Source organism: Vipera berus, assembly GCF_964194415.1.
Source record: "Vipera berus genome assembly, chromosome: 3".
Taxonomy (NCBI): Eukaryota; Metazoa; Chordata; class Lepidosauria; order Squamata; family Viperidae; genus Vipera; species Vipera berus.
In genome coordinates, this window is record NC_138204.1 from 148763775 (window position 1) to 148907953 (window position 144179).

General features: G+C 41.1%; 5 protein-coding genes and 1 long non-coding RNA gene across 26 annotated transcripts in view; 2 read left to right on the forward strand and 4 right to left on the reverse strand.

Annotated features, from left to right (window-relative positions):
- Positions 1-14340: 14340 nt before the first annotated feature.
- LOC308665986 (TBC1 domain family member 7-like) lies at positions 14341-34605 on the reverse strand. 6 transcript variants are annotated; one of them, XM_081324409.1, is made up of 9 exons: positions 34509-34605; positions 32944-33029; positions 32566-32685; positions 31083-31163; positions 29364-29551; positions 26892-27029; positions 15052-15197; positions 14635-14764; positions 14341-14496 (listed from the first exon to the last, which is right to left on the reverse strand). In XM_081324409.1, exons 3-9 carry the CDS (start codon positions 32675-32677, stop codon positions 14410-14412), a joined length of 882 nt encoding a protein of 293 aa, XP_081180535.1. In that variant the 5' UTR covers positions 32678-32685; positions 32944-33029; positions 34509-34605; the 3' UTR covers positions 14341-14409. The 6 variants fall into 6 exon arrangements, with proteins under 6 accessions (XP_081180535.1, XP_081180532.1, XP_081180534.1 ...); XM_081324406.1 differs by having other exon boundaries at positions 34105-34535; XM_081324408.1 differs by lacking the exon at positions 32944-33029 and having other exon boundaries at positions 34509-34577.
- A 6863-nt stretch (positions 34606-41468) lies between these two features.
- Positions 41469-53266, forward strand: LOC308665883. The gene is made up of 3 exons (XR_014025983.1): positions 41469-41504; positions 50267-50358; positions 53224-53266. It is a non-coding gene; the product is annotated as an uncharacterized lncRNA (long non-coding RNA).
- Positions 45214-88895, reverse strand: GFOD1 (Gfo/Idh/MocA-like oxidoreductase domain containing 1; the record flags this gene model as incomplete). 2 transcript variants are annotated; one of them, XM_081324215.1, is made up of 2 exons in its annotated part: positions 45214-47143; positions 88643-88895. In XM_081324215.1, the coding sequence occupies 2 exons, from the start codon at positions 88893-88895 to the stop codon at positions 46224-46226; spliced, it is 1173 nt and encodes a 390-aa protein (XP_081180341.1). In that variant the 3' UTR covers positions 45214-46223. The 2 variants fall into 2 exon arrangements, with proteins under 2 accessions (XP_081180341.1, XP_081180342.1); XM_081324216.1 differs by lacking the exon at positions 88643-88895 and adding an exon at positions 49223-49491.
- Positions 88896-105161: 16266 nt separating this feature from the next.
- LOC308665989 (transmembrane protein 14C-like) lies at positions 105162-116478 on the reverse strand. Its single transcript, XM_081324414.1, has 5 exons — positions 116252-116478; positions 114239-114315; positions 111523-111624; positions 110294-110381; positions 105162-105996 (listed from the first exon to the last, which is right to left on the reverse strand). Exons 2-5 carry the CDS (start codon positions 114312-114314, stop codon positions 105939-105941), a joined length of 324 nt encoding a protein of 107 aa, XP_081180540.1. The 5' UTR covers position 114315; positions 116252-116478; the 3' UTR covers positions 105162-105938.
- A 2877-nt stretch (positions 116479-119355) lies between these two features.
- PAK1IP1 (PAK1 interacting protein 1) lies at positions 119356-138584 on the reverse strand. Its single transcript, XM_081324798.1, has 10 exons — positions 138494-138584; positions 135799-135961; positions 130447-130567; positions 128730-128804; positions 125798-125850; positions 123399-123544; positions 123219-123316; positions 122587-122686; positions 120665-120794; positions 119356-120584 (listed from the first exon to the last, which is right to left on the reverse strand). Exons 1-10 carry the CDS (start codon positions 138554-138556, stop codon positions 120436-120438), a joined length of 1098 nt encoding a protein of 365 aa, XP_081180924.1. The 5' UTR covers positions 138557-138584; the 3' UTR covers positions 119356-120435.
- Positions 138211-144179, forward strand: part of LOC308666193 (tRNA selenocysteine 1-associated protein 1-like) — a 13265-nt gene continuing 7296 nt past the window's right edge. The window contains exons 1-6 of one of the 15 annotated variants that reach the window (XM_081324807.1): positions 138211-138417; positions 140151-140318; positions 142535-142596; positions 142805-142922; positions 143464-143540; positions 143633-143757. In XM_081324807.1, coding sequence (XP_081180933.1) covers positions 143511-143540; positions 143633-143757 — 155 coding nt within the window. In that variant the 5' untranslated portion in view covers positions 138211-138417; positions 140151-140318; positions 142535-142596; positions 142805-142922; positions 143464-143510. Of the gene's footprint in view, positions 138418-138832; positions 138949-140150; positions 140319-142534; positions 142923-142989; positions 143541-143632; positions 143758-143995; positions 144016-144179 lie in introns of those variants that run through there. The other 14 variants (XM_081324808.1, XM_081324799.1, XM_081324809.1 and 11 more) reach the window with 14 other exon arrangements.

Below are 144179 nucleotides of genomic sequence, written 5' to 3' on the forward strand. Positions count from 1 at the left end.
TAAATTGTCTTGGATGTATGCAGTTTCTTTAAAAAAAAGTTTCAAAGAAAAAAAATGCTCTGGTTTTCTTTCTTCTGTCTGTTACATGTTCAGAGATGCTCAGTAATCAAAAACTTAAGCTGCAAAAAAGCAATACTTAGATCAGAGGATCAAACAAAAAACTCTGGGAAAGTCTTCTTTGTCCTTTGCAGAACTGCATCTTGTCCACCTACTGTACACAGAATGCAAAGGACTAGATGTCATTAAAGGATTAGATCAAACGACCTCTCTTTTGAGTCCTGCAGGCTAAGGGGTTGTTACATACATTGTGTACATAATCCCAAGGAGAAAAACCCACTGACACAAAAAATGGAAAAGATATTTAAAAGACCTGTATGCTCCTTGTAACCTTATTGAATCATTTATTTATTTATTTATTTATTTTATTGGATTTATATACCACCCCTCTCCCAAAGGACTCAGGGCGGTGTACAGGGCAATTAAAACACAATATACAGCACATAATATACAAAAATTAAAATAAATTAAACCAAATAGCCCAAGCAATAAAACACGTTCTAAAATTTAAAATTTGGAATTTAAAATCTAAAACCCCAATCCCTCAGTCCAGGCTGGCAAGTTCAAATAACCAAGTCTTCAGGTCGCGGCGAAAAGAGTGAAGGTCGGGAGCCATCCGGAGCTCAACAGGAAGCTGGTTCCAGAGAATGCTCTCCCCCTGGGGGCCGCCAGTCGACATTCCCTGACCAACGGCACCCTGAGGAGTCGCTCTCTATGGGAGCGCACAGGACAATGGGAAGTTAACGCCGGCAAAAGGTACTCCCGTAAATAATCCGGGCCCATGCCATTTAGGGCTTTATAGGTTATCATCAGCACCTTGAATCTTACCCAGAAGACAACTGGAAGCCAATGCAGCTCGTGGAGCAGAGGTGTTACATAGGAGTATCGGGAGATCGCCATCACAACTCGCACGGCCGCATTCTGCACCAGTTGGAGCCTCCGAGTGGTATTCAAGGGCAGCCCCATGTAGAGAGCATTGCAGTAGTCTATCCGAGAGGTCACGAGCGCATGGGTGACTGTGTGTAGGGCATCTCGGTCCAAATAGGGCCGCAACTGGCACACCAGGCGAACCTGGGCAAAAGCCCCCCTGGTCACAGCTCCTATATGATCTTCTAAACAGAGCTGTGAGTCAAGGAGGACACCCAAGTTGCAAGCCCTATCTACGGGGGGTAACACCTCACCCCCTATAGTTAAAGATGGAATAGAGTGGACAACCTGAGATGCCGGTTTGCACAGCCACTCAGTCTTGTCGGGATTTAGACGAAGCCTGTTCCTCCCAATCCAGACCCTCACCGCCTCCAGGCAACGGGACATCACGGCGAGGGCCATCACTGGGTTGGTTCGGGGTAGAGAAAAAAAGTTGGGTATCATCAGCATACTGATGATACCCCACCCTGAAACCACGAATGATCTCGCCCAGCAGCTTCATATAGATGTTGAACACGAGGGGAGAGAGGACCGACCCCTGAGGGACTCCACAAACGAGAGGCCTCGAGGCCGACCTCTGCCCCCGTCAGCACCGACTGCGAACAACCCAGGAGGTAGGAGAACCACTGTAAAACAGTGCCACCCACTCCCAACCCCGAGGCGCCGCAGTAGGATACCATGGTCGATGGTATCAAAAGCCGCTGAGAGATCTAATAGGACTAGGACAGAGGAGCAACCCCTGTCCCGAGCCCGCCAGAGATCATTCACCAGTGCGATCAATGCCGTCTCCATGCTGTACCCGGGCCTGAAACCCGATTGGTAGGGGTCCAGATAATCTGCTTCCTCCAGGAACAGAGGAAGCTGATGTGGTCAGGGCTATATTTCATGTCTAGCAACTAGTGGTACTATTCCTTGTCAATATAAAGAATAGATGATGTGTTTTTCTCCCTGCTTGCAAAGATTTTAAAGGAATAGTTTGGTACTGGTTGTCATCATCTCTGGTTTATGGATTCCCTGGAGGCCTTTATGCTCCTGAAACAAAAAGTTTGATTAAATGCTAAATTGTCCAAACTATTTGATCATTGATTTTGGAGATTATACAATCCCATTTTGTCTTTTTTACATTTTAGGTTTTCTTTTTGTTTCCAGTTCTTCAGAAATTATAGCTGTGGTTTCAATTCACTGGGGGGAAAAACTGCAGTGATTATATTTATTTTTTCAAGTCCTGCCAAGTCTTCTCCTTTAGTACTTTCTCTTAGCCCTGGACAGTTAATGATTGAAGAGTGTATCACTGAATTAATTACACTTCACAAAACAAGCACTTCCATCCTTAATCTTTGTATGCAAAACTGAGTGATGAGCTTTCCACTAGCATTCACATGGCAATATTTGACTTCTGAGCATTGTGAAAAACTTCTACGAGCTCTTTATACACTAATTTAAAATACCGTATATACTTGAGTATAAGCCGACTCGAGTATAAGCCGAGACCCCCAATTTCACCCCCAAAAACTGGGAAAAGTTGTTGACTCGAGTATAAGCCGATCCGCCGTTCTGCATGCCTCAGAGGCTGGATCCGCGCTCTGCAAGCCTCTGCCGCCAGGCAGGTCTCCGTTTTGTTCTGGGACTAGTTCCCTAGCCTTTTGGAGCTTTTGGTGTTCGCCCATCAGCTGTCTACGGGGAGGCAACAAAGCTGCCTCTCTAGGCTTTGAGAAAAGGCCCCTTGCACAAAAGGCAGCTTCAGGACGAGCTTCCAAAAACCCTTTCCTTCCTTAACGCCCTCCCCACCTTCCCCCAGAAAGCCATATTTCTTTTTTTTTATTGAAAATTTTTATTGAAGTTACAATATTATCCCCTCCCCAACCCACCCCAGAACCCCTCCCCCTCCCCCATATTTCTTCAATAACAAAAACATAAAAAGCTGGTTGGGATGTACTCGCTGATTTCCCCCCCCCTTTTTTTAGATGCTAAAACTAAACTCTCCCTCTGCCTTCCAACCAATATCCCTTTTTAAAATCTTACCTTGGCTCCAGATGGAAGAGTAGAGGAACTAAGCTAGTAAGGAGAGAATTTTTTTCTGCAACTTTTTACTCCTGAAGTAGTAGTAGTAGTAATAGTAGTAGTAGGAATAATAATAATAAATCCCTAAAAGTTGTGCCAGAAAATGGAGGACACTGGGTCTTTGCAAGTTTTAGCTGTCTGTCAGACTGCCTGAAAAGGGCGGCCTTCAGGCAGCCAGGCGGACAGCTAAAGCTTGCAAAGACCTAAAAGTTGTGCCAGAAAATGGAGGACGCTGGGTCTTTGCAAGTTTTAGCTGTCTGTCAGACTGCCTGAAAAGGGCGGCCTTCAGGCAGCCAGGCGGACAGCTAAAGCTTGCAAAGACCCAGCGTCCTCCATTTTCTGGCATAACCTTCGGAGATTACTTTAAAAAAAAAAAAAACTTCAGAGGAAAAACAGCTGCAGAAACATTTTGTCTCCTTGCTGGCTTGGTTCATCTACTCTTCAGCCAGGAGGGAGTCCAAGGCCTAGAGAAGGAGAGCTTTGCAGCATCCCTATGGACAGCTGATGGGCAGACAGCTGATTAGCGGAGAAGGCTCTGAAAGTAGCACCAAAGCCTCGGCCGCGCACAAGTCCTCGGTAAGTTTTTTTTGTTGACTGGAGTATAAGCCGAAGTGGAATTTTTCAGCCCAAAAAGTGGGCTGAAAAATTCGGCTTATACTCAAGTATATACGGTAGATTTGTTCAGGTGAAAACCTTTGCAGAACATTATGAGAACAGTTTGCCTCTGAAGAAAGATTTGAATTTTACTAGTCTGGCACCTTATTTTTAAATAGCAATTTACACTTGATACAGTGAGTAGTCTTGTACTGCTATGGAAGAAAATAAGATTCAAAGACGGGATCAAGCCATTGCCAGAAACGATTTGTTGCTTGCACTGTCATTGTCACCTTAATCATAAAGTAGTCTGCATTTTAAGCATATGAATGGAAAGGCAATACTTTCTCTATTTTCTATAATAAAAATGAATCCACTCTATTATGAATTGCTGATGGCTGGAGGTCCTAAAACCTTTTCCAGATCTGTGGTGGTGCAGTGGTTAGAATGCAGTATTGCAGGCTGACTCTGCTCACTGCCTGGAGTTCGATCCTCACTGGCTCAAGGATGACTCAGCCTTCCATCCTTCCGAAGTCACTAAAATGAGAACCCAGATTGTTGGGGGCAATATGCTGACACTGTAAACTGCTTAGAGAGGGCTGTAAAGTACTGTGAAGCAGTATATAAATCTAAGTGCTATTGCTATCTCTGGATATTCAAACTCAAATCCTATTTCCTCTGTTGGTTTAGCAGCTTGGTAATTCCTGCTGCCACAATCCATCTTCTGGGGTGGAGTAAGGGATAATTACCTCACTTGATATACAACTCTTAGTCTTGGCATGAGAGGGAAAAAGCAGTCACTTCTAATGTTGCCCTTTTTCAAAATAAAAAGTTCAAATAATTTATATAATGCCATTTCCTTGCTGCATAAGGTAGAGCAATGGTGGCTGGAGGATTCAACCCTTCTTCTCCCTTTGAGAGACAAACCAATTCCACAGGAGATATATACAATCAAACTTTATTAAAAACAGAAAATGTAAAATGTAAAACTTATTTTGAAAATGTAGTATGAAAAGGTAGACATTCAAGGTGGAGGTTAATTACAGAGCTGTCCATATCATGGTCATACAGCACCTTACAAATTAGTTTAATAAAGAAAAATATAAAAGAAAATACAATTTTCTAGACAAACCAGTTGGACAATGAACTAATTCAAAGGGAACATTATGTACTCAAAATCTCTGTAAACAGGCTGCACAGATTTCAAATTATTAAATTAATATAAAACAGAAGGAAAAAGTATATGCATGAAAACAGGGTAAAGGATGAAATCCCAAATACACAACTTACAGGTACTCAATGTCTAACCATTCAGCCAGTCACCATTCCAAGTATTGATGGCACTGAATGAATGGTGATTACAACCATCATTAGAGTTCCAGACATCCCAGTGCACTTGCATTCACACAGTCACGATCCGGATGCACACTGCAAAGATCTTCACCCAAAATGTTTAACTAGGTCAGATAAAGTCCTAGCAGATGCAGTCATATAATGCAGGGGTCCCCAACCCCTGGGCTGCAAAATGCCAGCAACCGGGCCACAACCAACCCCATCCTCGAGGTGCAGGCAGCACACAAAACCACGCACTCTCCGGTCCACAGAAAAACCTTCCTCCACGGAACCGGTCCCTGGTGCCCCAAAGGTTGGGGACCTCTGATATAATGTTTAATTTTAACCTTCATTTGTTTCATGGCTTAGCAATGTTGTGCAAACCCAGCCTACCTGGTTTATAATTCAATGCAGTGTGCCAACCATGAAAAAAACACTCTAAGCATTTTAATTGGGCCTATTTATAACAACAGCCATTGTCCCCTTCTTGTACATTGGCTGATTTGCACATAACCTTTGTTTTGTACAGAAACCGAGATGTGTTAAGAGGAACTTCTGCCAATTTTTTGCATTTAGTTTAGGCACAGATTGGACCTATTATACTAAGGGTAAGAGGTTGTGCTATTGAACTGCTATGGCCTACATACTCCCTTCTTCAAATCTAGAAGAATCTGCATGATAAAAAAGAGCATGTTCAGCTGAATACTTCAGTAAGTAAAGAATGAATAAGCACCATATTAACTTGACAAAAACTTTACTTTCAAAATACTTTGCTTTTAGGTTTTCCATTTCTCAGTTAGCCTCTTCCCAAAAAGTATCTGTTTACATACAGTTGCAAGAAAAAGTATGTGAACCCTTTGGGATTATGTGGAGTTTTGCATTAATTGGCCATAAAATGCGCTCTAAACGTCATGTAAGTCACAACAATAGAAAAACACAGTCTGCTTAAAATAATACTACACAAACATTAGCTGTTGTCATGTTTTAATTGAAGATAAGATGGAAACATTCACAGTGCAGGGTGGAAAAAGTATGTGAACCTTTGGACTTAATAACTGGTTGACCCTCCTTTGGCAGCAATAACCTCAACCAAACGTTTCCTGTAGTTGCAGATCAGACCTGCACAACGATCTAGAGTAATTTTGGACCACTCCTCTTCACAAAACTGTTTCAGTGTAGCAATATTCTTGGGATGTCTGGTGTGAATCACTCTCTTAAAGTCATGCCACAGCATTTCAATTGGGTTGAGGTCAGGACTCTGACTGGGCCACTCCAGAAGGCGTATTCTGTTCTGTTGAAGCCACTGTTTTGTTGAATTACTTGTATGCTTTGGGTCATTGTCCTGTTGCATCACCCATCCTCTGCAGAGCTTCAGTTGGCGAACAGATGGTCATACGTTTTTCTGCAAAATGTCCTGATAAACTCTGGAATTCATTTTCCCATCAATGACAACAATCCGTCCAGGCCCTGAGGCAGCAAAGCAGCCCCAAACCATGATGCTCCCTCCTCCATGTTTTACAGTGGGGATGAGGTTTTGATGTTGGTGTGCTGTGCCTTTTTTTCTCCACACATAGTGTTGTGTGTTTTTCCCAAACAACACAATTTTGGTTTTATCTGTCCACAGTATATTTTGCCAGTAGTGCTGTGGAACATCCAGGTGCTCTTTTGCAAACTTCAAACGTGCTGCAATATTTTTTTTGGACAGCAATGGCTTCCTCCGTGGTGTCCTCCCATGTACTCCATTCTTGTTTAATGTTTTCCTTATTGTAGATGTGTCAACAAAAATGTTAGCATGTGCCAGAGATTTCTGTAGGTCTTTAGCTGACACTCTAGGATTCTTCTTTACCTCATTAAGCATTATCTCAGGCCTCGTCCGGAGAGCAGGAAAACCAAGCAACCGAGATGAGTGCCGAGTTCTCAGGAAACGTTTATTGACAATAAGCAAACAAACTCCAAAAGGAAACAAAGCCAGCGTTGGCTGCTACCCGCAGCCAACGCTGTTAAATACACGTTGCATGTACACGCCCACGGCCCACCCGACCGCGCCCACGTCCGCCCATCCTCTATTTAACAAACACCCCTCCCAGAAACCTCCTTTCGTGTCCTGCCCTGGCACCCGGCACCCTCCACCCCCCAGGTGAGTTTCCCCGCACCCCTCTATTCCCCCACCATCAGGATCCACCCACGCACCCCTCCTCAGACCCGGCACCTCCTGGCCCAGCTCCTCGGGCGTCACCCCGCCCCGCCACAGGTCCCTGCTTTGCGCCGCCGCCAATACTCCAGTCGCGCTGGCCCGGGCACAGGCCGCGACCCCTTGCCTCACACCCAACAGCTAACGGGGTCCAGGCCAAAGGTCCGGGCCCGTCGGTGCCCCGGCAGCCAGTCCCACGGCTGGCACGGACCCAAGGCTCCACGGGTTCGCCACCATCACCGGGAGGAAACGATCAGGTTGTTGGGCGTGTGCGCGCACCACCGAGGCCCTCGCTGACCCGGCGTACGCACGCACGTAGCCCCCAGCTGCCTCCTGTTGCTGCCGCCGCTGCCGTTCCGGCGCAGGAGCGCGCGCCACCGAGGCCCTCGCCAACCCGGTGTGCGCACGTGCGCAGCTCCCAGCTGCATCCTGTTGCTGCCACTGCTGCCGTTCCAGTGCAGGAGCGGCCCGTCTCCGAGGTGCGACACGGGTAGAGGCATGGGCGTGAGGACGTGGTGCTGGTGAGTGTCGAGCCTGCGGGGTGCGACATGCCGCCCCTCCTACCAGGGCCCCTCCTGCAGGGGAAGACAGAAGAGGTGAGCAGCTATCCACCCGGTGCACAGCCTCCACCCGTCCCCCCCTCGGCTTGCCGGGGTGTTGTCGGTGGAATGCCCGCACCAGCCGAGGAGCGTACATGTCTGTCTCCCACACCCATGTTGCCTCCTCCACAGGGTACCCCTTCCATCTGACTAGGTACTGGACAGCCCCCCTACGCACCCTGGAGTCAAGGACTTCCTGGACCTCAAAATGCTCGCTGTGAATGGGCCCAGGCCCCCCTCCCCTGCTGCTGCTGAAGCCGTGGTGGCGGGCTTCAGCAGGCTACTGTGGAAAACTGGGTGGAGCTTACCCAAGATCTTCGGTAGTTGTAGCCGCACTGTTACGGGGTTAATCACCTGCACCACCCGGAACGGTCCGATGTACTTGGGCCCTAGCTTCTTACAAGGGACCTGCGTCCGTATATACTTGGTGGACAGGTAGACTAAATCCCCCACCTTTGGAGGTGTGAACGCTTTACGTTTCTTGTCGGCCTGCTTCTTATATGTTACCGCTGCCCGTTCCAGCGCTTTTTTCACGGCACCCCAGGCTTCCACTATCTGTTTCATCCAGTCTTGAGGCTGACAGGGGGCCCCGTCCCTCGGGCCACACTCGGGGATTGGGACAAAGTCGTTGCCAGTCACCACTTTGAAGGGGGAAAATCCCGTACTACTATGAACAGCGTTATTATATGCCACTTCTGCAAACGCCAGAAGGTCCACCCAGTTGGTTTGCTGGTAAGACACATAGCATCTCAAGTAACGCTCAACGGCAGCGTTGGCCCGTTCTGCCGCGCCGTTCGTGCTAGGGTGATACGCCGTGCTGAGCCCTTGTGTTGAGCCGATGAAGCGAACGAACTCCCTCCCAAAACGCGCCGTGAACTGCACGCCCCGGTCCGAAATAATGCGGCGCGGCACCCCGTGCAGGCGGTAAATGTTTGTCACAAAGAGCCAAGCCAACCGACGGGCCGAGGGCAGTCCTTTACAGGGAACGAAGTGGGCCTGCTTAGAAAACAGGTCCACTACTGTCCAAATGACATTGGATAGCTCAACAATAAAGTCCATGGCGATGTCTTGCCACGGACGAGTGGGGTCAGTTTCCCACCATGGGTTTGGTCGTAGCACAAACGTGGCACCTTCGCACATATTCCTCCACAGTCTTCTTCATGTGCGGCCACCAAAACTGTCGGCGGGCCACGTGAAGGGTTTTCAGGAACCCGTAATGCCTGGCTTGTTTGGTGTCATGGCACCGGTACAAGACCCGTTCCCGCAAAGAGGCCGGTACGTAGATTCGAGTCCCATGCCAAGCCAAGCCATCCCGCATTACCACAAGCCCCGGGTGGGTCCTCAGCCAGTCGTCCCCCTGGAGAGCTTTCCGAAGGTCCTCACAGAGCTCGTCCTGCGTTGCCAGGACAACATCCCCCTCCCGAGCCGTACCCTCAGTTGGAACAAGTGCCTGAACGACCTCCTCCCTCTTGCCTTCAAACTGTGGCATACGCGACAGCGCGTCTGCCAGGAAGTTCTTCCCCCCCGGAACGTACTTCAACACAAAGTGGAAGCGCTGGAAATATAGTGCCCACCGCACATGCTTGGGCGAGAGCCGTCGGGGTGCCTGTAGAGCCACCAGGTTTTTATGATCTGTCCACACCTCAAACGGGTGGACAGCCCCCTCCAGGTGATGTCGCCACAGCTCCAGGGCCCAGCGTACTGCGAAGGCCTCCTTCTCCCATATCGCCCAGGCGCGTTCCGCGGGAGACAGTTTTTTGGATGCATAGGCGCATGGCTGGAGCACTCCGTCGTTGTTTCGTTGAAGGAGGACGGCCCCGAGAGCGACATCACTCGCATCTGCCTGGACCACGTAGGGCAGGTCAGGGTTTGGGTGCAGTAAAACCAGTTCCTTAGCAAACAGAGCCTTGAGGGTTTCGAAGGCTTGTTGGCACGCTGAGGACCATGCCAATCGAAGTCCGGGTCGTGGCTGTGCCATCAGCTGTCGCGTACGAAGGAGGTCCGTGAGTGGCAGGGCAATGGCCACGAAGCAAGGTATGAATTGCCGGTAGAAGTTCGCAAAGCCCAAAAAGCTTTGCAACTGACGCCGCGTCCGCGGGGCCTGCCACTGTAGGATGGCCTCCACCTTCTTCGGATCCATCTCCACCCCCCCTGCGGAGATCCTATACCCCAAATAATCGAGCCGTGTTCTGTGGAACTCACATTTGGACAGCTTGACGAAGAGCCGTGCTTCCCGCAGCTTAGTCAGCACCCGCCTAACCAAAGCAACATGCTCCTCCAATGTTTCCGTGTATATTAAAATGTCGTCCAGGTAGACCAAGACCCCGCGGTACAAAAATTCATGCAGGACCTGATTGATCAGCTGCATGAACACAGCAGAGGCTCCCTGTAACCCGAAAGGCATCACCCGAAACTGGAAACTCCCTAGGGGACAGTTGAACGCTGTTTTCCACTCGTCCCCAGCCTTAATCCTGATTCGGTAGTAGGCTTCTCTGAGGTCCAGTTTGGTGAAGATACGTCCTTTAGCCAAATGGGCCAGCAGGTCTTTCATCAGTGGGAGCGGGTACAGGTGCTCGACACACACTGCGTTCACTCCGCGATAATCCACACACAGCCTGAGCCCACCGTCCTTCTTCTCGCGGAATAAGACGGGCACCGCCATTTTGGACCACGCTGGCTGTATGAACCCCCTTTCCAGGTTCTTATCAATATATCGCCGGAGTTCCTGCATTTCTTTTGGTGACATAGCATACATTCGTGGCTTTGGAAGTTTGGCACCAGGCTCCAGCTCGATGGCGCAATCCGTGGAGCAGTGGGGTGGCAGCGTGTCGCACTCTCGTTCGTCGAACACATCCAGCAGGTTGGAGTAGTCCCGAGGCACCTGAGCTTCCTGCTCTAACACCCCCCCCCGCAGGCTTTCTCTTGTTCCCCCATATGAGTTGGACCCAGGAACATGTGTTCCAGAGGGGGCTGTGGCCCCAACCCCAACCGGAGATGGTGGCAACCCCCCTCCCACCAGATCGTGGGGCCCCACCGGTCCAGCCACGTGAGCCCTAGAATGACTGCCTCTGTCATGGAAGGTACTACTATAAACTGCAGAGTCTCCCAATGGTCGCCCATCTCCAACCGGACAGGCTCAGTGACGTGAGTGATGGGCGCCCCCCCAAGAGAGATCCATCCACCTGTTGGAAGCGTAGGGGAGTGGCCAGCCGCCTTATCGTGACCCCTAACCCAGCCACCACTGCCTGACTCAAAAGGCACCGAGTGCTGCCCGAGTCGACTAGGGCCTTGTACGATCTCCTTTGTCCCGTACGGGGGCTGACTAGTACCACAGGGAACACAAAGGGACACACCGGAGCACTCACCATTGGGTCCTCGTCTAGTTCATGTTCCTCCGAACTCTCATACTGCACGGGCTGCATGGCTGCTGGCGTCTCCACCCGCACGGGGGTTGTTGGTCTGGAGATGTCCCCGCCTAGTTGGTGAGCAGCTCGTGTCCGCTCCGCGGTCCTCCGTGTTCCGGTCCCTCGTGCTGAGGAGACAGAAGGGGCTGCCCGGGCAGGTGGCAGTGGGCAATCGGCCGCCCAATGTCCCAGTTGATCACACCTGAAACACCGCAGGACAGCCCGTGCTGGCTGGGAGGGAGGTCGCGCAGACGACTCCACAGGCCGCTCGTCTGCTTTTGCCTTCTCGGTAGGCCGTCGGCTACCAGGGAAAGGTTCGGGCCGTCCCCGAACGTCCTGAAGCCCCACATCCAGCTCCACAGCCACACGGTACCACTCTTGCAGTCGTGCCGGGACGCCGCGTACCACACAAGCCCGACGGAGGGCCCCGTCCAAACCAGCCCTGAAATGGTGAACGAGGAGGCGCTCTGGCCATGAGCGCAATTTCCCGGCCACCTTACGGAATTCCCGCACATACTCTACCGCTGGTCTGCCTCGCTGTCGTAAAGATAGGATGTCAGCTTCGGCCCGTTGCCCCCGGGAGATGTCCTCGAAACGGGCCCGTAACGCTTCCAGGAATAGGCCAACGTCCCCAAGCTCCCGAGCGTGGTCGGTGTATAAATCGGCCGCCCAAGCCGCTGCTTCTCCTTGCAGGCAAGCCGTCACTACCACCACCATAGCCCGCTGAGACATGTAAGCCTGGGCATACTGGTCCATGTGGCCTATCACTTGGCCTAGAAACATCGCCAGGCGGTCGGGGTGGCCGTCATAGGAAACCGATAAAGGCGGTGGACCCCACACTACACCGGGGCCCCATGAGCCCACCTGTGACCCCAGAACCGGAGAGGCTCCAACTAGCCATGTTGTCGGTTAGCCGGGTCTATCGTCTGTTCCCGACCACCTCCCCGCAGCGCCTCGGCTGAGGCCTGCGGGGGCTGAGTCCTCACGGGGCACACCGAGTCCGGGCTGGTTCTGAAATGGTGGCCCGTCCAGAGACAGCCGAGCCTGTCCTGCTGGAGCCCCAGCAGGGGACCATTGGCCTGGATCCTGGCCAGCAGCCTCCCCGAACCTGGTTCGCAAAACGTCCATAGTCCGACTGCCTGGGGTGGTGGAGTAACTCCACTCTTCACCATCGTCCTCCATTAGGCACCGCTCCCTCCAAACCGATGAGGGGCCCCTCAGCCGGGAGTCATGACCCGCCTCAAAACCCCTGTGACCCAGGGCAGAGCCCAGCCACCATCCGCTGACGTGACCTTGGCTTTCTGCCTCCCGCGGCTCCACTGCGCGGTCCTCAGGCAACGACGGTCGCTGTTTAGGCCGAACCGCCGGAAGCGCAACCTCTCCCACGTCCACCGTCCCGGAGGATGCTGCAACAGCCCCGACCTCCTCCTCCGTAACAGCCGCTGGGGCGGCCCCTTGCGAACCCTCCGCCATAACAACTCACCCGCTTGTCGCACGGAGGGCGAGGTGATAGGTTGCAACGCTGGCTTTCTCTCAGGCCTCGTCCGGAGAGCAGGAAAACCAAGCAACCGAGACGAGTGCCGAGTTCTCAGGAAACGTTTATTGACAATAAGCAAACTCCAAAAGGAAACAAAGCCAGCGTTGGCTGCTACCCGCAGCCAATGCTGTTAAATACACGTTGCATGTACACGCCCACAGCCCACCCAACCGCGCCCACGTCCGCCCATCCTCTATTTAACAAACGCCCCTCCCAGAAACCTCCTTTCGTGTCCTGCCCCGGCACCCGGCACCCTCCACCCCCCCAGGTGAGTTTCCCCGCACCCCTCTATTCCCCCACCATCAGGATCCACCCACGCACCCCTCCTCAGACCCGGCACCTCCTGGCCCAGCTCCTCGGGCGTCATCCCGCCCCGCCACAGGTCCCTGCTTTGCGCCAATACTCGTCGCGCTGGCCCAGGCACAGGCCGCGACCCCTTGCCTCGCACCCAACAGCTGATGGGGTCCAGGCCAAAGGTCCGGGCCCGTCGGTGCCCCGGCAGCCAGTCCCACGGCTGGCACGGACCCACCCAAGGCTCCACAGGTTCGCCAGTCACCGGGAGGAAACGATCAGGTTGTTGGGCGTGCGTGCGCGCCACCGAGGCTCTCGCCGACCCGGCGTACGCACGCACGTAGCCCCCAGCTGCCTCCCGTTGCTGCCGCCGCTACCGTTCCGGCGCAGGAGCGCGCGCCACCGAGGCCCTCGCCGACCCAGTGTGCGCACGTGCGCAGCTCCCAGCTGCATCCTGTTGCTGCCGCTGCTGCCGTTCCAGTGCAGGAGCGGCCTGTCTCCGGCGAGGTGCGACACGGGTAGAGGCGTGTGCGTGAGGACGTGGTGCTGGTGAGTGTCGAGCCTGCGGGGTGCGACACATTATGCGCTGTGCTCTTGCAGTCATTTTTCCAGGACGACCACGCCTAGGGAGAGTAGCAACAGTGCTAAACTTTCTCCATTTGTAGACAGTCTGTCTTACCGTGGACACATGAACATCGAGGCTTTTGGAGATACTTTTGTAACCCTTTCAAGCTTCATGCAAGTCAACAATTCTTGATCGTAGGTCTTCTGAGAGCTCTTTTCTGCGAGGCATGGTTCACATCAGACAGTGCTTCTTGAGACCAGTAAACCCAAAACAGGTGTGTGTTTTTAAAGGGCAGGACAGCTGTCAGCAACACATCCAATATCATCACACTGATTGGAGTCAAGGTTGGCTCACTCCTGACTCCAATTAGCTCTTGGAGAAGTTATTAGGCTAGGGGTTCACATACTTTTTCCACCCTGCACTGTGAATGTTTCCATCTTATGTTCAATTAAAACATGACAACAGCTAATGTTTGTGTAGTATTATTTTAAGCAGACTGTGTTTTTCTATTGTTGTGACTTACATGACGTTTAGAGCGCATTTTATGGCCAATTCATGCAAAACTCCACGTAATCCCAAAGGGTTCACATACTTTTTCTTGCAACTGTATATATATGTAGAGGTTTTTCTGATAGGAAATCTCTGATCTTCCAAATGTTGCTGAACTACAACTTCCAGAATCCTTCACCATTCACTATGTTAACTGGGACTGCTATGAGTTGTCATAGATTTCAGCTCTCTACAACAGGGGTGAAACACCATAATTACAACCACTGTACCCACAATGTTTAAATAACTTTAATTATATATTTCAGAGAGGGAAACAGACAAAAACAGAAATGCAGGTAATTTCAAACTGAATGAGCAGGGGTCCCACAATGTTTGTGCCACAGTTCAATGGCCTTGCTCACAATTGCATCAGTGTTATCTTGAGGTATCTATGAAAGATAAAAACATAGCTTGAGATACAGAGGTATTTTACAGTGCAATCTTAAATATGTTTGGCCTTGGTCTTCAAAATACTGAATTTAATTAAAGCAGTTTTCTTAGAATTTAGAATGTATGAAATAACTTACATTTTCCAAAAACTGTTCAATCTTTTCAGAACTAGTCAAGGCCATCAACTTCATTTTAAAGGTTAACAAGATCTCAACAGCAACAAAGACAAGGATTTTGCAAGAACCGCTAATAACCTTGTCCCACACCCTAGAAAATTCAATGAGACAGTCATAAAATTGTCTGTTCATAATTTTACATCTATAATTTATATTATCAATACATTTCCTTCATGATTAAAATCAAAATTTGGTGAAGCCCTAGAAAAGCTGAACAACTCTTAGAAAAGCTGAAAATTTGACATTTTTCAGAATGCTGGCAATATTGCTGACTGTCAAAACATTATGTCAATGTGATTCATGGGCATATACTCCACTGAAGATTACATGGACTTACATTTTTCCAATCTAGGAGAGGGGGAAGGGAGAGAAACTTGCCTTTGTAAACTCGATTCAGGTAGACATCCAGCGAAACACTTTCTAAACCAAAGTTTATAAGGAAGTTGGCCTGTTGCCGAACACAATTTCAGATGTGCTAGAAGCCGGCTGTCCTCAAGGCTGAGGATTTGTTCCAGAAGTTTTGGCTGCAGTAGCATCAATAGAAAAAGAATTAATGAAATATGCTAAAAACATTTTTAAAACTTAAGTCTTGTTCATAGACATTTGTGGCAAGAAAACTCTTTGTGATGGTGGTGAATATCTGTAGCTCGGGTGGAGGATAAGGGTGGAGGTTCGTTCTCCGAGCTTGTGGGTTAGTTTCCGAATGTTTCGTTACCAGGCTAGGTAAGATCTTCAGCAGAGCTTAGGGGATGTCAATGTCAGTGTCCTTCTGTTTATAAAGGCTTTGTGTGGTCAGTAGGTCTTGTGATGGGAAGGTCACTTACCCATCACAAGACCACACGAAGCCCTTATAAACAAACACTGGCGCTGGCGTCCCCTAAGGTCCACAGGAGATGTTACCTAGCCTGGTAACGAAACATTCGGAAACCAACCCACAAGCTCGGAGAACAAACCTCCAGCCTCAAGAAAACTATTTCTCAAATTAAATTTACTGTTATATATTTAAAGCCAATGACTTCATGCATGTGTTCTTAAAAGTCAGAAATATACATAATCATTTGAGAATTCTTTTACACAACCAATTTTGTTAATAAAAAAAACGAATCGCAAAACAAAAAGTACACATTGGGACATTTTTTTACCATGATACCAGTTTCTGTCTGTTAATCAACTGGGTGTTTTTTTTTCCAGTGGTTCTGCCTCAACATGCATTTCGCATGCATATAGGACTGTATCACCGTCTTCAAAATTACTGGTCACAATTTAAGAATAACCCTTGTCCCTCCCCCAATCAGGCCTTCCAGGTGCATTTCATGCATATAAGCAACCCTGTGGTCACGTGATCAAAATCTGGACACTTAGCAACTGACATGTATTTATAATGGTTGCAGTATCCTGGGATCACGTGATCACCTTTTGCGACCTTCTGTCAAGCAAGGTCAATGGGGAAGCCAGATTCACTTAATAACCATGTTACTAACTTAACAAGTGCAGTGATTCACTTAACAACAGTGGCAAGAAAGGTTGTAAAATGGGGTAAAATTCGCTTAAGAACTGTCTTGCTTAGCAACAGAAACTGGGGCACCGTGGTCATAAGTTGAGGACTACCTGTATAAGTTTTTATACGTTATAACTACATAACCAGCACCTTGAATTACATCCAGAATCAGGTATGTAAGTAATGCTGTTGCTGGATTTTGGACCAGCTGAAACTTCCAAGTGGTTTTCAAAGGTGCTTTGCAATAGACAAGATGTGAGTGACTACAGCATGAGTGATCAAGCTTGAAGGGCCTCCTAAAGCAGGAAAGGGTACAACTGTTGCACCAGGTGAAGCTGCCTAAAGGCCTTCCAGTTGCTACCTTTTATAATAATAATAGTAATAATAATAATGATGATGATGATGATGATGATGATGATGTTGGGAGGGACCCTGGAGGTCATCTAGCCCAACCCCCTGCTCAGGCAGGAAACACTATACCATTTCAGACAGATGACTGTCCAGTCTCTTCTTAAAAACTTCCAGTGTTGGAGCATTCACAGCTTCTGGAGGCAGGTTGTTCCACTGGTTAATTGTTCTAACTGTCAGGAAATTTCTCCTTAGTTCTAGGTTGCTTCTCTCCTTGATTAGTTTCCATCCGTTGCTCCTTGTCCTGCCTTCGGGCGCTTTGGGGAATAGCTTGACTCTCTCTTCTTTGTGGCAGTCCCTGAGATACTAGAACACTGCTATCATGCCCCCGCTCATTCTTCTCTTCATTAAACTAGGACATACTCAATTCCAAAACCGTCCCTTATATGTTTTAGCCTGTTGCTCTTCTCTGTACTCTTTCTAGAGCCTCAACATCTTTTTTACATCTTTTCATCAAGCAGGAGCTATGACTCCAACAACACCCTCAGATTGGGCACCACCCAAGTAAGGAGATGCAACTTCACCCAAGATCACTATGAATCTTGCTAGATCCAGGCAGCCCTAACAACTAAATTGCTAAATTGAATTGAACATGTTCCAATCCATCCCCATCCTGGCCTGCACAGCCACCAGTCCCTAGGGCTGGACTTTGATAGCCTCACTCTGCCAGTCTCGGATTGAAAGATTTAACTGTGTAAAGGAAGAAAACAATGGAAAACAGTGCCTCCAATTCTCAACCCCTGGAGCTGATTCAGAAGGAAAATCACTTTAAATCACCGTGGCAATTTAAAATTTTGCTTTACTTGAAATAACCTCCAAACCAAGTAAAGGTTAGTACATTTTTAAAGTTCAGGTACAACAATATAATACAGTTAATCAAAATTGAATGTGAATGTGAATCCCACCAGGCTCAAGGTTGACTCAGCCTTCCATCCTTCCGAGGTAGGTAAAATGAGGACCCAGATTGTTGGGGGCAATTAAGCTGACTTTGTAATAATGCCGCTTGGGGGGTGTATGAGAGCCCTAATAAGCAGGCATATACATAGAATGAAGGCTACTGCTAAGCTTGTAAGCCGCCCTGAGTCTTCGGAGAAGGGTGGGATATAAATGGAATTAAAATAAAAAAATAAATAAAAATAAATGTTTGCTATCTACTCCTAGCAGATGTGCAAAAGGAAACAGGGTGCATGTGAAGCCCACCAGGAAGCTGGCTCACTTATCACAATAAATCATAGTATATTATGACAAACCCAATCTCTGCTGTCACTTTTCTGCAGCCTCTTAGTTTTGCAGGCAGCGCTCAAGATTATGAATTGTAACAGAAATCATCAACAAGAATTGATAGAAGCTGACCAGTACGTTTTGTGTGTGTTTGTGTGTATATACATACACACAGAATATATACCGTATATACTTGAGTATAAGCCGAATTTTTCAGCCCACTTTTTGGGCTGAAAAAATCCACTTCGGCTTATACTCCAGTGAACAAAAAAAAAGAACTTACCGAGGACTTGCGCGCGGCCGAGCTACTTTGCCTGACGCTGCTGGGGTCGCCCGGGCATCTCTGCTCGCCCTCAGCAGCACCTGGCCCGGAATCACATGCGAAACAAGCCCGGCAGAGGAGCCGGAGCGGCGAGCAAAGACGCCTGCCCGGATCCTGCAAGGCCCCGGCCGAGACGCACCCCCAGCAACGGAGCCGCTCCGGCTCCTCTGCCGGGCTTGTTTTGCATGTGAGCTACTTTGCCTGACGCTGAGAAGACCCGCTTGGGCACTCGGGTTGGTGTCAGTCTCCGCAGGCCCTTCTCGTTTCCAGGAACGTCAAGCGCGCTTGGCTCCCCACCCCCACGGCAGGGCAGGGCAGGGCAGAGACTTGCTCGCCCTTCTGACGGCCCTGAAGAGAAACGAAGGGCTTGCAAACTCCCCGCGAGAAGCTGGGCTAGTGTGTGCCTGCGCGCGTATTTACGAAAGAAACGCTCCGAGAGTTCTTCTTTCTCCGCCCCCTTGGGGGGAACTCTAGCAACTGCGCTTCTCTTCTCGGCTCCGAAAATAGGGATTTCTACTCTCTCTCTCTCTCTCTCTCCCCTCCCCACCCCGCATTCTCCTGCCTCTTCGATTGCGACAATAAAAGGGCGAAGGGTGCGCTGGTTTCTTCCTCCTTCCTCCCCCCCTCCCCTCCCCTCCCCGATTGTCAGGTGTGGCTTCGACTTTAGTTTTTGCCTACGGTGCTAGGGAGTTGCCAGTGGTGGGATCATTTTCGGAGTTGCGTGCTTGGCCCAGAGGTGCAAACAAAATGTTTGGAAAAAGGGGGGTGAGGTGGGGTGGGGTGGGGTGGAGGAAGCAGTTTGCGAAGCAGCCGAAATGGGGGTATATAGAGGATGGGAGGTTCCCACCGAGAGAGCCAGCAGAGTTGTTGTCGAAGCACGTCACACGCCTTTCCAACCACCAGAGAAGGGAGGAATAAGAAACACACACACACACACACACACACACACACACACACCAGGAAATCGAGAGCGCCGCCTTAAGTTAAAGGTGGCGGACGGGCCCGAGAAAAAAGGCTGCAAAACTCCAATCTTTTAAAGCGTGCGGTGTTGTTGTGTTTTTTTTTCCTCCCCCCAAAAGTGAACGGCAGCTTTCCGTACTAGTGTATTTGTACTGCCGCGAGTGACAACTGACAAAGCTTGCCGGTGTGATCTTGATTTTGGAACTGATGAAGTCTGTTAACTAATTGATTGGCACTCCGGTCGCTCATCGCCGTGAAACTAGACCTTGTTTTGGGGGTTTTTTTTTGTACTTTGGGCTGATCAAATGGAATAAATGGAATAAATAAAAACACTGGCATGTCAAGACAACAGCACAAAGACCAAGGTACAAGCAGCTCTCCTTCAGTCATTATTGAAACATTTGATCAGCCCTTCTTCTTATTATTATTATTATTAAATCTGTTTTTTAACCAAGCGTGACTTCACTGAGCTGAATAGTGCAGGGTTGCCTGCGTGTTTGCTTGTTCCGGGTAGAAAAAACGCTGTCGACCCCGGCATCTTTTGCGGGGAGGGGTGAGGTGGGGTGGGGTGGGGTGGAGGAAGCAGTTTGTGAAGCAGCCGAAATGGGGGTATATAGAGGATGGGAGGTTCCCACCGAGAGAGCCAGCAGAGTTGTTGTCGAAGCGCGTTTGCTTGTTCCGGGTAGAAAAAACGCTGTCGACCCCGGCATCTTTTGCGGGGATTTCCCATTTCCCGTTGCGAAACCAGCCGAGCCCAAGTCCACCCTTTCTTTTTTTTCCACGGCACGCTCGGTGCCTTTCCCACGATCGTGTCTCCTTCAGATCTTACGCAAGCTTCCTCGATTTCCTGGTGTGTGTGTGTGTGTGTGTGTGTGTGTGTGTGTGTGTGTTTCTTTCTTATTCCTCCCTTCTCTGGTGGTTGGAAAGGCGTGTGACGCGCTTCGACAACAACTCTGCTGGCTCTCTCGGTGGGAACCTCCCATCAGCCCAAAGTACAAAAAAAACACCAAAAACAAGGTCTAGTTTCACGGCGATGAGCGACCGGAGTGCCAATCAATTAGTTAACAGACTTCATCAGTTCCAAAATCAAGATCACACCGGCAAGCTTTGTCAGTTGTCACTCGCGGCAGTACAAATACACTAGTACGGAAAGCTGCCGTTCACTTTCGGGGGGAGGAAAAAAAAACACAAAAACACCGCACGCTTTAAAAGATTGGAGTTTTGCAGCCTTTTTTCTCGGGCCCGTCCGCCACCTTTAACTTAAGGCGGCACTCTCGATTTCCTGGTGTGTGTGTGTGTGTGTGTGTGTGTGTGTGTGTTTCTTTCTTATTCCTCCCTTCTCTGGTGGTTGGAAAGGCGTGTGACGCGCTTCGACAACAACTCTGCTGGCTCTCTCGGTGGGAACCTCCCATCCTCTATATACCCCCATTTCGGCTGCTTCGCAAACTGCTTCCTCCACCCCACCCCACCCCACCTCACCCCCCTTTTTCCAAACATTTTGTTTGCACCTCTGGGCCAAGCACGCAACTCCGAAAACGATCCCACCACTGGCAACTCCCTAGCACCGTAGGCAAAAACTAAAGTCGAAGCCACACCTGACAATCGGGGAGGGGAGGGGGGGAGGAAGGAGGAAGAAACCAGCGCACCCTTCGCCCTTTTATTGTCGCAATCGAAGAGGCAGTAGAATACGGGGTGGGGAGGGGAGAGAGAGAGAGAGAGAGAGTAGAAATCCCTATTTTCGGAGCCGAGAAGAGAAGCGCAGTCGCTAGAGTTCCCCCCAAGGGGGCGGAGAAAGAAGAACTCTCGGAGCGTTTCTTTCGTAAATACGCGCGCAGGCACACACTCGCCCAGCCGCGCACTTCGCCCAGCTTCTCGCGGGGAGTTTGCAAGCCCTTCGTTTCTCTTCAGGGCCGTCAGAAGGGCGAGCAAGTCTCTGCCCTGCCCTGCCCTGCCGTGGGGGTGGGGAGCCAAGCGCGCTTGACGTTCCTGGAAACGAGAAGGGCCTGCGGAGACTGACACCAACCCGAGTGCCCAAGCGGGTCTTCTCAGCGTCAGGCAAAGTAGCTCACATGCAAAACAAGCCCGGCAGAGGAGCCGGAGCGGCTCCGTTGCTGGGGGTGCGTCTCGGCCGGGGCCTTGCAGGATCCGGGCAGGCGTCTTTGCTCGCCGCTCCGGCTCCTCTGCCGGGCTTGTTTCGCATGTGATTCCGGGCCAGGTGCTGCTGAGGGCGAGCAGAGGCGCCCGGGCCGGATCCTGCAAGGCCCCGGCCGAGACACGACCCCAGCAGCGTCAGGCAAAGTAGCTCACATGCAAAACAAGCCCGGCAGAGGAGCCGGAGCAGCTCCGCTGCTGGGGGCGCGTCTCGGCCGGGCCTTGCAGGATCTGGGCCGGGCGCCTCTGCTCGCCGCTCCGGCTCCTCTGCCAAGCTTGTTTCGCGTGCGAGCTACTTTGCCGGCCGCTGCTGAGGGAAGATCTCTGGAGAGGAGCATAGGGTGAGCTGCTGCATTTCCCAGCCTCGGCTTATACTCGAGTCACTAACTTTTTCCATTTTTGGGGGGTAAAATTAGGGGTCTCGGCTTATATTCGAGTCGGCTTATACTCAAGTATATACGGTAACTAAAATAAAAGTGCTTGCTATGAGATTGGAACATTTTTTTCAGTTATCCTACCTTTTATGATTCATCTTGTCTGAAATAATCATCTTATTCCCAATCTCTCACTGGTGCTCTGTCACTGGAGGAGATTGCACATACACACTAAGCCAAGGCCAAACAATCTGCTACACTCTTTTCTATTTTCTCCCATCTAGATCACAATTCTTCAGTCTTCTTCACAACCATGATATATATATGTGTGGTGTGACTACTACCTGTCGATGGCCTTCAGGATAGGCTGAAACAGGAAATAAAGATTTGTCCCATGTTTGGGGCCTAGCAAGGTAATCTAAAATAGTTAACAAGCATTTGACATTAGATAGATAGATAGATAGATAGATAGATAGATAGATAGATAGATAGATAGATAGATAGATAGATAGATAGATAGATAGAGATAGAGATATAGAGAGATATATATACATATATACATATATATACATATACATATATATATATATATAGATATAGATATAGATATAGATATAGATATATAGATATATATATAGATATAGATATAGATAGATATAGATATATAGATATATATATAGATATATAGAGATATAGAGATATAGAGATATATAGAGATATATAGAGATATATAGAGATATAGATATAGATATAGATATAGATATAGATATAGATATATAGATATGCAAATGTCACAGAGTACAGATAGGTAGATAGGACTTATGGAAATTATTTTCTGTTACCACAATTCTGAATTCATTGATTACAACAAATGCAAAATAATGTGGTGCTGATAAAGGATTCAGTGAAGTCTATTATAAAGTTCGCACATGCATAAACTCAGTGTAAATATACAGTATGCATCAGTGTTTTTTGTTGTTGTTGTTAGTTGCGAAGTCGTGTCCGACCCATCGCGACCCTATGGACAATGTTCCTCCAGGCCTTCCTGTCCTCTACCATCTTCTGGAGTCCATTTAAGCTCACGCCTACTGCTTCAGTGACTCCATCCAGCCACCTCATTCTCTGTCGTCCCCTTCTTCTATTGCCCTCAATCTTTCCCAGCATTAGGCTCTTCTCCAGTGAGTCCTTCCTTCTCATTAGGTGGCCAAAGTATTTGAGTTTTAACTTCAGGATCTGGCCTTTTAAAGAGCAGTCAGGGTTGATCTCCTCTAGGACTGACCGGTTTGAACGCCTTGCAGTCCAAGGAACTCGCAGGAGTCTTCTCCAGCACCATAGTTCAAAGGCTTCAATTCTTTGGCGCTCAGCCTTTCTTATGGTCCAGCTTTCACTGCCATACATTGCAACTGGGAAGACCATAGCCTTGACTATATGCACTTTTGTTGACAGGGTGATGTCTCTGCTTTTTAGTGTGCTGTCTAGATTTGCCATGGCTTTCCTCCCAAGGAGCAAGCGTCTTTTAATTTCTTGGCTACAGTCCCCATCTGCAGTGATCTTGGAGCCCAGGAAAATAAAATCTGTCACTACCTCCATTTCTTCCCCATCTATTTGCCAGGAATTGAGAGGGCCAGATGCCATGATCTTGGTTTTCTTAATGTTTAGTTTCAACCCAAGTTTTGCACTCTCCTTCTTCACCCGCAACAAGAGGCTCTTTAGTTCTTCTTCACTTTCTGCCATTAGAGTGGTGTCATCTGCATATCTTAGGTTGTTGATGTTTCTTCCGGCAATCTTAATTCCAACTTTTGATTCATCTAGCCCTGCCTTTCTCATGATGTGCTCTGCATATAAGTTAAATAGGCAAGGCGACAGTACAGTATACAGCCTTGCAGGACTCCTTTCCCAATTTTGAACCAATCAGTGGTTCCGTGTCCAGTTCTCACTGTTGCTTCTTGGCCCGCATATAGGTTTCTCAAGAGACAAATAAGATGGTCTGGTATGCCCATCTCTTTAAGGACTTGCCAGAGTTTGTTATGATCCACACAATCAAAGGCTTTAGCATAGTCAATGAAGCAGAAGTAGATGTTTTTCTGGAACTCTCTAGCTTTCTCCATGATCCAGCGTATGTTGGCAATTTGATCTCTGGTTCCTCTGCCTCTTCGAAATCCTGCCTGTACTTCTGGTAGTTCTCGATCCACATACTGCTGGAGTCTAGCTTGTAGGATTTTAAGCATAACTTTACTAGCATGAGAAATGAGTGCAATGGTGCGATAGTTTGAACATTCTTTGGCACTGCCTTTCTTTGGAATTGGAATGTAAACTGATCTTTTCCAATCCTGTGGCCACTCTTGAGTTTTCCAAATTTGCTGGCAAATTGAGTGTAGCACTTTTACTGCATCGTCTTTTAAGATTTTGAATAGCTCAGCTGGGATACTGTCACCTCCACTAGCTTTGTTGTTGCTCAGCTTTTCTAAGGCCCACTTCACTTCACATTCTAGGATGTCTGGCTCAAGGTCAGTGACCACCTCATTGTGATTATCAGGGACGTTAAGCTCATTCTTGTATAGTTCTTCTGTGTAATTTTGCCACCTCTTCTTAATCTCTTCTGCCTCTGTTAGGTCCCTGCCATTTTGGTCCTTTATCATGCCCATTTTTGCATGAAACGTTCCTTTCATCTCTCCAATTTTCTTGAAAAGATCTCTGGTCCTTCCTATTCTATTGTTTTCTTCTATTTCTTTGCATTGTTCATTTAAGAAGGCATTCTTATCTCTTCTAGCTATTCTTTGGAATTCTGCATTTAATTGGGCATATCTTTCTTTTTCTCCCTTGCCTTTCGCTTCCCTCCTTTCCTCAGCTATTTGCAAAGCGTCCTCAGACAGCCATTTTGCTTTCTTGCATTTCTTTTTCTTTGGGATGGTTTTGGTTGCTACCTGTTGTACAATGTTGCGAACCTCTGTCCATAGTTCTTCAGGCACTCTGTCTATCAGATCTAATTCCTTAAATCTATTTGTCACCTCTACTGTATATTCAACAGGGATATGATTTAATTCATACCTGACTGGCCTAGCGCACAGGTCTGCAACCCGCGGCTCAGGAGCCGCATGCGGCTCTTTCAGCCGTCTCCTGCGGCTCCCAGTCCTCTGCCATGTGCAGTCCAAAAAAAAAAAATTGGGACTAAAAAAGTTCAACCAATCCATTCAAATATGCAGGGTAGGTGCATATCTCGCCTTGACTCCACTCTTCAGTCAAACCCTGTTCTGCACATGTGCGCATGTACGCGCATGTGCACTCATTTTTTGCGGCTCCCAGTTTTTCCTTTTGTGAGGGAACCGGTTCCGAGTGGCTCTTTCACTGTTTCAGGTTGCTGACCCCTGGCCTAGCGCTTTTCCCTACTTTCTTTAATTTAAGCCTAAACTTTGCAACAAGAAGCTCATGGTCTGAGCCACAGTCAGCTCCTGGTCTTGTTTTTACTGACTGTATAGAGCTTCTCCATCTTTGGCTGCAGAGCATATAGTCAATCTGATTTCTGTGTTGACCGTCTGGTGATGTCCATGTGTAAAGCCGTCTCTTGGGTTGTTGGAAAAGAGTGTTTGCTATCACCATCGTATTCTCTTGACAAAATTCTATCAGCCTGTGCCCTGCTTCATTTTGTACTCCAAGGCCAAACTTGCCTGTTATTCCAGTTATCTTTTGGCTTCCTACTTTAGCATTCCAATCCCCCATGATGATAAGGACATCATTTCTGGGTGTTAGTTCTATAAGGTGCTGTAGGGCTTCATAGAACCGGTCAATTTCATCCTCTTCAGCACCGGTGGTTGGGGCATAGACTTGGACTACTGTGATATTGAATGGTTTGCCTTGGATTCGAACTGAGATCATTCTGTCATTTTGAGGATTGTATCCCAGTATTGCTTTTCCTATTTTTTTATTGACTATGAAGGCTACTCCATTTCTTCTGAGGGATTCTTGCCCGTAGTAGTATACCTGATGGTCATCTGAATTAAATTCACCCATTCCTGTCCATTTTAGTTCGCTGATACCTAAGATGTCAATGTTTAGTCTTGTCATCTCTTGTTTGACCACGTCCAGCTTTCCTTGATTCATGGATCTTACATTCCAGGTTCCTATGGAGAAAAAATCTTTACAGCATCGGACTTTCCTTTCACCACCAGACATATCCACAGCTGAGTGTCCTTTCGGCTTTGGCCCAGTCGCTTCATTCTTTCTGGCGCTACTAGTACTAGCCCTCTGCTCTTCCCCAGTAGCATATTGGACGCCTTCCAACCTGAGGGGGCTCATCTTCCAGCGTCACATCGTTTTGCCTTTTGGTACTGTCCATAGGGTTTTCATGGCAAAGATACTGGAGTGGGTTGCCATTTCCTTCTCCAGTGGATCACGTTTTGTCAGAACTCTCTGCTATGACCTGTCTGTCTTGGGTGGCCCTGCACGGCATAGCTCATAGCTTCATTGAATTACGCAAGCCCCTTCGCCACGACAAGGCAGTAATCCATGAAGGCTTATGACTACATAAATCCACAACAAAAATTAGAAATTGCTAACATGACACTAAAAAGTTCTGATCCTAGGCAATATTTTTTTACAGACAGGGAATATAAAGCCTACAAGACAAGCAAACAGCAGGAGTCAATCATGGCAATTTTTTAATGTTTGCATTGATATCTCATGTGAAATTAGTTCAACCAACAGCCCATAGCCAGAAACTACCTTATATAATCATAACTATCTTTGCTTCTGCCAAATATTTGCATGTAATTTTAAATGTATATTTTCCTTATCTCTAACTGTATGATACATATTACCAATTACAGGTAGTCCTCAACTTACAACAGTTTATTTAGTGACCATTCAAAGTTACAAGAGCAATGAAAAAAGTGACTTAAGACCATTTTTCACATTTATGACCATTGCAACATCCTCATGGACATGTGATCAAAAATTAGATGCTTGGCAACTGACTCATATTTATGACGGTTGAAGTATCCTGGGGTCATGTGATCACCTTTTCCAAACTTCTGACAAGCAAAGTCAATGGGGAAGCCGGATTCACTTAACAACTGCATTACTAAACAACTGCAGTAATTCACTTAACAACTGTGGCAAGAAAGGTTACAAAATGGGGCAAAACTCACTTAACTGTCCTCATTGAGCAACAGAAATTTGGGATCAATTGTGATCATATGTCAAGGACTTACTTGTACCTGCAATCCCATTTCTATACTGGACATAAGCTCATGTGTGCAGTTCTGCAGATATACACTTATTTTCTTACCAGCTGTGGTAATGACTCCTTGTACTTATTGTTTAACTGGTTCACAAAACTGCTGACTAGCCAGTAGCAATCAACATTATCTTCCACCATTTCTTCCATTGCTTTAGCAATAGCAAGGAATATCTCATCTTCAGATTGCTAGAAAACAAAGGGGGCATGGCAGAGAATCAGAGAAAGACAGCATGTGCATCATACATTCAGTTAAAAATTTGCAAACAAGTTCCCACTAACAGCAACATGTTTGGTACAAACGTGCACTGAGGATGCTATCCAAACCTTTCTAAATCAGCAAAGCTACAGGACATCTGAGAAGAAATGGCAAACTGAAAATGATTTTGCTAAAAGTGAAGCTGATGTCCTCAGTGGAAAAGCTGGCAAGTAGACCAGCTCTTCATAATTACTCTTCAAACGAAGGGCTTGAGTTCACCCACAAATGCTCCAGACAGGTATGGAGCGAGGATGTGATAGTGGTGGATTTGGAGCTGCTGGGAAATGAGGACATAGCCATCTTTTGCTCAAACTGTGGCCAGTGCCTTCAAAAGGACACTGGGTTGGCTTACATCATTTCCTAATCCCTTTCAGAAATTGCTTAACTGCTTTTCGGTTAGTAGAAACCTTTGGATGGGCAGATTTTATAGCACAGGGAGAGTTTTGTTTAATGAAAGAAGTTTTAAATATATAAAGGTTTGTTTTCTTTCGTTCCATCATGTCCGATTCTCGGACACACCCTGAACAAGTTCCTGCAGTTTTCTTGGCAACGTTCTTCAGAAACAATTTGCCACTGCCTCTGACCTAGGGCTGACAGTGACTGGCCTAAGGTCACCCAGTTGACTTTGTGCCTAGAGTGGTACTAGAATTCACAGTCTCCTGGTTTCTAGCCCGATTCCTTAACCACTACACCAAACTGGTTCTCTAAACATTGGACGTTTTGAAAAGTATTTTTGAACTGTTGGAAGAAAAGTCTTCATTATGGTTCATCCAAGCTGGGAATAAACATGGCAACTGCTTCGGGAAGAAAGTTGCAGTTTATTGGAGAGGAGAACCAGACAGAAAAGAAGGGCTGACCACATGTAAGGAGTAGGTTTTTATACCCCCTGGATCTTTTTGTTTGGAGTTGCTTCCTGTTCCTGTTTGAGGCTATTTCCTGTGTAATGAACTTTTGACCTGAGTCTGAGTGTGCCTTTTCTGGTATTCTAATGAATTAATCCTATTGTGTCCTGTCTTAGACTTTGGGTGGGGTATGTAGATTTCAGGTCTTTTGTCTTCTTAATGTTCTAGCTCCAACCTTCCTGATGGTTTACGTTAGCATGTCTATAGAACTGGTTTTCTGCTTGAGGGAAGGAGACCTGGGACTATTAAGAAAACTGGGCATGCTTTCCTGGTTCTTCAATATCTTTAGGAAATATATTTTTCTGCCCTTTTAATATTTCCTTCTCTGGGGAGCTGACTTCCCACAGAACAATAGACCCAGAAGATAATTTTAAGACTGTCTGCCTCTATAGATAGACTTGTGTCTAAAAGACACTATGGAAGAGGAACAGGTTTTACTTGGACCCTGAAGACTGGTTACTATAAGTCAAAAATGAAAGTATGATTGATAGATGAGTTCCGGTGGTCCTCATTTACCTTCAACAACCATTTGAACTTACGACCGTTCTGAAAGAGTGACACTTACAACTGGTCTTTGAAGTTCTGGCTATTGCAGTGTCGCTGTATTTATGTTAGTGACTGGATAACAATTACAACATTGCAGTGTCCTGTGGTCATGTAATTGCCATTTTTAACCTCCACTGCCAACTTCCAATAAGCAAACTCAATAGTGTGAATGGCAACCATGTGACATCGCAGTGAACAACACAGTGAGATTCCCTTAACCATAGCAACCAGAAATGCAGGAATCCTGGTACGGTCGCATGATGTTGTACTTTATGACTTTATCACTTAGTGAAGAAATTCCAGTCCCTATTGTCCACCTCAACAGAAGACTACCTGTTCGTAGCCCATTACACGCAATTTGTAAAAAAAAAATACCAATTTGAGGGTAAGACAGACACAGCCAGGCAGTTTCAAACATAGGGGCCAACAAAGGGGTTACGCAAGGGTATATTTCTTTTTAATTATAATCAATGCAATGGGAGATGCCCTAAGCCAGGGGTGGGGAACAATGGCTCCTTTATGACTTGGGGACTTCAACTCCCAGAATTCCTGAGCTAGCTAGCTCAGGAATTCTGGGAGTTGAAGTCCCCAAGTCATAAAGGGGCCATAGTTCTCCACCTCTGCCCTACGCAAGTTTCATTCCCTCACACTGGCTAACAAACCTGAATCTATATTGCTATATACAAATGATGCTGTCACATTATTGCAAATACCAACATGTTTTGAACAGCCATAGCAGCACTCAGTCTCAGACAGGAAAAAAAACTGAGCTTGTGTATAAAAACCTTATCAAAAGCAAAATTAACCTTCACTAACCAAAGGAAAAGATGGGTTTTGAGGTAGCTTTCCTGATTCCAACTGATATATCCGGAGGAATATTTCAACCTGTGGAGTAGAATCTGTGATAAAGCGAATTACTTGAAGAGCACGGTATACATCCCTATACTGTTCCTTTCTATATTTCATCACAAATGCATGAGAGTCATGGTGAGGTGGGAGAATTCCTTTAAAGAGAGAAAACGAGAGATTTAGATTAAGTCTACTTGCTCTGAGGGTGAAACATTCATCTTTGTATCAATTATTCTCAGATCAAATAAAAAATGATCTAGCATCTAGCATTTGTTCACAAGAAATGCTTTGCCCTATTATTGCAAACACTCGTTTGCTATCCATATAGTACTAAAATTCTCATTGTGCTTATAAGTTTGTTTCTATCCCCAAGTTAGCCCATACAATGCATAATATATTGCAACAATTTTTGAATCATGGTACCTAACATACATTAAAAATCCAAGACCCATTATTCCTGTGGAATTGAAATGTCCACAATGTTTATACCAGTTTTATAGCCACTGCAGCATCCCCTTGATCACAATTGTAAACACATGACCAGCCAAACTGGTCCTAACACCCTTAGTCCTTCTATTTATGTTTTTAAATAAGTAAATATTGACTTACTACTGAAGTTCATTTGCCACTACAATTATTATTCCACTTATACTCTTTTTTAGACAATTACAGGACTGTGCACCATTAGGATAAAAAAATATGGTCAGCCTAAAATTTCGTATTCATTCTGGTCACATCAGAGTACACTACCCTTCTCTCGAAGGATGACCCAAATGGTCACGGCATTGCCTAAATGTTCTCGAATGTCTCTACTAACAAGTTACAAGGACAGTTTTCTTGCTGAAGACAGCGTACAGGAGGAATGCACTGAAAAGTAAGACTCATTCATGTACTTGTTTTTAAATGAACTGGAGTACTCCCTATAAATATATGTAGATATATGCAAAGGGACTTAGGTATGACTTAGAATTACAGAATAAAGCTTTTATACAGAAAAGTCCAAGCATAGTCCAAGTCTCCCTAATTATTAACAAAGTTACTGAACATTTTAACCATGTACTTGTTTTTTAGGAAACAAACCAGGGAGACTACATAGGCCAGTCTTCCCCACCCCAGATACAGATGTAGTTGAGAATCTGAAATTTACAGTTCCAACATATTGCTAAGCACATTGTGCTTTAGATTGTAAGCCGCCCTGAGTCTTCGGAGAAGGGCGGGATATAAATGGGATTAAAATTAAATTAAAAAATTAAATTAAATATCTGAAAGAAGCCAGGACTGGGGAAGTTGATTAAAAACCACAATTGCTTATTCTGTCTGAGAGTAACTTTCTGAATATTTCAAAGAGTAATTTTTCCTAAACCCACCTTAAAAAAATCTAGAATAGAGCAATGTTAGAATAATTTCAGGGGGGGGAAAAGCCAGGATTCCTTCCTAAATACCCCAGGTTAACCAAAGCTACTCAGAGACATAATGCAAACTATTGGAAATTTCACTTTATATGTGTTACAGTAAAATATTGCTTAGCACCACTTCTTAATATATTTTAATGGATACACCTGCTAGCTAAGGCATTGATTGGAAAGTTTTTTATCCGGGGTGGGGGAGAGAGACAACTGCAAGCAGATCAGCAAACCGATCCTTGTTATTTATAAGCAGGCATTTGGTCTTTATCAGTTTCCATACCTAGAAGCACCTTCCATACCAACGTCCGATACATCGATGGGAGAGGAAACCTTTGACTAAATGTGCAAAGCTTCTCAATATCTATAAATAAAGATATAAAAACAGAGTTTCACAGTGTTACGAGGCAGCTCTAATCAATACTGACACCGGAACCCTGGCACTAGAACAAAAGGCTCTCCAGAGAACATATTCCTCCTCTGCTGACACTACCTATCACCTGTTTACAATGCAGTCCTTTCAGCAATCCCAAGATGGTTCCACACTTGTTTGCATTCTGATTCAGGTAACTCTGAGGACACAGATTGACCCCCTAGGTAGTTTCAATAGTCTTCAGAATGTTAACAACTACCTGGTTGCAGAAAGTATGAATCCCTTCCATTTCCTCCCCACCCCTCCAGTTAGCTAGAACTGAAGAAGCTTCTTGGATGAGAAGCGAAAAAGAAAAAATCAGAAAGTCCAGGTGCCTTTAAAATAAAAGCACCTTTGGGACCAGAAGGCAGGATAAGAAACAATGGATAGAAACTAATCGAGAGAACCAACCTAGAACTAAGGGGAAAACTATTAACCAGTGGAACAGCTTGCCTGCAGAAGTTGTGGATGAGCCATCACTGGAGGCTTTTAAGAAGAGATTGGACAGCCATTTGTCCAGAATAGTATGGGTCTCCTGCTTGGGCAGGGAGATGGACTAGAAGACCTCCAAGGTGCCTTCCAACTCTTTGTTATTCTGATAAGGTAAAGGTAAAGGTTCTCCCGCACATGCGTGCTAGTCATTTCCAACTCTAGGGGCCGGTGCTCATCTCCGTTTCAAAGCCGAAGAGCCAGCGCTTGTCCGAGGACGTCTCTGTGGTCATGTGGCCAGCATGACTACATGCCAAAGGTGCACGGAACGCTGTTACCTTCCCACCGTAGTGGTCCCTATTTTTCTACTTGCATTTTTTACATGCTTTCAAACTGCTAGGTTGGCAGAAGCTGGGACGAGTAACAGGCGCTCACTCTGTTACACGGCAGTCGGGATTCGACCCGCCAAACTGCCGACCTTTTGATCGACAAGCTCAGCGTCTTTCTTAACCCACTGAGCCACCGCGTCCCTGTTATTCTGATACATGCACATCATTCTGGACCAGCTGAAGCTTCCAAATGCTCAACGCCAGCCCCATGTAGAGCACATTACAGTAGTCCAATCAAGAGGTAACTTGTCCTCATCTACTATTCTTAATTCCAGCAGAAGACTGACTTAAAAGGATTTGCCTCTATAAAATACTTCATATGGAATATTTTCAAAGGTTGAAAATGGAGAGAAAAAAATATTTATCATTTCTATCCTGCTGTAATATTATTTTGGGCTTTGGGGAAAAATGGATATTCAGCTTTTAGAGAAATTCAGAATCCAGAGTAATTGAAAGCCATAAAAGGTAATTTGCAAAAAATTAAAACATATCCTTAGCAACTGTAAACATTATACTACGTAGTATATTGCACATACCCAACCGATCATCTTTCAAAAGAATTTCTAATGATTTTTTTTCTTCAACACCACGAAATCCTACTTTTTCATAGTACACGGATCGGAAATTTCTCTGAGGATCTTCAGCCATGTCTCATTCTAAAATAAAGACCAATTAAAGTATGTTACCAAATAAGTGTTTTACTATCAGTATATCCAACAAGAAAATGTTGCAGTACAAAACTCTCCTGTTTGGTGTTACATCCAGTCACATTCCTTTCCAAATAATTAATTCCACATTCCCTTTTGCCTCACTTTCCCAAGGCTTTTCTCTGTCGAACCTTCATCTCATTGGATAATTCAGTTCTGCTTCTAGTGTTAGTTTGTAATGCTTTAAAGACCTTGAAGTTTACCCACCTAAGAATATCCATAGTCCTTTATGTCCAGGGTGAGTGCAGTTTTGACTAGGCATGAACTGAAACACAGGGCAGTGTTCAGGATTTCTATATACAAATAAGACAAAAGTCTAATGTAGTTGTGATTCTGAACAACGATGGGAAAGAGGGATAAGCAGAAAAATTAAGGCCAGGTCTTCCCTTCTTTTCACTTTGCTTTTTTCCTGCACAGTGGGTGTCAATTTCTGCACACCTCAATTTTGATAAGTCGTCAGATACATTTTTGGAGGGAGGGATAGGTGATACAGTTTTGGCTGCACAATGGAACTCACACTTTAATAAAGCAAAAATAAGCATAGATAGCATATGTTGTAGTTGTCACTAAAGTCACATAATAGCTCTGGACGCTTTCAAATTTCAGAAAAAATATTTAAAGATAACTTCATTTTTACTTCTTTGCAATAAATAATGGAATGCATGAAGAAAGCGCATTTCACAGGTTTAAACCTTACCTCAGTGGCAGGCAGGTAAACTAAACCAAAATAATACTTGAGGTTTATTGCTAAACATTATTAGGTTGGTCTTTTAGGGGGAACACTGATAGTTACAGTGTATTTTGCCTCTAAAAACTGAGGTGTTTTTTTTAATAGAACCTGGAATTCAAAAATAAAAAACAATCCTGCACAATCTAGTTTCACCACAAATTATGCCATTAAAAGCTTCTTGAAGATCAAACTAAGTTTCCAGAAAGCTAATCAGTTGTGGGGAAAAAGATTTGTAGTAAAATATTTTAAAACACTTTCAAACATTTATGTGGATTAGCGCTCAATTCATAAAGTGGATTATAGTACATGAAATGATAAATATGTTAATCTTCTAAAGCAACAAAACCAAAACCATGTCCATTGTTTCTGAAGTTAAAGAGTTACCTTTATTTTTACTCCTATGGTATGCCACAGGGAATAAAAAAATGGAGGCATGACCAATTATTAGATCTATCTTTCCACAGCTCAAAGCAGGATACACACTTCTAATCAGATTCTCAAAATAATCTTGTGAAATAAATTAGGCTGAGTTTTGGGATAAGCAAATAAGCTCTTGGGATGGAGAGGGACTTGAACCTAGCTACCCCCATTTCGACCCTCAAATACGGAGACCACCGGTTTGATATCGAAGTACCTACTAATAAGGAGATGAAGCCTAACACAACTGGAGGGCACCAGGCTGCCAAGAAGCGGCTTAAGAGTAAGTAGTTTGAAAGCCACAGGGCAAAGGCGCTAGTCCGCAGGATGTCCCCAACTGAGAAATTGAGATGGCTGGTGAAATGGACAACGGGCCGTTGCAAGACGGTTGGAAAGAAGGGCACCTCGAGAGAAGAGCTTAAGGTAAACTGGAAAAGACGGCGAACCCGGGACCGAGGAAAAAGGAAAAAAAAAGAAAAGAGCAACGAGATGGTGGACTGGAAAATCAGCAGATCCTTAAGAGTGACTGAATGCCGAAGAAAGGTTGACTCGCAAGGCCCTCAAAGCAAGTAAAGTAGCGGGAGAGACACGGCCGAAGCAGCTGACAGAACGCCCCGTTTCCTACCCGGCCGAAACAGAGCCACGCCTCGGCTTCGCCGAGCCAGTCGGCCAGCTCCCACCCACTGCTGAACCGCGCAGACTCCAAGCTGGCTGGAACGCGCACGGGAGGGAGCAAACCACAGAGGCAACCGGAAGCCGCCCGGACGGCGCGAGGAGGAGGCCTCTACTTCGAGATCTCGCGGGTTCTCGCGTGCTCTGGGTTTGTTGCTTTGCCGCTGTGGCTGCCGCCTCTGGTCAAAGCAACGGGGTGGGTGGGGAGGTTGTCTGCTTGTTGGCATCGTTTGTTTTATATTCCAAAGGGGTGTGTGTGTGGGGGGGTATTATATAATGATGATGATAACTTTATTGTCACTTTGAATGTACACCAATCGGCATACATCAAAATGAAATTTCGTTGCATATAGCTCTCAAAGGGTCACCACCTCCAGTATATACTCCTTGTTCGTGGCCCGCTCAAATTTCACATTGTCCATTTTAGTCTCTAGGGAGTGAACGATGGCAAACAGGACCGATGGAAATGGGGCTCCATGTGGATTAGCCCTCAAGTTAGCTTGTATTCTGACAACCTCGCCTTCTTTCCTTTTTCTGATCATGACTCTTCCACCTTTTCCTTTAAGAGGCCTTGCTTCTTTTCACCCCTGGAGCATGCTGCCACCGCCACCAACTCCTCCAAAAGCCTCTCTCTCTTCCTCTGGGCCTGCCAACAGCCTCATCCAGTTCCTATCATTCTTTTAATAATAGTGTATCAAAGTAGAGCCGGTAAGAAGAGACTGCCTATTACCAGAGTATCAAGCTAATGGGGCGCAAGGTGCAGGTGTAAAACATCTGCAGTAGTACAATCCCTCTTGAAATGACTCCTCAACTGCAATCCTTTGACCTAAGGGGGGGGGGGGAATTACGGCTTTTTTTCCATTTAACATCTGCAATATCCTGGGTTAGGTGAAGCTGAACTTAGTTCAATTTAGTTTACTGTTTAGTTTACTCTTCCCAGATTTTTTGGTCTTGACTGACCAAAGAATTATCGTTTTCTGAGTCAGATCCGGGCTTGTAGGATGGTTGGCTAACCAGAACACGTAAAGCAATAGCTTCCTCTTGGCAGTTGCTCTGTTCTTGTTACTCCTCAGTTCTATTTTTCATTTCTCTGTTTCTAATATTTGTACTGTATTGTTTTCTCTTGCGCCATCTTGAAGTAATTTTAATCAAAGGTGGATGAAGACACTGTAAACTCCATTTGATTTCTTAGGCAGTGTGGGTCTAGTAATGCAGTTTAGAATAGCAGTTATATTGAAGACTACAAAGGCTGCAATGTCAAATTCATTTGGTAATAAAATACACGATTGTACAAATGATGTCACAAAACATGGAAGGGAAAAGGACTGCTGGATAAAATCAGTTCTATATTTTACTGTGCTGTACTCCATACATCTGATGAAAAGCCTGTGATCCACAAAACCTTGATGATCATAGATTTGTTAGGAACTTAAGGAAGCCCCCAAATGTTACTGTTTTCCTTTTGAGAAATGTGGATGCATAACATTTTATTAACCGGTAATTAACTATTGGGTAGATACAATTTTACCCTGAAGAAAAACATTTTTGTACATAGAAGAGCATACTATTTTGCTCTTGACAATGGCTGCTGTTTAGTGTGTGTAGGGGGCGGAATCACTATGATGCATACGTGATTTCCTCTTTTTATTGCTGCAATTTACTGCAGAAGCAGGAGATGGCAGCCTTAAACTAGCTTTTCTTAAGACCACATGTTAGAAGTCCTGTCAATAAGCAGCATAGTTGTTCTGTGCATTTTATATCCTCCTATTTAGGAAAACAAATTTTATTGGTGTCACAAGATCCATGGGCCAGGATTTTAACGAAGTGAATCGAGGCACACCTAAGAGCGTGGACATGTTTATAGGGTTGTAAAACGTGGGTAGGGTGGAAGAGGAAAGGTGTGTCTTCATTTTGTAAGCAATTTGAGAGAAATACAGTATAGATAGTCCTTGGCTTAGCTACCATAATTGAGCCCAACATTTCTGTGGCTAAGCAAGACAGTTGTTAAGTGAATTTTGCCCCATTTTATGACTCGACACAGTTATTAAGTAAATCACTGCAGTTGCTAAGTTATTAACATGGTTGTTAAGTGAATCCGGCTTCCCTATTGACTGCTTATCAGAAGGTCTCAAGAGGTGATCACACATGATCCTGGGAAACAGCAATCATTATAAATATGAACCAGTGCCAAGTGTCTGAATTTTGATCACTTGACCATGGGCATACTGCAATGGTCGTCAAATGTGAAAAACGGTCATAGGTCACTTTTTTCAGTGCCATTGTAATGTTGAACAGTCACTAAATGAACTGTTATAAATTGAGGATTACCAGTAATCAAATGTTAAGTCCACTCTTTGGATACAGAATTTAAGATATAGTGTTTGGACCTTGCTTAGAATGCTGCCCAGTGTAACTTAATTCTCATTGTGTTCTTGACAGAATAAAATGCCCAGATTAGGATTTTCTAAATATCTTAGTCTGAGAATGTGATGGCAAATTAAAGATAATACAATACAGCGTTTGACTACTTAGCACTATGTCTGATTAAATCCAGAGAGACTTAATTCCATCTTGTCAAAGTTACTGTTAATATTTTAGTCCATATTTGTGATAACACAGAGATACAGGATGGTTGTGTATTTTATAGATAGCTGCATACACAAAAGCTTATACTGAAGATAAATTTGTTCAGACATATCTATCTTTAAACATGGGCAAAGATCTGCCTGCAGGAGAATTCAGGAGAAATAACCCTGGCTTTTTTCCAGCATCAAATTCCAATGATGGAAATGGGAAAAATTAGTAGATATGCCTCAGTCCTTCAAATGTCAGGGTATATTTTCTAAACCAAGTGTTGCACCTGCCTGTTCAGCAACTGGCATAAATCAGTTCCCTCCTATTAATTGGAAGGGGGTTGGGAAAGCAAGGCATAAGGAAAACAAAATATAAAACTTTCTCTTTTGCTTCTGAAGTTGGAGCATTTCCAACATGAAGTAAATCATTCCCTTACTGCTTTTGTCCTTTCATTCTTGCGGCTGTAGTTATCAAACAAAGCTGAACAGTGGGAGGTACAAAACAGGCAAAAGTATTTCTTCATATTTTATATAATAATTATATGGAACTTTCTAACTCAGGATTTGGTTACAAGGGGGGGGTTGCGTAAATACATGAATCAGTTAATCAATGGCTATTAGTTCTACCATGTTTCTGCAGCTTATGCATATTAATTTGTTTTAAGAAGCAGATGCCCTAGAAGTCTAGCTTCTCATCAGAAGCATCTACAAGGATAAAAAAAATCAAGATGTGGCTGTGATTAAAGCTTTGCCCATTTTGGTATCCCATTGTTTATGATGCATATAAAAAGGGGGGAGTGATTGCATAAGCCTAATTGCTATCTTGAATTATATATCTCCCTACCTTGATGTTTCTGAGATGTTAATAAAAGTCAAAGCTGCTTTCAAGAGGAGAGAAGAAATGATCATCAAATCTTGGTTGCCATTATCTTCCATTAACTGTTCTAGACTTTATTGCAGTCATTTTATATTGACATATTTCCAGTTTGATGAAATCTTTAATTTTGTATTAGAAGCATGTATTAGTAGCTGTCAATTTATGGACAATTGGAACCAGAATTTATGTCTTAAGTCACTGCAGTTGTAAAGCAAATCATGATGTATCCAGACCCAATTCTATGATCATTTTTACCACGATTACGCAAATCACCATAGATATTAAGCTTCCCCAATTGGTATTTTTTTTGCCAGAAACCAGCTGACAGTGACAGAAATAACAACTACATGACTGGAGAACATTACAAACATAATGTGCGATCATAAATGCGAGCCAGTTGCCAATTCAAGTTGAAATTCAAGATTTTCTCCTTCATTGGCTGAATATAGGTATTAATGAAGGCAGAAGAAAAATTAAACCTTGATTTAACTGATAATTTGAAATAGGGTATATCTATTAAATCCAAATGTGCTTTATTTGTAAATTTATACCATTTCATGGACATAAATAGCATAATCTACAGTAAAAACTGAGTTAATGGGCAACTGTCTTCTTAGCAGACATTAGGAGTGGTATATAAATCAACTAAATACACCAATCTTGATTAACAGTCTGATCTGTTGATAGCAGCTGATACATAAATGCACTTTTTGAAAGTTCTCTTACCCTGTGAGCAATCCTACAAACCACTGCTAAAACATCTTAGTTAAAAATAAAGTGCTCTCCCATTTGCTGTACTTATTTTTAAAAGCTTTTTGCATTGTAACATTTACTTGCTGCGTTAATCAATACTATAACAGCCCAACTGTATTTCCAGCACTTGTTTTTATGACATTTTTCCCTAGGGCTCCATTGAAACTTAATGAGCTCTTACTTCAGATATAAATGCAGGCTTTGAATTAACGTAGGCAGACATCAGATACAAACATCCATTCTGGGATATCGCAGGAAAAAGGAAACCCAAACTTAGGTTGTCCTTTCTCAGTACGCTGCATTCATGTGTTCTTGGGAAATGTTCCTGACGATCAGAGAGGCAGCCCGCCAAGGCACTTCACATCCTGCTGTGTCTTCACAGGACAAGCTGGTGCTTGCTTCATTGCAACACACCTCTGTGGCAGCAAGCAGGTAGTGGACAGCATAATGAGCAAGTAGCAACAAGGCACTGGAAGACCAAGTCAAGAATGTTATACAGGTAATGCTTGACTTACAGCCACAACTGAGCTCAAAATTTCTGTTGCTGACCCATTTTCTTTCCACACTTGTTAAGTGAATCACTGCAGTTGTTTACTAACACAGTTGTCAACTGAACCTGATTCCCCCACTGACTTTGCTTGTCAGAAGGTTGCAAAAGGGGATCACAAGACCCCAGAACACTGTAGCCATCATAAATATGAGTCAGTTGTCAAGTGTCTGAATTTTGATCGCGTGACCATGGGGGATGCTGCAACGGTCGTGCTGCTCTAACTTCGAACAGTTACTAAATGAACTGTTGTAAGTCGAGGACTGTCCCTGCATTGAACTGTAGTGAAGTCTTTTAACACTCATCAGTTGGAAGCCAATTTTCTCTCTTAAAGCCTGGACTAAAATATGAAGTATCAATGGAGATTAGGCTAGACCCAAACTCAAATTTGCAAAGGAAAGCTCCGTGTATAAATATTTTTTCAAAGCATAGCGAGACCACCCACCTACTTACAATTTGGCCATGTTTAAGATTAGTAAGGGACGCGGTGGCTCAGTGGGTTAGGACGCTGAGCTTGTCGATCGGAAGGTCGGCAGTTTGGCGGGTCGAATCCCGAGTGCCGCGTAGCAGAGTGAGCGCCTGTTACTCGTCCCAGCTTCTGCCCACCTAGCAGTTCGAAAGCACGTAAAAATGCAAGTAGAAAAATAGGGACCGCTACGGTGGGAAGGTAACAGCGTTCCGTGCGCCTTTGGCGTCTAGTCATGCCGGCCACATGACCACGGAGACATCCTCGGACAAGCGCTGGCTCTTCGGCTATGAAACGGAGATGAGCACCGGCCCCTAGAGTCGGAAACGACTAGCACGCATGTGCGGGGGAACCTTTACCTTTACCTTTAAGATTAGTAAAAATGAACCCATTTACTTTTTATAGCTTTTCCTTGGGAAGGAGTCATAGAAGGGATAGACCACCCTTGGTTTGCACCCTAGCCCCTGAAATGATTTCTCTCAGGTGCATCCTGGAATAGGATAACTACCAAGGTTTGACAGCAAACACACTACTTAGCACCATAATGACACAGGAAACAAGAAAGAAAGAACAGCACTTATTAATAAGCTTAGAATACACACAGGGTATGTGTTGGTGTATAGTATTTTTACTGTATTATATTACATTGGATTTGGTTTGTGCCAATTATGGCAAAAATATTTGGCTTCTTAGCAATTCTGCTGAGTAAAAGCAGATAAAAATTATTTGACAGAAACACTTAAGAAAGTGGTTTATATTTCAAAATAGTTATTCAGGCTGGCCCCAGGGAAGCGGAACAGAATCAGTTACATTGCTTCTCTTCTTCCCACTGCGTTCCCTGGAGTCTTATAATAATAAACCTTTATTGTCAAAGTACAACATGTGTACACTGAGATTAGCTGAGCCTCCCCCCCCCCCGTGCTCTCTCCCCCCAACACACAGTGACAACAAACCCTCCATCCTACCACACCATGTGAACCAACTACACCACACACCGGCCTCCCAAGTCAATTCTGCATAAGATTATGTCCCATTTAAAAGCCTAACAGCCCACGGATAAAAGCTATTTTTCAGCCTGTTGGTACGGCTGGCTATGTTCCCATATCTCCTACCGGATGGTAGGAGAGTAAAGAGATACCGTCCAGGGTGTGAGTCATCCCTGAGAATCTTCCTCACTCTTCCAAGGCAACGAGCCCTGGCGATGTCATCCAGTGGTGTCAGGGAACAGCCCACAATGTCTTGTGCTGTGCTCACTACCCTCTGTAATACTTACCTGTCCGCGGCTGTCAGACCAGCATACCAAACCACAATACCATACGAGAGGACGCTCTCTATAGTAGACCGGTAAAAGAGGGTCATTAGCCGTTGTTCTACCCTGTTCTTCCGCAAGACCCTAAGAAAGTGAAGCCTCTGTTGGGCCTTTCTAGCCACCTGGGTTGTGTTAACTTTCCAGGTAAGATCTTCACAGAGGTAGACTCCCAGAAATTTAAAGTAGGAAACTCTCTCTACACAGTCCTCCCCGATGTAAAGTGGGGCAGGTTCCTCCTTTTTTCTCCGGAAGTCTAACACCATCTCTTTCGTCTTGCTGATGTTTAGGTGCAAGTTGTTGTTACTACACCATATGGATAGTTTTTGTACCTCCACCCTATATGCTGTCTCATCCCCACCTGTAATAATATCCTCAAAGGAACAAACACAATGGATAGTAGAAATCTTGGGAGTTTTTCATTCAGGTATATCAAATTAAACATCTGTTACGATGGGAGAGTAGTCGGGGGGGGGGGAAACTAGGCTATGGAAGAACACACAACTGAAAGGAATGACTTGCAGCTGGAATACAGTCTCTTTTATGTTTTTATTCAGCATTTCAGTTCTTTTTATTCCAATTATCAAATTTGTATGAACAGCAGGAAGCCTTGTTTAAAGCTGCACATATATGCCAAGGACTGGTTATATCTAACTACATTCCCCAAACAATGAAAGACTAACGCATAAACATTGTACAGAAGTTGTATGGATTTTATTGTAGCTGAGAAACATCAAAGGCTGCTTTCTATTAAAAAGCAGCCAGGTTGTCAAAAGCCGGGGACATTCTCCACATCTGCTCTTTTCTTTTTTATGATAACCCCGCTTTCTTTTTGCTTTCTAACCTATCGAGGTATAAAATATAGACTCTGTTTTCGATCACATTTTTCTTGTTTGATAAATAACTTTTTAAAATATTTGCTACACACAAAATGCCCATGCAACTGATTATATATATATATATATATATATATATATATATATATATATATATATATATATATATATATATATATATATATATATATATATATATATATATATATATATATATATATATATATATATATATATATATATATATATATATATATATACATATATATATAATCTCACGCTCTATATAATATATATGCTTGTAAAACACAATAAATATATATGTATATATATATTAAATAAAGCAATATATGTACATTTTAATGTTTACAGTTAAAAATAAAGAGCAAGATGTCATTCTAGAACCAGATCAAATAAAGCATTAAAATCAATCATGGAAATGCTATTTTAAGAAGATTTATAGGGCTAAGTACCTCTCTGTCTGTCTTTGTCATCTTCAGCGCTCTTGTAGAGAAGGAGAGCAGAATGACAGCAAACAAAAACTGACTAAATCTCCTAGGATAAAATGAAATAACAAAATGTTCCCAGTAGGCTTCTATCCTTTTATTTTTTAAAATTGATATGTAAAACTGTAAACCAGGATTGTTCAGATGGAGACCAACTGCAGCAAAAGCGATGAACTTTTAATGGTCTATAGCAGCCATCTGGTGTGCTCCAGCTGTATTACAGTAGATCCAGAACTGCAAAATTGCAGAGCCAACATTAACTGGGATAATGGGGCACTGTAGTTTCAATGTTATCTCAAGAACATGATACTGGAGAACATGACATTGTCTATTATCACGTAAATGGAGTATCAAATATCAACCAATAACAATGACACTTCTCCAATGCTTCATGCATTTTGCTCTTTTAAAGTTATTTTTCTATCCATTATTTGATACTGTGTGTAAATCTTTGAACAGGGATGGAGGGATAGTGATGATAATTTAAAGAAAATGATGCCATTACATTCTAATTTTCTTTTAGTGCAAACATATACCTACCCACCCACCTGATATTTCAATTGTAGTCAAACGTTTTAGATCTAGGAGCGAAGGAAAAGTAAGGGTTAGGATTATATTACCGACCCTTGTAGAGATCTTTTATTAAAAGATGCTCTGTAAGTCCATGTATAGACACAAATGAAACACCTTAGCAGACAGCAGAGATCACTCATGATGCTAATGTCCCAGTAACTGATACTCCTTTAAATGTCCCCCCCCCCAACATTAAGCTAGATAAGGCAAGCTCAAGTACATAGGAGTTCCATGACAAAACAGGATTCCCCTGTTTCTACTACTTTTCATCTGACTTTATATGAAATCCAGTTCCTGACATTAATGCAGTTCTCTGAGTTATACATGCAAGGTGCTAAATTAAGCCCTACCAACCAAGTATAATCCAGTTTTTCATAAATCATTAGTTCCTGACTTTGGGCAATTTATTAACTACCAGTGAAGATCACTTGTCAGAAAAATGCAAATTAAAATATAAAGCAAGAGTGACAAATCTGTGGCTTGTGGCCAGATTCAGTTGCCACACTGTTGCCAGGAAAATTATTTTCATCAGTGCAATTTGTCCTTTTAATGGAATACCCCACTAAAATAGATATTTAAACCCTCCTAACCTTTCCCTTCTCCAATACATAGTAAAAAAAGGAATCGGTCCCATCTTCACTGGCAATACCATCAGTTTATAAATAATGTCCTGTGGGCCTTCAACAACCCCCACCCCAAAATTTGGTGCATTTCCCACCAGAAGTGTATATTGCCATTATAAGCCAATGCAACTTTCAGGATTCGTAATAGTAAATATTTATGGGGATGGTGATATTGCAAACAAGCTGTGGCTTTTTTAAGAGGATTACTGATTAAATTTATCCAGGAGTGTTTGCAACTGGCAACCCAGAGCTGAGCATAAACAAGATATATATGGAAGAAAGCACTTTTTTTCTCTTCACAACTTTGTAGAAACCATCAAAAGACAAAATGACTCTTCTCTAGGATGAGACTTGGCACTGCTATTTTGAAAAACAAATTACTATAAAGAAATGTAACCAAAATCACACCTATGGTGGTTATCATAATTTCAAAATCTCTCTTCAGGAAATCAATTACGGTAACCTATATACTCTACTACTTAGGGGAGAGAGAGAAAGAAAAAAATACAGGAGTGCCAATAAGCAAGGAGGGGGAAGATTATCAGATCAAACCTACTATTTGGGACTGTCATGGGCTCAGTTCACCCATTAAAGACAATTCCTGAGTTTTGCATTTGATTTAGGGCTGTAGGTAGTTATGCATCAAATGGCTTTTTTAGTCTAGTGAGCTCTGGCAACTTTAGCTACAAGGAAATATGCATCAATTTCTGCAGGATAATTTTAGTTCTAGGGGTAAAGTAATATGAAACCTACAGTCCCAAGTGATACCTCCAATATTTATTTGAATTTTTAAAAGTGAAAGAAAAGAAACATTAATTGTTCATTGAGATGTGAGTTTTCATCATGAAGATCCCAGAGAATGGTGTGTTTGGAAGCAACATGACAAAAGGCTCACCTGTTGTCATTATGATATGGATTGGACACTCACACAATATTGCAATAAAACGAGGCACACCAATTATCATCACAGATAATGCTTCCACAACAAGGACAAACTGTCCAACTCAAATGTACAAAAATGATCAGTCACGCCACATCTCACCTCACCTTTAGTTAAATCGTTTTTTTCTCTAAGCTGGGGTTTGCCTTACTGGGGAGGCATCATGTTTTGCTCTGTGCAGGTTTTGCCTAACACACATGAGGTTTGGCTCACAGTTATGTTTTGCTGATTACCTCCCTCTGTTCCCCTGGTTCGAGACTTAAACATATGTTTTTAAATGAGGAACAACTATAAATTGTGTAATTGCTTGAAAACTAAATAACGTATTACAGTATACCATTTTGCAACTAAATCCACTTTGTCAGACAACTTCATGCCTCTTAACAAAAGAAGGCCCAGTCCATGAAAATTTGTGCTAAAGTAAACATTTTAAAGTATCATAGGAGTTATGCTTGGTCTGTAAACAAAACAAAAAATATCACCCTGGAATTTACCAGAATCAAAGCTCATCACACATTATGATAGCTATCCTAAAAACTACTTTTTGCTCAATCCTATTTTTATATAAAAGGGACGCAGTGGCTCGGTGGGTTAGGATGCTGAGCCTGTCAATCAGAAGGTCGGCAGTTTGGCGGGTCGAATCTCGAGTGCCGCGTAACAGAGTGAATGCCTGTTACTCGTCCCACCTTCTGCCAACCTAGCAGTTCGAAAACACGTAAAAATGCAATTAGAAAAATAGGGACCACTACGGTGGGAAGGTAACAGTGTTCTGTGCGCCTTTGGTGTCTAGTCATGACCACGGAGACATGACCACGGAGACATCATTGGACAAGCGCTGGCTCTTCGGCTTTGAAACGGAGATGAGCACCGGCCCCTAGAGTTGGAAGCGACTAGCACACATGTGCGGGGGAACCTTAACCTTTTTATTTTTATATAGATTTTTCTGCTTTGAATCAACACTTACTGAGCCCGTGAGTCTGGAACCTGAAGTGGAACATACTATGAATTTGGAGCAATATGAATTGGGGGAGGAGGGGGGGAACCTACCTGTTCAAGTTATATTCCATAGAAAAGGAAAAATAATTCAAAAATATTATTTATATTAGTTATGGAAACCAACCTGCCAGGTTTTTTTTGTCATCAGATAAGATATTCATGCCAAATGTTCTTATTGTATCATTTCACTAATGCAATGGGTTATTTAACCAAGAACAGAGTAGCATGCTTTTATCATTGGAGCTCTTAAAAGCTGTGGGTAAGTCTGTGCAATCTACATAGGCTTTTGATTCAAGCATCTTTATGGCCTGTTTTATTTTATTATTATGGACCTTCCTGAATCTTTTTTAAAAAAACAATAAACACAATTCAATCGGCCATATTCCAACAGCTTGCAAACTGATTATAATTTACCTTCCTATTATTTGGTAAAAAGCTAACGCACATTATTCCTTCATAAGGATCTGCAACTACTATGTGCTACGGACATTTCAAATGCATCTACTATTTCAGCACCAACTAGGCAATGTGGCTTTAGCAACAAATATTGTTTCCTTAAACTTTTTCCCTTATCCAGGCCTGAGATGTGTAGTTATATTTCTGTCAGGAAAAATCGGAATCGATTCACTTCCTTTCCCCCCCCACCCCCACCCCAAGACAAAAGACAAAAATCTAGCAGTACAGAGACATCCTACTCCGCCGCATGGCCTCACTAATCAAGTAAGCAGGACTCAGTTCTGGTTCTTCAGTCATAATCACAATGTTCTGCCATTCACCTAGCTGATTGGATCTCTTAATGGTGTCCACCACACACAAAGCATAGAGACAATCATCAAAAGTTGCAGCCATTGTGAGTGGCCGGCCGTCCCAGGTTCGTCGGTCATCTTGATCTTCAAAGGCCTCCCTAACTGCTTGTACCATCTTTATGGTACCCCGGAGGTACGGAGATGGGATGTCACTGAAGGCCTTCTCAGGTAACAAGGCATTGCTGACTGGGGCAGAATCCTTCAAGAGGAGCTCTTTCTGTGGGGAGTTATTGCTTTGTCCATACAAATCCGTGCCGACTGCAATTAGCCGCCCGCTGGATCCAATCACAACAATATCTTGTTTGAATTCTCCCGGCATGTTGAAATTAAGGGTAACAGTGCAGCATACCCCACCTTCTAAGACCATCTGAAATGTGCAGAAGTCGTCACTCGTAATCTGCCGTATTCCTTTAATGTGGTCTGTCTGTTTCACAAAGGTCTTAAGAAGTCCATGAACTTTCACTGCTTTCTGACTGGTGAGGAAAGTCAGGAGATCAATGATGTAGGTACCAACAGAATGCAATCCTCCACCTCCCATCAGATCATCGCAGCTCCAGTTATATTTCTTCCCCAGCAGGCTCCCACTGTGAACCTGTACCTCACACACAAGCAGTTCCCCCACATAGCCCTCTTGGATCAGCTGCTTCATCTTCACAAAGGCAGGCAGGAAACGGAGAACGTTGCCCATGATGCTCATAAGCTTGGGATAATAGTGGGCAGCTGTCATCATCCGAAAGGCATCCAGTGGAGTGGCTGTTCTATCACAAATGACATTCTTCCCAATCCCTGTTAGATATTAAAGAAAAGAAAAATATAGGTGAGTTTAAGATATGCTATGGTGCAAAGTACAATTGTAGAAATCAAGGAAAGCTAGAAAGAAAAAAATAATTTTAAAAACGATTTCGGGCGAGCAAGACAAGCCTTCCCTTTTTTTGCTTCACTTACAATTAAGACGAATTCGAAGGGTCTCAGTTGGCAAAAGCTACAAATTTAGTCTGAAGAAGGGAAATTCTTCTGCAAACAGACGTTATCCTATATTGATGCTTGCAACTCTTCATTTTATATTTAAATTCTCTTTAAATTTTATATTAACATATAATGTCTCATACTCAGCTGCATCATTTATAAAGGAAGTCTGAGCTTAACAGAATTCCTTCCATTTTCCACCTAAAATTATATCTGCTTATACTAGATTATAAACTAAAAATACTATTGAAGATTTTGGGATTCTTGCCTGTAGTGAGTTATCTCAAGGAAAATAGTTCAAGGTTTTTTTTTAATTCTTTATTTGCCCATTGTGAATTACTTATTATACAAATGGATTATTATACTTCCATAGATTTATCATTATAATAGTTTGTTCCCTGACAGTGGCTAAATTCATACATGATGCTAATGGATCACTTGATACCTGAAGATAAAAATTATAATTTGCAAGCTGTATTTATGCATTAAAGTAGAGACTTCCAACTAACTCAGGACTTTTTAGTGGCATGCTAAGGATTGTTATCCAAAAAATGAATGGGGTCAGGTTAAACACATTTGATTTAACTTAATTAAATCAACATTTAACTAAAATTAAGAGGTGATTACTTCCCAGATACTTAATTTTCCCCTTCTATCCTTTTAAAACTTACAATTTGGTGATCAGCATATTTGGAGAAGATTTGGGAGCAGCATCCAAAACCTTTGGCACAGCTGCACTATTTCTGATCATGTATATATTGCTGAATTACAACTCTGAACAGTCTCAATCAGTGTGGACAATAACAAAGGATGAAAGTTGCAATTCAGCAACATCTGAAAGGTTATAGTGATGGCGAACCTTTTAGAGACCGAGTGCCCAAACCGCAACCCAAAACCCACTTATTTAGCGCAAAGTGCCAGGGCCGCATCAGCATTGTAGTGCCCTCAGGGGTGGCAGGGAGGCACCTCTGTGTGCCGCCTCTGGCATGTAAAACCGGGGGCACAAAAATGGGCCACTGTGCTGCAAGGGGCAAAAACGGCCGCTGCAGCCCTGCAGGATGCAAATACAAGACGCTGCACCATGGAAGAACGGGATAGGGCTAGTGAGTATCACGCAGGCATTAAACTCACCCCATTTGCAGCGTGTGCATGCTCGCAGTCCCATGCGCACATGCATGCATGTAAAATGCTTCCCCCTCCCTTTTCTTCCAGTCCATCAATCGATAATGGTTGGTGACCTCTGCTCTACCACCTCTGCTTGCAAGTTGGCCGCTTTGGCTCCTTTGTGCTCGGTGGGGCTCCTGCTCCAGGCAGTGGTGGTGACCTGATGGACCTGCTGCTGGTGGCAGTGGCGCGTGTGCCAACAGAGAGGGCTCTCTGAGTGCCACCTTTGGCACGCGTGCCATAGGTTCGCCACCACTGGGTTACATGTTATGTACCCATATTAGCCCTTAAGCCTCACTTGTGCATCCCTAGCCTAATAAGTTGATTTCACTGTCTGATACTAGGTAATGACAGCCACTGTAGTTGGGTGAACAGGAACAACAGAACTAAATCTAAAGGTTTGTGAATAATAAGAGTGTAATGTGGTTTCTCAACTGAAACCCACATGAAGTCCTAGAGTAGCCCTCTTCCTCTTCAGACCTTCCAACTGGGTTCAGTTCCACCTCTCAAATTCCCTATCACCATTGAAGCAAGTTGCTGCGGGGCTGCTGCCAGCCCCTGCTACTAGGTTTCTGTCATGGAATTGTGCAGCAGTAGCAGTCATTGTCCTCATCCAGAAAAGGGAGAACATAAGATAGTCAGAAACACAGGAATATCATGAGGTGAATGAAATAGTATACAGAACACACAAAAGAAAAAGGAGGGGGGAAAGGGAAACTCCCCCTTTATACTTACAGCAACCAATCATAGTGTAGCTTGCCTCATGCAGGAGCCAGCACTCTCCAACCAAATAGCTACAATTGTGTGTTCTGGCCTATTGTACACTTTACTCTTCCATCTATTAAATTCAACATCCTGACAGTCTCTAAAAGGGAACTTCAGAAATTCAGCTGGATCTCATCCATTTTTCTTAAAATCCACTGATTTCCCAAATTTAAGGAAGACACATCTGGCATCATACGACGCTGCCACTTTAAACAGTGACAGAGTTGAGGAGAAAACTGAAAGAGCCTAGAAGAATAAGCAAAAACCACATGCCATTACAGATAAATGCCTCAATTTGCAAGCATAGAATGTTGCTCTCCAGCCTCTTGGCTTTGTGAGAAACATTTTTCAGCATTTCAAGGGGGTTGAACTGCACCACCCATTCGATTAACAAATGACTACTCAAGCTGAGTCACAGCAGACACTCATCTCATGCTTTGTTGCACTGTGTAATCATGCATATATTTAGGAAGTTTAGCTATCACTCTTAAAGTAGCTGCATGGGCAGTCTGCAGATCTCAAAGAATGGACTCAACGGAATTGTGATATTTGTATTCTCCCATTTTTGATGGGAAGAATGCCGTTGCTTATGTAGCAAAAATGTCTATGTCCAAGAGGGAAATACCAGCAGACTTGGAAGACACCAAGATGTCTGAATACGACATAATCTTTATTATAATCTCATGACTGGGGATGAGGAAGAGCCCATTAAGAGCAGAGCATGCTCAAAAGCAAGGAGTTGCTAACATACAACTGGGACGGGGTTGAGTTGACCCATAAAATAAAAGCAGGTTTGGAACAGAATAGCTGGAACTTCTGAGGCACTTCCTATTGCAACATTTGGTTACTGGCATGAATGGAAGCTTCATACTAAGGATCGAATTTCATACATGTTTAAAATGTGTCTTTGTATCTAAACACACAAAGGTTTGAAAACGCAAACAGAATCAACTTGAAGAAACTACTGTGAAAAGAGCAGGTGGAGAAAGTAAATTTATGTTTTTTTCCCCCTAGCTGAAGTTCAGAAAACAATCTTACCTCTGAAGCTGATATTTATTTGCCTGAGAAGAAAATTCTCCATTAGTGGCTGATTTCTACCACAACAGGTGGGATGATGATACAGACAATTCACAGAAATATAGAGCAAGCAAGGCTAGTGGTTTTTTTGGTTTTTTTGTATTTTATAAAAAAAATATTATTTAGTCAGAAGAAATGTAATTTCTTCAAGCTTTATATGGGAAAGACTAAAATACATCTTAACACCAAAGTTAAGAGGGTTTTTTTTACCAATGCTATCTTCTTTCATATCAGTTCCTTTCCTTGTGGTATCCTACCCAAGTATTGGTTATTCTACAGAAGGAAGACATATTCTTAATACTGTCATCCAGTGGTCTCCAGTTTTTTGAAGCCCAATCATGGTATGGTAACACAGTGCAGTGCAGTACAGTACAATACAGTCCTGCTTATAAGGAAGTATGCAGTTAACCTTTTACTTGTATTAGTAGAATGTAAGTAATAAAATATTTTATCACAAACATATCTTTGTTAATTTAGCTTTTGTTGGAGTATTCTTTGGACTTGCTTCAGCCTCCCTCCACTCAATCTCCCTTAGAAGTGGCTGGGTCACTGATGTCTCAGAGTGAGACATTTTTACAACTGCTAAACAAATTCTGCTCAGAAAATAACTGTAGTATTGTACCCTGCGTGTGGTATTAGCATTTCAATTGGAATCAAAATTAAAAGTGAATCTGAATCCTTTTCAAGAGATAACAAATACCCTCATGCTGGATTTTGAAGGGATAACTGATATTCTGGTCTTTCTGAACTACTGGAAAATCAGCACTCCACATCTTGTGGCTGTCAGCTGCTTCCTGAATCAGAGTGCTTGACATAGGAAAAATGCTATCTAGAAAGCAGGCTACGTAATTTGCTGCCTCACGTGAATCTTCTCAGCCTTGTTGTATATGGAAGACCATCAGACTGTAATCTAGTGATAAATAACAATCAATATTTTTATTTTTTATTTTAATCCCATTTATATCCCGCCCTTCTCCGAAGACTCAGGGCGGCTTACAATCTAAGCACAAATCAAATAGCCTTCATTCTATGTATATGCCTGCTTATTAGGGCTTTCCCCCCCCCAAGCGGCATTATTACAAAGTCAGCTTATTTAATTTAATTTAATTTAATATTTGCATTTGTATACCGCCCTTTCCCTGAGGACTCAGGGCGGTTTACAGGGAATTAAAAATCAAAACATACAAAAGTTAAAACCAATTTAAAAAGCATTAAATTCACCCTGTACATTAAAACCCCAGTTAAAATTTTCCCCTCAGCCTGGGCCCGAGAGCTCAAAGAGCCAGGTCTTCAGGCCCCGGCGGAATGATCGGAGGTCGGGAGCAGTCCTCAGCTCTACTGGCAGCTGGTTCCAGAGGGCAGGCGCTCCCACTGAGAAGGCCCTATCCCTGGGTGTCACCCGCCGGCAATCTCTCACCGGCGGAACCCTGAGCAGACCCTCCCTGTGGGAGCGCACTGGGCGAAGGGCGTTTGATGCCGGCAGCAGGTGTTCCCTCAAATAACCCGGACCCAGGCCATGTAGGGCTTTATAGGTGATAACCAGCACCTTGAATTTCACCCGGAGGGCAACCGGAAGCCAATGCAGCTCGCGGAGTAGAGGTGTTACATGGGAGTATCGGGAAACCCCCATTACAACTCGCGCGGCCGCATTCTGCACCAGTTGAAGCCTCCGAGTGGTCTTCAAGGGCAGCCCCATGTAGAGAGCGTTACAGTAGTCCAAACGGGAGGTCACAAGCGCATGAGTGACTGTGCGTAGGGCGTCTCGGTCCAGATAGGGACGCAACTGGCGCACCAGGCGAACCTGTGCAAAAGCCCCCCTGGTCACGGCTCCTATGTGATCTTCAAAATTGAGCCGTGAATCCAGGAGGACGCCCAAATTGCGAGCCCTATCAACGGGGGGTAACACCCTTATTGCCCCCAACAATCTGGGTCCTCATTTTACCTACCTCGGAAGGATGGAAGGCTGAGTCAACCTTGAGCCTGGTGGGATGCGAACCTGCAATAATTGCAGGCAGCTGGTGTTACTTAAGGAGGCATTAGCCCACTGCTCCACCAAGGCTCCACCACTGCTCCACCAATATCCTTATAGCGAATAAAAATTAGACTTATGTTGCAAGTAATCAATGAACACGTTTGCCCAATACATTTGAATAACATTTGGGGGTGTTTGGGGAAAAATCAGGCAATTAGATCTTGATCTTTATTTAAAAGCAATTGCAAGGTATGTCTTGATCACTGATGATGTTACATACTGATGAAAGTAACAGACCAATATCCATCCATCCACCCACCCACCCACCTTATAAAGATTCTTTGCAGCCATGATTATGTTCCCACAATGAAGTAATTATTTGCCAAATGACTAGTGTGTATTATTTTTTAAAAATAGTAGCACTGATGTTATAAACATTAGAATTAGGTTGCCTTATTTTTATCTTTCTTTTTCTAAAACTGAACGAGCATTCACACACATGTAGAACTGGGCTAACAGCTCAAATAAGCCAACTGATCATAAAGAATATCAGTAAAGCAATGTGTAATCCCACTGAAGCACCTCGGCAGCTTTAACAAAATCAGAATTATATGCATGACATGGGCAAGCTGTCTTGACCAGGCTGTGGGTACATGACACTAGAAATGTGAGAGATCTTTATTCACAAGCAAGTTTTCTATACTTGATTTTTCCAATTTATATGGAGGATGTTTATTACTTACAATGGCTGAAGAGACAGGTAACCATCATCAGGGTTGATATATAATCAAGTAGTATATGATCAAGCCAGGTATTTGGCAACCAGAAACCATGGAGCCAAGTTCTAGTACCTAGTATCCTATTGAAATACAATTTATAGGCCATAATGCTCCCTGTTCTGATATAGAAAACTCTGATCTAGGACAAGATCCCATCAGCCCTTGGGAACATCAGTGGAAATAGGGGCCTGTGATGTCATCACAAGGGTTCCGCAAAGGCTTGAAGAAATGTTATGATTTAAATCCTGAGTTAAGTTTGGACTTCCATGGTCCACAAAAGGTATTTAAAGGGCGTCCGTGGTGAAGAAAAGGTTGAGAACCCCTGCAATAGGTAAACCACCAGGTGTTAGTCAGGTGAAAGTCTTGCAGTGGCTTTGGATGAAAACTTTGCAGAATCAAATTTCAACAAATCAAGGCTACTTAACTGTAGCTGCACTTGGATTGGGGGTTGCTGATGGACATTTAAATCTGTGGACTCCTCGGTATTCTCCTAGCTTGGTTGCTTTCATACATTTCAATACCTGGCTAGGTAGTAACTTCAGTGTTGATGAACAATGCATTGAGAATGTTATCTAGCTAGGTAATGGAATGTCTGCACAAAAACAACCAAACTTAGAGAACACCAAGGACTCCACAGTTCATCCCTGAGGCACATATATCCTGTTTTATTAGAATTTGTCTCAGAAGACAAAGTTTATTGCTGGAACAACTTTGGTGACAGCTTTACCTCAACAGCTATGTATTGGTGCATGTCCATGTAGCTTCCTTTCCCTCCAAACCCTTGAACGAGCTAGACTGCTTGCTGGAACCTTAAGATTCGGTCTAATTTGAACACTGCTACTACCTGGCCTCACCCAATTTTGACAAAAGGCAGATTTACATTTGCTCCAATTATTTTTTTGTTGTTGAAAATTGTACTTAGATGCATACGTTATAATAATTTTCCTAGGTTCATGCCACATTAGGCTAAAAAAAAAGGCCTTAACAAGACCTAGCTACATCCATCATTAGAGGAGGGTTGCAGTGTTCTGTATTGTTCTATCTATCAGCTATCTCCATGACAGCAGCAGTGTTGTAGATAATCAGCACCGTGGAATGTCAGAATACCAGATTTTGCTTTAGATCCCTCTGCTGTTTGCATGACAATTGTTAATCTATGTATACTGTCAGGTTTGGCATAATAGGAACAATAAACATCAATGTACGGTTTGTACTATGGAGAAAAAAAAAATGAAAGCCAATGCAAATGTCATACCAAACAGAAACAAACAACCAGAGCTACACTCGGAGGAAGTGTGCATGAAAGTGATGTAAACAAATTAAAACAATTAAAGCAATTGAACTGTAAACAATCTCATAGACTTTGTTTATTGAAGTCCATTCCAACTGGCCATGACTCTCTACAGCCTTAAGCAAATGCACTTTTCAGCTCTGCAGCATCCTTTTAACTGTAGAGTTGTAAGAGTCTCTCATTCAGAGATGTTCTCCATGCAAAATGTTAAAGTCCCCAGTGAAAGCTCATTATAATAAAAGATGAGAAATCGCCAAGATAAAACAGATAATTCGAAAGCATGCATGCATGATATTAATTTTAGGAAGATACAGTGTATGTATGTGAAAATTTTCAATTATTCCCTAGAGAATCCTGTGGCTATGGTAGAAGATTATATCTCACCAGTATAATCTGCATCAAAAAGATTTGTGGCAGGCATACCGAACAGCAAAACTAACCTTTTAATCCCACATGGAATCAATCGAATATTTATTCCCAACCCAAATACTACTTCATCCTATTGATTCTGGTTGTCATTGAAGGCTGTTGTTGTTCTTTCTACATTCTCCAAAAATACTCTGTGGAGCAAGAACCAGCAATGCAGAGACATCTGGACATGATAATTCAGCTGACTCTTGACAACATCAACTTCAGCTAATTGCTTTCTCTTCTGTCTCCATCTCAGAAAGCACATGAAATGCCTCCCTCTACTAATGCAAAGCAAACAATCATTCTCTCTGTGTGCACATTACCTTATTAAAAACATTGCTTGCTATGCAAATAATTATTCAAAGCACAGCAAATATTACATGTACAGTAGTAAATTACTGCTGAGAAGCAAATACTTTGCTTTTGGAGAATCAAAACTCATGGCCACAACCTACAGAGGGTCACCAACACAATTTTGGATATCTACATCTATATCTTAGGAGGCAAGGAGAAATATTAAGTCCTGTTTAGAACAAGGCGATGTAAACAAGTTATTCCCGAAACAAGGAACATATCTGCAAGAAATATGTCTTCAACTAATTTATTTCACTTCCTTTGGGCCCGCATTCATGTTCAATATGAAATGTAATTAATACCATTTTTTTAAATGGGCAAAGATTTGGTTGTCTGATATTTCAACTGGAAATATTTCAACAGAAGGAAAACTAAGCCCATGAAGGAATTGAAATGATACTTTTTTGAATTGAGGCACTTTAAACCCAATCCCACAGCAGCTTGCCCAAAGCCATTTGCTGAATGCATGGCTTTGTGAAACACAAACTTCAAAGCCCAAATCTTCATGGTAACTCAAGACCAATTCAGTTTAATTTAGACTTAGGATGGTGGTAGAGAACCCATGGCACGCGTGCCACAGGTGGCACACAGAGCCCTCTCTGTGGGCATGCGTGCCATCATCCCAGTCCTAGGCCTTCAAGGTAGGTTTTATAAAACTTTTCGCTTTAGGCCTCCGCTGCCGTGTGCAAAAAAAAAAAAGAATCAATCAATCAATCAATTTCAACTTCTTGCGGGGGGAAAAAACAGATCTCACAAAGTTGGAATCGATTGATTGAACTTTTTAGTCCCACCTAGTCAACCGTTACCATGCCTACCTAATGGGCAACGCCCACCCAATGGGCCACGCCCACCCGGCACCCGACAATACGTAAGTGGGTTTTGGGTTGCAGTTTGGGCACTCGGTCTCTAAAAGGTTCGCCATCACTGACTTAGGATAAATGTCTAAACCTCCACTTTCTGCACTACATTATGAAAAAGGTCACTTATACCACTTATTTATATAAAGTACTATACTTTTCATTCAATATAACATCTGCTATCATACATAAACGCAATTCAGTACTGTTTGACATTTAGGACTTGAATGTGATTGCCATTGTAAAGAATGAAAAATCTTTTTTAGCCAAATATTGTGTTTTGATGAATATGGATGCACAGATATACAAAAAAAAAAGCCCCGAACAATGCAAAGTACAGAGCAATAGAGAGCAGCATACAGATAATCCTCACTTAACAACCATTCATACAGTGACTATTTGAAGTCATGACAGTGCAGAACGAACAGTACTTACATGCGGTCCTCAAAGTTACAGTCACTGCAGGGCCCCAGCAGTCAACTGATCAAAATTCAAATGCTTGGCACTTCAATTCACTCACCACCAGTCTCCCTCATCTCTGCCCTTTTGGCCGCCTGCACAGCTGCATTCCTTGGAAGCAGTGGCACAAGCAGTGGTGGGGATGAAATAGAGGCCTGAGGCCTTCAGTTGGCTGCCACCACCCCATGGCCTCTATTTCAGCCTCAGCACCGCTGATACCGTCACTACTGCCAAGAATGCTGCCTCAAGCCCCACACTACCGCCAACCACACCAGTGCCACAACTGTCTTTGCTGCTGACAAGGGTGCACCCAGCATGGCCCTAGGTGAGGCAGTTGCTGGCCATACCAGGCCTTCCCTCCCCAAGGCCAAACATGCCCCTCTCCAAATTGTGTGTGTGTGCTTCTCCAAACTGCACACTTCCTTGTCGTTGCTGCTTCCGAGACCTCCCAAAAGCACATGAGAACGCTGCGCCCATCCTCTCCAAACTGCACGCTGCTGGGATTGTCTGCTGCTAATCGATATGGTTGGGTGAAAATCACATTTTACAAATGCATCACTTAGCAAGGGAAATTCCAGTCCCAATTACTGTTGTAACCTTAGGGCTACCTGAATATAAAATCTCTTTAGACTGCAAACCAATCCAAAGGATATAGGTTAAGCTAAGTATACACTTCCAAATTAATACTGAGAATGGTAATTAAGGTAATAGCACGCTTTACTTGTGTCTATTTCATTAACTGCATACATCTTGACAAAAGGGTACATAAGGAATGGTATATACTCTGCACTAGAAGCATCACATTTTATTTTCAAAAGGGAGTAATTCTATGTCCGGGTAACACAGGCATATCTGCATATTTATACGACTGATCTTTGTAAATTAATGTGAACAGAAGCAATGAGACCTGTCATTATCTCACCTTGCATCTCTTCTTTTCTCTTAGGTTCAACACAACTTTTTTTATTTCAAGGAGGACTACGTATGCTATTGAATATTCTATTCTTGAAGAATTTTAAACAAAAACAATGGCAATGACAATTACTTTAATTTTTTCCAGTTTTCTTTAATTATTCTCTAAATCCTTGCTTTTGCTGCAAATTAATTAGGAGACTTAAACAAAACAGCTCTGAAAAATAGCACAACCCAATCTTTTCTCTCTTGTTTGACTGAACAATTGGACAAAAACCTTTCCAGGATATAAGTCTGATGTAATGTAGCTTATAAATCAGAAACAACTACAGTAATAAACAGGAAAGGATAAAAGGGGTATGTATTCCAGGTGCTATGAAAATACTATCAATGGGACACCAGTTAAATCATACGCCTTATTCAGGAGTAAAAAAAATTCAACTATGTGTTGACTTCCCTTGAACTCTCTGCAAAATATATATTCACCAGTAGAGACATTTGTCTTCATAGCACCACTCCATCTACTATTACCCTTCATGGATTGTGCTTTTGTGGTACATTACATTAAAGTGCCCAGAAGCCAAATTTGTCTTTCAGTACCGCATGCCAGTATCCAGTCATGCTGAACACATCAGCATAGGGGGAGGGGGAGGGGTTGGAAATGGAAAATAATTTCCTTTGCTCTTCCACAGACAGAATTGTCTAGCTGAACAGGTCGATGATACACCAGAAGTACTATATTGCTGTGAGTTACATCCCAAATCGATAAATGTGTAGAACTGTAAGATATGCAGTGGATACGTTTTGAACCAAGTCATACAAGTCTCATATAAATTTAGCCATCCAATACATCCTTTTAATTAATAATAGTTTCTTATTTAAGAAATCTTTAGGTATGACTTCTGTGTAACAGAAATACAGAGCCAAAATAATTATAATTATTAAGACACCGAAGTGATTATAATTGGTACCATACAGCTTAGTCATATGTTCCTGAAAAGTGTTAAGATATGCTTCTAGAATTATAATTATCACTTTACCGTAAATGCCATGTTCAGATAGCAGTCTGGCCAAAAATTAAAAAGTAAATGATTCTTTAAAACTACCATGACCTGAATTGTGCACTTTAAAAGCTGACTTCAAAATGAAAATATTTATTTAAAGGTAAAGGTTCCCCCGCACATGTGTGCTAGTCGTTTCCGACTCTAGGGGCCGGTGCTCATCTCTGTTTCAAAGCCGAAGAGCCAGCGCTTGTCCGAGGACGTCTCCGTGGTCATGTGGCGGGCATGACTAGACGCCAAAGGCGCACGGAACGCTGTTACCTTCCCACCGTAGTGGTCCCTATTTTTCTACTTGCATTTTTACGTGTTTTCGAACTGCTAGGTTGGCAGAAGCTGGGATGAGTAACAGGTGCTCACTCTGCTACGCGGCACTCGGGATTCAACCCGCCAAACTGCCGACCTACACAAAAAATAAGATCCTATTCCTCTAAAAGCAATATATGTTTTTATAATAGGGGACCCCAACAACTTCTGGCAGAGCCCCAAACCTTTGTGGAGTGGCAGTTTTACATCTAAATCTGCTGCTCTGCTTTCCAAATTGTTAACCAGGGGCCTTCAAACTTGGCCCTTTTATGACTTGTGGACTTCAACTCCCGAATTCCTCAGCTAGGTGAGGAATTCTCAATTCTGGGAGTTGAACTCCACAAGTCATGAAAGGGCCAAGTTTGAAGAGCCCTGATGTTAACTTCTCTTTTTTTTCCTTTTACTAAAAGAAGCGGACAGTTGACAAGGAATGTGTCAAGAGTCATACAGTCCCCTTGGGCCCCACTTTGAAAACCACGGATTATAAGAAAGATTCACTAAATCTATGCCAAATCTGAAATACAGGAATGCTGTCTAAAAGTGGTTCTGTCAATTACATTGCAGCATTTAGTTCTCTCTGTTTTTGTGAACTTACCCATTCAAAACAGCCATTAGTTAGATGCACTATATCTGGAAAACACCCAAGTCACAGTCATAATAAACGTAGCTGCACATTAAATTTTCAAACCTCAGTTTGATTTGGTTCTATCTTCATAATTAAATAGGGACTGACAGAAAATTGAAATGAAGGAAGCAGGCAGGGGTGGAAAGTATTATCTTTTCAAAACCAGCTCCACAACTATCTCATCTTTTAAAGGATTGGACATTCTATATTGTATTTTATATTCCCTGTATTGACAAAATGCCACATAAAGATCTTAGATTACTTGGATGGAACATTTGAAACTAAAGCTAATTATTGATTAAACACAGGTGTTTTGCCTTGCATAAAACATCTGATACAAAGAGTCAGAATATTGTTTATTCCAATGCAGTTGCTTTGAAAGAGATTTAAGGAGCCTATTCAAGTGCCAGTTTCAACCTTAGTGCCTGTTGACCAAGAGGTGAAGTTGCATATTTAAACTAAATTACATTTAAAATAAGCCCTCAGGTCATACTGGCCAGTGATATTTTGTAAAAAAACGTTCACATAATCCAGAAGCTAATAATTTATTCTTCATTATAAAGCTACAGCAGCATCAACATTGATTTATTTACCCATGGACTGAGTACAATTCTGGTAATTATTCCTCTGCTTATTGTTAGAGCTAAATTAAATTCTTAAGACTCTGTAGATACGTAGCTGCAAGGCATTAAATACAACATGTACCAATAACAACAGTTACCAATTAGTCTCACATAATGACAAAGGAGTTGTAAACTGGTCTCTGTTGATCAAAAGTTTAGATAGTTAATTTTTAACTCATGCTGATATAAGAATTCATTCTCTAATGCTGACAAAACCAAACCAAAGTGTTACTACTATAAGCTAATTACAGGTTCATTTATGGAATCAAAATATTAGAGGTCTGGATTACTATTCAATAATCCCTTTTAGGAACAGTCTAAAATTCTAATGTTACTCATGTTATGTTACTTGTGGCATACCCCTGCATCAGTATTTTTAAAAACATAGCAAATTACTATTGAAATTAGTAATGTAAATATCACATAAATTTGTAACATGTAAACCATGTAAACTACCCAAATCAATGGGTTCTTCTAATCTTTACATCAAATGATTTACTTAATATTTTTAAAGAGCTACTATGCCAAGTTGCAACATGAACTGGTCCACCGTAACCATGTACAGTACTCATTTTATTATTATTTAACTTAAAACAAGTCAGACAAGAACATCAAGTCAATTAGGGGTTGCTTTACTTGTTCTCATCCACAAATAAAGGAGAGCATTAACAAGCTTAAATCAATCAGCCAATAAATAATAAAACTTTACAATATTAAATAGCTTTAAAAAGTAAAAGAAACACCTCTGCTTGAAAAGTGCATTAAAACCAAACTTGGTATAAAATGAAATGTTACCAAATTCATGAGATGTTATACAATCATCAGCCTTACAAGGACCTGATATTATCATACGTTTATAGACTTTACTGTAGAACCTAGCTCATTTTCCATTTTAAAACTATATTTTGCTTTTCATATATTCCATAAGCAAGTACATTTGTTCTTTGTTCTTAAAAAAGGTAAAGGTTCCCCTGCACATGCATGCTAGTCGTTTCCGACTCTAGGAGCCGGTGCTCATCTCCGTTTCAAAGCCGAAGAGCCAGCGCTTGTCCGAGGACATCTCCGTGGTCATGTGGCCGGCATGACTAGACGCCAAAGGCGCACGGAACGCTGTTACCTTCCCACCGCAGTGGTCCCTATTTTTCTACTTGCATTTTTACATGCTTTCGAACTGCTAGGTTGGCAGAAGCTGGGACGAGTAACAGGTGCTCACTCTGCTACGCGGCACTCGGGATTCGACCCGCCAAACTGCCGACCTTCTGATCGACAAGCTCAGCGTCCTAACCCACTGAGCCACCGCGTCACTGTATTAATTTTTAACAAAGCCATATGGATAAATTGCCCATAAATAGTTTTGTGTCAACACAGAGAGAAGTTCTGAGTTGGGTCCTCTGGGCTCCATCCATATCTGGGTAAGAGAAATCAAATAAACCAATGATGATTGGGAAAACCAACTTGCCAATTCTGTGTGAGAGAAGAATTTATAATGCTGAACAGCAAATGTATGAAGTATGAAGGAATGGCTAAGAAGGACAAAGCAGTCTTGAGCTGCATGCAAATATATTTCATCCAGAACACAGGAGGTAATGCTACTTTTGTGCTCTGTGCCAATTAGACCATACTAAGTGTACCCGGCCCTTTCAAATTGATGTGGAGAGGCTGGAGAAACATCTGAACAGAACTGTGATACCAAGTCTTGAAAATAAGCTGACTGAAGGAAGATACAACCACAGCCTGCAAATACATAAAAAGTTGCCCTTTACAAGAAGAGACAGATCTGCTGAAATTGAGCAGACGACAAGGACTAATATAGTAGTTGAAATTATATTTTTAAAAAACCATGACTCAAGCTAATTATCAAGAGAAATGGTTTATGAAAATCCATTTAAGAATGAGCAGGTGTTTGGTCTAGATCAGGGGCTGCCAACCAGAGGTGCGAGACGATATTCCAGGGAGTGCGAAAACTTGGGTTTTCAAAATTTTAGTGTAAATGCATAATTCTTTGCTGTTATTTTGAACTTTTGTAAGGGGTGCGAGAATATATCAGAAGCGTTCTAGGGGTGCCGGTTATAGAAAAGGTTGGGAGCCGCTGATCTAGATGAACCACACAATCCATTCCAACTCATATACTCTATGGTAGGAATGCTTTGATTTAGATTTTTATAGTAAGCAGAAGAGAGGCTATTCTGGCCCCATTCATCTCTATGATTCTACGAGCTGTAGAAACAATGAGATCAGATGCAGAATGCTCTGTAAGGATGACCTGGAGAGGAGTAAGTTGAAAACAGTATTCAAGTGAAGCCATTTTGTTCAAATAGGCACTCTATGCTGAACTACAGCTCCCATCAAGCCAGTCATCACAGCCAATGGCCATGCTCATTAAGAGTGATGGAATGTAGCCCAAGACATCTGGAGGATTTTAAGTTGATAATGAATAATTTCCCGTCCTTGGAATTTATAAAAATGAGAACCTTCTTTTCTTTAAATTTATCAGTCCTAAGAACAAGAATCCATCCTGCAGAAATCAGGAACATTAAATTCCCAATTTATATCACTGCTATTGACGAGTCCCCAATCCCAGAAAACTACTTCTGTGTTTTATGCTTCCGGCAGCTGTTATTCAGCTGCTTACCTATTAACCTTAGCACAAATCCTAACAACAGACCATTTTGCATACTTTATTTTATAGGATGCTTCTAAAATGTAGTGGTTGTAGACAGGCTGTTTCCTGTATGCCTCATTCACAGAACTGCACAGGGGTTCCAGATGCTGGGATTTTTTAATCTGGAACCCTCCCTCCCTCCCTCGTTTCAGTTCTTCTTTTAAAAATCACAGAAAAATAAGTTAAGCAGCAAAAGATAGAAAGATTGTGCCGTGTGGCTTTTGACTGATAATTGTTCAGTAAAACTATGTGAACCATTCAGAGTGATGCTTTGTGTCCTCTCCAAAACTCATGGTGGTCATTTCAAGAACGTTACTCCACATCATCTAAACATGCATTTGCGTGTAAAGGAGATACTTCCACTGTGATTATCCCTGAATGCCTCTGCTTCCCGTAGCACTCAGAGTTTTCCTCTTAATAAAACTACACTTGCTTTAGTGTTAACATGATCATTCAGAAGTGCAGAATCCTGTGGCACCTTATAGAACATTTTATTTCAACGTTTCTAAAATTATATCCCACCTGATCAGATCTTTAGATATACAGGTCATTCTGAATTTAATAGCTCTTATTATTGCAGTTGGCATTTGGGGACGCACAATACTTCATACAGATGTAATAAGCAGAGGCAGAATATAGGGCTCTCTGTCAAGTGACTAGGGAAGCTAAATCTGTGGAATGTCCACATGATTAACCACTCCCCAGTAAAATATTGAACATCAAGGTCAAAGCAAATAATGCTTTGCACTAATCCAAATTTCGGTATATTTATTTATAAAATTTATTGGCCACCCAGCTTACCACATTCTGGGCAGCTTACAGTCATAAAAATGTATCTATACATATACATTAAAATATATATATAAATTAAAACCAAACATTAAAATTGTATGCCTGCTAACCTGACAGGTCACAGGCACAGAGAAGGAAGGGGAGTTCCCCCTATCATCCTTGCCAGTCCTCTCTGTCAGTTCCACTATTTCAGAGCACATGAATGCTAAAATTATGGTCAAAATTATCCAAGTTGAAGCACAGGTGAAGTGACCTTGATGTGCCAGGACAGTTGCCTCCCGCTTCGCCTGATGGCGCTTCTCGATACCTGCAATCTGTCAGACACACTATTCTTGGACACAAGTGTAATGCTCTTCCATAAAAGCACTAGATTTATGTTTAGAAATTCGCCCAATTGATATCTCACACACAGAGAACAGCTCCACATCTGTAGCCTGGCATTTGCAGAATTTGAAAGTTGGCTAAATCCTTGCATCAGAAATCCACCCCTCCCAACTCTGTCCCACCATATATAAAGGAGAGAACAAATAGTGTATGTGGAGAAAACAAGCTAGAGAAATTCAGCAATCACTTCCCTTCATTTGCCTCATTTGTAAGAGCAGTACCACTCAACAGCCTCACTCCTGAAGCACAACAGATTTCAGCAGTTCAGGCACCAGGTACTTGACCAGCATATTTTTCTGCTTATTCAAGGACAGGAAGATGCAGCTGTGAAGAAAAGCGCAATTCTTGTAGCATTTGCAGATGGAAAAACAATTCATTTTACCATTAGACTAAGTAATGCTACAGCAAACTGAAGGGCAAAGAATGTGGCAAGACATGGCAGGAAAAAATTCTCCTCTCCTCTGTTCCCTAAATTCTATCGTCAGTGTTGAAGTAAGATTCAACCATCTGCATGATCAATTTCTCTATCTGGAAATAAGTGATGAGAGGAGACCTTCAACAGTGAAATATCCTGGATCATCCCTGTTGTGCAGCTGCAGCTTCTGAGTCTTAAAAGATAAAGTTGGTTCCACTAATAAGGAGAACCCATCTCAAGGATGTTATTGTTTTCAACTAAAACAGGGGTCCTCAACAGTGGTGGGATTCAGCCAGTTCGCATCACTTTGGTAAAACCGGTAGCTAATTTTTTGTTGCCCAGGCCCAGAATGGACTTCCAGAAGCGGCATCCACACAGAGAACCAGTTGTTCACATATTTGAATCCCACCACTGGTCCTCAATCCCTGGTCCGTGGACTGGCACTAGTCCACGGCATGCCAGGAACTGGGCCACGCAACCAAGCGAAGCCCCATTTGCAGGGTGCAGGCAGCACACAAAACTATGCCCCCTCTGGTCCACAGAAAAACCTCTCTCCACGGAACCAGTCCCTAGTGCCCAAAATATTTGGGGCCACTGAGCTAAAACTACTTCTGAAACAAGTACAGGAGGGGTTATAGTGGCAAGTGGAAAAAGTCAAGGAAGAGACCGCATCAAGAATTCCCTTGAATGGGTAGGTGCTGAGTTTCACAACCTTATAGAAGGCCCACTGCTAATCCTTGGGTAACATCCCTTCCTTGCATTGTGCTACCCAAAAAAGAGAAGGAAAGTAAGAGGACAGCCACGGTGGTGATAAGGAAACTTCTCAGAACAGCAAGAGAGTCGCTGAGAGTTTCCATTTTTGTATTTAAAAATCATGTTCCATCTCCCACTGAGTCATGATTGAGAGGCGTAGTGTTCTCAACTCAAGAAACCAATACCTCCGGTTGGTTACAGACAGGGATCTTAATTTTGCATGATAAGTTCTGTAACGTACAAAATCAATAATCACAGATTGCTGCTGATTGATAAAGTTGGAAGGAAAGAGAATAAAGGTGCAGTCCCATCTGGGAGGAAGTCCCACTGAAGTACAAGTCCTTGCATTTGTGGCCTCTCTCAACTTTTCTATCTCTATCTTGATGCCTTAGAAACCAGCATCAAAAAAACCATTATTCACTGAATAAATCAGAGTTGGCTAGGTCTGCACATATGGGAAGTAAACAGATCACAGACTATGTAATGACTTTTCACCAGATGTGACCCCAGCCAGAGAAGCTATTCAGCAAAGGTAAACACTTCACATTCACTGGCATGAGAAGTCTTAACAAGACAGGACCAGAAAACCACAGAAGCATTCCAGAGCGTGGACCAAAACTTAGGCGTCTTCCAGTCTTACAAGCTTTATATTATTTGAATCCAAGACCAGGGCATGCAAAATAAAATGTCATTTTAAAAAAGATAAAACAGAAGCTCATTTATAATAGTATGAGAGGGTAGGAATTTTTACTGACACCACATCTCTTCAAAGTCATTTGCTGTCAATCTGCATTGATCCCACACATTATTCACGGCAGTAGAGATGGTCCTCGACTTACCGCAGTTCATTTAGTGACCATTCGAAGTTACAACAGCAATGAAAAAAGTGCTTTATGACTGTTTTTCACACTTATGACCGTTGCAGCGTCCTATGGTCACACGATCAAAATTCAGATGCTTGGCAACTGACTCACATTTATGCCCCTCGCAGTGGCCTGGGGTCATATGATCCCCTTTTGCTACCTTCTGACAAGAAAAGTCAATAGGAAAGCCAGATTCACTTAACAACTGTGTTACTAATTTAATAACTACAGTGATTCACTTAACAACTGTGGCAAGAAAGATTGTAAAATGGGGCAAAATCCACTTAACAAAGGTTTCACTTAGCAACCAAATTTTGGGCTCAATTGTCGTCGTAAGTTGAGGACTATCTGCAGAGCATTCTTGATAGCTGACCCTGAAGCTACTTAAGCTGAAGGGTCCCTGTGACCTCAGATTAGAAAGAACATTTCACTTATTTTATCTAATTCCACTTCCTTCTTTCTACCGGGTAAAACAACAAGGCTTATATTTATTGCCAAAAAGAGAGCCCAACTTCATGTTGAAAGTGAACAGAACATTGCATAATCTATAGCAACAAGATTTCGCTTGCAGAAATAAGAGCCCTGTGTGAGTCAAGTTGTCACATATCATAAAACTGTTAGAACTCTGGGCCAATTTAGCTATTTTGCTCCTCACTCCCCAGAGGGGTCACAAGGAAGCTGAAAGCATATGTACAAGACATGGCACCCTTTCTGAACAACCGATGGCGCCTCTCTCTCTCTCTCTCTCTCTCTCTCTCTCTCTCTCTCTCCCTCCCTCCCTCCCTCCCTCCCTCCCTCTCTCTCTCTCTCTCTCTCTCTCTCTCTCTCTCTCTTATTTAGAGCCATTCCTAAACAGGCAACATGTATTTTAGCAGGATTCCAACGTAAGAAGGACGTAGATCCAAAGTATGTTTTACAGAAGCCTCGAAGCACAGCAATCCGATGATTAGTTCAACGCCCAGCCAAAAGACAAAACACACTGAATCTAACTCCTGATGCTTCTACCCTTCAGAGTGCCAACTCATTAATAAGCTATGACTACAGAGGTCAACGCTGGCAGACTTTCCTAATTATGCACCTCTTGAGAAAAGCAATTGCTCTGCCAGGGCATGCACTCCTGACTCCCTGGCTTGAATATTAACGTATAGCACTTCCTATTCTTTGATTTTACATCAATTGGAGAGGGGGAGGGGGCAACCTCTTTCTTTTAATTCCATGACCACAGTAGCCACTGACTTCTTAGATCTGTATTTTTCACTGATATATTTGCTCCCCATCCTGAGCAAAGATAAATAAATAAATCCATGAAACAGCACAAATATTTCATCTGAAAAAAAAAATTGCAGGTAGAATTTATATGAATGCCTTTATGGAATACATACAGGTAGTCCTCGACTTACAACGGTTCGTTTAGTGACCAAAGTTGCAACAGCACTGGAAAAAGTGACATGACCATTTTTCACCCTTACAACCACTGCTACACCCCTGTGGTCGTGTGATCAAAATACGGATGCTTTGCAACTAGTTCATATATATGATGGAGTCATGTGATCAGCTTTTGCGACCTTCCAACAAGCAAAAAAAGGTCATAAAATAGGGCAAAACTCACTTAACAAACATTTCACTTAGAAACATAATTTTTTGGTAGAGGACTACCTGTGTAGACCTTTACACATGTAGCTTTTCCTGGAAGATGAATTGATTTCAGAATGGGATCAGCAGCCTGAACTTTGCTGGTTCTTGACTTGATAGACCTATACATGAGTCAATCAATCAAATCTTTATTAAGGTCATAGACGGGCATAAGGAGGGCGATACAAAAACAATTATATTTTTTTAAAAACTTGAAATTATTAAAACAAAACAATACAAGATTTAAAAAACATATACATTTTAAAAAGCATATGTATGTATGTATTTATGTATGTATGTATGTATGTCTTGGCGTATTCGGGTCTTTTCCCATGTAAGATTGACAGTGTCTTGGCGACATTTCGACGAGGTCCCACTCGTCGTCTTCAGGCTGGTCTTTTTTACTGCCAGAAGAAAAAACAGCCACTATCACACACTTCTCCCAGAAGAACGAAGCTGAAGTCACCAGCCTGAGGATGATGAGATTTCGTCGAAACGTTGCCCTGATACCTCCAATTCTACGTGGGGAAAAACCCGAATGACCAAAGATCTACATACAAACACCCGCAAAAACCTCAGAAAACAAATATATATGTATACACACACACACACACACATACACACACACACACACACACACACACACAAAGTCTAAAAAAATAAAATATCTATAGGGAGGGGAAAAAACATTACATAAATACAAGTAGACAGGAGTAATATGTGAACTAGGATAGATATCTCGACCAAACAAGGCAGTACATACTAATGGGCAAAAAATTGAAATTAATCAACAGAGGTAAAATTATAAGTCAAAAAATTTCAACAGAGAAGCAAAGTGATAATCGACAAAACAAAAGGAAACACAATAGCAGTGTTCAGCAATCTCAGAAACAAATAATTTAGCAAATGTAATTTTACATTTATTTGCACAAAACACAAGCTTAAGGTATAACAAGAAAATGTAAAACTTCATCCTTTTTGTTAATTTTTTTAAAATATTAACTAAACTTACTATTACTCTGCTCAGCGAGGCTTACTCCTAAATAATTTTGCAGTGTGGTAGTATTGCATTGCCTAGCAAAATTACAGCACTGGAAATATGTTAAACAACTTATGAAAAGGACTCTTGACCATAAAAATCAAAAGAAATTTGCTAGTAATACAAGACTTTCTATTGATTAAATTCAGAAAAAAAATATTCGTAACTATCCAAAATGGATCAGCACTTCATTATACCTATCATACAATACATTTAAAAGCTAAAGCAATTTTATAAAAGAAGAGATTGGTATGTCTGGGAGTTTTCTAAGTCACATACCGTTCTCAAAAATTGCTTTTATGTTTTTGAGAGCACCATGAACTTATTGTGAAAATACCTAGAGTGATTTCATATGCTATAAATACTCCTGAGGAAGTTGCTGCTTTCAATCACTTGTCTCTGAGGACTAAAAGCTATTTGCATATTCTTTCAATATCAGTTGCTACCTATAATTATTTCATCTCTAAAATACTAAATACTGAAGCAAAGCCAGGCTATAATGATGTGCCTAGAGATCTCCACTAAACTTCAGAGATGAAGCTCTTTACGCTTATATACTTCAGGGATATTTCTGTTTACTTGAAAAGATTTCTGAGAGCAAAATTGAAAGTGAAATCTGATCAAACGGCAATGAGAAATGATACCATTCAAATATAGTCCCAGCTCCCCACGTATGCTGATGGAGAGATAACTTAAGAAGAGTATCCCTGAGTGGACAAGTATAGGATTCTAATGTACTTCAGTTTAGCAATTCCACCTTTATTCAAGGTACTGGTAATGGTGTTTAAGGCCCTACATGGCATGGGTCCGGAGTACCTCAGGGAGCACCTGCTGCCGGCATCAACTTCCCTCCGCCCTGTGCGTTCCCACAGAGAGGGCCTCCTCAGGGTGCCACCGATCAGAGAATGTCGATTGGTGGCCCCCAGGGGGAGATCCTTCTCTGTGGGCGCCCCGGAGCTATGGAATCAGTTACCGGTTGAGCTCCGGATGGCGCCCGATCTTCGCTCCTTTCGTCACGATCTAAAAACATTCTTATTCGAACAAGCCGGCCTGGCCTAATGGGGGATTGGTGGGGTTTTTTATTGTTGTTTTATCAGGGTTTTAATATTGTATTTATTGTTTTTAGTGGGCAGATATTTAATTCTTTTTTTTAATTTTTGTAACTTTGTATTTTTATTCTTGCCCTGTTCACCGCGCTGAGTCCTTCGGGAGAAGGGCGGTATATAAATATTATTAAATAAAATAAATAAATAAAATAAATAAAATTCACAATACAAGTAGTCCTCAACTTAGCAACAGTCCATTTAGTGACCATTCAAGTTGCAATGGCTCTGGAAAAAAATGACTTATGGTAATTTTTCACACATATAAGCGTCACAGCATCCCCATGGTCACATGATCAAAATTCAGATGCTTGGCAACTGACTCATGTTTATGATGGTTACAGTGTCCCGAGGTGATGCGATCCCCTTTTGTGACCTTCTGACAAGCAAAGTCAATAAGGAAGCCAGATTCACTTACCAACCCTGTTACTAATTTAATAACTACAGTGATTCACTTAACAACTGTGGCAAGAAAATTTGTAAAATGGGGCAAAGTTCACTTAACAAATGTTTCACTTAGCAACAAACATTTTGGGCTCAAATGTGGTCGTAGGTTGAGGACTACCTGTATTCACATTTCTGCTTTAGCCTATTATATACAACCCAGGCTTCTTTCAGGTAATCCTGGATTATACAAGATAACCACGAAAACTGTTTGCTGAACCTAGTATTAACTTAAGATTCTGGAAACACCTGTTCTTTGTTTAGGATTGATAATGCCAATTTGTTCTTATTTAACCTGCATACCTCTTCTAAATAAAACTTAAATAACAATAAAACAGAGTTGGAAGAGAGTAACAGAGTTGGAAGGTTGCAAATAATCTCAAGTCTTGAACTGAACCATAAATTACATATTTTTAATAATGATTGTGACTATTAAAATGGATATTAATGAACACCATTAACAAGCAGGATTTTAAAAAAAATATTGACCAATATTTGATTCTCCTGAACCAAAGATATTGGTAGTAATTCTCCCTAGAGAAATTTTCCATTATTTGCCTAGAATAAATAGATAATCAGGCGTAAGGGAGATATTTATTTGAAGTTTATAAAGATGAGGCAAGTCCAGCTATAGAATTAATGAAAAAACATTTTACATCTTTCTGAACAGCAGCTCATTCCAAAAATATATAAGGGTGCTATTTTGAGCAAGCAGGCATTTGATGCTAAATTAAAATGCATGTTCTGCTCTTGCAATTTTGCAGATGAGCTGCTGAGAGCTTAACAGTGAAGAAGCTATTAGATACAACATTTTGCCATCCATTTTCCTCACTGAACACATCTAGTAGTTCACGAATACACCTCCACTATAAAGTATCAAAATTATTTGCACATCTTGAATAATTCAGGGATCTTCTGAAATACTGTTGTACATATTGGGAGAAAATGAACATTGGTTTCATATACTAAACTGATCAAGAATCATGGTTTTTATTCTCTGAAAAATATAATACTCTCTTTTACTGTTCCTCACACTGGTGGCCTCCAGATGTATTGGATTACAATTGTCATAACACTCAGGCTGCCATGTTTTTCTCCAGCTAACACTCTTTCCTTATTGTTTTTGTCTTTGTGATCCTTCACTGCTATCCAATCTGACATATTTAACAGGCCTGCAAAGCAGTGATTTAAATTATTTAAATTATTAAAAACAGTATGTCTAAATGCCACACAAAGTAAATAAACATTGATCAACACGTCTTTCCCTATTCTAGTCTACCTTAAAAATTGCTGATAATTTTCAGTCCCTAGGTGACTCTCCCTAATAAAGACCACATAAATAATAATAATAATAATAATAATAATAATAATAATAATAATAATAATAATAATAATAATAATAATAGTAATAGTAATAGGAAGAAGAAGAAGAAGAAGAAGAAGAAGAAGAAGAAGAAGAAGAAGAAGAAGAAGAAGAAGAAGAAGAAGAAGAAGAAGAAGAAGAAGAAGAAGAAGAAGAAGAAGAAGAAGAAGAAGGAAGAGACCTTGGAGGTCATCTAGTCCAACCCCTGCTCAGGCAGGAAACCCTATACCATTTCAGACAAATGGCTGGCCAGTCTCTTCTTAAAAACTTCCAGTGTTGGAGCATTCACCACTTCTGGAGGCAGGTTGTTCCACTGGTTAATTGTTCTAACTGTCAGGAAGTTTCTCCTTAGTTCTAGGTTGCTTCTCTCCTTGACTAGTTTCCATCCATTGCTTCTTGTCCTGCTTTCAGGTGCTTTGGAGAATAGCTTGACTCCCTCTTCTTTGTGGCAGCCCCTGAGATATTGGAACAATTGCTATCATGTCACCCCTCACCCTTCTCTTCATTAAACTACACATACCCAATTCCAGCAATCATTCCCTATATGAAAATCCAAATCTCCAGTTTGTGTACAAGAACACCCAAACTACATGTTCATTGTGCAAGAACACCCAAACATCATTCCCTCTACTCTAAATAGGCTAGAACCCATCACAAATATTAAAACTGATTATGAAAAGCATGGTTATCACTTTTGTCTACAGTATTGCAGGCTAACTCTGCCCACACCCAGGAGTTTTATTTTTATTTTTATTTTATTTTTATTACATTTATATCCCGCCCTTCTCCGAAGACTCAGGGCGGCTTACAAGCTTAGCAGTAGCCTTCATTCTATGTATATGCCTGCTTGTTAGGGCTTTCACACACACCCCAAGCGGCATTATTACAAAGTCAGCTTATTGCCCCCAACAATCTGGGTCCTCATTTTACCTGGATCCTGACCAGCTCAAGGTTGACAGCCTTCCATCCATCCAAGGTGGGTAAAATGAGGAGCCAAACTGTTGGGGGCAACGTGTTGACATTTGTAAACTGTTCAGAGAATGCTGTAAAGCACTACGGAGCAGTATATAATTCTAAATGCTATTGTTATCGCTGTCTACAACACTAGCTTTACAAAATATTTCATTAATACATCTATACTTCTATTCTGTTCTTCTATTCATAATTTTGTTCAGTGCGATTACAACTGTGACAACTCAAGTGACCACTTAAGCCATCATATTTTACTTGATTTAATGTTCTTAAGAGGCAGATTATTTTATCCACAAGTGTTTATAACCTTTAATTGGACATCCTTCTGTGACCACACTACAAAATAATCCACTTAAAAATGTTTCCTTGAGATTCTTCTGTCCCTACAGAAACGTTCTTCTCCACTACTGTTGCTGTGATGCCCCACCACTGCCAAGGAATATATAAGGTTAATTCTCTGTAATTACTTTCTGCAGCCACAGCACTGAATACACATATTCATCCCAGAACATATAAGGCCAAAAAAGAGGGTGCTTTTCAGAATATTCAATCTGTGTTTTCCCCCAAAATTATGAAGGCGTACTTAGCTTTGTTTTCTCCTTATTCAAAATCCATGGGACAAATCTCCAGGATGCATCTGGGCTGAGCTATGTCCGTTGATTGTAAGCCCACTTAAAAGACAAACAATAGCTGTGCCTAAATGTATTCTTTCTTGAAAGGTACATTCTGTTGCTGGTAAGGCTGGCACACTACCTTATCTCTCAAGTACATGAATTTTCTCTCACTGTTACAAGGCTAAAAAAAAAAAATAGGCTGTTGAGAAAGATGGAATTGGTTTAGCACAAGGATCGCCACCCTGAAGAAAGAACAATATGAAGACACAGCAAGACTCATGATGAGTGGTTGAGAATGCCTTTATAAAAATGTAATTTAAATACCGGAAGCATACATGGCCTTATTTAGAGGAAGTCTACGCAAATATGTCAAGGCTTACTCAAAGAAGCCCTGGGGAACTGAGACAGATGACACCTGCATCTAGCTGTCTGATCAGCAAGCCTTGGTATTTAAAAAAAGGGGGGGGAGGATGCAACGTATTATCACATATGGTGGACTTGTAAAAAAGTTAAAGATTTTTGGATTAAAATTTGGTGGAATATGCAAAAGATATTTAAGAAAAAGATAAGGTTTTCTCCGCAGTTGTTTTTGTTGGGTATTATTACAGATTTTACTGTTACAGATATTAAATTGATGTTGAATTTAATTACGGCAGCAAGACTTTTAGTAGCACAATATAAATGGAATTAAAATAAAAAATAAATAAAATAAAATATTGGAAGAAGGAGGAACTGCCTACTATAGAAGAGTAGACTTTGAAAGTTTCTAACTTGGCGGAAATGGCAAAGATTTCAGCATACTTGAAAGAACAATCGCAACAGAGATATATTGTGGAATGGAGAAGATGGATCGAATATATTCAGAATAAATATGGGACTAAAAAGTTTCATTTAGCATTTGAATAAGTAGTGGTTTTATACAATGTATTATTAGTTATTTGTTATTTGTTAGTAATATAGTTATGTTTACGGAGAGTTAAAGTGAGATAGAATTTAATGTTTTATTTTTGTTGTTAGCATATTTTAGCTTACGTTTGTAAGTTTATACCCTGTATTCAGCTCTGGGAAGTCGGGGAGGGGGGAGGGGAGGGTAGGGGAGGGTTGGGGGGAGGGGGGGAGGGATGGAGTATACTTAAAATGTACTGTAAAACTTTTCAATTAAAAAAGGGGGGGCTATTTTTGGTGCAGGCCAGAAAGAGTGTGAGATACATCATACAATGTTATCTGAAAACCTGAAGCTTTTTATCTTGTATACTTATCACACAATCAGAAGACAGTCTTTTTCCCTATAATGAATAAAGGTCATCCTCAACTTACGACCGTAATTGAGTCTGGAATTACTAAGTCACTGCAGTTATTAAGCAGATCGCCATGTGATCACGTCCAATTTACAACCTTTTTTGTTGTTGTTGTAAAGCAAAAATGCAGGGTTGTTAAACAAATCTGTTTTATCCAATGAGGTTTTTTTGTTTTTGTGTTTTTTTTTTGCTGGAAACTGACCAAAACCACCGAAAATTGTAGTCACCTGACTATGGAGCATTGCAAACAGCCGTAAATGTGAACCAGTTGCCAAAATGTTTGACAAATGCCCAAAATGCAATCATGTGACCACAGGGATATGTCTGTGCACAGTTGTCATAACTTTGAATTTGGGCCGTAAGAAATTGGGATATAAGTGCCAGGGGAGTGGGAGAGAATCACTAAGCAACCAGTCATTAAGTGAGGATTGCTTGTATGAGGCATTTCTAGCTCAAGGGCCATAAAGGCCAGTTTGCAGCAGTTTCCTACCCCATCATTCTGATCAAAACTATATCTTCTTTTTCAGCCCCATTAATTCTTCCCAGCTACTCCCACTGGCAAGCTTGGGGTAAACGTCTATCTCCCAACATTAGAGATTTCTTGGGAAAGCTGGTGAAATTCTGAAATGGGAAGAATGGGCACTACCTCCTCCAGCACTGGTAGAAGCAAACCACATATACACCAACATAAAAAATATTGCAAGACTTAAATTTGAAGGAGAATATTTGTAGCTCAGGGTTGAAATGAGGGGTCCTTGGTGCTCTCTGAGCTTGCTTGTTTTCTTGCAGATGTTTCATTACCCTAACTAGCACTGAGAGAAGCAACCTGGAATTAAGGAGAAACTTCCTGACAGTGAGGACAATTAACCAGTGGAATGGCTTGCCACCAGACGTTGTAGGTGCTCCATCACTGGAGATTTTTAAGAAGAGGGTACACAGTCACTTGTCTGAGATGGTAGGTTCTCCTGCTTTAGCGGGGGGGCGGGGAGGCTGGACTAGAAGACCTCCAAGGTCCCTTCCAGATTCTATTCTATTCTATTCTATTCTATTCTATTCTATTCTATTCTATTCTATTCTATTCTATTCTAGTTAGGGTAATGAAACATCTGCAAGAAAACAAGCAAACTCAGAGAGCACCAAGGACGCCTCAAACTGAAATTTGTTAAGCTTTTTTTAATTTTTATTAAGTATAACAAATGAAGAGAAAGAAAACTAAACAATACACAAATGTAAGAAAAAAACAAAGTAATGAAAATATTCATGAATAAATTTACACATATAAAAGTTCTACAGAATCAATTACAGGTAGTCCTCAACGTACAACAGTTCAATGAATGAGCGTTCAAAGTTGCAACAGCATTTAAAAAATGGCTTATGACTGTTTTTCACATTTACAACTGCTGCAGCATCCCCATGGTCAGGTGATCAAAATTTTGATGCTTTGCAACTGGTTCATATTTATGACGGTTGCAGTGTCACAGCGTCACGGGATCACCTTTTGCAACCTTCTTACAAACAGAATTAATGGGGAAGCCAGATTCACTCAACAACCATGCTACTAACTTAACAACTACAGTGATTCACTTAACAACTGTGGAAAGAAAGGTTGTAAAATGGAGCAAAACTCAGTTAACAATTTTTTCACTTAGCAACATAAATTTTGGTCTCAATTTGGTCATAAGTTGAGCACTACCTGGAATTGCAGCCAAATTTTATTATAAAAATCCTTACTTAATCTATGTTTTTTATTAAAGAGTTTTACAAAAAAAGATTTTACAATACATCCCCAAAACCCACCCACCCCAAACCACCCCCCTTCCCCCCCACTTCCCAGAGCTAAATACAGGGTTATAGTTATAATAATCATATTCTAACTAAAAATTATCCATAATATAAAATTAACCAAATTTATAATGTCCTTTAACTCCCCTTTAACATAGATACATACAAAGTACTAACACTAAAATTAATAACAATATCCCTCTAAAATTTACTCATAAGCTAAATGGAACTTTTTAGTCCCATATGTATTCTGAATATAATCTATCCATCTCCTCCAAACTGAAATATATCTTTCTTGTGAATGATCCTTCAATTAAGCAGAAATCTTAGACATTTCTGCAAGATTCGAAACTTTAAACACCCATTCTTCTATAGTAGGCAAAGTATCCTTCTTCCAGTATTGTCCTACCAGTAACCGTGCTGCTGTTATCAAATTCAACATCAAATTGGTTTCTTTAACATCACAATCTACAACAATGCCCAGTAAAAACAATTGTGGAGAGAACTTTATCTTTCTCTTAAAAATCTTTTGAATGTTCCACCAAATTTTAACCCAAAAAGCTTTTATATTTCTGCAAGTCCACCACATATGAAAATAGGTGGCTTCTAAACTACCACATCTCCAGCAGTTAGACTGTAAGTTAGGATACATGTTAGACAACTTTTTGGGAACTTAATCTATGTTAATGATTCATTTGTAAATTGCTAATAATGGCAATTCTGCAAACTGCTGAGTAGTTGGTTAAAGTCTGCAGAGTTTGTGTTGTTAACAGTTTTTTCCACTGACAAACAATATATATATACATACAGGTCCATACAACAATTCCAGATTTTCTATGCCCATAGATACTATCACAGCACTAAATTCAAAGGCTGTTTTTTTTTGGGGGGGGTCAAAATAACATAAAGAATGAAGGGAGAACAAAGGAAGAAAAAGACTGGGGGAATGAAGGAATGAAAATATAAAACAGAATATAATATACTGCCATTCAGTATAGTATGACATATCTAAAGATGAAGCAAACACATAAGCAGGGTGGGCAAAAACCAGGAATTTTGTCTATAGGCTGGTAGTTAAAAAGGAACAAAGCTGTTATAGAAACAAAAGAAAAAAATGTCAAGTGAACCAGACAAATGAAGTTGGACCTGAGCATATTGCAGAAGACAAACTCTTTTAAGAGCATTTAAGTTACTGGAAACTCTACTAAAGAAGAAAAGACTTAAAGTTGTTTATCAATAAAGACAAACGTATTCTCCAATTTAAAAAGAAGAAGAGAGGAATGAAAGGAAGAACATCAGTGATGCTAGAAAATGAACAGGAATTTCAAATTTACCTAGAACCTAGTTCTCATTCCTTGAAAGTGTTGTGGTAATCTAGCAGTTATGCTTACTCTGTTTTACTTCCTCTATCAAACAATTGTACACTCATATAGTTTTATATGTTTTTATGCTGTATTCTGCTTTTCATCTTGTTTTTAGGTGTTGTAGGCTGCCCAGAATCATGAATGGGTGATATAGGTAGCTATATAAATATAGGTACAAGGGACGCGGTGGCTCAGTGGGTTAGGACGCTGAGCTTGTCAATCAGATGGTTGGCAGTTTGGCGGGTCGAATCCCAAGTGCCGTGTAACAGAGTGAGTGCCTGTTACTCGTCCCAGCTTCTGCCAACCTAGCAGTTCGAAAGCACATAAAAATGCAAGTAGAAAAATAGGGACCACTACGGTGGGAAGGTAACAGCGTTCCATGCGCCTTTGGTGTCTAGTCATGCTGGCCACATGACCACAGAGACGTCCTCGGACAAGCGCTGGCTCTTCGGCTTTGAAACGGAGATGAGCACCGGCCCCTAGAGTTGGAAACGACTAGCACGCATGTGCGGGAGAACCTTTACCTTTACCTATAAATATAGGTAGCTATATAAATTGAATGAACAATAAAATTCTCTTGGTTTGATTTTGTCTTTCCTCTGATACTTTCATCTGACTAACCTTCAAAGATGCAAGTCCTTACTTGATAAACCTTGTTCTTAAAAGTCAGAATCAGAGGCCATGGGTTGTTCTTGACATTTAATTTAAGCTTGTTTGGGACAGACAAGCTAGGATGTTACTCTGCATGTCACAATTAGAAACTACATATTTTTTCTTATTTAATCAATTGCTTCCCCTGACAAAAGGAGCTTAATAGAAATGATCAGCAAGATGCTTTAAACCATTTGTTCATTTTTAGTAAGCCAGCATGCTGGGAAATTCTGACTTACAATTACTGCAAAACATAGATACCTTATGAAATCAGCTACCTTTCAACTACAAAAGCTGACAGTGTGGGCCAATTTCTATTCATAATACCCTTGCTGCTCATAAAAAATACACAATCAACATTTGCCTTTTATTTTTCATTCAACCATGTGCCAGTTTTCAGTAAAAAAAATACAGTCCAATCCTAGTGGTAATTCATCTGGCAATGGAATAATTAGAGAATTGCTGTTCAATAGCTTCCTGGGGTTACAGACCTCAACAGAAGAAAAAGAAAGCTTAGTATTTTGCCTTATTGGTGCTTCTATTACTGTTGGTGCTTAATATTTCATATGACATCAGCAAGAATGCACAACAGTGGATGATAATTTCTAGCAGTACAATCACCCAATTTGCCTCTCAAGAGACAAAAAGGAAAATAGAGGTAGTTAAATCAATTAACAGGATTAACAGAAAAGTAATTGGAGGTAGAGCTATATATCAAATCATTATCCATTCAACCTTGTTCCAAACACTGTAAATTTTAAATAAATTCAATTCTGCTTTTTCTGTTAAGGGCATTACTCTTACACTATATTTGAAGTGCTTTTTAAAAAAATCAAAGTTTTCTGCAAGTTTACTAATATTACAAATGTCATAAGCCATATACTATACAGTATGTTAAGTCACAGTATGTAGAGAAAATTAACCTCATTTACATGAAACCTCAGCTTTCTGCAGTAAACATATACAGTATTACTGAACAATTTGCCCCTGGAGTTGAATTTGAGTCCTTTCCATTTTTGTGCTGCTGTTGTTTTCATGATTAGACTGTATTTTAAATTGGATTTTAGAGCGTAAACTACTTCCCACATAAAATGGGAGTGAACTGCATATATATTAATGCAGTATAAATGGCATATAAAATAAATAAAAAAGAAATCTAAATCAGTAAAGTAGTAGACCCATATTGAAAAAGATTATGGCTTGCTTAATTTTAGCCAGCTGAATTCAGAACTAATAAACAAGATGTTTGGCTGAAAGCTTTGAAATAGAGATCAATTAATTAATTTAATGCAATAGAATATCTCATGGTGATGAAAATCAATTATGATACTATGGCAGTTCTGAATCCATTTATATAGAGAACTACAAAATTGTTACACAGCTTCAAATTATGCTTCTAAATAAGATAAGCTTAATCAACATGGCTTTAAAAAGTACTGGTATATATAATACCCAAGAATGCAAACTTCCAAACTGTCGTTCACCTTTCATATAATTTCCATAGAAAAAAAGGTCTGTGATACTAAAGTTTACAGATATTGGAGGGCAGATAAAACACTACTGTATTTAAATATTTTAAGAATGGTATAAACCACTATAAATAATCTTTGTAGCAGAAAATATGGGGGGGTTGTTACATTGTAGCATTAGTCATGACAACTTCATGGCCAAAGAAAAGAGATCCACAACTGTCCAGCATTAGAGCTATTTTCCACTATAAAGTTCAGTGATCCCATCCCAAAATATCTTAGTATTAAATATTTGAAAGACTACAGTCCCCAATCAAAGCTAGAATATAAGTCTATAGATTTATTGCAGAACAAAAAGATTTGATAATTCTTCCATATAATTCAAGAAATAAACACTTTAACTAGAATGGTTTGGTTAATTTATACTAGGCATATATATACAAATGTATTTTTGCATGTCACACCTCAATAGGCATGCAGTTATGTCCCCAAATCAAACTAATATTTTTGCTTCATATTACATTTAATCAAAGCAACTTTCAATCAATGAAAAGGGCAGTAGTATTTAAATGTCAATAAATTATTTTACTATTGGTCCTCCAAGAAAAAGACAAGACCTGAGTCCCTAGGGAGAAGGGCGGTATACAAATCAAATAAAACTAAACCTTTTTTATAAAAAGAAATATGACAAAATTCAAGGGCACTGTACTGTGGTTTGTTTGACCTAGGTTAAATACTATAACCCATAATAGGGTTGGTTCATACAACAAACTACATCTACAAATTGTAGACCAAAATGATTAAGATCCCAATAATCTAAATTATTAAATGACTATTTAAACATGGCAATGTATAATCATCAGGATCAGCGACGCTTTAAAAATTCTAAGTAATTTCACCAGAAATAATGCAATGGTCTTAAGATACTGTGGCTATGAATATCCAATATTAAAAATCTGTCTTGAGTATCTACAGTCAGGTGTCTTTCCATTAAATACTTTGATGAAAAATACAAAACACTTTTTCACTTCATTTTTAATAGGCTAATTTCCTCAAATTAAATATATTTACAAATCTTATCTGGAGGAATGAATATACACGGCTAAACACACGTAGTTGCAATAAAAAGTTCTTTGTTTGAAAGCATGCTGTACATGTTCACTTCTGAAAGAGTCTACAGAAAAAAGACTTAGGTAAACTTTTCCACATAAAAAGAATGTATACATAACCTATATTTACTAAAGCAAAAATTTATTGCCAAATCAAATTCCAACTACTGGTATAACATTTTGAATGGTCTCCTTTTTAGGATTTACCCATCTCTTGTACTTCAATGCCCAGCCAAAAATATTATGTTGCTTTTAAAGTTATATTTTTATAAATATTAGATAACATTCAGCAAGAATATCTGAACTAGTGCTGATCAGGTTAGTGCTATGTTTCCATTATTTGTGTATTGTAATAGCACAACTAACAGGGTATGGTTAAATGGTCTGATGACTTAGTTTTCTCATTCTCGTATCTCCAAGACAATAGGTTAAAAGAAAATGTTTGATTTTGCTAAACATGGATGTTAAAAGGGGAACCACTGTCAAAACTGGTAAAATGGTAAGTGGAACTTCATTGTGATTTGTTCCTCAAAGATGCTTTGAGGAGTTTCATTTCAGTAGAATTCAAATGGTGATTTCATATTTTTTTTCATATTGAACTCCAATATGGAAGTTGTTGGCAATTTCTTCTTTAGAGATGTATTTTTATTTTCCAATGTAATCTACAGGCATTGAATGTCTCATGGTCTCCCATCTAGGTGTTAAACAAGCCCAGTTAGTTTCTGAGATCAGTTAGATAGAATACTATCACATCATTGTAACCGAAAATTAATTCAATCCTGGGGAAAGATTAATTAAAAAGAGTATATCCTGCTAAAGAAATTAATGGTATACATTACCAGTTATGTCTCGTTTCTCAGCCTTTTCTAAAACCAGCTTGAACATCTGGTATCTCTTTTTTCATGTAGGGTTCTAATCTGTGTTTGATGATCCTAAAGATCCTATTACTAGCATGTAAAAATAAAGATATTGTGCAATAGTACGCACAGTTGATTAAGCCACCTTTCTCAAGTATTAAAATGTAAACCAATTTCTTCCAGTCTGTTGGCCACCGTGTTTCTCTCCAGATTTGCTGACATGGTTTTGTTTAGAGCTATTACTGTTTCTTCTTTTGTTGCTTGCCATATTTCTGTAAATATTCCATCAATTCTTGCAGCCTTGATAATAATGGTCAAAGTGCTGGTCTAACTTCATCCTTAAGTACTAGAGATTCCTTCGTGACACCTTTGTCTTTCATGGATTTGGCTTCACCCCTCTTGCCAGCAATTTCTACAGTTTGTTTTGACTTCTAGTTCTTTTCTTCTGTTTCTCAGTCTTTGGCACTCTCTTCTCACATTCATTATTACCAACTTATTTGATTTCACCCCACAGTAGCATTTATCTACTATTAATTAAAGTAACATTTTTCTCAGGTTTTCCACATGAATCTGAAAAAAGATGTTACTGCTTTAATAAACTGAATAATTAAAGCAGCACATCTTTAATAAATTTTCATCTGAAAGATATACATGTTTTGAGGAACAGCAGAAAGATGCTGTGCTCACATTCACACTCCAAAGCACTCTTCTGAATAATATTGTTCATTTTATAATAACTATTAATTTGTACCAAAACTACAAAAGTATTTTTTTATTCTGATTTATTTACAGCACATAGAGAGACAATCTTCAAAGGACTCAATATTTTATCCATCCTTTTTCACCACCATTAGCAGTGCCAGAAGATATGGCATTAACAGAGGGATAGAATCAAGATTACGTGAAGTACTAATACCACTTTACAATGCTTTGGTAAGGCCACACCTGGAATACTGCATCCAGTTTTGGTCACCACGATGTACAAAAGATGTTGAGACTCTAGAAAGGGTACAGAGAAGATCAACAAAGATGATTGGGGGACTGGAGGCTAAAACATATAGGGAACGGTTGCTGGAATTGGGTATGTGTAGTTTAACGAAGAGAAGGGTGAGGGGTGACATGATAGCAATTGTTCCAATATCTCAGGGGCTGCCACAAAGAAGACGGAGTCAAGCTATTCTCCAAAGCACCTGAAAGCAGGACAAGAAGCAATGGATGGAAACTAATCAAGGAGAGAAGCAACCTAGAACTAAGGAGAAACTTCCTGACAGTTAGAACAATTAACCAGTGGAACAACCTGCCTCCAGAAGTGGTGAATGCTCCAACACTGGAAGTTTTTAAGAAGAGACTGGACAGCCATTTGCCTGAAATGGTATAGGGTTTCCTGCCTGAGCAGGGGGTTGGACTAGATGACCTCCAAGGTCCCTTCCAACATTATTATTATATTATACTACAGGCATTGAGACCTATGATTTATATATATCCATACTGTATAATGTCCCTCATGATAGTCATATGAATTGACAAAGTCTTCTGTACAGTCCATCCTATACCTTTAGATCAGGGGTGTTAAACTGCCAGCCCGCAGGCCAGATGCATCATGCCGAAATCACGCCCATCCCAGCTCTGCCAATGGAGAAAAAGTTGTGATACATCACAACACGGCATGTGACATGGCGAGTTTGACACCTCTGCCTTAGATTATCCATGGAGCACCTTTTTCAGGTCCCTCCACTAGTACATTTGAAATAAATAATTCTTCTTTTATTGTGGCAGAACCCCAAATATAGACTAATTTGCCAGTAAAGTTGAAACAAGTGTTCTCCTTGGGAGACAACTCAAAGTATATTTGTTTTTCCAAATCTTTTATTGCTGCTCTTTTAATTTATGTGTTTGATGTCCATTACATTTTTAATGGATTTTTTCTATCTTTATTTATTTTCTAAATAAATAATAAATGGGTTAAAGTGCTGCACCTTTAAGCCTTGCTGCAATGCTGTGGAGCACTCAAGGCCCTATCCAATGGATATTGCCAAGATAACTGTAAAATCTTTGTGTTTAAATTCCTACATATGAACATTGTCTCTGAATCCAGAACTCTGCAGAATCAGTATTCTAGAATCCATGAAGACTTTTACCCATATTGATCTATTCTAAAGTTTCTTGTCTCACACTTGATGGATAAAACTGGGGACAGTGTAAAAAGAGCAGTCCCACAAACCTCTTCAGTATAATCTCATGTAAAGAAAATATGAAGATTATTTTCTCCATGGCCTGATATACAGGTTCCTTTTGATCCAGCCCCTAGAAAACAATAATCTATATACTGTATGCATGATTTGCAAAATAAAGGCTGAGGAAGGAAACATGGACTTCCTGTTAAGTAAATGGCTGTGCACCCATACTCCCATCTAGCCAATATACCACGAAAGGTAGAGTCATAGGAACATAGATGTCCAGTATAAATCAAACTGTTACTATACTTGGCAGATTACTGTCTGAATCATAATGCCTTTCTATTGAGATGGCCAAATTGACTTCTTTGATTACAGTAGAGAAAGGACAAAAAATACATTTATTGCTGACTGGAAACTCCTTATAGACTTTTTGAGCAAAACAGAAAAAATAAATTCATCATTTATAGTTTAGATAAATAGGATTGATGGAGAGTCATTATCCTATTTATCTTTTAGAAAGAGGTAAATTTAAAATTGCACCTGTTGTGGTGGAAAGATCAGAACTCACTTTCTATTTTTTTTTCTTTCTTTTCCATTTTTCTTTTCTTTTTTCTTTTTTTATACTTTTAGCTTTCTTTTTCATTTCTTTTTCTTTCTTACTTTATACTAGTTTCTATTAGGTTTTGCCTTCCTTTTTTAAAATTTTTCAATAACATTGTAAGAAAAATTATTTCAGAGGTCTTGTCCAAAATTTTCTATAAATGACAGGGATTCAATCTAGAATCTTCAACATGCAGGGCATAGGTTTTACCAACATCTCTGTTTAGAACAATCTCTGTATATTTCCTTCATGTCTATTTTTTATGCTAATATTAAAACGTTAAAAATGGAGAAAACCCTCTAGAACCAGTATTTTCCTTGATGCTACATTTAAAACTGAAAAGAAAAAAATCAGTTTAGAAATATGAAAAATAAAACAAAATAAAATAAACATTTGCTCAGGAACCAAATACACAAGGGCTGAAGGGCTGAGAATCAAAAAACCAAAGCGTTAGTAAGATAAATAATTTTTTCTCCAGGATACATGGGATCCAGGCTACAAAGGGCAAATATTTCATTCAAGTATTTTCCCGAGCCATATTTTAGACAGTAAAATGGCAGACTTCTCAAAGCTGAGTGAACCTAATTAATAGTTAATATTAAAAAGTACTTATGAAGAGATTTTAAGGGGAAGGAAGTCATGTCTACTGATACCTGTTTTTTTTAAAAAGAACAAAGTATAATGTTTAGGAATGACGTAATTTAAAATTTAAAGTAATTTAAAAGCAATTATAGAGAAATAAACCATCCACAGAACTTTTCAGAAAACCATGAAATCCCAGATTTGTTTACCATTTACTAGAACAAAAGAAAAGCCAAATATAACATTAATCAACATACCCCACAAAATATTAAAATTATTTGTATATAATTCTTATATAATTGTTTTTATATATATATATATATATATATATATATATATATATATATATATATATATATATATATATATATATATATATATATATATATATATATATATATATATATAATATTTTTATTTATATTAATCATATTACCAGGGGGAAAAACCTACACTAATATTTAGTAGAGCTTCTGGATATACAGTATTCAGCATAGTATATAATGTGTCTTAATTACATGAATATGAATATATATATATATATATATATATATATATATATATATATATATATATATATTCCAATTGTCAATTGTGTCGAATTTGATGTCTTGTGGTATAAAATATGGATGCCTTTCAGGATCACCAAAGTGGTTTCCACAGCAGCTTTGCTTAACTTCAAGGAATCCCTAACTGAGTTAGTCACTAATATAATGGAAGCAATCAGTTGCTTCTTTAAAGAGAGGCACACATTTCTCACTGGCAATCTTCAACATCTCTACAGCATCTTTCAGAGACACTACTAGACTATAATTCCTATCATCCCCAATATGCTACTCACTTTGTTCCTTCTTAGCACACCTAAATAGTATCTGCTTGGGGGAAATCTAGCATTTTATAAAGAGAAATGATAATCTAGCTAGCAAATGGGGCTCCCACTTCAGTTCTTTCTCTCTAGCAACAAAATAACTAAACAGATGAAACACTAGAAACCTTTTATAGAGGGAGATTTGGAAAAGTAGTAAAATATCTTTTGTTTTTCCTCTTTTGTGTCAGGCTACATGTCTGAGGACCAACTTTGGTTCCTGTCTTATCTTCCTCTCCCTAAACTTGAAACAGCTGTTGCATTGGTCTGAAAAGCAGAAGTGACTTCTTTTTTTATGCAACTACAGCAGGTATGCAATTCAGAAAAACCAAAAAACCTTGTTTTGGCAATTTTAAAAAAACCTGTAACACTGCTGAAAAATACCTAAAGATATTTTTTTTATAAAAATAGAAAAATTCTATTCCATCACACTTCCATATACCGGTACTGCCATTCTATTTGAAAACACATTACAACAAGCTTCAATTTAATGGACCCCTTTTTATGCAACGGACTATGATTTTTTCTGGACAGCCCCTGAAGTAACAATCAAGTCCAATGCAACTTAATATTTTATGATAATTTTACATCATTCATAATTTATATAATTTGCCAAATGATAGGGTTCCTAAAACAATGCAAACTGAAATAACGTAATATGCTTCATTTATGTTATGCAAATAATCTAAATTATAATAAATGACATGATTTGTGATTTAATAGATAGTTGGGAATAACAAACTCACCCTCCCACTCTCTTGATCTGTTAAATTAAGGTTTCATTGTATATAAATTTATGCAGTCTAAGAAGGGATACAAAACTAATTATTATGGGTCAGTATCATTGTGGGTCAAATTCTTCATGATTATTCTTGTGTAATATTTACATGCTATCTTATTTTTGTGAATCATTAAAGACCATTTTTACCTTTGAAAAATTATGAAAATGTTTAAAAATTCTAAAGTAAATCATGATTCTTAACTCTTGCCTAAAAGAACTTTCTTCAGTCGGGTTGCTCTCCAAATAGGTAGAACTGTAACCCCAACATCCCCAGACCAGTGCTTTTTTTGTAAAAGAAAAAGGTGCCAGAACTCACACATGTCATACAACCCGCCTTGCCTATGCTACAAGGTTCCATCCCAAAAAAGGTGCCGGAACTCCGTTCTGAGCGTTCTATGAGGAAAAAAGCCCTGCCCCAGACAATATGAAAATGCTACTGTTTTTCTTGCTAAGGTTTTTTTTTTAATACTTCTGGAATACATTTTACTTGGGAAATGCTGATCTACACTGATTGCAGATCTTCAAGATTTTATAAAGTAATTTTCTCCATCCTTACCTGGGAATGCTAGATACAGAAAGTAGGATCTGTTGCAGTCAAAGTATGGTTTTAACACAAAGCTACATCACTTTCCCATAGAAAAATAACTTTCATAAATTCAAATGGAAATTTAACAATGGCTCTTTTTATACAAGACAACATCCTTGTCTTGTAGATGTTTACACTGGAAATAACAATGCTTTATTTATAATAAATATTAGCAATAGAGGGTAACTAAGTGCGATGACTATGCTGCCCGTCAATTTTTTTAAGACTATTGTCTCTTATACTGGACAAAAATAAAAGTGTAGCAATGGAAAAGTCTATTGCATGATTGTTCAACCATCTGACTTGCTTGGGACAAATTGAAGAGGAATTGTCTTGGGCTACATATATATTTTATAAGTAGCAACGTTCTTTTTTTAATATATATTTTTATTATCTTTTGGGCTACCTTACTAGCTGTCCAGGACCATACACAGCTGGTGGTCTGCAGGCTGGACATACCTAGTCTATGAGGTATTTGAAAAACACTAACTTAATTAGGGAATCAGTAAGTTTAAGGTTAATTGCCACCAAACATTTTTCAAAAAAGCAGGGGTGAGTAGTCAGAAAAGCTAATTATATTCAATTCAAAATGAACACGCAAACCCATTCCAAAGGGGGAAAATATTAATTTAGAGTCAGGTAGGCTTTGGATATTTTAAGCCACTTTGCATCTGCCTTTGTCCCACTGCTGTAGCCTGAGCAAGTGAAACTCAATACTGGGCATATCAAAACCCAGTCCTATTATTCTCTGATCATACACCATGGAGCACCAGGTAGATTTAAGAATTTCAGAAGGAAAAACAGCTGGAACCTTAATTTTGTTTTGTTTTGAGTAAAATGGGCTGACCAAATGCACAGAACTAAAGTTCTCAAAGAATGATTTGATACAAAAAGGATAATTCAGTCACAGAAGATGAGAAATCAATGAGGAATATAAAAGCTACCCTGGCCAGGAGGAGAAACACCAGGAATACAAAAAATGTGGGCAGACCGACAGTTTCCTTGAAGAAGAACACTGTGCAGGCTTATATTCCCCTGTTTCTAATGCAACCTGTTTTCAGCATCCAGGGTTATAAGAACACCTCTAAAACATATGAAGAGGGCCTTTGCTTGGCACTTTAATGCATTCAAAAGCTACACCCCTGTACTCAAGAAAGGACTTTCGAAGCACTAGTTAAGCAATCTGGGATCTGATATGGAGCAGTACCCAGATTTAGGGCTTATCAATGGAAAGAAAGGCCCTGTAGCATAAGCAGTAATAAAAACTGAGCCTGTGCCCCTAAGGATGTGCAGAGGCTTTTTTTCTTTTTCTTTCCAATAAATGACAAAGCAGGTTGTACACCTAATCAGGGGGCACTCTAGAGGGCATCTAGGGCAGCCAGGGATTTGGCTTCCAAGCAGGCCTTTTCCATTTCAAGGCGCTGCCACTTCTTCCACGGTCTTCCCCACCACCACCACCTTCTCGGAAGTCTCGCCCGCTGCCCGCCACGCTCTCCTTGGAGACTCACCCAGAGTTTTCACCGCGATCTGCCTGGTCAGGGGAGGCGGCAGGTTGATGCAGACCAAATCCACATCCTGATGCAGCAAGACCTCGTCTATCCGGCTGGTGTAGAAGGGGACGCTCATCTCCTTGGCCAGCTCTTCCGCCTCTTCCTGAGTGCGGCCCCAGAGCGCTTTGACCGCGAAGCCCTCGTCCTTTAAAAGCGGGATGATGACCCGGGAGGTCAGGCTGGTTCCGAACACGCCCACCCCGGGCAGCATGGTTGCTGCTGCTGCTGCCTGCTCCCCTCCACCCTCCCCTTTTCCCCTTCTTCCTCCTCCTCCTCCTCGCTGCGACCTGGATGCCCGACGCGCCTTCCTTTCCTCCGCGTCGGCCCTTTCGCGCGGAGCCGCAATATATTACGAGCAATGCGGGGTTGCTACGCGAAGGGCGCCCAGTCCCAACTGGGAACTGCTGCTGCGGCGGCTGCTGCTGCTCCGCCGCAGGGAGCCAGCGGCACCCGATCCCTGCAGCAGTGGCTGGCTCTGCTCCCGGCCGCGGGCCCCTGTCGCGTCCAGGGCGTCTTCATCAGCAGGCGGCTAGTCTGCCCGGCTGGCTGCCGTTGTCCCTCCATGGCCGGGTCATCCCAAGCGCGCACGGCCCCGAGCTCCCCGTGCCTGCGCTGAGCACACGCGGGCATTCAAGTAATCCGGCGATATTTTTTTTTAAATAAATCCCGACCAACCCGATCGCTTGTTTCTAAGGCTTCATCCTCTGCAATCGCCCTACTGCATCCTCGCCGTCTCGAATGCAAGGGCACCGAAGGGCAGCCAACAAGTGGCGCGGGAGCCAGGAGCAGCCGAAGCCACAGCAGCCGCCCCGCTTCTAATCTCCATCTGCCATGTTCCCCACAATACACGCCGAAGCATTGTGAGGATAGGAGGAGTTTGGCTGTCACCTCGAGTGAATTTTTTTTTCCCTGCAACGCCCTCTTGAGCTCTCAACCTGTCATTGGCCCCCAGGCCAGTTGGAGGGTGGCTCTGGCATACAGGGAGGCTTGCCCGCTTGGCTTTCTCTGCCCGAAGCTGAGCTGGCTCTGGCGAAGGACAAGCGAGAGAGAGATCGTTAAGGAGTAAGCAAGCCCCGCGAGGCCGGGCTGGCTGTCTCCCGCCGCAGCGTCTGACCCCGAGGCCCGACCAGTCGAAAGGACGAGAGAAGGGCAGAGGGCTCCCGCTGAAGAGCACAAGCCAGGAGCCTGCCTCGCTCCTTGGATCTTCTCCCTTTCGGGAATTGGAGCTGATACAAGACCTGGTTAACCCTCCCTCAGCGGTCTCCAAATAAGACTTGTGGACTTCAACTCCCAGAATTCCCCAGCCAGTGACTGGGGAATTCTGGGAGCTGAAGTCCACAAGTCTCTGTTTTACTTGGTGCTCACTTGCAAATAATTCCATTGTCCTTTGCCCCTACTTCAGAGAAGGAAATGGGTCCGATTTTAGTGACTGAAAAGATGGGATCTACAAACTCCAGGCCTTTTCCAAAGTTCATGGAACTCTGGCCCTGAAATCAGGCATTTCTTAAGCAAACCTTCCATCTGCTCCCTTAATGCATGTTACAAGAAGATATTGAGTGGCATCTATAAAACATGAGGGTTTTTATGTAGTGGTTCAGGCATCAGGTTGGAGACCATGAATTCTTACTCCCACTTTAGGCCCAAAGCCAGCTGGGTGATCTAAGGCCAGTCACTGTCTCTCAGCCCTCTTCTTCAGGCACTTATTGGGAATCATCTCTCTCTCTCTCTCTCTCTCTCTCTCACACACACAAACACACACACACACACACACACACACACACAGAGAGAGAGAGAGAGAGAGAGACCATGAGAACATACACATTTTTGCCTATTCCATATTATTTGAGTGAGAAAAAGTAACTTGTTATTCCCAATGTTAGAATCATTTTTTTAAATGAATACATACAGAAATAATACTTTATCATTAGTGACTTGTGAGCGTATGATTGACAGACTCAAATCAATGTGTGTAATTCAATACACTGCAGCAAGGTGTTTTTTTTTAATTTGATCCAGCCAAAACATGTAAGGCTTCTTCTGATCTCTCATTATCAACTATCTCACCCCTTTTCTGCCTCTTAGCCTATCTCTACTTCCTTTCCTCCCCCCTCCCCCCCATGTTTCCAGTTTTGCAGCTTTTTCCACACAAATACTTTACTGAAAGAACATTTTCACTGGCAATAAATATTTCTCTTACTCAGTTACTAACTACTTTCTTCACAGAAGTTAAGATATATCTGAACATTTTACAGTATCTAGCTAAATGGGAAGGGAGAAGATGTATTAAGAAATAATTTGTAAGCTGCCCAGTCACCTAGTAGGACAGGTGGGTGGCATAGAAATTAAATAAATAAAAATACATACTTACATACATAAAGGGGCCGGTGCTCATCTCCGTTTCAAAGCCGAAGAGCCAGCGCTTGTCCGAGGACGTATCCATGGTCATGTGGCTGGCATGACTAGACGCCAAAGGTGCATGGAACGCTGTTACCTTCCCACCGTAGTGGTCCCTATTTTTCTACTTGCATTTTTATGTGCTTTTGAACTGGCGCATACATACATACATACATATATGCATACAGTGGGAAAATCACACCTCCACCTAAACCACAAGAGGGAGAGGGAGATGGGGAGACAGAGAAAGTTTCATCTGTCTCAAATACAGAAACTTATTTTATTTTCAGGCTACATGAGAAACAGACACATGGGCAGTATGTGAAAATACCTCCCTTCCTGTATTTCTCACCTACCGGTAGTAGTTAAAAAGCTCTTAGGTTCATAGCAATGATACAATCTCCAACAAGTGGCCACATAAATTATAATTTAATTTTTTAGGTCGTAGCAGAAATGGTCCCTGACAATACTTGGTCTCATATTTTTTTCACTGCCAGAGGGCATGTCCACTTAAGGAACTACTTTCTTTAGCAAAATGTAAAAATGAAAATGAATCGAGTAGCAGAGAATGTGAGATGAGGATGACAGAAAGAGACAAAAGAGGTTAATAGAGGGAGAAAAACACCCTGTTTTATTATAGGCATATTTAGGGCTAGCTTTGGCTGTGTTGATCTCTGCATTCATCCCAGATAATTTTTCCTGGGGAACATAACTCTTAATATAAAAATTTGAAAGAACTTCCATTTTTTTACCTAAAAAATACTGCATTCTTAATTAATTAGTAACAGCAGTGTCTGCTTCCAATGCTCTGAACAGAAAAACCATCACAGTTGACCAATTTTCCTCAGTATCTTACTTTGTATTACTAATATTTACTATATATCATTAATAAATAAATATGTATTGTGTTATTATTTCTTGATACTAAATTCCAAAAAATGGAAATAATTCATGAAGTAACCAATTGTAAATGTACAACAAAAACCTGTAATCTAACCATAATTCTAGGAGCGTGCCCAATATTTTCAATTCAAAAATTTACAATTTTGTAAATGCTATGAGTTTGAAACAATCTTCAAATAAATACAGATTTCTTATGGATTTTCAAAGCTAACAGTTACCAAATATTTGTCTTTTGATTTATTTTCCTTGATTCTGAACTACAAAAAACAAAGGAAAACCACAAGGATGTTTGGCAACTGGTATAATATGAGTTCTTCTTATATACAACCTGAAAGTTTGATAAGCAAGCATGGATTTTAAACACTGTTTCACAAAGAATTGGAATTAAGAAATTTAAGATGCAACACCATTAGATAAATGCCTGTTGAAACTAGAGAGAACAAAAAGATTAACATTATTATGTTAATGTCTTAAAGCAGGGGTCCCCAACCCCCAGTTTGTGGACCAGTACCAGGCCATGGCATGCCGCACAAACAAGCAAAGCCCCATCCACGAGATGCAGGCAGCATACAAAACCACGCACCCTCTGGTCCATGGAAAAATGTCTCCCCACGGAACCGGTCCCTGGGGCCCAAAAAGTTGGGGACCTCTGTCTTAAAGGACTGACCTTTGATTGAATTAAGTTGTACATTGAGCAAATGAAAGGGAATTCAATGGGAATTTTCTAAAGGGCAGTCACTTTCATGAATGTGCCATCTATAAAAAAGTTATGAACAAGTAATTAGATATTTTCTATTTGTCAGATAAAAAAAATCTGCTATAATATGCATTCCTTTTTTTTCTCACACTTTCCACCTAAGTGTTACAGGTTTGTGATTCATCTGGCACTTTTTTCAACAACATTTGCCTACAATGAAGTCACTGTATTTTATTTCTGCTTCCCCCCCCCCAGCTAGAAATAAGGTACTTAGCAAGAAGATCTATTAAGCAAGAAAGAACTAGAATTGTGAAATTAGACCTTGCTTGTCAAATCCATGGAAAATGTTTGGAATTCACTGATGTCTTAAATTACCTGTCTAAACAGGTCATCATCTGTTAGTACAAAGAAATGGTACACTTTGTGCAAACCCGTTTGCAAATGCATAACATGGATTTTCAACAGCAGGTTTGGGTTTATGCAAGTGGAGATTTACATGACACTAATGGTGATTCAAAGATAAAGAAACTGGTGATTCAGACCTGTCTGGTTCTCCCACACACAGCTTCCTATTGAGTCACCCCAGCTCTACTGTTTGCTGCATCCACTGTACTGTACAAAAGATGTAGAGGTTGAGAACTGGCAGTTTGCAGTTTTAAATGGATGGGAATGCATTCCTTTTGGAAACCTCATTATTCATTTCACAACGTCTGTAACTTCAGTTCTGTGAGAGACACCCCACGATGGCCTTGTTCTTTCTTATAAAGAGCACATTTCTAACAGCTATGAAATGTTCCCTCCTCTAAAATGGAATCGTATTATAAGTAGTGTGCATACCTACAGAGTCCTGACAAAAGAAACTTATGCTAGCTCATTATTGGACCTGTGATGTCTAAAGGTACAGTCATGCTCGAAATTGTTGGCACCCCTGAAATTTTTCCAGTATTTCTCACAGAAAAGTATTGCAGGAACACATGTTTTGCTATACACAGGTTTATTCCCTTTGTGTGTATTGGAACACAACAAAAAAAGGGAGGAAAAAAAGCAAATTGGACATAATGTCAAACAAAACTCCAAAAATGGGCCGGACAAAATTATTGGCACCCTTAACTTAATATTTGGTTGCACACCCTTTGGAAAAAATAACTGAAATCAGTCGCTTCCTATAACCATCAATAAGCTTCTTACACCTCTCACCTGGAATTTTGGACCACTCTTCCTTTGCAAACTGCTCCAGGTCTCTCTTATTGGAAGGGCACCTTTTCCCAACAGCAATTTTAAGATCTCTCCACAGGTGTTCAATGGGATTCAGATCTGGACTCATTGCTGGCCACTTCAGAACTCTCCAGCGCTTTCTTGCCATCCATTTCTGGGTGCTTTTTGATGTATGTTTGGGGTCATTGTCCTGCTGGAAGACCCAAGATCTTGGACGCAAACCCAGCTTTCTGACATTGGGCTCTACAGTGTGACCCAAAATCCTTTGGTAATCCTCAGATTTCATGATGCCTTGCACACATTCAAGGCACCCAGTGCCAGAGGCAGCAAAACAACCCCAAAACATCATTGAACCTCCACCACATTTCACTGTAGGCACTGTGTTCTTTTCTTTGTAGGCCTCATTTCATTTTCGGTAAACAGTAGAATGATGTGCTTTACCAAAAAGCTCTATCTTGGTCTCATCTGTCCACAAGACGTTTTCCCAGAAGGATTTTGGCTTACTCAAGTACATTTTAGCAAACTGTAATCTTGATTTTTTATGTCTCTGTGTCAGCAGTGGGGTCCTCCTGGGTCTCCTGCCATAGTGTTTCATTTCATTTAAATGTCGATGGATAGTTTGCGCTGACACTGATGCTCCCTGAACCTGCAGGACAGCTTGCATTCCTTTGGAACTTGTTTGGGGCTGCTTATCCACCATCCGGACTATCCTACGTTGCAACCTTTCATCAATTTTTCTCTTCTGTCCACGACCAGGGAGATTTGCTACAGTGCCATGGGTTGCAAACTTCTTGATAATGTTGCGCACTGTGGACAAAGGCAAATCTAGATCTCTGGAGATGGACTTGTAACCTTGAGATTGTTGATATTTGTCTACAATTTTGGTTCTCAAGTCCTCAGACAGTTCTCTTCTCCTCTTTCTGTTGTCCATGCTTAGTGTGGCACACACAGACACACAATGCAATGACTAAGTGAACTTCTCTCCTTTTTATCTGCTTTCAGGTGTGATTTTTATATTGCCCACACCTGTTACTTGCCCAAGGTGAGTTTAAGGGAGCATCACATGCTTGAAACAATTTTGTTTACCCACAATTTTGAAAGGGTGCCAATAATTTTGTCCGGCCCATTTTTGGAGTTTTGTTTGACATTATGTCCAACTTGCTTTTTTTCCTCCCTTTTTTTGTTGTGTTCCAATACACACAAAGGGAATAAACCTGTGTATAGCAAAACATGTGTTCCTGCAATACTTTTCTGTGAGAAATACTTGATTTTCTGGAAAAATTTCTGGGGTGCCAACAATTTAGAGCATGACTGTATATACTTAGCAAATGTGAACTTATCATATATGCTAATTTTCTCATTAGTGACTTTATTTTTCCCCTCAAATAACTGTGGTTGGATAAGAGTAAAATGACTGATTTATAAGTCAGGTGGCAATCCCAAAAGGCCAACCCATGTAGATTTGCTCTTTGCCCTTCTCCTTTCTTGCTGTCTCCATGCACATACCGTATATCTGGTTTTAGAGTAATGATTCTTTTTTTTTCTCAGTTACATATTTAATTCTCATTTCACAGTAATAAATTCAAAGAAAAAAAATGAAATTTCAAATATAGTGAATGTCAACAGTGGAGCAACCAATATTATTTTTTAAAAGGATTTAAAGAGCATCTTTATAGAAATACAATTGCAAGATCTTATCCCAAAACATTACAGAAAATATACTGAAGATCTATATTTTTTTTTCACATGTGCTATGAGATTGAGAAAAAGAATCTTCCAAAGATTCTTATGCATGACCTGAAAAATAAGAAAACTTGAAATATTGGCTTTGTCTTTATCAATGAAACAAAAGATTAAGGATTTCAACATTTCTGAAAGTGCAAGATTGCTCATGTCTTCTGAAAGAAAATTGTGCTGTATCGTATATCGTTATTACCATGATCATGCCTAACACCATCATTGTATTAATTTGTGTATTTTTTTATAACAATGGGTCCAAGAAGCTCACTGCAAAGACTGTATTGTTAACATAGATGAGGAATGGGAATTTGTTTGGGATTCAGGGCTGCAAGCAACCTTGTAGTCCTTCCCCGACTGTTTCATGTGTATTCTACTTCCCCATTTAAAACTATGATTTCTGTAGATTGAAAGAAGTAGAATAATTTAGGCTTCAGAAAACCGGTGGGGAATGCAACTACATTTCTCAAATGCCCTGAAGGATGTTGTACAGAAGATGGTTAAGACTTTCTTTTCATTAGCCAAGATGGAGGACACAGAATGATGGACTTAAATTATAGGAAAGCAGATTCTGATTGAATACAAGAATAGAACCTTTCAACAGTGAGAAAAGTTCAATAGAAGAGTTACCCATTTCTCAGTTACCCAGAGAAATGGTGGCTTTTATCTTGTGTTGTGTTCAAAATGAAACCTGTAGATTGCATTCAGAATGAGTTCTGACAGCCACCTCTTGACAATATTTTCATTTGGCTCCCTGAACTACCTCAATGTCCCAAAGGATCCTTTCCAACTCTTAAGATCATAGGACTTCCTAAAATCTCCTGGAGCAAAGAAATCAGAAGCGCCTACTAGTGCATAAATACGTATATATGCAATAATATGTTTTACTATTTATCTCACAGCAGGTGGCAGCATTTGAATTAGGTTTGGATGCCAAGCAATGTCAGGCCTTATTAGTCCTTGGGTGGGATTCTTCCAGGAATTATTAAGGCAATTTAGAAAGATATATATACATATGTTGGTATGTACCATAGGTACATGCGTACATACATATGATATGCTTATTCAGTGCTTTTTTTGTAAAAGAAAAAGGTGCCGGAACTCACACGTCATATAACCCGCCTTGCCTACCCTACAAGGTTCCATCCAAAAAAGGTGCCGGAACTCCGTTCTGAGCGTTCTATGAGAAAAAAAGCCCTGTGCTTATTGAAGAAAACAGTGACAATCATTTACATGTTATTGGAATGGAACCGACTGAATATCTCCATGAAATACACTAGAAATAAAATTTGACTTTTATATTTTTTAAAAAAAATTCCTATATTTAACCAGTGCCTTTACTAGGCCAACCCAAATGTTACAAAATAGCATGCAAGTATTTAGAAGGTTTTTTTTTAATTAGGCAAGATAATTTCCAGAAACAGAAAGGAAGGAAAATTTGGATTTGTCTTTGTGATGTTAAGTCCAAAGCTGATCTCAGGAGTAGATCACATTCATTGAAAAAGTCTTATTCACAGAGGGTAGTGGATTGTGAAGTGCAACCTGATGTTGAACAGCCTGCAGGCATCCCAGCAGAGTGCTATCCATCACACATGTGATGTTAAGTTATGTCAAAGTCACTTACAAAGATTGCTATGAAGAAGAAACAAGCAAATATTTATTTTCTTATTCAAAATAATTGTTGGTTCTCCATTTTAGGCATATAAAAAACCTGCATAAGTATAAATTCTGTTTTCATTCTTGGAAATATATTTATAAATGAAAAATGTAATTCAACTAAACATCAATTGCTATATTCCTTCTACTTTCTGAAATGAGGAAACGAGCTATCATACTCTATAGCTTTAATGTAGAGCAAATTCTATTCTTTATCATCAGATAACCTTATATACTGCATTCACCTCTGAAAAAGCCTGTCCAAAAAATCCTGGCACCTTGTGTTTTAGTAGCCAAATCCTTCAGTATGAAAATTAGATTTACTGAAGAACAAATTTTACTAACTTGAGAGTAAATATGGCAAGACATTAAATTAATAAAACAACTCACCAGAGAGCAAAAGAAGATTAATAATGATATGCAGTATCATTAAATAATAATATACCCCCTATGGAAGAATGGCAAATCAAGTTGTAGAAGTATGCATTTGTGTCAAAAACAAACTCAATTTGATATACAGGACTGATTCTACAGTTCTACCTGTAGACTTATATTGGATCCAAAATCTGGGCTTGTCTTAACACAGGGCTTTAATATCCAAACTTTTGTTTGATTCAGCGACTATGGACAGAATTCTTGTATTAGATAGAAATTTCTGTTAACTCTCCTTTTTGACTTAGGGCTCATATTTTAATGACTTGTTAAAAGTCAATTTGATTTTTAAAATGTTCTAAACTAAGTCTTAAAATCGATGTAAGAGACTTTAAAGGCAGCACACAAGCATAATGTTACTTCAAACTGTATGCTTAATCGGGTCTTGCTCGTAAATGTATATTCTCTTTTTAAAATTGTGTTCTTAAATACCCAGTGAAATAAATAAATAAATAAATAAATAAATAAATAAATAAATAAATAAATAAATAATGATATAGCATATAAATCCTTTCTTCTTAGTGCTGCTTTGACAACAGTATCCCAGACCTCTGCAGCTGGGCAGAATGCCATTGTCTATATAGCTGTGTCAGCAGCACGGCAGACCCACATACTTCATGCTGCATGTTTTCATCTTGGGCTCAACAATCAAGGTCCGCAAATCCAATATTCAAATAAAATGTTACAGAAATATTTTTCTTTCCTCAATTTGATATGCTGAGCTGAGCTTAACATGTCCAAAATATTTTTATTATTTCAATTATCAGGCTAATTGGGGAAAATTATTACATAATTGGAACTACATGATGTTTCTTTATAAAATGAGATCTGCATAACTGATTGATTGGTGGTCATTAGATATCACTGTGAAAGTACAAGTCCCATTTGTGTTCAGAAACCATGCATCTCTAGTTGAAGTCAATAGAACTGCAGAAGACCAGAGTTTTGAGTGGTTTTCATGTGGATAAAAAAACAACTTGAAAAACATAAAGCAGAATTTGAAACTGAATTATGTATGAATGACAAACATGTACAATAAATATGTATAAACTTTTATTAAGATTTGAAACAGAAAACCAACAGGTGAAACGTTGCATGACAAAATGGGCTATTAATTTTGGATATAATATACTTGGGAGACAATATGGGTAACTGAGCCTTGGTGGAGCAGTGGGCTAATGCCTCCTTAAGTAACACCAGCTGCCTGCAATTAGTGCAGGTTCAAGTCCCACCAGGCTCAAGGTTGACTCAGCCTTCCATCCTTCTGAGGTAGGTAAAATGAGGACCCAGATTGTTGGGGGCAATAAGCTGACTTTGTAAAAATGCCGCGGGGGTGTGTGTGTTAGGGTTAGGGTTTTACCAGGCAGGATGGACTTGTGAACAAGCTAAGAATCTTCTGATACAAATTCTCATGGTGATGCAAAGGATTTTAAAGATAAATATTGTGAAGAAACCATAACTTCTTTAAGGGTCCTGTGAACTAGAAAAGATGCATGGATGATTGATTTTGTATATGGTAACTGCAGCAAGACTATTGCATGTTCAACAGTGGAAGAATAATGAAATTTCCACAGTGGAGGAATGGATTCTGAAAATGTCAGAACTTTTGCTCAGATGGCAAAGCTGATTTGTTTGGTCAGAGGGGAAAAAAACAATACAGACCTTTTTTTCTTTCACCTTTTTCTTTCTCTTCTATTTTTTCTTTGTATTTGACTTTGTATTTGCTATTATATCACAATAGCCTAGTTTTCTTCTGCAGTTATAAGCTGCTTACACAACTGAGTCAGCTTTTGATGTATCACTCAGCAATTTCTAATCTGGTTACTGTCAGTTACAAATGAGCAAGAGTTTTGCACAGTTCTGTACTTGAGTTACATCAGTGATGGGTTGCTGAAAATGCTGGTTTATTTAAAGTTTAGGGGTATCACACTGAGATTTCCTCAAAATAAACCTATGTTGTGGAGAGGCCACTTTTGATCTGAGCAATACTAGTGTTTGACCTGAAATCAGGGAAGATCATTTGGATAGGCAAAGAGAGGTGATCAGCAGATTCTAGGGATCAAGAAATAACGCAAAGAGAAATCATTTTTCTCTTCTGCCCTGCTGTATGTGGGCTAATGTCTATGTGGTTCAAACACCAGAATGGAAGCAACCTCCATTATTCTATCGCTGTGACTTTTTTTGATACCTGTAAAACAGCAATGGTTCTGAATGTAGAATATTCTTCCAATACTCAATGCAAGACAGATGTGGCTTTACCAGGCTGGCTTCTAATGCTTGAACACATCGCTATAACAGAACAACATGGCGCTATTTTGTCCTCTAATGTCTGTGCTTGTGTAGAGACATAGAACATTCTTTTTCTCTTCTTTTTTAGTCTTTATGCTGAACATTAATAAACTTTAATAAATATGGAAAGTATTCCTCGAGCTGTAATGGGGCAGGATGAAGGGACCAATAAAACTAGCACATTCAGCAGCTCTGAGCAGGGACAACACATGTAAGAAAGCGGCAGGGCTTTGATTGAGTCACCATGTTCATTACCTCTTAACTTTTTGATCCCTCCTGCAATCCCCAGTATCTGACACGGTGGCTCAGTGGGTTAGGACACTGAGCTTGTCAATCAGAAGGTCAGCAGTTTGGCGGGTCGAATCCCAAGTGCCGCGTAACAGAGTGAGCGCCTGTTACTCGTCCCAGCTTCTGCCAACCTAGCAGTTCAAAAGCACGTAAAAATGCAAGTAGAAAAATAGGGACCACTACGGTGGGAAGGTAACAGTGTTCCGTGCGCCTTTGGCGTCTAGTCATGCTGGCCACATGACCACGGAGACGTCCTCAGACAAGCGCTGGCTCTTCGGCTTTTAAACAGAGATGAGCACCGGCCCCTAGAGTTAGAAACAACTAGCACGCATGTGCAGGGGAACCTTTACTTTTACCTTTACCACCAAGATATTTCTATTTGAAGAAATAGTTTCAGCATTTTTCCCTGGCTGCACATCTAGGAAGAGAATAGGCCTAGTCCACTTGTACTTACCTCTTCTCTACAGACACACACACACACACACACACACACATTTAACATCAAGATTCCATGCTTGTGTTTAAATTACGTTGTAATCCAAGTTCTCTGTCCTCTGTAATGAAACGAATACACAAAATCAGGCTTACAATATTTGCTGATCAATATGCTCCATATACTATGATTTCTCAGAGAAAAGACATCCAATATTTTGCTAAAAAATTAAGTGGCTGAAGATATTTTTGCAAGCAGTTTATTTCAGCGGTCTGCACTTCATAAGATGTCAGGGCATTGCTCAGCAGTTGCTGTTACAGATTGTAAGAACAGCAAAGTGTCATGTTGAGAAGAGTAAATTAAGCACTGGATTTACTTTTCCCTGAACTACCCTGTCAATCTAACCATAGAGAGCTTAACACGGAGGTCTGGTTGCCACAACTGGGTGTGCAATTAAGAGGCATCAAATGATGAAAGCCGCATTGCACTGCTGCAATGCCAGCTATGCTGCTTTTGCAAGTGCACAGTGACACTGTACATACGGATGAAAGGAAAAGAACATGTCACATGACAACACAAAAACTTTCATCATTTTGGAATGAACCTTGAATCTTATATACTCTAAGATGTTGTAAAGTATTGTGAAAAAAACCAAAATGGATTAACTAACCTACTCAATTTAGCACCAGGCAGTTAAACTCATCATGCTGCTTTTTCTCCAAAACCATACAATACATAAAACTCCTTCTCCAATTCTTCTCCTATAAGATAACTTGGTTTGAATGAGAGTGGTTGATCTGAAAGTACCTGCTCAGCTTGTTATGTACTGTATTGTAAATATGCTAAGCCATTGACCTATTGTGGAGAAGCTAAGCGGGTATTTTCTGCAAAGCAAAGACTAGCCCACAGGGGACCCTGCCGGTTAGTCCCAACCGTTTCGGCAGGAACATTCGTATTTGGATGGGAGATTCTAGGCAGGTAATTGGGTGAACACCTGAGGGCTTAAGTGTATAAGTACCGGCCATTACCTGTCGCTCAGTTAGTTCTGTTCCTGTTGCAATAAAGCTATGCTATGACGCTGTGTCGCTCCTTGCCTATCGAAGTAACTCACTACATAAAAGCTTCCATTTGGCTAAGGCTGGGGTGTCAAACTGCCGGCCTGCGGGCCGGACACGTCATCCGGAGGTCGCGCCCACCTCATTGCCGGCAATGGCAAAAAGGATCCAATACGTTGTGCGACATCACGTGACATCGCGAGTTTGACATGTCTGGGCTAAGGTATTTATTTATTTAAGAAAATTTATACAGATAGCCCTCAATTTACAATCATTCATTTAATGACTGTTCAGAGGTACAATGGCCCTGTAAAAAGTAATTTACAACGGTCCTCCCACTTACAACCAATGTAGCATCCCTATGGTCACATGATCATAATTTGGATGGTTGGCAACCAGCATGTATGGTTGCAGCATCCCAGGATCATGTGAACACCATTTGCAATCTTTCAGCCTGCTTCTGGCAAGCAAAGTCAATGGGGAAGGCTGGATTTACTTAATGATGATTTGCTTAACAACTGTGGCACAAAGGCTGCAATATTGAGCACGACTCACTTAATAAACCCATTGCTTAACAACATAAATTCTGCTTTCATTTGTGGTTTTAACTTGAGCACTACCTATATGGCTACCCGACTCAGTGACTCCAAGGGGGTTTATAAAGATAAAAACCTGATATAAAAACAATAAAACAAATCAAAGGTTGACCGAGAACTAGACCAGAACATGGGAGATCCTGGTTTCCTGCTCCAAATCCAACAATTTATCAGCTATATCACTCTGGCTCTCCATCTCTGGGGTTTCTCCCCTGTTCTATTTCATAAACATGTATTTCAATCCCATATTTTTTATTCTTTACTTCCCCTGTCACACACTTGATCCATAAGTCATCCCAGCAGCATGCAGATAGTTCCATGTGCATCAGATATTCATATTATGGATGCAAATAGTTTTTGTAACCTCTATGCAGATTTGATTCAAGAGGACCAATACCCATTGGAATATTTGGGGGATTACTGTTTCCATTCCATAGGTTTTTCTGCTTAACATTTTTAGTTCTTACAGGTTTCCAAAATGATTCCATGACATTATTCAGGACTGTATGAAACCAATTGACATCTTAAAAGAGGATCTGTCTCATCTGATTCAGGGACTCTTATTAGAGGAGTAATTCCCAATGTGTGTTGTTTCTGGTGTGTTGTCTAATTATCTGTGAAAAGGGGAAACAAGTATGAAATTGCTTACAACATAACAGCCTAGCCTAAGTCAATTATGTAATTAACATCGAACTATGCTAATAAAAGTGATTTGTATTGTGTTAATGTCTGTATGCATTATCTGGCACCCTTGAAGTCAACCAAACTTACACCATGCTCATCCCTGCTTCCTGTAACCAACATCTGGCTGGAGTCACAGTGGAGAGGCAATTAGAACGAGTGACTGCATGGTGACTCTTCTGAGAATTAACCACTTTGTGTGCTAACTTTGTCAACCAAAAATCTTGTCCTCTAAATGTTCAACACAGCAATAACAGTACCTTTAACTAGTATTCATACTTTGCCAGGTTTGTTGTTCCTACACAGCTTGTTTATAAAGCACTGTAGCGGACACCCTGCAAATTAAAGTTAGCATTTTTGTTTCTTTAGGATATTGCTTGAATGTTTTCCATTTCAACAGTCACTCATGCGCACATGAGCGCACAGTCACTCATGCGCTCGTGACCTCCCAATTGGACTACTGCAACGCTCTCTACATGGGGCTGCCCTTGAGGACGACCCGGAGGCTTCAGCTGGTGCAGAATGCAGCCGCGTGGGTTGTGATGGGGCTTTCCCGATACTCCCACATAACACCTCTGCTCCGCGAGCTGCATTGGCTTCTGGTTGCCCTCCGGGTGAGATTCAAGGTGCTGGTGATGACCTATAAAGCCCTAAATGGCTTGGGTCCGGGATATCTGAGGGAACACCTGCTGCCGGCATCAAGCTCCCTTTGTCCTGTGTGCTCCCACAGGGAGGGTGTTCTCAGGGTACCACCGGTAAAAGATTGCCGGCGGACAATACCCAGGGGGAGGGCCTTCTCTGTGGGTGCGCCTGCCCTTTGGAACCAGCTGCGTGTAGAGCTTAGGACTGCCCCTGACCTTCGCTCATTCCACTGGGACCTGAAGACCTGGCTCTTTGAGCTTTCTGGCCTGGACTGAGAGTATTAATTGGGGTTTTAATTGGATTCTAATTGGGATTTTTATGTATTCAAGGTTAATGTAATCATTTTAATTGTTTTTAATTTTTGTAATTGTATTGTTTTTAAAAAACCTTGTGAACCGCCCTGAGTCCTACGGGAGAAGGGCAGTATATAAGTTTAATAAATAATAATAACAACTTGCAGTGAAATGCAGTCATGGCTTTTGAGGGGAATCACACTATAATCCATGCTGTCTACTTGCATGCCATAAATTCAAAGTCTAGTCCAGAATACAATACATTCCATGAATTCACTTAGTCAAGAATAAAGTTAAGGAGTTGCCACCACCTCTGTATTATCATTTCCAAAGTAATTGCTCTCTAGATACATTAGTCATGCAAGGGGAAAATTGATGAGAGCTGAATCTGAAACATCTGGAGGGAGGATAACAGGCTCACTGTTGTAGAGTTTGAGTTTCAGTTTCCTCAAAATGGAAACTCTTATTAATAGTAATAATAGCAATAGCAACAGCAATAATAATAATATAGGTAGTCCTCAATTTAGGACCACAATTTAGCCCAAACTTTCTGTTGCTAAGCAAGACAATTGCTAAATGACTTTTGCCCCATTTTATAACCTTTCTTGACACAGTTGTTAAGTGAATCACTACCATTGTTAAGTTAGTAACACAGTTGCTAAATGAATCTGGCTTCCTCATTGAGTTTGCTTGTCAGAAGGTCGTAAAAGAGAATCACATGACCCAGGTCATTGTAACCATCATAAATATGAGTCAGTTGCCAAGCATCTGAATTTTGATCATATGATCATGGGGACGCTGCAATGGTCATAAGAATGAAAAACAGTCATAAGAGTGAAAAACAGTCATAAGCCACTTTTTCTGGTATTGTTGTAACTTCTAATGGTCACTAAATGAAGTGTTGTAAGTTGAGGACTACGTGTAGACTATTCTAAACTGACAGAAATGCTCTTTTCTTGGGATGCAGAATTTACGAAGCATTCTGTGGAAGAACAATCTGAAGTTGTATAAAGATCAGTCATTAAAATATTTTTTAAAATATGTTTTGCTTTGCAAAACAAGTTTTGATCTTACAGACTGCAAAGGATTTGTACATGCTACAGCAAACTCTTGCCAATTTCTCGACCATGTCAGAAACTTTTTTTAAAGAAATCACAGTAGAAGCCTTGTGAAATTTGGGAAGGTTTTAATATCATGATTAAAGATCGCATTTCAACCCCTTATTATAAACAGTGATAAACAACAGCTTCAGAAAGAAGACAACAGTACAATGTTCCATAGAGACTTACTCACAGAACATCATTTTAGGAGCATTTTAGAGAGAGGGAAGATGATCCCCATTTCTTCATGGACAGACCCAAGACCTCAAAATTCAGTCTATTTTCCTCCATCCTGATATCCTCCCTGCATACAAATGTGGAAACCCTTCATTTCCAGCAACTGACCATCTTGGCTGGGAATGAGGAAATGATGTATTTCCCATACATCAATCAGATCAACACCTGGATACGGTAAGGTGGCTTAAGGCAACTGCAAAGACCTAAGCATCTGGAGCACCACAGGCATGGAAAAGTTCACTGATTCTTTTATACTGGAAATGTTTACACAAGTGGTTTTGCTCCCTGATTTGGGTGAATTAATGTGACATTAGCAAACAACGTCAGCACCATGGCTGACCCTATTTTCTCTCTTGGTCTTCTTGGTCTTTTTCCAGCAACTTCTATTGTTACCACTTTGGGGAATATCACCAAGAAGTTACCATACTAGTCAGTAGTTCCTACTGGAATGGAGAAAGAAATGCTTGCATACAAAAGAGTGTCTATATTCAGAAACACATTTGCTTTTAATTTAGTTACTTAAAAATTAGGATATGTGCTGTGCTGTGCTTAGCTTGCCATATTTGATATGTGTGATCTGTTTTCTTGGCCACAGAGAGTGCCCTGTTACCCATTGTGCGGTTTGTCATACATCTTCAGCCCAAGTCTTCCAACCATCACCAGACTAGAAAGAAAAACATAAAGACAGTTTATGGGAAATAAAGGAAAAATCACTCCTACTTTAATAGTGCTTAATTTGCCCTATCCCAAACATTTTGGTTTTGGATTTAATTAGAGGCAAACAACAGAAAACAAATATATTGGGGGGGGGGAAAGAAGCTGCTTCTTTTTTTAAAAAAGTATTTTTATCTTCTGAAGACTGCTGATGATATGACCAAAAACATCATGGGCTTCTGAAGGGGAGGGGCAAAGAGGAGAAGATGACAGTACAATTACATCATAGAGCCAGTTTTGTCTACTGGTTAAGGTTGTTGTTGTTGTTAGCTGCGAAGTCGTGTCCGACCCATCGCAACCCTATGGACAACATTCCTTCAGGCCTTCCTGTCCTCTACCATCTTCTGGAGTCCATTTAGGCTCACGCCTACTGCTTCAGTGACTCCATCCAGCCACCTCATTCTCTGTCGTCCCCTTCTTCTATTGCCCTCAATCTTTCCCAGCATTAGGCTCTTCTCCAGTGAGTCCTTCCTTCTCATTAGCTGGCCAAAGTATCTGAGTTTCAACTTCAGGATCTGGCCTTCTAAAGAGCAGTCAGGGTGTCGAGCACCCGAGAGCCCATACTCCTGCACCCTGACCCAGCAGCGCCTTACGTCGTGCAAGTAGATGCTAGCGACGTGGCGGTTGGAGCTGTCCTTTTGCAGCACAACAGTAAAGGTGCGTTGCGACCCTGTGCTTACGCGTCTAAAAAGCTATCAACCACCGAACGCGCCTGGGCTATCTGGGAGAAGGAGGCCTACGCCGTTCGGTGGGCGTTGGAGACGTGGCGGCATCTTCTAGGGGGGGCAGAAAAGCCCTTCGAAGTATGGACGGACCATAGGAATCTAGAAGCCCTGCAATCCCCACGTAAGTTGGCCCCTAAGCATGTACGGTGGGCCCTGTACTTCAGGCGGTTTAGGTTTACCCTGAAATACGTCCCAGGGGGGAAGAATTTCCTGGCGGATGCCCTCTCTCGGCTTCCGCAGTATGACAACCAGCGGGAGGAGGTGGTGCAAGCTCTTATCCCTCCTCTCGGCCCAGAGAAAGTACAGGCAGTACAGAACGGGGTTGCGGATGAACTGGTACCGCAGCTGAAAAAGGCCCTGGAGGGAGATGGCTGGTTACGGCAGCACTCGCGGCTTCTAACACGACGGGACGATCTGGCCTGGCTTTTTATAACCCACGTGTACCGTTTACACGGGGCGCCTAGACGTATTATCTCGGACCGAGGGGTACAATTTACCGCCAGGTTCTGGCGTGAATTTCTCCAGTTCATCGGGTCATCCCAGGGACTAAGCTCGGGGTATCATCCCTGCACAAACGGCGCGGCAGAACGAGCCAACGCGGCGGTGGAGCAATACCTACGCAGCTATGTCTCGTACCAGCAGGCAGACTGGGCTGACCTATTGGCGTTTGCAGAAATCGCCCACAACAACGCTGTGCACAGTAGTACTGGTCTCCCACCGTATACAGTGGTGTCTGGCTACGATTTCCCTCCTGTTCCCGAGTGTGACCAGGGGCCGGCCTCCTCTTGTCAACCCCAGGAGTGGATGCTACAAGTCAGAAAAGCATGGGCGGCGACCAAACAGGCTCTAAACAAGCAAGCCAGTATTGTAAAAGCCCAAGCGGATAAGAAGCGCCACCCGTTCTACACCCCAGGGGTTGGGGACTGGGTGTACTTATCCACAAAATACCTGAGATTACAAATACCTAGTAAAAAGCTGGGCCCTAAGTACATAGGCCCCTTCCAGGTAACCCACATCGTCAATCCGGTCACGGTGCGCCTTCGGCTGCCTAAATTTCTAGGCAAAGTGCATCCCGTGTTCCACGGCAGCTTACTGAAACCAGCCCCTGTTCCTATTCGGGGGGAGCCAGTCGGGCCGGGGCCTGTGGGTGATGGGCAATATGAGGTACAAGAAGTCTTAGACTCCAGGATGCGGAGAGGGCGACTGCAATACCTGGTGCTGTGGAAAGGATACCCAATAACTGAGGCATCCTGGGTGGCGGAGTCAAACGTTCAGGCCCCTAGATTGGTTAAGGCATTCCACCAGAAGCACCCTGGTAAACCCTCGGGAGGGGGTCGGGGGGGATCTGCTGCTCTCCTTAGTGCTTGTCTGACTTCTCTACCTTGCCTTTCAGGAGGAGCCTTGGTAGGAGGGGCCGACTGTCGAGCCCTTCGGGTTCGACAAACTCGCCGGGAGGGGGATTCGGCTCGCAGCCCTCGGCAACAGCAGCGGCCACGCCCACACCCTCCAGCTGTCCGGCGGGCGAGCTGCCGTTTGCCGCCGGAAGCCCAGCCGGCCCCAAAGCCCCCAGCTGACCGGCGGGCGAGCAGCCGTTCGAATGCCCAGCCGCTCCTACACTCGCCAGCTGGCCGGGGGGGAAGCAGCCGCGCACCGCCGAAGGCCCAGCCGCTCCCAAGCTCCTCAGCTGACCGGCGGGCGAGCAGCCGTGCGACGCCGAGAGTCCAGCCGCGCCCACACCCTCCAGCTGACCGGCGGGCGAGCGCCGGACCCACGGGCATGCCGCTATCTGAAAGGAGGCTGAGGGCGGTCGTGAGTGGCTGCAGGATGGCTACGCCGGGGCAGCCAGCAGGGAGACGGCCGGCAGCGACGCAGGGTGCTGAACAGCTGCACCCGGACCTTGGGGGCTGCCAGGGGGTCATGGGGATGGCGCGGGGAGATGCATTGGTGGAGGGGAGCACACTCAGGTTGTTAGGAGGGGGGTGGGCTTGTGCTTACCTTCACGCTGGGAAGCACGGTGCCGGTGGAGGGAGCTGGGCGTGGGTTGAAGGAGTAGGGGGGTGGAGTATTTACGCAGGCCAGGCGGATGCTGGTCTGCACGAGGGAGGGGTGGAGTCTAGGGGTGGGGCTGCTACCTAGTTACAGATTCAGAATAAAAGGTGCGTTGAGAGTGTGTGGCTCTCAACGCTGACTTTGTTAAGGTATAGAGATCCTGCTATTAAAAGTACTCTTTCCAGTCATCCGTACTTCGTCGTGGTTTTTCCTGTGGGCTTGTCGATCCGGCGAAGACGAGGAGTTGACACAGGGTTGATCTCCTCTAGGACTGACCGGTTTGATCGCCTTGCAGTCCAAGGAACTCGCAGGAGTCTTCTCCAGCACCACAATTCAAAGGCCTCAATTCTTTGGCGCTCAGCCTTTTTTATGGTCCAACTTTCACTGCCATATATTGCAACTGGGAAGACCATAGCCTTGACTATACGCACTTTTGTACCAGGCTAGAAATTAAGATACCATGAGTTCTAGTCCTACCAGAAAAGCCAGCTGTGTGACCTTGAGCTTGTCACACTCTCAGCCTAACCCATCTCAAGAGATTGCTATCAGGAACATAGGAGGAGGGAGATATGTGGGATATGTTCATCACATTGAGTTATTTGTAAAAATAATGAAATCATGGAAATGCCACATTGTAATCAGACATCGGATATGAACATATAATGATGGTACTGCATGAGGACATAGTTCTGGTGTCACTGAAGCTTGTTGCAAATACAATCAAGAAATATTCTTGATATAGATATTAACATGCAATCGTTGTGGTCACTTTACTCTAGAACAGTATTTCTCAATGTTGGTAACTTTAAGATGTGTGGTCTTCAACTCTCAGAACTCCTCAGGCAGTATGTTGCCAAGCTTGTCAAGGCTGAGAAACATTGCGTAAGATAGTTTGAATGGAAATAGGGAGGCAGACTATAACGTGGGGTGCACTTGGAGGCTAAATCTGTCCCTGATTTTCCATTCGCTACTAAATTGTCATTTTTAATGTGACAGAGAGGCAGATGATTAAATCACATGAGCGGCATTAAAAATGCTAACTAACAGTTAATTTAAAGCTAACTTCAGCCTCTTAGTTTTTGTTCCACTTTTTTCTCCAGTTTCTGATCACATATTGACACATCATTTAACAGCCAAGCCTGATCCTCAGCCTGAAAATAATGTATGTACTTGTGATCAGAGTAGGTAGAAGAAAGAGGAAGAGAAACATTTTGGATACAGTTCAGTCCCAGAGTTTCCAAAACTAGGGGATTGCTCAATGTCAATTTGGTCCTATTTAATAAACATGTTATTTAATCTAAAACTATTAAATTTAAAAAGGCTATTTTTACTAATTGTCAGTTTAAAAAAAAACAAACGGTTGTAGCATGGTGCTGTTTGTTGATCCTTAGACATAAATCTCACTACCTTTAATAAAACACAAGATCGCACCTTTAATGCAACAGTGAGAACATAAAAGCATGCAGTTAATACCTTGCCCCAGCAATCAATCCTGCAGGCATGATTTTCCCTGAGTTGTAGAATCTCATTCCCATAATGCCAGCTAAGGTTCCAGAAGCAACTAATAAAAAGATTTTTTTAAAAAAAATACAGAATACATACAACGCATTATTATCTCATGGGTTTTTCCTTAAAGAACTGCCAACCTGAGAAGGATGATAATGAAAAGCCAACAATGCTCAATATCTTACTTTAAAAAACTCTCAGAGTCAAAATGTGCACGCCCTACATGGCAACATTCTCAACTGAACACTATTTAAGAATGCTTGCATTTCCATCTCAAACACATCCCAACATCCCTTTTTATCTGGCTTTTAAAAACAGGTCTATTTTAAAGACATATATTTTTCTCTTTTTCTATATCTCTCTTGGCCTTCTTTGAGCAAACCAATTTAAACTATCCAAATAAACCTGAATAATAAACTCAATTATGCATGATTCTTAAAAAGTTAGTTATAGCTTTAGTAATAACATCATTCTATCTAACATCTAATTCTTGGGGGAAGGAGATAGCTCATAGTGATTAATGGTTAACATAATGGCTTTGAACTAAATCTAATGCGAGCCTTTACTTCCATCAAATGGTTTCCCAATTAGTATCTTTTCCCAGTTTTTGTTATTTGCTCTAACTTACTGCAAATTAGTGCCCTTATTTTAAAAAAAAATGCACACAATTTTTGCAATTTCCTATGGAAGGAATCCCATTGGAGGATTTTGCTACTATAGAATAAAATCAATTGTAAAGGTAAAGGTAAAGGTTCCCCTGCACATGCGTGCTAGTCGTTTCCGACTCTAGGGGCCGGTGCTCATCTCCATTTCAAAGCCGAAGAGCCAGCGCTTGTCCGAGGACATCTCCATGGTCATGTGGCTGGCATGACTAGATGCCAAAGGCGCACGGAACGCTGTTACCTTCCCGCCGTAGTGGTCCCTATTTTTCTACTTGCATTTTTACGTGCTTTTGAACTGCTAGGTTGGCAGAAGCTGGGACGAGTAACAGGCGCTCACTCTGTTACGCGGCACTCGGGATTCGACCCGCCAAACTGCTAACCTTGTGATCGACAAGCTCAGCGTCCTAACCCACTGAGCCACCGCGTCAATTGTACTCTGTGAGTAAATGGTATTAAATAAACACAATGAGATCAAAGGCTCGTAACAATTATATTTATGTGTCTTACAAATCTATTTGTTCAAGACAGACTTACTCAGAGAAAGCCAAATGTTCTTTGGGTTTTGAGACAGTTGGTATGCTCCAAGTCCAGCTATCCCCCCAAAAAGAAGACCAGCAGCTAAAGATGGGACGCTACCTTGAATAAACCAAATGAACTGTGGTTGTTAAGGAGAAATAGACATTGGACAGAAAGTAGTATTTTGTTGTTGCTATAAACCTTGGTTGAGATTTTTTCCCCCCTTAGGCTTCATTGGGGTGTTAGTTTCCTTGTACATCTCTTAAACAGTAAGGATTAAGTATCACCAGTCAAGAAGCATCATTTACACCATATTTTAAAAGATGTCGGCATCCAAAAGATTATAAGTGGAGGAAGAAAAGTAAAGGAGGACAGCATGGAGAAAACCCAAGAGATAACAGAAGGGAAAAGAAGAACGATCAGTATATTGTTAAAGAAAGACGAATGAAGCCCTTTCCTGAATGTTGGTAATAAATCTAATCAGAGTAATGAAAAATATAGAGAGTACAGTCTTATCTTTTTGTGTGTGCGCCTTCAAAGTGTCTTGACCTCTGGCAACTGCCTGGACTAGTTCTTACAAAATCTTGGCAAGATTTTTGGAAGTGGTTTGCCACAGCCTGCTTCCCAAAGATGAGAGAGAATGACCAGCCCAGGTTCACCCAGCTGGCTTTGTGCCTAACATGGATCTAGAAGTCATGGGCTCTCAATTTCTAGCCTGATGCCTTAACCCCTCTCACAAACTTATCTAGAATATTAACTACTTGCCTTAAAAATTAGGAAATGGTAATCAGTTTAAAATGTATTCCTGCTTTCCTCTAATATACCATTCTCTTCATAAAACTTCACACTGACTTTGATATATTTGAAATAAACATTTGGAGAGCTTTACTCTCAGAGAGGATTATCCTGTGTTATTCTTTGAAAATGGCTGAGGAGACCATTTTTAGTTCTATTAGGAGTTTATATATGGAGATGGGTGACTGTAAAAAGACTGAGGAAATATCAAAGTTTTTGAATTATTGTTGAACAGTCCTGTTAATCAAATTGCAGGGGCTTTCAACATTGACTGCTAATGTTTCCTGTTCTATTTACAGGTTAACTCTATTTGGAACTGAAGCATCCTAAGCTGTATTAAAAGACCATTTAGATTTTCTTTTATCCAGTCATTTTTCTTTCATCTCTACAAGACCATTATGAAGTTGCAAGAAGACTGATGTCATACAGGTAGTCCTCAACTTACAAGAGTAATTGAGCCTGGAATTATGGTTGTAAGTTGTAGCCTTCATTAAGTGGGTTACTACATGACCATGTCCAATTTATGATCTTTTTGCAATGGTCATTACCCAAACACTATGATTGTTAAGTGGATGCTTAAGTGAACACTATGGACATTAAATCCATTTTATTCAATGGCTGTTTTTGCTAGAAACTGGAAGTGCCAGAAACCACCAAAAACCATGCAAAATCATGGTCATATGATCATGGGACAATACAAAAGGCCATAAATGCAAGCCAAACACCCAAAATACAATAACATGACTGCAGGTTGTATGTGTATGGGGGGCTGTCAGAACTCCAGAACCAGGATGTAAGTACTTTGGGGGGGCATTTTAACTTTGAATTATTATTAAGCAACTGGTATTTAAACAAGGACTACCTGTAATTACAAATACACTTCAAAAGGCTACATGTCAGTATTAGGACTCAAAAGTCTCTTTAAAGTTGTCCGAGCAGATGTATTAAATGCATGACTGATCTGATTGCTTTTATGCTTATCCATAGGATCTCTATCCCACAAGGGAGTTCAGATGAATGACAACAACAACAAAACAGAATTTGAATCTGTTCCCCCAATTCTCACTTATCCTCAGAGGCCTGCCAGAGGACCAAATTTACATATAATGATTTCTGGAGGCAGATGGAATTTATACAGATAAACTCAGAAAAGAAGATAGGCCAAGGGGATTTTTGTTGCAATACTCCAATTTTCACCACAGTTCCCTATTATTTACTACTTATAACATGATTCATAATTATTTATTAAAAATGTCCTTGTGCTGGTCAAAGGAAAATGTATCGTTTTCTCCGAAGAATACATGTCAAAGTTGTTATCTTCATATAATCTTCTATTAAATCAGAGTAAAGACCTGGAAGAAACATTGCATTCCCTTCAAAATTAAAATACATTAGTTTCATTGATTTTCAAGAAACCATAAGTCATACCTCATAGATCAGTTTTGAAATTGAAAGTGTGCCATTAATTGGTGAAAAAATATCTATTTTTTTGAACTTCATGAATCTTAAGACAGAATATGGATCTTTCAAACACTAATTAAAGCAATATATTATAGTGCATGTCCTCATGCCCTAACCTATCCAGAAAGCTTTTGGGTTTCTTTTAACTCTTTAGATCAAAATGTAAGACAGAAAAAAACAATAAATTAATAAAGACAAAAGCAATGTCACTTGTACTATACAAAATTGGGTGTTGCAATAAGATATCAGTATGCAACAGCAGAGGCTGGTTTGGGAGATTATCACTCCAATACAGTACCTCATATAGGAGGAATCTATTCCCTGCAACAGTTAAACACCATCTTATCACAAGAATAATAACAGCAGCTTATTATCAAAATGCTGGTTGAAAAGTGCATGTTGGGAAGAAAAGGAACTTCTTACTTGACAATCTTCCATTTTAAGAACTCTATGAACAAGAAGACACCAATATTCTTACCTGCTTTTGCATAGCCAATTATTCCACCAGAAGCTACTAAAGCTGCATAACCAAAGCCAATCCAGTCCAATCCCATCCTGGAACATAACACAACATATAAGCTGGATCGTATTCATGGTGATCAGAGAGTAAATCCTACTGAGACTAATGCTTAACTTAGACATGCTTTAATTAGTGGAAATCCTGAGAACTAAATTATATTATATCATCTTCTTAGCTCTTATAATTATCACCTGAAAATTTACCTTTGCAGCTAAGATTATTTCGGTTACTGCTTTGCCTTTTAATTTTCTATAGCATATAGAAAACCTAAAAAAAAATACCAATTTCTTTCTAGAAATGCTTCCATGCTTTAAGATGGATATTTAAAAGTCAGCTTGTATGTCTTGTATGTCTTTGCTTGCCATTTCCCTACCTGAGGAAAAGTCTTTGGACAATTTCTACATGGGGCTGCCCTTGAAGACCACTTGGAGGCTCCAACTGGTGCAGAATGCAGCCGCGCGAGTTGTGCTGGGAGTCTCCCGATGTTATACCTTTGCTCCGCGAGCTGCATTGGCTGCCGGTTGCCCTCCGGGTGAGATTCAAGGTGTTGGTAATGACTTACAAAGCCCTACATGGCATGGGTCTGGATTACCTACGGCAACACCTGCGGCCGGCGTCAACTCCCCTCCGTCCAGTGTGTTCCCACAGAGAGGGCCTCCTCAGGGTGCCTCCGATCAAAGAATGTCGATTGGTGGCCCCCAGGGGGAGGGCGTTCTCTGTGGGCGTGCCAGACCTGTGGAACCGCTTGCCGGTTGAGCTCCGGATGGCCCCCGACCTTCGCTCCTTCCGGCGCGATCTAAAAACTTATTTATTCGAGCAATCTGACCTGGTTTGATGGGTTAGGGTTGGGGTTTTAATATGTCTTTTAATTACTGTTTTAAATTTGGGCATAATATTTAATTGTTTTTTAACTTTTGTATTTCGTTTTTATATTTATTGCCCTGTACACCGCCCTGAGTCCTTCGGGAGAAGGGCGGTATAAAAATATAATAAATACAAATATATATAAATTTCAGATTCATTACTATTCTGAAAAAAAAATCAGCCAGTTTGGATTAGTTAAGAGAAATAAACTTTGCTGAAAAAGTAGGATAAACCATGTCTATGTAGGGTTGTTTTGAATATGCTTTACATATATGCTTGATTAAATACAAAACACTGGAATTATATTCTTTTAGCCAATTATTTTTCCTAAGTTTTGGGCTGAGTAAGAAATAGGTACAATAGAAGAGAAACAGAATAAGAAACAGATGACAAGAAAACAAGATTCTCAGCCTGAATTGCTTTATTAAGTTACCTTAAGCTCAATTCTGCAGTTCAGGGAGAAAGGATGAATACAAATGAAAAAATAAAACATATTCATTCCAGAGATCATCATTATTGTGTTTCTCATACAATCTCTATTGCAAGTGATTAGCTACCTTGTTGTATATATAGCTAATCTGAGAAAAAGTGCTACAAAAGACAAGAGAATATAATCAGGGACCTTATTCTTATTTTATTTATTTATTCTCTGCCTTATTTTTTAAAAAAATAATTCAAGGCAGCAAACATACCTAATACTCTTTCCTCCTCCTATTTTCCCCAAAACAGGGAAAGGTGGGTTGGATTGAAAGACAGTAACTGACCTAAAGTCAAACCCTAAAAGCTGGTTTGAACTCGAAGTTTCTCCCGATATCTCGTTTCTAGCCTTAAACCACTAGAGCAAACTGGCTAAACCTACGGTAATTCTGCCGATCCTGTGACACTTTATGGAAAAGTTAATTTGCTCTCAATAATATCTGATTTATAGCTGCACGTATGTATTGCCTCAAAACTTCATCATCTATCGACTATACTTACCCGGGGATACCAATAATATGTACAACCTGAAAGTCTCTTACCCTTGTCCTTTGCCCTAATATAATATGAGTCAAAAGGCTTCCTATTAATGCAAAACCTCAGGAATCTCCATTAAATGTGGTTACTTACTCTCTGATGCAGGCACAATTGCAGAGGTCTGCAGAGTAAGAGATACAAGCTCGCTACCGAATGATCGTTTTACTATCAAACTAGCCCGGCAGTTCAACAACTGCAGGAGAGCAATACACGTGACACGGGCCAATCATTACAACCTCCGGAGTTGCAGGCTGGGTTTGGTGGTTTTTTTTTCCTTTTGCGAAAGCTATGGCCGAACAGCATATTGCCCAGGGTTTTCAGCCCATCTCTACAGGAATAGCTTTCAGCAGAAAGCAGGCAAATTACAATAAGTTAAGATGCTTTCAACAAGATCGCAAGTACTGGAGATCACATCCTTTAATAGTTTCTCGGCAGTGTTGCCGCTGCATTATTCTGGGGTGCTTCGTTGCCTCCCCAGCAACCTCTAGGCCAGGGGAAGGCAACCTCGGCTCTTTTATGCTGACTCAGGAATTCTGGGAGTTGAAGTCCATGAGTCATAAAAGAGCCGAGGTTGCCTACCCCTGCTCTAGGCAGACTTCTGTGTCAGACGTCTGAACGAAATACCACCATCCGTAAGATGTGGAGTCAAACATCAGAACAAAGCCTTGGGGGGGGGGGGTTGTTGGCGGGGGGAGAAATGGGGGTTCCATCCTGAGCAGTACTTAATCAACGCGGAGATGTCTCACTGCGATTTAAGATGGACGCGAAATGTTGGGATATGAGACCGTCGTTTTGTAAATCTAAAATCCCTCGCTGGCTCTCTAGATCCAGAAATCGAAACGGTTTCCGGGATGAGGAAGTGAGAAGCAGCTTCAAGTACATTTACGACGGGAGTAAAATTGGACTCCTATCTACAATTGGTGATGATGCTATCCAGTCAATCATGCCTGATTCTCGGCGAATATCTACAAGTGCCCGAAATATATAAATAGTTCTTCCGCATTATTATTAAACATAATAGGATTTACTTAGCACTTAACACGTTTATGCGTGTTTATACAATGCAACCCTGAGTTATATTTCCTTCAGTTCATAAAGAATCAGCATACAGCATATTCATTTCAACTCTTTTCTATTCCATACATTCATTTTGCTTATATTTATCCCAGTGTTTTGCTTTCCTATTGATTTAGCATATTTTATTTCATCTTTCCATAATATTCATTGGTAACAAATTCACCCTCCTTTTAGATGTTCGGTTTTTTCAAAAACAAAATCTCCATTCTATGGATTTAACCATACTTGTTACATTCCACTTCCCCAAAATTCAGTCCCAGTATTGGTTAGAAGCCACAAATCCAAATGGAAAACCAAATTCTTGCACATATCTTGCACATAGGAGCAAATGGAACACACTGCCATTTGAGTATGACTACTCTTTTGATTGTCTTGGAATACTTTTAACTATTTATTCTTTGCTGTAAATGCAGATGAAACATTGGGGAAACAAAACAACTACTTCAAAAACACATGGCACAACATGGTACAAACCCAATCAGGACAATATTCAGCACTCCATCTGCATTTAAAAGACAAAGGCCACTGTTTTGAAGACAGCAAAGTCCACATTTTGGACAGAGCGCCCTGCTGGTTTGAAAGAAGTGTCAAAAAGGCCATCTATGTCAGAATTGAACAGCCCTCTCTCAAAAGAGGGGAAGGGATACAACATCTTCCATCTCCAGTCTACAACAGTCCTTTCAGCAGTTCTAAGGTTCCACAGCCATTTGCACTACTCATGGGACCCCCAAGGACACATACAACACCCCCAAGTGGCTTCTATGACTCTCTAGGTAAAGGTAAAGGTTCCCCCACACATATATATACACACACATATATGTATATATGCATATAAAAGGTAAAGGTAAAGGTTCCCCCGCACATACGTGCTAGTTGTTTCCGACTCTAGGGGCCAGTGCTCATCTCTGTTTCAAAGCCGAAGAGCCAGCGCTTGTCCGAGGACGTCTCCGTGGTCATGTGGCCGGCATGACTAGACGCCAGAGGCGCACGGAACGCTGTTACCTTCCCACTGTAGTGGTTCCTATTTTTCTACTTGCATTTTTTTTACGTGCTTTCGAACTGCTAGGTTGGCAGAAGCTGGGACGAGTAACAGGCGCTCACTCTGTTACTCTCTAAAAGAATGCAAATGCCCAGCTGTCTGCAAGGAATATAAATCCTTCCATTCCCCACCATCCAGTCTTGAGCTGAAGAAACTTCTTGGATAAGAAGTGAAATGTCTTCAAAGAAAAATGAAAGTCCAGCCACCTCTTGAAAAAGCACCTTTGGCAAGTAGACTGATTCTTTAGAACCTCTCTGGATAAGGAATGGACAGGAGATCGTCCACATGTACTCTAGATGCTGCTCCTTGCAAGGAGATTGCAGGTTAGTGCTCTTCCTGGAGTTTAAGCACTGGGGGGACAAGGGATGAACCAACTTGTTTGCAACCATGGTAGAGCCTTTTAAAGGACACTAAGTACAGGTAGTCCTCAACTTATGTCCACAGCTGAGCCCAAAATTCCCATTGCTAAACAAAACAGTTGAGTTTTGCCCCATTTTACAACCTTTCTTGTCACAGTTGTTAAGTGAATTATTGCAGTTGTTAAGTTAGTAACACAGTTATTAAGTGAATCTGGTTTCCTCACTGACTTTGTCAGGTCACAAAAGTTGATCATATGAACTAGGGACACTGCAACCATCATAAATACATGCCAGTTGTCAAATGTCTGAATTTTTATCAGATGACCATGAGGATGCTGCAACAGTCATGTAAAAAGTGCTCAGGAGTCACTTCAGTGCTGTTTTTAACTTTGGTTACTAAATGAATGGTTGTTAAGTCGAGGACTACATGTATGCAAGCCTTATTTTCTACCCATTTTTGGAAACTGCTTATTAACCATCTTAAAGCCATTAATCTTTTTGAATGACAAGTTTGAAAAATCAGTGGCTGAGTTCAACCCTGAAGAAAATTAAAAATTACAACCTTCAGAACTTAAAAGAATTCGAAATAAACAGCAAAAATCTAAATAAGATGTTGATCTAAGAAAATTACAAATGAATAAAGGGTAAATTTGGTAATATTGACTTTTATTTTGGAATTAACTATAAAAAAATAGCTTCTCATGGAAACTGGAGTTTGGCTAATTTGGTTCCTAACAAAGACAAGTGACTACTATTTTGCACACTGTACATGAGAGGGACCTAAAGATCCTAGTTGGAAGGAAAACAACACAAGTCAGTTTTTATTGTCAGTTAACTGAGACAAAGTGACACAGAATGTCATAATATTGGAAAGGATTAAGGATCTTTGAAGAATAGTCAGAAATTAGTAGCTGCAATATAATCAGTGTCAGTAATAAAATATGATTCTATGAATAAATTTATGTCAAAATATGTCAGTGAGAGAATGACAGATAAAGCAAATTTTGTCTAACACAGAAATTACCAAAAGTGGAACTACAAATAAAAGATGAAGAGAATGATTTGGAAAAGGATACTGTATTGGATAAACTGGTAAAATTTTAAAAATTAAAAAGGGAAATACAAATGACAAACCAGGAGAATGACCTGGAAAATGTTTTCTTAGATCTACATAACACACTTGTTAAGCACTTGAAGTCTGTGCAAAGGGATAAAGAAAAGTTGAAAAGATATCAAATACTATGGCAATATTTGAATAAATTAGATTAATGCTGTTAGAAATAAAAGGAATATAAAATTGATTTATTTAATCAAGGTTAAAATAAGATGAAAATTGGAAGTCATTTCTTTATATTCTTTATTACACTCTTTTTTTCTCTTATTTTTCTTGCATTTTTTATTCTTTTGTACTCTTTTTTCTTTAAGTCTAGTTTGTATGCATTTTTACTCTGGTAATTAAAATCCTTATATGAATAATGCCTCCATGAAAAAATGTAAGAAAACCTGAAAATATGTGTAAATATTAAAATATATTAACAACTTGAAAATTAATTTAAATAATACTAGAATAGGAAATTTCACATACATTGCAGAATATTTGAGACTTATATTTTCCCACTTAAAAACAGAAGTGAAAAGATCTGGGTATTGTTATGGCAGAAATATAATAGCTATAGTTTCCTAGAAACATTAATATATAAAATATTCTTAAGTATGTACTAAAAATGAAAAAAGTCTTAAAGTGAAAAACACATTGGTTCCTTGTTATATATTTAGTATGGGATATGATTACGACTACATATTTATTTTAATCTCTGTAACTTCTTCTTTTGTTGCATGTTTCCTGATTTTCTTTTTAGAATGGGTTTTTGGACATCTCCCTCTGAGGGTTTATTACTATCGCCCCAACAAATTTTCTTTTTCGTAAGTGATGGCTGCTCGGCTTCATGTACTGCAAAATAAAACAAACAATTATATAATTTTAATTATAGTTTACCTGACAGAATTTTTTAAAAAATTCTACAGTAATACCTTGAGATGAAGACGTTGTGGCTTCAACAGGGATCTGCTCTGTTTCAAAATCTCTTTTGAGCCATACTGCTAAACAGGTAAGCCTGGCCTTAGTATTGACCTCACATAGCAACGATGGGGCATTCTCAATCTGAAAAATAAATAAATAAATCCAAGACATTTATTCACATAAACTCCAGAAAAATAACCATGCTATTTTATAGCAGCTAAGGTAACAACCATCACATTGAAGATCAGTAGAGTTCTGCAGCATCCTCTTCCTCAGACAATATGCAGCTCTATCAATATGTATGTATGTATGTATGTATGTATGTATGTATGTATTTATTTATTTATTTATTTATTTATTTATTTATTTATTTATTTATTTATATACTGCCATTATTATTTTACAAAGAACTCAAGGCAGTAAATTTGAAACTTGAACAGCGTATGAAGAACTAGAATAGAGCTGGAAGGGACCTTGGAGGTCTTGTAGTCCAGCCCCCCGCTCAAGCAGGAGAACCTATACCGTCTCAAACAAGCGACTGTCCAGTCTCTTCTTAAAAACCTCCAGTGATGGAGCACTCACAATTTCTGAGGGCAAACTGTTCCACTGGTTAATTGTCCTCGCTGTTAGGAACTTTCTCCTTAATTCCAGGTTGCTTCTCTCTTTGGTCAGACTATGGTGACACCAACGACAGATAAAATCCCAAATGCATTTCTGTAGCCTTATCTTAAAAGAACTAACTTGTTCAACTGTCCCTGTTTCTTAGAAAGCTGTTTTAAGGATAGTCCACACTATAGCCTTTTACTTAGAAGTAAGATCCATTGTACTGAACATTTCTGAAAGGACATGTTTACAAATTGATTACAAGTCTCACAGTTTTTATTGAATTTGATGCAACATTTACAAAGTTTCTAATGAGAGATCAATGTAAGAAATATGCTTAGATGAGGTGTAATTGTGAGCAATCCAAATTGTACTTATAGCTAAACCTGTATCTCTGTAGTACAAAGTTAGAATGATTTGAATTCAATTAGACTGTTATTCAGTGGCAGACCGTACAGGTGAATACAACGGAAGGCTTCCATTATTCCAGCAGAAGTTCATTTGGATTATTAAATATGGATTATTTCAGTGATTTTCTAACGTTGCAATATCACGATCTCACCACCCCAAAATTGAACTAATTATTTCAAAGGACAATTATATATACAATATGTAATAATGTACAATTTTACATTTAATAAATATTTCCCACTGAGGGCTTGTTAGGAGAAAATGGAAAGCAACGCCCAGACTGAATTCTGATTATGCTGTTCCTCCCTAGGCAGACTGTTTAAAAATAAGAACCATTATGAAACCATCTCCTCTACCTTATACTGTTTGCAATCCCCCTCAATTCGAGAATCCTGAATTAGCTTATATAGTTAGGAATTATTTGCGAATGATTAAAATGAAGTAACTGTAAAATAAGAAAAGCAAAAGCAAAAGCCTTGAAACCCTAGCACGTTACCTTTTCAAATGACAGTTCCTCTCTTTAAAATATATATATTAATTGTAAAATATTTCTTGAAAAATAACATCTAAGTGCAACATAACCCTATCCACATTTATTCAGAAATAAGTCTCCCTGATATTAAAGCAAGCCAATTGAGTTTACTTAAAACTGCAGCTTTAAGTATCATGGAAATCATGAAATAAGTTAAAGATACAATTCTAAGTTTTAAGGACTGTATCCAGTGGGGTTCTTCCACTCATACAACACTTCCAATCCTTGTAAAAACCACTCTTAAATGAACATTCTTTTTTTATATATAGACGCTGTATAAATCATTTTATCTTCTATTTGTTCTTTGTGTAATTATTAATGGAATATCGTCTCTCATTTTTCATAACTATTCTTCCACAATATTTTGAAGTTTGATACTATACAAACCTTATCAATATCCAGATTCCATGCCTTAATGTACCCATCACTTGATGCTGTTACTAGAATATGTAAGCCTTCCATTTTGAAATTGTACAGTGCTTTGATTCTAAGGATCAAGAGATTATATTACATTTTAAAATTTAAATAGATAAAAAAATATTCACAATATTCAAAAAAGGATTGCAAAATGCTAACAACTATTACTTAATCAAATTCTACCAATATATGAAGAACAATTAACTCTGAATCGTGCAATGGAATCTTACTTTGGTCCCTCTCTGCTTTCCTCCAAACACTATCTGATAGAATAAAATGTGAAAAAATGCAAGGGAAAGGAAACAGAGAGCCTAATTTACCAATGGTATACGTTTTCACCAATGGTCAACATAAAAAAACAGCAAAAGAGCTATAATACAACTCCTCCAAAGGTGAGCACATAAATGATATGTTTAAAGAGAAAGACTGATCTAAATAAAAATATTCCAATACTGAGATCACTGAAAATTTAAAGTACTGAATTTTGATATTAACCCTATGGCAATTACATGTACTATCATCAAACAAAACTCAGAAGTAAACAGTATGTTAAAAATTAACATTTTTTAAACATACGCAATTATTTTATTAACAAAAAATACCTGTTTTCATGAGCTTTAAATTCACAAAGGCATTTTTGAGATTCACAATCAAACAATCGTATGAATTCTTCATCTCCTGTAATAGCAAGTATGGAATCCTTCAAACATGAAAAAAGTGCATGTATGAGATTGGATTCATTTACAACATTCTAAATTATTTGACACTATTTTTCTACTTACAGTGATAAACTTTATTGAAGATATCCTCTTTTCTGTAGCAATGGTACCAGAGATAGAAGCCGTTTCCAAATCGTATACATCAACTTTGTTAGCTATAGCCACCACATATATCTCACCACTAGGCGACCATTTAACAAGATGTGCATCTAAAAAATATAAATCATACAGATTTTGAGAAAAAAAGATTAAATCATAGGTGTCATCTATTGCAGATAAGATTTGGCTCTAAGTAGTAGCCAATAGGTATTTATTTATTACTATTTAAGAAAAACCTTGCCTTTACACTTTTTATACTCCTGGAATTCAAGATTTATTAGCCTATTTGTCTTTTGATGTTAAACAAAAATTCTTAAAATTAATATTAATAATCCATTAATAGATTACTATGTATAATCTATTAATAAGGATCTAAATGTTACATTCAAGAAATACATCACACACTAGCACTTGGTAATAAAACAACTATGAAAGCCTTGGAAAAGATATTCAAAGACTGTGATGACTCTATTCTTACAAAGATTAGAACTGTGTAATAGTATGACAGATGTTCCCAGCCCCTGCACCTCAGCCCACTACCAGGCTGTGGGCTATTTAGAACTGGGCCGCGCGAGCGGCTGGCCAGAGTACGTGCATGCAGCTCAACTTGCATGAGCGGCGGCTCGGCCACTTGTGCACACTGGCTTACCATGTCAAGCTGTGGGTGTGTGTGCCAGCCCACCACTCACACAATGTCTGTGTGCACACACCAGCCCACCACTCATGCAGCCCAGTTCCCTTCTCTCACCCACAGTCGGGCCACCAATCCGCAAAGTTTGAGGAATTTTCAGAAGCATAATAGGAAAATTTTGGTATTGGACAAGAGAATAACATGAACAACCAAGATAACAAGCTAATTAAACAAATTATGGTAACTCAAAATTCTCATTCAAAGCCTAAATGACCAGCCTCAAATTATCCTACTTTCTTTCTCCAGAGAATGCCCTAATACTAAGTAAGGTTACTTAGAGCAGAGGTCCCCAACCTATGGTCTGCAGCTGTTGGCCACTGGGCCCCGGGAATAGCTGGTGAGCCCTGTCCCACTCGTGGTAGCACCAATGTGCGGGCACTAGAGGCCCCATTTGCACATGCACGGGGACGCTAGCACCGCTGCCAGCATCACATGGGCTCCAGTGGCCGATTTGTGCATGCGCGTGCACACTAGCACCACTGTCATGCACGTACCCGTTTGCGCATGCACCTGCAAGCTGCGCACACGCACATTTCCCTGCTGCTCCCTTTCCTTACAGGCCGCCAAGCCGGAAAGGTTAGGGAACTCTGACTTAGAGAATATAGTTAAAAGAAAGGGAAAAAAATATTCTATCACTACTAATTACACTTTGAGATATTGTTACAAGTGTTACAATCATTTGACTTTTTATTCAAAATTAAATATATATGAAATGAAATTTTTTAAAAATGAAAGAACATAGATCAGGTTATTTCTTTTATAAAAGATTTCGGTTCTAAATTAAATTGCTTGATATTAAATACCTTTGAGTTGAATAGAAGCTAATTCTATTAGCAGAATACAAGAGAAGACAATGATTTATTAAATACTTATAGAGATTTAAAGAATGCCTGATTCCAATCTACTCTGAGCACATTACATAATAAAAAACTAGAACAATAAAATAAAGAAATGGATGATAAGAGTCCCTAAAAATATCACAAAAATGGCATAATTTTACCCCAACCATTCTGACAAAAGGACTGGGAGAGCAGACAGATTTTCAGTGCCTTTTAGAACATCTTCAGGGCGGCAGCTATATACTCTCTGAAGAATTCTATGGCAAAGGGCAGGCAGGGTCAATGAGCACATTTGGAACTCTAGACAGTATATGGCATGATAATGGCTATGATGGTGGGACTTGACCATTCACAAAGCATCTGCCATGGTGAATATGGCTAGTTACAAAGTAACAAAACTGTGCCCCGTTAACCTCTTCAGAATGCAGTCTACTATGCCAATTTTCTTTACTTTGTAAGTATTATTAAGGCACAGCAGGTTGAATATGGAATAATAAAAACTCAACACATTTTAAACTGCCATACCCAAACAATCTTTCAGTTTTCAAAGATTTGCTGAATTCCTATCGTACAGTTTAAAATTTGATGAGTTCTTATTATTCCACTATTCAACCTGTTACCAGTAAGGATAGTTATCTGTAGTGGAATTTTATAAAAAGTCTGAGATGGTCCTTGACAAAGGTGGCTTAGTGCAATTTTGAACAAGAAAATATATACATTACCATTTTCCAAGCTTTACTTTCACTAGACGGTGAGAGCTACCTTAAAAGATTTGATAAATTTAAATAATAATGAAGAATAAACAATAATAAATAGCACAGGAACATACTTACTTTGCTTTATGTTTTTTATGAAAGCAGATCTTCCTTCTACGAGGTTCCATGTTCTAAAAAACAAAACCAATACAAATCTTTTGAACCGAAGACAACTTAATTATTTTAAAATTTAAGAAATGTTTAAAAGTAAACACTTTAGTTTTTCTATGCTCTAATTTTAACTTCTACATTAAAGGGAAATATTTAAAGAGTTAAAGCTGCTGATAAAATATGTATCCATAAATCTGAATCTACAATAATATCTTGTCCATTAAAGGTAAAGGTAAAGGTTCCCCCGCACATGCGTGCTAGTCGTTTCCGACTCTAGGAGCCGGTGCTCATCTCTGTTTCAAAGCCAAAGAGCCAGCGCTTGTCCGAGGATGTCTCCGTGGTCATGTGGCCGGCATGACTAGATGCCAAAGGCTCACGGAATGCTGTTACCTTCCCACCGTAGTGCTCCCTATTTTTCTACTTGCATTTCTTGTCCATTACTCCTTCCTAATTAACAAGACTGTCGTATACTAATAAGGAAAGTAAATCATTTTCATTTCAGTAGTTATGGAAAAAGATAGAAGATGGTACAAATTACAGGCAATATGGTTTCCTTTTGAGGAAAACCTTGAGAGTGCAGAGAACAAGAGAGATGGCAAGGGACGTGGACGCTAACCTTATGAAGAGTGATTAAAGCAATTTGGTATGTTTAGTTTAAAGAAGAAAAAAGACCAAGGGATGGAGGATAGCAACCTTCTGACGCATGAAGGGATGTCATAAGGAAAAGGAAGTAGCACCCAGGATAAGGCAAGAACCAGTTGGAGGAAGCTTCACTGTGAGAGATCCAAACTTGTCCTAGAGAGGAACTTTCTGACTGTTAAAGACGGGGGTCCCCAACCCCCGGTCCGTGGATCAGTACCGGGCTGCACAAACAAGCAAAGCCCCATCCATAGGATGCACAGCACACAAAACCACTCCCCCTCCAGTCCGCCAAAAAAACCTCTCACCATGTAACTGATCCCTGGTGCCCAAAAGGTTGGGCACCTCTGCTGTAAGAGCTATTAAAAGTGAGTGAAAAGATGATAATATATTTAAGTGACTTAATTGGCAAGATTAAGCTTAAGGGGCATATTCTTAGTGTTAGCATTTAATTTTCAAAAAATAAAATTTTATTTTATTTTGGAAAAATAATGTGCAGCCACAAATTTTTGATATTAAAAACTCTGTTCTGGGTTATATCTCTTGATCATATGGAGCATAACCAAGAAAGGTCCAGTGATTATTCGTCAGCCTGAGCGACAAATAAACAACTTCCTTCCATAGGTTATGTAACTGTAATTTATTTATTTATTATATTTTTATACCGCCCTTCTCCCGAAGGACTCAGGGCAGTGTACAGGGCAATAAATACAAAAACAGGATACAAAAGTTAAAAACGATTAAATAAATGCCCAAGGTTAAAACAATAATTAAGATGTATTAAAATCCCAACCCTAACCCATCAGACCAGGTCAGATTGCTCAAATAGATACGTTTTTAGAAGGAGCGAAGGTCGGGGGCCATCCGGAGCTCAACCGGCAAGCGGTTCCATAGGTCTCCACAGAGAACGCTCTCCCCCTGGGGGCCACCAATCAACATTCTCTGATCGGAGGCACCCTGAGGAGGCCCTCTCTGTTGGAGCGCACTGGACGGAGGGAGGTTGATGCCGGCCGCAGGTGTTGCCGTAGGTAATCCGGACCCATGCCATGTAGGGCTTTGTAAGTCATTACTAACACCTTGAATCTAATTTGGCAATCTCAATTAAAATGGGTGAGTATTAAATGACTAGAGAGCCCGTTGAAAAGATAAAGGTATAGGATGTCTGTTCTTCTGAACTAATGTAAAATAGATATAAGGTCTTTAAAATAGATTATCTAGGACCCTATTGATCCTGCATCTGAAAAGCCTGAACATTTCTGCATGTATGATTACCATCCCACCCAACTGGAATACGTTTGTAAATGCCCTTTGTATATGTGGGTGTGTCTGTGTATATTTTTAAAACAGCAGCTGTTTCAAAATCACTAGATTTAACTTTAAAAGTGTATTTATTTAGAAAATTAGTTATGTTAGATTAACAGGCAGCCAACTGTGAAAGTCTGCTAGAATGGATTATTAATGCATTTCTAGAGGAACTACTTTTACAGGCTAGTACATTACATTCCCCTTTAGCACCTCAACCTTTTGCCTATTCTTACTTTTTCAATCATGCATCCCAATCATACCAACTCAAGAAATGTGTTTGTGTGTGTGTGTGTGTGTGTGTGTGTGTGTGTGTGTCAGAGAGAGAGAGACAGACAGATAGAGAAATCTTGATATGTTTCTTTTTTTAATAAATATTTTATTTTCTAGTTTTGCAATCGTAAGTACTTAACAAACAACGTGTTGTTTGGGTCCATTAGTAATTCAGTGGTACATATTAACTTCCTCACTCTAAATCCAGTACTATACCATCTAGTGCTTCCTCTCTTCTTCTGGTAGTACACATTTTTCCACACTAGGCAATTTTTTTAATTTTATTTTTATTTTAATATTTTTCTTATTGCTGTTAATACATATACAATTGAATATCAACATTATCACATTTTTCTATTATACAAAATATCAATAGTGTCAGTTTAAAATATCTTTTCTAACCAAAACATATCTCAGTTGCACCGGCTTTAAGGCATGTGTGGAATTTGGAAATGGAGATGGCAAGACAGCAAAGTAGAGAGCATAAAACTTCATCTGGATAGTTTTGGAAGCATTTACTATATTAGATTACTTTTACTCAATACGTATGTAACTTATAAATTTGTTAACTTGTTTAGCAATAACATCTCTGATATTTTCACAGCTTGGAACAGCTAATTGTTTTGAAGTTATAAAAAGCATTATCTTAAATAAAACAAAGGCCATTTACAATCTTATGACATACCTTAATGTTTTGTCTGTTCCTACTGATAAAGCCAACTTTCCAGAAGGATGAATAGAAAGAGATGTCACATGGCCCCTAATACATAAAAAGCATCAAGATTTTTAATACAAATAGACCATTATCAATATATTCAATCATAATATGATCCATATGAGTAAATATAAATATTATATTAAGCTTATGTTAGACCTTACCTGACAGTCTTTATGGCAGAAACTAAGATATTAATTTCTAGCAATTGTAATTACAGGTAGTTTCCTTCTCCAATATTTAGAGAACATTTTAACAAAAAATATTGGTTAGGTTCTTCAGTTTTTGTTACCTTTTTATCTCTGTTCTCTAGTTTTTATACTATATATTTATTGTTTCTGAAATACATATGAAATACATATGAAATACATATATGTTTGTATATATACATGTGTATATGTATATATAAGGGATGCAGTGGCTCAGTGGGTTAGGACGCTGAGCTTGTCGATCAGAAGGTCAGCAGTTTGGCGGGTCGAATCCCGAGTGCCGCATAGCAGAGTGAGCGCCTGTTACTCATCCCAGCTTCTGCCAACCTAGCAGTTCGAAAGCACGTAAAAATGCAAGTAGAAAAATAGGGACCACTACGGTGGGAAGGTAACAGCGTTCCGTGCGCCTTTGGCGTCTAGTCATGCCGACCACATGACCACGGAGATGTCCTCGGACAAGCGCTGGCTCTTCGGCTTTGAAACAGAGATGAGCACCGGCCCCTAGAGTTGGAAACGACTAGCACGCATGTGCGGGGGAACCTTTACCTTTTATATATATATATATATATATATACATATATATGTGTGTGCATATATATGTGTGTGTGTACACACACAGACACACAGAGACACACACACACTCAATAGAAACTTCGGTCATGGAGAAGCAAAGAAATATAATAAATAAATGAAAAAGAGGTTTCATCATGTACTTTTTTTCCCCCACTGCATACTATATCATTCTGGAGAATCCCGAATCTCTTGAATATCCCAAAGGTGCTTTTTCACAAGGGAACTGGACTTTTTTTTCCCAGAGCTTATTCAGAGCTGAAGAAGCTTCTTGGATGAGAAGCAAAATATCTTCAAAGAAAAACAAGAAAGTCCAATTATGTTATAACAAAGCAACTTTGGGATAGCTATGACCTAGATCAGAGGTCCCCACCTTTTGAGCACCAAGGACTGGTTCCGTGGAGGGCATTTTTTCTGCAGACCGGAGGGGGTGCAGTTTTATGTACTGCCCTGCTCAGGGGCAGGGCAATGCTAGTGCTGGTGGGATGCTCAGGGGGCGGGGCAATGCTAAAGCCAGTGGGACGCTCGGGGGCAGGACGATGCTAGCACCGGTGGGACGCACAGGGGGGCAGGGCGGTGCTAGCGCTGGCAGCACATTTTGGGGCGGGGCAGAGGTAGTGCCAGTGGGATGCTCGCTGCTAGCGCAAGTGGGGGGGAGTGCACACGCATGTGCACGTGCACTGGCCAACCCTTCACGCAGCCCAGTGGCCAAGTGGCTGCAGCCCGGTACTGGGCCGTGGCCCACAGATTGGGGAACGCTGACCTAGATGACTGAGAATCTCCATACACAATCTCTTGAATACTTTTTCAGATAGGGGCAAACAAGCACTATTGAGGAAATAAAACTTTGCTTACATTGTTATGGATCCAAATTATTATATAATTATATAAGAGAAAGGGGAACATACTTGTGGGCTTGAATTGACTTCAAGCATTCCCATTTTTTTGTATTCCAAATACATATGAGACCATCTTCAGCTCCACTCAATAGATGAGCACTCCCATAGAATTCCAAGCAGGTTACAGTGCCTGAAAATCAACGGGAACAGTTTTAGTCAAGCTTTTTCGTTTAAAATGGAGGGCATTTCAAAATGGTTTTATAGCAAAATCATAATTTATATATCCCTACAAGTTTACAGAATGTCTTGCCATGCTTTTAAATTTTATTATCCTGCCTTTATTTTTTTATATAAATAACTAACTCTAAGTGGTGAACATACCTAATATGCTTTCCTCTTCCTATTTTCCCACAACAATCCTGTGAAGTGAGTTGGGCTGAGAGAGAATTTAATTTAATTTAATTTAATAATTTGATTTCTATACCGCCCTTCTCCCGAAGGACTCAGGGCGGTGAACAGGGCAATACACAATAAAAATCGAATACAAAAATTAAAAAACCATTAAACATCATGCCCATAAAATCAATACATATTAAAGTTAAAACTAGTTTTAAAAACCCAACCCCATCCCATCAGACCAGGCTAGCTTGTTCGAAAAAGAATGTTTTGAGATCGCGCCGGAAGGAGCGAAGGTCAGGGGCCATCCGGAGCTCAACCGGTAGGCGGTTCCAAAGGTCTGGCGCACCCACAGAGAACGCTCTCCCCCTGGGGGTCACCAATCGGCATTCTTTGATTGGCGGCACCCTGAGGAGGCCCTCTCTGTGGGAGCGCACTGGACGGAGGGAAGTTGACGCCGGCCGCAGGTGTTGCCGTAGGTAATCCGGACCCATGCCATGAAGGGCTTTGTAAGTCATAACTAACACCTTGAACCTCACCCGGAGAGCAACCGGTAGCCAATGCAGCTCGCGGAGCAAAGGTGTAACATGGGAGTATCGGGAAACTCCAAAGACAACTCGCGCGGCCGCATTCTGCACCAGTTGGAGTCTCCGGGTGGACCTCAAGGGCAGCCCCATGTAGAGAGCATTACAGTAGTCTAGACGAGAGGTCACGAGCGCATGAGTGACTGTGCGCAAGGCATCCCGGTCTAGATAGGGCCGCAACTGGCGCACCAGGCGAACCTGGGCAAAGGCCCCCCTAGTCACAGCTCCAATATGCTCTTCCAAAGAGAGCTGTGAGTCTAGAAGGACCCCCAAGTTGCGGGCCCTATCTACGGGGGGTAATAGCTCACCCCCCATGGCCAATGATGGAATAATCGGAATTTCCCGGGATGCCGGCACAAACAGCCACTCAGTCTTGTCAGGGTTGAGTCGAAGCCTGTTCCTCCCCATCCAGACCCGGACCGCCTCCAGGCAACGGGACATCACGTCGAGGGCATCACTGGGGTGGTTTGGGGTCAAAATAAAAAGCTGGGTATCATCAGCATATTGGTGATACCCAACTCCAAAACCACGAATGATCTCACCCAGCGGCTTCATATAGATGTTGAACAGGAGAGGCGAGAGAACCGATCCCTGAGGAACTCCACAAATGAGAGGTATCAGGGTCGATCTCTGCCCCCCTGCCAACACCGACTGCGAACGTCCCAGAAGGTAAGAGGAGAACCACTGGAGAACTGTGCCTCCCACTCCTAACCCCCTGAGACGTCGCAGCAGGATACCATGGTCGATGGTATCGAAAGCCGCTGAGAGGTCTAAAAGGACTAGGACAGAGGAACAACCCCTGTCCCGAGCCCGCCAGAGATCATTCACCAGCGCGACCAATGCCGTCTCCGTGCTGTACCCGGGCCTGAAACCCGATTGGTACGGGTCTAGGTAGTCAGCTTCATCCAAGAACAAAGGGAGCTGCTGCGCCACCACGCTCTCAACAACCTTCGCCAAAAAGCAAAGGTTGGAGACCGGACGATAGTTGTTTAAAATTGCTGGGTCCAGGGCAGGCTTCTTGAGGAGGGGTCTCACCACCGCCTCCTTCAAGGCAGCGGGAAAACTACCCTGACTCAAAGAAGCAGTAATCACTGCCTGGAGCCAGCCTCGTGTCCCATCCCGGGCTGCATAAGTCAGCCAGGAGGGGCACGGGTCCAATAAACACGTGGTGGAGCTCAGCTTCCCCATGATCTTGTCCACTTCTTCAGGAGTCACAGGATCGAACTCTTCCCAGATTGAATCGACAAGGCCGCCCGTATCCTCTTCGTCAGACTCTGCCCAGTCGGAGTCCAAACCGGTCCGGATCCGAGCGATTTTGTCCGACAGAAATCGACTAAACTCCTCGGCTCGACCCTGCAAGGGTTCCTCCCTCACCTTCTGATTAAGGAGAGAGCGAGTTACCCTAAACAGGGCGGCTGGGCGATTATCTGCGGACGCGATGAGGGTGGCAAAGTGGTTAGACCTAGCCACCCTCAACGCTGCGAGATAAGTTCTCGTAAACGACCTTAGTCGTAACCGGTCGGATTCGGATCGGCTGGACGTCCAACAGCTCTCTAGGCCCCGTCTCCGACGCTTCATCTCGCGGAGCTCCATGGAAAACCATGGGGCCCGTTGGGATCTGCATCGGGTCAAGGGCCGCATGGGTACAACTTGGTCGAGTGCCTCTGTGGCTGCCCTTTCCCAGGCTTCCACTAGGGCATCGACCAAGCTGTGAGCAAAGGAGGCAGGTGGGGGCCCAAGCGCCGTTTGGAACCGCTCAGGGTCCATAAGGCGTCTAGGGCGGAACCATCTTGTTGGCTCAGCAACCCCACGGCAGGGAGTGGTAAAACGGAAGACCATCCGCAGGAGATGATGATCGGTCCATGACAGGGGTAAATTAATTGGGGAACGCCCCCCAAGATCATCTAGCCACCGTCCGGATAGAAAAACCAGATCGAGCGTGTGACACCCCCCCCGTGAGTTGGGCCCAGAATAACCTGCTTCAGGTCCATGGCCGTCATGGAAGCCATGAACTCCCGAGCTAACTCAGATGATCCCCCCAGGGATGGTAGGTTGAAGTCACCCAAAACTATAAGTTTGGGGAACTCAACCACCAACCCTGAGAGGATATCGAGAAGCTCAGGCAGGGCTGCCGCCACTGTCTAGGTGAAACATACACCAGCAGCAAGCCCAACTGAGCTCTGGGACCGCATCTCAGGAGGAGGGACTCACACCCGGCTATCTGGACTGTGGTGGCCTCCCGCGGACATAAGGTCTCCCTCACAACAACTGCCACTCCACCGCCCCTACCCTGAGCCCTAGGCTGGTGCAGCACCCGGAAACCTGATGGGCTAAGATCAACCAGGGGGACCCCGCCCTCTGGGCCCAACCAGGTCTCCGTAATGCAAGCCAGGTCCGCATGCTCCTCCTCAATCAAATCACGAATGAGAGGTGCTTTATTCATTACGGACCTGGCATTAAAATACACGAGCCTGAGCTCAGGTGGCTGCTCATCCTCGCTCCCGGTACCACGTGCTGAAATCAGACGGTCAGAGCGCATCACCGCTTGAAGACAGCGGGGACGCACCCCCGGGTATTGATGTGGCCCTCTGTTCCTACACCTGCGGCCATTCCCAACCGCCGTGGGAATAGATAATCCCACACCCCGCCCCGGGGCCCCGTAGGCCCCCAGCCCAGCCCCCACCACGGCGCGATCAGTCCCTGACCTGGTCTGAGAAACGGTTGGTGGAACCCCCCTAGTTTCCAACCGAACCGGTAAACCCACCCCCCTCCCTAACCCCTCAAAACATTTGGCTAGAAAACACACCAGGGGCCTCTTATTAAATTTGGAAGAGAGGCTCCTGTCCCTGCCCAGCCATCTCTCGGGGTCCCAATAATTGGGCCCGTCATCAAGAGGCACGATGGAAAGGAAGGCGGGTCGCACCCAGGAGAGGGGGGCACCCCTGAGCGCCCATAAGGCTGTGCTGGAGTAAGATTAAACCATTGAATGACTGGCCCAAAGTCACCGAGCTGGTTTTCATGCCTAAGGCAGGACTAGAACTCATGGTCCCGATTTCTAATCTGATACCTTAACCACTAGCCCAAACTAGCTCTCATAGTGGCATAAAAAGAGAAATCTATGGTATCAGTAACAGGGGTCCCTGAAATGATAATCTTTTGCCAGCAGGGCTAAAAAAGTAAGTTAACCACAAACACTCTGCATAGGTACTTGTTTCAGGCTCTATTCTCTGTCATGGGCAAAGATATCCTTTTAGGCCATGTTCATGTGCACTGCTTCCTCAGGAGACTGCTCCTTCTGTCAACCCTTGTTTCATTATTTTGCTGCATAGGACATGTTCTTGGTAATGAAAGCCTTAACAACTGCCCCTTTTGAACCCATTAGGGGGATTCGTATTACCATAATTAACTTGAAAGTCTAATACGGAGATACTTGGTTTCATTTCTCCTTTGAAGAGGCACATTTGTTGTTTCTTGGCATCAAGAAAGATATTATTTTGGAATCTCAGAGTAGGTAACAAATGTTTGTCAATATAACCAAATAAAGAGTTATACTTTCCTTAATATTTTTTTAAATATACAAATGGAGCCTTTGCCCCTTCTGATTTCCCCATTCATTAATTTAATAGTTCCATCTGCCAATGAAATTAAATGGAACTGCATTATCAACATTAGACAAATGACATAAATTAAAAGCAAGTGAGACAATTTATATTTTTATAATAATGTGATTATGCAAGTGACATAGTTCCACAAGAATTATACCCTACAATTTCATACATTTGTGAAAAACAGACACTTCTCCTCAAAATGAGTTTTCACCATATTGCAATCCTGCTGAGAACTATGCCTCACTCATGCAACTTTTCAGGGCCCACTTCAATACCTCATCCTAAGAAAGCAGAACTCATGGAAGCAGTTTCTTCCAAAAGGAACTTTTATTAGGAGAAGTTGATAGCAAGCATAATAAACAGGATCTGAGGGGTTCCCACTCAGATCAATAGTTTATAAGTGTCGCAAGCAAACCCCACCCCAATAGTTTATCCGGTCAGTTCGAATGGGCCAATCCCCAGGTGTTAACTCCGTTGTGGGAAAGAGCTGATAATGCCAGGCTGTCTCAGGGTTGCAGCGTTTTTTTGTTGGGTCTTCACACCTTCCCTTCCAAAAGCAAAGATAAACCAGTTGCTGGAATCGCATTCCTTTCTCCTCCCCGCTTTCAAGCTGATATCAAGGGGGAAAGATAGTTCAAAGAGTGTGTATGTGGAAACAGCAAAAGTGTTACAGTGTAGCAATAGAGGAAAACAAATAGCTCGCAGCATTTCCCATCTCCCCTCCAGGAGCATGGCAGAACCCAGAAGTGCAGAAAGATTAGAGGTAGAATTAAAGTTAGAAAGAGCTCCCTTAGAATACGGGTTCTGACATAAAAGAAACATGAACTCCTTACCATTGTGATGTACCAATGCTCCATGTTCTACCTTCTTTTTCATGTCATAGATTTGTATAGTTTCATCCTTGCTCCCAGTGACTACATATCTTTCATTCACAGCTACTGCTGACAGCGAAGCACTGTGTGCATGATGGGTAAAATCGGGAGCAATTGCCCAGTTCTGAAAACAAAAAATATCAAGACTAAGATTTATTTAAAAACCAGTCAAATCAGCTGTGATTTCCTATAGCATTCCAGTGTACTGTTTTTAAAAACAAAGTAAAAACCTGAAAAGCATTTACCGGTATCTGCACAGATCCTCATCTAGCATACTTAGCACATCTTCCAAATGCTCATCTAACGTTTTGTTGAATGCTTGAATGTAAACATTACTAAGTTCTAAGTTTCTTCTTCAAAATAAAGGATGATAGATTACTTTGGTATAAATTAGTAGAATTGTTAAAATAGAAATCATATCTTTAGAAAATCAAATGCTTTGAAGTAGTAGGCTATTACAGTAATGACCCTGCTATGTGGTTACAAGCTATCTATACTTTATAGCAGTGGTTCCCAACCTTTTCTACACCCCTAGAACACTTCTGATATATTCTTGCACCCCTTACAAAAGTTCAAAATAACAATTAATTATGCATATTATAATTTTGAAAACCCAAGTTTTCACACCCCCTGGAATATTGTTTCACACCCCCAGGGGGTGCGAGCAACCTGGCTGGGAACCCCTGCTTTTTATAGGGACAGGCATTTTCAGTTTAAAAGAAAAATCAGACCTCATCAGCCAAACCATAATATACTCAGTCTTTTCCTATTGATCAGAAACCAATTCCATCTACTTCAATTAGCAGCAGTTATTGTCAATTACTGCAATTATAGCTAGTGGGCTTAGATATCTATTACATGGCCACTGGATTTTACAACTAATTTCAGTTAGAATGGTATCTGTGTAATCTAACTGCCTTTCCACAAAATGAAACCTTGTGACATGTTTATTTTCCAAAATACCGGATTTTGTTAGCGATTTCCAGATGAAGGGCCTCTCCATAACTAAAGGATGTTGTTTTATGTATGCCACTGACATTTGTGTTCCACAATTTTTTTCTACAAATTTCATTATTTACTTTTTAAAGGCTCATTTCTTAAATTTCACTTCAGGCAATCAAATTGCACTTTTAAATATACCAAAAAAATAAAGCATACCAACAGCTTTTCTAGACTAAAAAGCCAACTTCAAATGCATTGATTTCTTTTGTATCCATTACATGAACAGATTCCCTCTCAGGCTACACTAATCTGTTTGTAATGGTGGTAGCGATGGCAAATCAGTAGGTTTATATTTCTTTGATTACTTTTATTGAGTTTTAATGTAAGGTGCCTTGAGTCTTTCCACTTCGGAGGCTGCAGTGGGCTTTTTTTAATGATAGTGTTCAACTTTGGATGCTTAAAACACTGAGATTCTAAATGGCAATTGACAGATATAAAGGAAAATAAATAAAGGTTATTCTTTTATAAATGGTACCAAATGTAACACCAATGAATTGGTGGCCATCTATTTCCTGCTTAGACAGAGAATTCACACATGGTAATCAACAAAGTTCTTTTGAAATGTTAAAAAGGATACTCACCTCAAGAAGGTGAGTAAAACAAGATAGTGTAATGACGAATGTAAGGAAGTTGTTACAATAAGTCTTTTGGAAGTAAAGGTTCAAAGAAGATCTTTTAGAAATGTAAATGACTTCAAAGACTAACTTAAGTTTCTTGGGGCAGGCATGTATTGAGAAAAGAAAGTATAAATGCTTGCTTTGAAACTTGCTCGGCGCGCTCTTTGAACCCAATCCAACTTGGGAAAGGTCTAAGAGGCCGCGTTTGCAAACGCTTTCTTTCTTTATTATTTTCTTTATTCTTTTCAATAAATCTTTGTTTTTGTTAACCAGACTTGTCTTTGAGTTGTATCATATTTTGGGTTTTTAAATCTCACAGATAGAAACATTACCACACTGAAATCATACCAATGTACTATAGCAACATTTATAAAAGGGGGAAAATATTGCTTCCTTCTACCACGAGCTCCGCGGAAGCAATAACCCTCACGTTACGGCTTCCCAGCAGACGTCCCTAAAACTTCGGCCATGTTAAACTGGGAAGCCAAGTTTGGGGTTTCTTCCGGTGTGGAGAGCACGAGGTTGGAAAAACCGTTGCTTCCAACCACCAAGATCGGAGGCCTTAACCTCTATCAAACTCTCTTTAGACAGCCCTCTATGAAGCTGGTGTAATCTAAAGGCCGACATCATATTTAAAAACAAAAAACAAAACAACAAAAAAAACTGCCGCGGACGACATCATCCGACACCGCCAAGCGCGCTCGCTGCCCGGAAGGAGAGGCGAGGCGAGGCGAGCCACAGGGAAAACGTTTCCGGCCGACTGCGCGGGAAGGTTCCATTTTCTCCGCCCCGCTGCAACGTACGATGCTCACGAGGCGGAGCTGAGCGCGAGACACGCCGCCGAGGCTTCTGGGAAGGAAACTGAGCAAGACGAAGCGAGCCCACGCGCTTCCCCTGCCCTTGCGCACGCTGATAGCTCGCAACTTCGGCGTCGCTTCCCGCCAAGCGTGCGGCCCTCGTGGTGAGTATTTAAGGACCCGTTAAGCAACTTAACTCTCGCCTTTTCTATCTTCCCCCTTCTCTTATTTAAATCTTACCTCGGCCGGTTGTATGGAGAATCCGAACAGAATCTGTTCGTAACATCCCCCCAGCACCTCCATTTCTCGGCCTTCCTTAGCGACGCCTACTACTGTGGGGTCCTTTTCTCTTGTACCGCGGCCTGCTAGCCGCCTGTCAGTTTGGTCTTGAGAGCGAGGTGTCTACTCCACCTCCTGAGACGAGGAGCCGCGAAGTGGTGGCCGCTCCCCGTTTCCAAGACTGAATCTTTTAATTTCTTCCGTCGTTGGGGAGCGGGGGGAGAGGCGGGAACGATTTGTTTAAAAAAAAAAGAAGGAAAAAAGGAAAAAAAACGGAAACAGGCAGTCGCGAAGACAACCCAACCCGTGGCGGAAGTCCGTGGAGGGGAGGGGAGGCGGGGGAGGGGAGGCCGACGGCGGCGGCGGAAGAGAGCGTTGCGATCTCCAAACGGCTGGTGATGGCGGCTGTCCGGAAGGTAATGTTAGTATTCGGGGTTTTGAGAGGAAAAGGACGGGGTCCTTTGCCTCACGGACAAGCAATATTAAGATACTCCTGATTCCGAATCTTCCCCGCTTTTTTCTGCTAAGCGCCGCGTGAGCTCTGCCCCGCCCCCAATAGGGAGGCCTAGCACGCGCTGCTGCCTTTTCTCCTCATCCCCTCCGCTTCCCTTTTGACTGCATTTAAGCTGCCTGTGGAATAGGCCTGGGGAGACCTTTTGGAGCTGCTTTTACTGATAACTAGGTTATGAACGGGGTCAGAGTCTGTTGGCGTATGAATACGTTCACATGTATGTGCTAATATGTTCGTGCTTACGTACGCGCGTGCGCAGAGGCCTCTGAATTCCCTTTTTTTTTTTCAAAAAAACAACTTCCAACTGGTCAGTTTCCTAAGTTTTCTCATTTAAAGATTGTAATCTTCAACATCGGTATTTCAAAGTAAGCTTTATTGAAATTATCGATGTTTATTTTCCAACAACGAAGCTTAGTAGTACAACTGTGCTATATTTAAAAAGAGCATTTTAATTTTACCTGGGGTTAAGTAGGCATAGCTCCATTGGTGGTTCTCTTCCCCCCCCCCCCCCCGCGCCTCATAATTCCATATTCAAAAGAAAATGTTGGTAGATTAAAAATAACAGAGAAATACGGGCACTTCCATCTAAAAAAAACCCCTCTTACTCTAGTTTTAAATAAAATACTTAAAAACTAAAAATATAAATGCAGAAATGAAAAGCAACCATTTTATAAGTCAGGCCCGATTTTCTGATAATGTGAAAAAATCATACTCTAATGATTTTCTAATTTGAAAAGAACGAAAAAAATAGCTATTTCTATTTTCCACCATGTTTTTGGGATTTGTATTTAAATGTATTTGAAATTTGGCAGATTAAAAAAAAAGATTTAATGCACCTATTTTTTCCTTGAAAAAAGATTTTGGGTTGGCACTTTCCAGTGAGATTGTCACACCACCAGCTGTACTTTCTACAGACATTGGAAGGTGACATGGTCACAAAAAAGTCTGTCCCTTTGCTAAACCAAAACCAAATCATATTAAGGTTGATGTTTGGACCAGATGTCCAAATATTTATTATAATCTATTTTTACCTGTTAAGTTCAGTACAGGTTGTGTTATGAAACAGGTTTTTTTTTCTAATTCTTATATTATTTCTTTTTATTGCAGTGAAGTCACAAGTTCTTGAACAACCTTAGACGGAGAAAAAGTACTGCTGTTACTTCAGTTTAGATGATTAAAGTAACTAGAGGCAAGATCTCACCTAGTTCTGGTACTTGCCATCTTCTACAGCTAATTTTTTTAAATTTCTTAAGTTTGTACATTTGACAGTCATCGGTAAGTAAGGTAGCAAAAGTTGTATTTATAAAATGTGAATACCTACTTGCACAGCAAATATTTCTTAAAAGATTATTAATCTGTTGACAGTATCCTTGTAATTGGATTTGTTTGTATTAGTATTGAAATCTACAGATTTGGTCATTCATTTTTTTTCCTTTAATTTTTTTTCCACATTTTTCTAATGTAGACAGAGTTTATGCTTAGTATAATATGTAACTGGATTGTTTTGGTGGATTTTACAAATCCACATTATTTGACTTCTGGGTATGGGGAAGATAGTAGTACTGTGAAGCAGTAGTTTTGTAACTGGCACTGCTTGCTGATAAAACTGATTTTTAAAAAAACCTGAAAATAGGTTTTACCATTTTTGTCTAATGAATCAATACCGAGCTGCCCTTACCTGGAGAAAATAGATCTGTTATAATTTTATATTTTATGAATTGCAGTTTTATTGTATATGGATTTTTGTATACTTCAATGTATTTAGGCTAGATATTAAATCCTTATTTGGGGACTGTGTATGAAATGAAGACAATGGATACAGAATTACAATTTGGTTCAGAATTTAGTGTTTTTATAGAAAGCAGGGTATGGGTGGGCCTCGCTGTTAATGACCCTAATTGAATTTGGAATTTCTGTTGCTAAATGAAGCAGTTAAGTGAAATATGATTGCACTGCTTAGAGACAACTGTTACTTCAGAATTTCCATGATGTTAAATTCATTTTTAAGCAGGTACAAGCTTCTTTCTTATTGACTCATTTTTGACAATTAACTTTTAGAATGAATTCAACTGATTAAATAATTCTACCAAAAAGAACAACTAGCAGAATGCATTCCATGAATTCCAATGCTACCATGTCGGGACCAATTGCAATGGATAAGGGGGAAAGATGTAGTTCATTGTGTTTATGAAAGCCAGTTTGATATAGTTAACCACTGTGATATAGTTAACCACAGGTTAGAAAATAGACTGAATTCAGATCCTATCATAATCATGAAATAATCATAATCGAATCACGAAATAATCATAATCACGAAAGCCAGCTGGGTGACTTTGCTCTAGTCCAGGGGTCAGCAACCTGAAACAGTGAAAGAGCCACTCGGAACCAGTTCCCTCACAAAAGGAAAAACTGGGAGCCGCAAAAAATGTGTATACATGCGCGCATGCGCAGAACAGGGTTTGACTGAAGAGTGGAGCCAAGGCAAGATATGCACCTACCCTGCATATTTGAATTGATTGGTTGAACTTTTTTAGTCCCACTTTTTTTTTTTTGGACTGCACATGGCAGAGGACTGGGAGCTGCAGGAGACGGCTGAAAGAGCCGCATGCGGCAGGCCTGTGCTCTAGTCGCTCTTTTTCAAGGGTCGTTGTGGGGAAAATAGCAGGAGAAAGATATGTTGGATATGTTCACGCCTTGAGTTATTTGTAAAAATAATAAAATTGGAGTACAAATAAGTGTTTATAATCAGACCAGTTCAAAATGTAAGTCTTCAAAATTTATAAGTGTATAGTTCCTGTATACTTTTTGGGGTTGTGTCATCAAGATGCCATCTACAAGTTGACCGATATTATTCTGTTTGCCCTTCTTCCATCTCTAAATTTGCTTCAAAGGATGGGGAGATTTTTTGTGTGGAATAGCTTGACCCAAAGGTGCAGGGGAAAAGAAAAGAGAAATGTTTGTGAATGGCCGTCTTCTGTAATTAAGAAAGAGATATCTTTTATATCTTAAGAAAAACAGTATTCAAAGTTATTTTAACTTACTTATGGACGACATGGAATATTCTGTCTTTGTAACGTTCTGTCTCCTTCCCAAAACAGTTACGGAAGTATATTGTCACTTCTGTTCCAGATCTAACATTTCTAGAAATGTATGTATTCCCAAGTTGTACAGATTGGCCTGTTGTAAGGAAATAGTGTACATTGTGATCAGTGCTATTTTTCATACCCTTATTTTACCTGTATATTATTATTAATCATTAAGTATTTTCTCCCTGTCTTTACTTCCTAGTGTCAATAACTTCTATTTCAGGATGGCACATTTTAATTAGAACTGGAAAAATGAATTCTACAAATAGAAAAAAAATAAAAACCTTTAGTGACATAATGAACATTGAGGGTGGCTCTCAGTGTTCTGCTGATCTGTAAATAACATTGCAAAAATGTGTATCTGGCTTATTTACACAAAACCTTATCTTTTGTTTTTAAATACAGCATCAGAAAAAGCAGCTACTACAGACTTCTTGCGAAGATAGCTTTTTACAATGGCTAGCCAGGTAAGATAATTTGATAGAAATGCGGTTGCATTATTAGCTAATTTGGGGGAAACACAATCTTGTCCAGAATTCTTGACAAACGGCAGGCTTGAACCCAGTACCCCTGGGGAAGGGATGATGGGTTTTTAGCCATATACTTCCCTCAGATAAATTTCTGACAAATTGTTCTCCCCTGCTGTGAAATCTTTAATCACGCCAACTGAAGCAGCTTGGGGACAGAACAGGAAACTTTGCTTTCTGCACTATTGCACAGTGAGTTCTTGTGGTGGGACTTTCCTATAACACTCACTATTTAGGAGGCCTTCATTGGAACTGCTACCATTCATGTAAGTAAAACTTAACAAAAATGTTAAATCTGTATCCCTGAGGTGAGATTTACTGTCTGCCTTTGGTTACTGCCTCCTTCCCTTTTCCCATATAGTTGCCTCTGCTGGCTTTTATTTTTTTATTTTTGTTTTTAATGTGACACTTTTGTCACTTGCATGTCACTGTTGTGAAAACCAGACATGAGTTCCTTCGGCTGTGCTTTAGACTTATTCCAGACAATTTCCTTGAGACTGGCCAACAACAGCCTACAACAGAAGAGCCCCAAGTCCATTTTCTGTGTTTAAATAAACAGAAAGAGTGACCCGGCTCCACATCTTATCCTGCTGTAGTTTCTCTGAGTGAATAAGCAGGATCCTTTTGTAAAAGAAATCTTAAAATGACGTGCTCAGTCAGCCTCTAATGATTAACCTTTTTTTTAAATGAAGGAAGCCGAGGGAGTCAAAATGTTGGCGTGAAAAGCAGTAACTCCGATAGCCAGCTTGACTAAGTCAGGGGAATATGGCTTTTCATACAATCCTTTGGCTCTGTTATTTTTGCCAGGCATTTTCCCCAGAGGCTGCTTTCCCTCATGGGAGGCGGAGGGAGAGATGGGACCCCAGGCTTCTGTCAAGGGAAAGGTGAATATGGGGAAATCACCGAGGTGGTGATCGGGAGAGGGAGGGAGGCATTTAATTGAGATGAAATACTGTATAACTGTTTTTCATTCTAGCAGGATACAGTGGGAAAGGCCAAAAAAGAAAGCCTGCCTCTGTGGTGGAGATCCCCCCACAAAAAACGGAAGAAAAAGAGTAAAGCAAGAGCAGGAAGACCAGATTTTACTAGTATTCCAAGCAGGTGAAGAAATCTTGAAACTGACAAGAAAAAAACTGGCTCTTGTCTGTATATAATACCTAAATCAAGTAGTGAGAAGTTAATCAGAACCAGCACACTCAATTGTCCTCAGATTCTTTTTAAAGCTTTGTGAATTGAAAAGCTGCTCATCACATAGCTAAAAAACAAACAAAACAATAAAAGGCAGTTGTACAGAAGTGTTAAATTTAGTTAGCAACTTTCAAAAGGTTCAGTGGAGATGAACTGAAAATGTGAAATGAAGTAAGTAAAAAAAAAGCACTAGGCAATTGTTCGACAAGCATCTGGAGAACATCTCAGCGTGATGGCTGCATTTGGTCCTTTGGGGTTGATTACTGCTTCTCAGAAGGTTTCTTAATTTTACCTTCTTGGTGTTACATAAAATATGATTTTCTGTTGGACCTTTT

What these genes read in the sequence shown, in the direction of transcription:
- LOC308665989 (XM_081324414.1), bottom strand. Translation starts at nt 114,314, where the DNA reads ATGGGATTGGACTGGATTGGCTTTGGTTATGCAGCTTTAGTAGCTTCT. An exon ending in GAACATTTGGCTTTCTCTGA is followed by an intron (nt 110,382 to 111,522) that starts GTAAGTCTGTCT and finishes TCTTTTTATTAG; the next exon opens with TTGCTTCTGGAACCTTAGCT. An exon ending in GGATTGATTGCTGGGGCAAG is followed by an intron (nt 105,997 to 110,293) that starts GTATTAACTGCA and finishes TTTTCTTTCTAG; the next exon opens with TCTGGTGATGGTTGGAAGAC.
- LOC308665986 (XM_081324409.1), bottom strand. Translation starts at nt 32,677, where the DNA reads ATGGCTGAAGATCCTCAGAGAAATTTCCGATCCGTGTACTATGAAAAA. An exon ending in GGTATGGAAGGTGCTTCTAG is followed by an intron (nt 29,552 to 31,082) that starts GTATGGAAACTG and finishes CTCTCTTTAAAG; the next exon opens with GAATTCTCCCACCTCACCAT. An exon ending in AGGAGTCATTACCACAGCTG is followed by an intron (nt 15,198 to 26,891) that starts GTAAGAAAATAA and finishes ATGCTACTGCAG; the next exon opens with CCAAAACTTCTGGAACAAAT.
- PAK1IP1 (XM_081324798.1), bottom strand. Translation starts at nt 138,556, where the DNA reads ATGGAGGTGCTGGGGGGATGTTACGAACAGATTCTGTTCGGATTCTCC. An exon ending in AGCATTGGTACATCACAATG is followed by an intron (nt 130,568 to 135,798) that starts GTAAGGAGTTCA and finishes GTTGATTTTCAG; the next exon opens with GCACTGTAACCTGCTTGGAA. An exon ending in CACAACGTCTTCATCTCAAG is followed by an intron (nt 120,585 to 120,664) that starts GTATTACTGTAG and finishes TTTATTTTGCAG; the next exon opens with TACATGAAGCCGAGCAGCCA.